At 37.8% G+C, this 144,179-nt stretch overlaps 1 protein-coding gene across 5 annotated transcripts; it reads left to right on the top strand.

Annotated features, from left to right (window-relative positions):
* The first annotated feature begins 46,385 nt into the window (after window positions 1-46,385).
* Window positions 46,386-130,303, top strand: WAC (WW domain containing adaptor with coiled-coil). Of its 5 annotated transcripts, none has more exons than XM_040645296.1 (14): window positions 46,386-46,517; window positions 47,512-47,548; window positions 49,114-49,309; window positions 92,833-92,939; window positions 99,224-99,339; window positions 99,923-100,035; window positions 104,307-104,615; window positions 116,678-116,923; window positions 118,357-118,479; window positions 119,364-119,512; window positions 122,247-122,365; window positions 123,849-124,035; window positions 125,061-125,188; window positions 127,148-130,303. In XM_040645296.1, the coding sequence occupies exons 3-14, from the start codon at window positions 49,171-49,173 to the stop codon at window positions 127,215-127,217; spliced, it is 1,806 nt and encodes a 601-aa protein (XP_040501230.1). In that variant the 5' UTR covers window positions 46,386-46,517; window positions 47,512-47,548; window positions 49,114-49,170; the 3' UTR covers window positions 127,218-130,303. The 5 variants fall into 5 exon arrangements, with proteins under 5 accessions (XP_040501230.1, XP_040501229.1, XP_040501228.1 ...); XM_040645295.1 differs by lacking the exon at window positions 46,386-46,517 and adding an exon at window positions 46,721-47,114; XM_040645294.1 differs by lacking the exon at window positions 46,386-46,517 and adding an exon at window positions 46,723-47,114 and having other exon boundaries at window positions 49,096-49,309.
* Window positions 130,304-144,179: the final 13,876 nt, after the last annotated feature.

Genomic DNA, 144,179 nt, shown 5'->3' with positions numbered 1-144,179 from the left:
TTCGCAGTGTTGTGCACCCAACACCACCGTCCACCGCCAGAACTTTTTCTTCATCTCAGACTGAAACTCTATCCTCATTAAACTACTCCCCGCTCACCCCCAGCCTCTAGTGACCACCATTCTTTCTTTCTTTCTCCGGGAGTTTTATTCCAGGTACCTCATATAAATGGAATCATACTGTATTTGTCCTTTTGTGACTGGCTTATGCCCCTTCGCATAATGTCCTCAAGGTTCATCCATGTTGTAGCCTGTGCCAGAATTTTCTTTCCATTGTACTATACGTTATATGCCATATTTACTTGTCAGTGGACACTTGGACGGCTTCCACATCGGGGCTCTTGTGAATAATGCTGCATGAACATGGGCATACGAGCCCCTGCTTTCCATTCTTCTGGACATACATCTAGGAGGGGAATCGCTTGATCGCACGGTAATTCCATGCTTACTTTTTTTGATGGACTGCCAGACTGTTACACAGCGGCTACACCATTTTACAGTCTTCTTCTTTTTTTTTTTTTTTTGGCATCTTTTTAAATATTTTATTTTTCATTGCAGTAACAGATACACCATTTTACATTCTTACTAGCTGCGCACAGGGTTCCATTTTTTCCACGTTCTCGTCAATACTTGCTACTTACCGGCTTTTGATAATAGCCGTCTTAATGAGTGTGACGTTGAGACGTCACTTCTGAGACTAGGTTATAAAAGGACTTTTGTCTCGCTTGTGTGTGGCTCTCCGTCCGTCTCCCATCACTCACGCTGGGGAAAGTCATCTGCTCCCTTGTGGGGAAGCCCTGGGGACAGAGAAGCAGGCTGCCATATTGTGAGTACGCTCAGGAAGCCCGTGGAGAGGTCCACATGGTGAAGACCTGAAGCCCCCGTCAACCGCCCATCAGTGAGCTTGGCAGGGGATCCTCCCCCAGAAGGTCTTGAGATGACTGCAGCCTCACGAGAGACCTCAACCCAAGTTCCCTCACCAAGCTCTTCCCAGGTTCCTGACCACAGAACCCGTGCGATAACCAATGCGTGAGTCTGGGGTAGTTTTTATGCGGCCAATTCGTCGACAGTTCCACAAAGAATTTCCTGAGCAGCTCTGCGGCACTGCTGTAGGCACTGGGAGGAAGCAGTCCCGAGCCCGTGGAACCTAGTCCGAACGCACCGTGCGGCCGTACCTCTGAGTCTTCGCGCCAGGCTCAGCTTCAGACACGAACGACTCCAGCACAAGGGCGTTAGAAGGGACTCGCGAGGCTTGGAGGCTTAGACTCTGGCGGAGCTTTCGGACCAGGCTTGTAGTGAGGCCAACGCCGCAGCACTAGCCCCGCAAGGGAAGGTCCTCCTCCGCTGTAGTCACCAATCCAGACGTCCCAGGAGCACCTGCGATGCTGTGGGCTCTGCGTGGCACCGCTCTTGCTGTGGTCCACACCACGGAACACATGCCCTCACCCTGCCCCTCTGCTACCCCCGCCCCAGAAAAATCAACTCTCTGCCGCTGCAGGGGCACGTCCCCACCTCGGTCCCCACCTTGCTGGTCTCTAGAGGAAGGTCCACTCAAAGAGGTGGCATGGGGCAGAGGGAGCCGAAGTAGAGTAGCTCCTACAATGCGACTGATAGGGGTCGACAAATAATCAGGAACGAGAGTGCTGTTGGAGCCAAGTAGCTAGGCTAGACCCCCTGAATTGTGCCCATCATTTGAAGAGAACTCAAAGCAGGGAGCTACGGTAGACTGAGCAGCTACTGTGTGGCTGGTACCAGATGATGAATTTTGTATTGTTATTTTGCTTAATACAACAACCCTATGAAATAGGTATGATTATCCCATTTGCAGATGGGGAAACTGAGGCTCAGCCACAGTAAGTAACTTGGGCAAGTTCCCATGATAGAGATATTACATATATATATTCTAATTTTAATATACTTTATATATTAATTTTAATATAATTTTATATTTTTATATTTAATATCATTCTATATATATATTTCTAATTTAAAAAAAATATTTGAAGCAGGGATCTCCTTCAAAGCCCGGGCAAAAGACACTGCATTCTTGGTGCCACACAAAATAATGATAATAGGTGAGATTATTTGTTGGTGTTAATTTGGTCTCTGTTGTGGACTGAATGTTTGAATCCCCTAAAATTCTTTTGTGGAAGCCCTAACCTCCCATGTGACTTTATTTGGAAATGGGGACTTTATGGAAGTAATTAAGATTCCATGAGGGGGTGGAGGGTGGAGGAGTTAGAGAAGGTGGTCAAAAGGCACAAACTTCTAGTTATAAGATAAATACTAGGGATGTGATGTACAACATGATGACTGAAGCTAACACTGCTGTGTGATATGCAGGAAAGCTGTTATCCTAAGAATTCTCACCACAAGTTAAAAACGTGAAAAATACATTTCTTTCTTTCTTTCTTTCTTTTTCTTTCTTTTTCTTTCTTTCTTTCTTTCTTTCTTTCTTTCTTTCTTTCTTTCTTTCTTCCTTCCTTCCTTCCTTCCTTCCTTCCTTCCTTCCTTTCTTTCTTTCTTTCTTTCTTTCTTTCTTTCTTTCTTTCTTTCTTTCTTCTCTCCCTTCCATTTCTTTCTTTCTTTCTTCTTCCATCTATACGAGATAATGAATGCTAACTAAATTTATTGTGGTGATCATTTCACAGTGTATGTAAGTTGAATCATCATGCTGTACACCTTAAACTTCTATAATGCTGTATGTCTCTTATATCTCAATAAAACTAGAAGGAAAAAAGATGAAATGAGGTCATAAGGTTGGGGCTTGGATCTGATAGTGTCCTTATAAGTGTCCTTATAAGATTAGTGTCCTTATAAGAAGGGATACCACCCACCTCCACTACTTACTGGCTCTGTGAGTTCCGCAAGTTACCTCCGTGCCTATCAGGGAAATATGATAGTGCCTACTTCATTGGGTTATTATGAGGATCAAACGAGTTGATATTTGTGAAACAGAGTGCCAGGCTCACGGCAAATGTACAAGTGTATGACAAATAAAGAAGAAACTGATAAGTCACATTCTATTAGGCGAACAGGAGCCACCTAAATAGCTTGAGTATGAAGTTTATTACTGGGAACGAGGGACTTAAACAACCTCTGGAGATAAGGAAGACGGGGACGATAGGAGGCACGGAACACAGATCAAGACAAACTCCTTTTCTCCAGTCCCTCAGCCACACAGGGGGCGATTCCCAGAGTACAACTGAAAACCACAGGCAAACACCCATGTCAGCTGTCTGCATCTGCAGATGTTCCCGCTGGCTTTGGGGAAGAACAGCCCCTGCTTATCTCCTGCCCCCAGGGCCTCGCAGATGCTTCCCTGTGCGCAGCCGAGACTGGAAAGTGTGGGCTTCAGGCTGTCCACAGTGCCTGGGAGAACTCAGGAAGGCAGGGCTGGCACCAGGTCGAATTGATTTGGTTTCCCTTGCAACTCATTAAAAGTAGGAGTTTTTTACAATGAGATACCACCTCACACCAGTCACAATGGCTAAAATAAACAAGTCAGGAAACAACAGAGGTTGGCGAGGATGCAGAGAAAGGGGAACCTTCTATACTGTTGGTGGGAATGCAAACTGGTGCGGCCCCTCTGGGAAACAGTATGGAGGTTCCTCAAGAAGTTGAAAATAGAGCTACCCTATGACCCAGCAATTGCTCTACTAGGTACTTACCCAAAGGATACGAACATAGTGATTTGAAGGGGCGTATGTGCCCCAATGTTTATAGCAGCAAGTCCACAATAGCCAAGCTATGGAAAGAGCCAGATGTCCACCAACAGATGCATGGATAAAGAAGATGTGTATATATACAATGGAATATTACTCAGCCATCAAAAAAATGAAACCTTGCCATTCGCAACGACATGGATGCAACTAGAAAGTGTTATGCTAAGTGAAATAACTCAGTCAGAGAAAGACAAAAATCATATGATCTCACTCATATGTGGAATTTAAGGAACACAACAAAATAAAACATAGGGGAAGGGGAGGAAAAATAAAATAAGATGAAATTAGAGAGGGAGACAAGCCGTAAGAGATTCTTGACTATAGGAAACAAACTGAGGGTTGCTGGAGGAGAGAGGTGGGGGGATGGGGTAACTGAGTGATGGACATTAAGGAGGGTACTTCATGTAATTAATGAGTATTGAGTGTTACATGCAACTGATGAATCACTAAACTCTACCTCTGAAACTAATAATACACTATGTTAATTAATTGATTTTAAATTTTAAAAAAAGAAGGAGGTGGTTTTACTTAACTTCTGACTATCTTTATGTGCTTTGCTTTCATTTGTCATTCAACATTCAAAGAGCCCTCAGAGATCTTCTGTCTAAAACTACATTATCAATTCCTTAATGTAAGGAAGACCATAGTTTATAATTCTCTTACCTTTCCTTTGTGCCTTAATAGAATTTTGCACATGGGATGCACTATGTATGCTCAAGAAATTTTTATTTATTGAAGAAAAAAAACCTTTATAACCAAAAGGACTATAAACAATACCATTCAAGCAACAACAAAGAAGCCTGAAATTCTTTCAGATAAAATTTGCATTTTTAAAAAATCTGCTTGTACTTTTTCTTTTTTTTTCAGTAATAGAATTTATTATTAAAAATACAGTCATTAAAAAAACCCCAAAAACCATGGCATGTCACAAAGACACAGGAGCCAGCCTGATGGGGCACCCATAGGCCAAATCCAGAACAATTTGAGCACCAAAATAATTAATATTCTAAATCATTGGAAAAATAGTAATCTGCGAGTCCATACTGATCATAGTTGGTAATAAGTAATAATAAACAGAGAAATAAATAACTGGGGATAAGGAAGACCCTTGCTCAGGGCTCACTGGCCAACGTGAAGGTGTGTTGGAGGTGGCCACTCATAGGAAAGCCTGCACTGGGCAAGAACCACCCATAGATGCTCAGTCTAGGCATTTTGATGAGGAGCTTCGTCTTAAAGTGTCTCCCCACCCAAACCTCTTATTAGTTGCAAAAAGGGAAGAAAAGAGCAATTAGACAATGGAGAAATCGGAACCTCAACTGGGGTGACCCAAATTAACGTTACCAGTGAAGACCAGGTGGGTATCAGGTACAGCCAGAGGTGCTGCTCCGAGAAGGGTACGCGATCTGTGTAGTATTGTGGCCAAGAACGCATACCTGCATCTTATCATGAAGAAACACTAGCCAAACCCAAAGCGAAGAACATTCTATTTAACAAAAAAAAAAGAAAAAGAAAGGTGGGGGAGCTATATTTTTCAAAACTGTCAAGGAAAGCAGTAGAAATGTCCTTGACTAAAGGAAACTAAAGAGGCATGACAACTCAATGCAACATGACCTTAGCCTGACTCCCGTACTGGAGGAAAAGTTCTACAGAGGACGTTATTGGGCTAACCGACGACACTGGGACACCAGGGCCAATGGCAGATTAGATTAGACACAGGCCTTATATGGTGTTAAGTTTATTGAAGTTAATAACTGTACGGTTCTTAGGAAATAAACATTGATCTATGTAGAGATAAAAAGTCTTAGTGTATGTCACTTACCCTCAAAATTGAGGAAAAAATATTAGGAAGACAAAGATCAAATGATAAAGCAAAGGTGGTAAAATGCTAACAACGAGGGAACAACATGGATGTTCTTGGTACCGGTCATATTCTTTCAACTTTAAGTTTGAAATCTTTCCACATAAAAAAGGAAAAATATTTTAAGTCTGCGAAACCATTTTTCACTTTTGCCGAATTTTAATAGGAAAAATCTCAAACAAATAAGAAATATAAAGGAAACTATAACCAAATCCCATGTACTTACCTTTTACAAAAAACTTTAATAATAGATAAGGGTCACGTAAATTTCTGGACAGGGTCTGGAAACTTAGGAATTCTAGAGGCATGCCCTTTGACAGACACCTGTGTTCCTAGCAAAAGGGAAAATGCAAAGTGATGGCTGGGAAAGGTCTGCTTCTATCAGCCTTGAGGGCAAGGCTCTTGTCTGAGCTCTGTTATCTTCAGGGCCCACCACACTGCTCGTTGTACAGCCAGTGCCCAGCAGACTTTATTGTGTGGCTGAGTGGATGGATGATGAGAGGATAACACAGCTCTCAGAGCCCTATGTATCCCCCGCCAAGCTCCAGGGCAGTGCTGTGGTTTCTAGGTTGCACACCTTTCTCCATGAGTTCATTCCAGTGCACCGAGAACGAGGAGAACTGGCCCCACCTCTTTCCTTTTGGCTCTTCCAATGGCTCTCCTAATCTATAGGGCCTTGCTGAAGCTATTAAAATTATCCAGACCTGGAATATTCTTGTCTGTGTTTCAGTCAACAGAGTCAACTGATTGATATAATTGCCATACAAATTTTTTCATTATTAGTTCTTCGTCCTTTTAATGAATGTTATTTGGCCCTGAATTCAGAAATGATGTGTGGTTTTAAATTGTCCATACAAAACAAAATAGTCAAATGATGATTTAGTCTGGGTTCTCTGGGAAGCAGATGCCAAGAAGGAATTGGATATGTAAGACACTTACTGGGGAAAACATCTGCGAGGGATAGTAGGGAGGGAGCAGAAGGCGACAGGGAGAACTATTAGACCGTGATGCAGGTCTGAGACCCATGAAGATAGGGAAGGAGAAGTGTGGGGAGGGAGGGAAGGAGGAAAGCCACAGCCTGCTTATGGTTCTCAGAAAGTTTCAGCAAGTTTAGAAGGGAACCCTTGAGCCAAACTCTCTCATCATTGGCACACCTGTCTCCCAGGAATGGTCTCCTTAGTATCCCTGCCACGTTCAGTCACTGGCCAGGAGCAGACCATGAGAAGTGTGGCCAGCAGCTAGGGCTGGAGGCTGATTATGCTTCCTGCAGTAGGAGATCTGAGAGGCATATTCCATTGGCTGTCACGGACAATTATTTGCATGGTTTAGGCTGACCTACCCTCTGCTTTTACCTAAAACAGTGGCATGATCCAAGGCAAGTTTGGAGTTTCATCCATTCGGACTCTGTTGTCAGTGCCACGTAGCTTTGAACAGGGAGGTATCATCAGGGCATCTTAAATAAAGATTAAGAGACGAGACCCACGTTGTGCTGAAAACACTAAGCTATAGCTCTGCAAAGTAAGTTCTGCTTTCAGGTCAAAATACAGTAGGGGCATTATTGTCCTTTTGCCTTAGACATTGATTCCAGATGTTGGATGCCCGTTGAGTCCCCAAATCTAATGGCTATTATTCCAAAGCTTCCCTTAAGTATTTATTTTAAAGATTTACTTATTTATTTGAGAGAGAGAGGGCATGGGGGGAGGGGCAGAGGGCAAGAGAGAAAGAGAATCCTCAAGCAGACTCCCCACTGGGCACAGAGCCCAACGCAGACTTGAGATCATGACCTGACCCAAAATCAAGAGTCAGAAGCTTAGGGGCGCCTGGGTAGCACAGCGGTTAAGTGTCTGCCTTAGGCTCAGAGTGTGATCCCGGCGTTATGGGATCGAGTCCCACATCAGGCTCCTCCGCTATGAGCCTGCTTCTTCCTCTCCCACTCCCCCTGCTTGTGTTCCCTCTCTCGCTGGCTGTATCTCTGTCAAATAAATAAATAAATTCTTAAAAAAAAAAAAAAAGAGTCAGAAGCTTAAAAAAAAAAGTCAGATGCTTAACCAACTGAGCCACCGGGGTGACCCTAATTATTTTTATAGACTCATTTACAGATCCAGAAAGCTTTAAATTTGACTTTGTTGCCAAATGTGAAGGTCAGCTTACGGTGGGCCATCTTTGCATCCATGCCCCAGGCCTGCTAGAATATCCCCCTTCGGAAACACTGAGACTTTTGGTAACACCGACATCAACTAGATGAAGAGAGTTGGCTTTTGCCTCTGCAAGGTAACTGTTTAGGAAGCCTGGGTTCTTAAGTGGGTTTCTTTGCAGAGCCTCCTTCACCAAATCTCTCATTTGGGGAACATGGTAAAAATATAAGGATAGATCTAGAAGGATCTGGTGCAGACAAGCATAGCCTTGATTTAGAGGTGACGAAATCTGGGTTTGAATCTGCCACACTGCTCTCAGCGAGGCAGGGGGCTGGCAAACATCCGAATGCCAGGCAGTTGGAAACGTTCCAGAAGGAAAGAGGTCTAGGAGTAGTTATTGGGTACTTGGTCACAGAACAGTGGCACTCAGAAGGGGAATTCACTCACGGGGCTAGGTGAAACTGGAGAAATGGAGGAGAGTCCAGTTCACGGGGGGTAGGGCAGTGAAGCATAAGGAGAAGAGTGGCGATCAAGTTTCCAACCTATTAAAGTGGAAGGCAAGGCCTCAGGCACAGAAGCATAAATGAGGAATCAATGTCCTGCAAATATTGGGGTGCAAGGATCAGGTCCTACCAGCAGTTAGAGCCTGAGCCAATGTTGGGTTGATGATCTGCTGCCATCGCTTTCTTTATCCGTCATGTATGGAGGATCTGAATTATTCCAGTGTGAGCTGGAACTTTCCGACCTTACAGACAGGGGCTAAGCAGCCCTAGGCGCAAACCCCTAAGATTCAGAATTCGGGAGACCATGACCTCAAGAAGCTAGAAGTCTGCTTGTATGTGTTCATACTTTGGGATGATAATTTCTGTAATACAAATTTCACCAACAAATTGAATGTCAATTGACTCAAAAATATAAGACATTATTAAAGAAATAACACAGCGGGGACTCTATTATCAACACGGGCCTAAAATAGGATCCTGGAATAACTGTAAATTGGCTGTACTCACATGTCATCAATACCACCGAGAAATCCTCAGTTTTCATTACCTTTTGACAACATGATGAGAATGAACAGTCCTTTTGGCTGCCACGGCCATACACAATCAAAGCACGAAGCGAATACCGTATCAAGACGGTTGCATATTTAGAACAAAGTATACCTTAGAAAAAGAAAACAGAATTAGAGGTTAGGGTTCTACTATTTTCTTTTTGCTTTATAGGGACATAAGCCTTTATCTGGTAAATTTCGGAGTTAGAGGCATTTCTAGATTATTCCTTTAAAGCTATTTAATCCTCTATTTAGCAAGATTCATAGGCAGAGGTACTTCTGGTCTTATAAATGTTTGGTTAGTTTAATGCTTTTTGTTTTTCTTCAAGTTTTTGTTTTCTCTGTGTGTGTGTGTGGTTTTTTTTTTTTTTTTTTTACGAATTATGGGTCGTGACGTGCATGAGGCAGCAATCTTATTATCTTAAAGGAAAAGAATGCTTTATTCTCGACTTACCCTTAAATTAAATATGTAGGGAAAATTGCTCAATTATATACTTAAGACTAAGTCTGTGGAATTCCGGAAGAAGGGGAAATTACCTTGCCTATGTGCTGTACACCTTTCACCCCTACCCCTGTCATGTGAAAAATTAATTATGGAGGTATAATCTGGTTAAAAGCATTATTCGGAGGCCTGGTGTAAGCGGTTAGCTCCTTCGGCTCAGGGCGTGATCCTGGCGTTCTGGGATCGAGCCCCACATCAGGCTCCTCCGCTGTGAGCCTGCTTCTTCCTCTCCCACTCCCCCTGCTTGTGTTCCCCCTCTCGCTGGCTGTCTCTATCTCTGTCAAATAAAAAAACAAAACAAACAAAAAAAAAACATTATCGAGGGGATTTTGATGGGGAAAGAAGACAGCGAAGGGAAGGAGGCTTTGAGAGATAAGTAAATAAGAAGGACTAGGCATGGTTTTATTTTTTATTTTATTTATTTTATTTTTTTTAATTTTTTTTAAAGATTTTATTTATTTATTCAACAGAGATAGAGACAGCCAGCGAGAGAGGGAACACAAGCAGGGGGAGTGGGAGAGGAAGAAGCAGGCTCCCAGCGGAAGAGCCTGATGTGGGGCTCGATCCCATAACGCCGGGATCACGCCCTGAGCCGAAGGCAGACGCTTAACCGCTGTGCCCCCAGGCGCCCCTAGGCATGGTTTTAATATGGAGATTGTAAGGCCACATTGTGGATTGATTTTATTCACATGTGTCTATTACTGCCCAAAGTCCTTTTTCAGTAACAGTTTACTGTGCTATGTCCCATTCCCTAATTTAATACCTTCGTGAGCCCAGGGCTTGGAGTCTGTAATAGTTGGGCTCTATGGTGTTGAGGTGGTCATTGTGGTATGGTTCACTCGGAGGCGAATCTGTGCTCTTCTCTTCAACGTTAGGCTTGTGTCCAAGGCTACATCTCACTGTCAATCATCAGTCATGCTGATGATTAAGACAACGAATGGTTTCTAATGAGATATGGATAAAGATACCCTGTTTCTAGCTGTGTTATCTTAGACAAATCATTTAATGTGTGTGGGTCAGCTTCCTCATTATTAAAATGAAGGGGCTACACTAAGAATCTTTCAGTTTTCAAAGTTTGTCTATGTATTTCATAGTTACCCTTTATTATTAAGGCAGGTACTTGTTAGAGGTTGATATTTTCGCTTGGAGCTAGGCTGATGAGAATAGCGCATACCTGTAGATACATTTAAAAATTCAAGAACTATGGGGCGCCTGGGTGGCTCAGTCAGTTAAGCCTCTGCCTTCGGCTCAGGTTATGATTTCAGGGCCCTGGAATCGAGTCCCGGGCAGAGCCCCGTGTGAAGCGCCACCCCCCCCCCCATCAAGTCCCTCACCCCTGCAAGCCCCAAAAGGAGTCCCACATCAGTGGGGAGTCTGCTTCTCCCTCTCCCTCTGCCTCTCGCCCTGCTCTTTTGTGCACGCTCTCTCTCTCAAATAAATAAACACAATCTTTTTAAAAATTCAATAACTGCTCCTGCTATATATAGAAGAGTAAAATATATTTGTTAGAAATGGATATTTTCATTTTGGAGTAGGCTGGTAAGATTATTTAACCATTGTGGACTCATTTAGACTCAATTCAGAGTCCATATATTTTAATCCTACACTGCCACTGGTTACTTTTGTTTTTTATGTGTTATTGATGACATGAATATTCATAATCAGCCAGCCTCTTCAGATCGTTGTTTCCTGATTGGTAAACTTTTAATAAAATTTAGGAAAATTATCACAAAGTGTATATTAATGGTTAAGGCTCTATTTCAGTTAATGTATCTTAACTGTGAAAGAGAAATGTGAACTATAAGTGAGAATTTAGATATATCTGAAGTGAATTTCTTTTTATCTAGACCCCATTTATGGATTAAGAAGACAAGTCAAGATAAGCTTCCAGACAGATAAAAAAGTGAAAGATGGAAAATATGACCGACAAGTTAAGAGACACATAAGATCAATCCAAGAGGTCTAATGCAATTCTCGGAAGAGAAAAGAGAGAGGGAATAGAGTTAGTAACTAAAGATACAATAGAGAAAATCTCTCCAAGCTGAGATTGATGGGGCCATCATGCGCCAAGCGGAATAAATTTTAATAAGACTGACATTTAGCCACATCCTCCTGACATTTTACAAAAGCGACAAAGAACTCTTGGAAGCTTTCTGATATAAACAAAACAAAACAAAACAAAACAAAAAAATGGGTTAGAAGGCATAAAACCCATACTTTCAAAGTTCTGAAAGACAGTCACTTTTATATTCCAATTTTTATTGTACTCATCATGATATGCATTTTAGTTCTTGGTTTCTTCCCCTAAGCTTCTCATTCACAAAACCACCTGCATTTTCTCATATGCATATTTTCTTTTCTTTTTTAAGATTATTTATTTATTTATTTATTTATTTATTTATTTGACAGAGAGAGAGAGAGAGACAGCCAGTGAGAGAGCGAACACAAGCAGGGGGAGTGGGAGAGGAAGAAGCAGGCTCCCAGCGGAGGAGCCCGATGTGGGACTCGATCCCAGAACGCTGGGATCACGCCCTGAGCCGAAGGCAGTCACTTAACGACTGAGCCACCCAGGCGCCCCGACATACGCATATTTTCTTAACTGAAAAATTGAAATGCTTTTAAACTTAACTTCCTGGCCAAGAAGATTCTTTAAACATAGAAACATACACATTAAAACAAGGAGCTTGGAGACGATTTAAATTGTGTATTTTTCTTCATTTCCAAAAACTTTGGATGGAATTTGGATATACTTTCAAAAATGCCTTCTTTTCCTAGGTATGAGCTGTTGCAAACTGGCAAGATAAAGAGGACATACAGTCTCACTTTGTGCTAATTGTGGACTTTAAACAAAGTCCTTAGGCACTACTCAACACGTAAAGCTCAGGCAACACCGAAATGCAAGTATTTAATGTCTCAAGTAACTTTTCCCCTATTGCTATTCAGAGCAAAGCTCAATTGGAAAGTAAGGGAAATCCTCAGGAGGAAAGAAGGAAGGAAGGAAGGAAGGAAGGAAGGAAGGAAGGAAGGAAGGAAAGAAGGAAAGGAAAGTGAGCAAGGAAGCAGGCGCATACTAAATCTGTCTAGAAAGCATTTGCTGATTTCTGTAGACTGGGGGAGTACAACACCTACGGTGTAGGGTCAGAGACCCCGTGTAAGGTGAAAACTCTCAAAGGAGACCTCATAGTGGATGAACTACAAAATGACCCATCTCTAGAAAAAGGATCTACAGTTAACCCTTGAACGCTTGCAGGTGTTAGGGATGCCGACCCCACATGTGGTCCAAAATTTACCAAAACCTAATTTCTATTAGCCTACTGTTGACCGGAAGCCTTACTGATAACATAAACATAACATAGACAGTCGGCTAACACATATTTTCCACGTTACATGTATGATACACTGTATTCTTAAAGTAAGCTAGAGAAAAGAAAATGTTACTAAGAAAGTCATAAGGAAGACAAAATACATTTACTGTCCTGTCCTGTATTTACTAAAAACAATCCCTGTCTAAGCGGACCTGCACAGTGCAAACCCGTGTTGTTCAAGGGTCAATTGTTCTTATACTAAAAAATTATTTCTTGTTTTCTGAAATTCAAATTTAACTGCTGTCCTATATTTTTATTTGCTAAACTGGCAACCCTACCCCTCAAGTAAGATAGTACTAACTTACCTCTTTTGGCCTCAGCTCCGGCTGGAGTCAGGTGGATAGGAAATTTCCCTGAGTTTCTTACAAGCAGGTCCTCCTACAGTTTGAAGGCACAAATTCATGCTACCTATGTGTCCCTGGGTACCTGGAAGAAACAATTGTAAATCCATTCTGCAGATATCCAACTGAAAATACAGACTTCAAAGAATTACAAGAGATAAATTTACAACGATTAACTCACAGTCAGGAAATACAAAACACGTGAGGAAAACAGGCTATCATGAATGAGAGTTGCAGAAATAAATAACAGAATCAGATTTGAAAGACTACAGGTGTTTAACTTTTCAGATTTGGAATGTAAAATAAGTAAGGTGAATTTGCACAAATACATAAAAGAGGGTATTAGATGTATAACTAAGAAACAAGAGATTTGATTATTGAGGATATTCAAATTACTTAATTCAGGGAATCACTTAATTGTAGCTAGGTGTTGTAGTTTAACTCTTGCTTTAAATTGTATTATTCTTTAAAATGTAAAATAAATTAGTATAGAAAGAAAGAAATATTACATTTATTTTAGTCTTCAAAAAAGAAAAAAAAAAGGAATCCCCATATCATGTTTGCTAAAGCCTTGTAACATTTTTGTATTTGAAAGATAGTAATTGGTATATACTCTGGTACTGGTGTTAGCTTTCGCTATGTAACAGATCATCCCCCGAATGTAGTGCCTTACTTCAGAGTTTCATTATTTGCTCACAATTATGTGGGTAAGCAATTTGGGTCTGTTTTGCCGATGCAGGGTTAGCTGGACTCGGCTCACTCTCTGTCTTATGAAGAGGCTGGATGGGCTGGGACGTCTGGGTCCTCCCTCCACGGGCTCTTTCACCCTCTAGAAGACTAGCCTGGACTTTTTCTGAGTGGGAGTGGGCAGAGTCCCTGAGAGAAGACAAGCCTTTATGCATAAGTGCTTTTCAAGCCTTTGCTTACGTTCTGTTTGCTAATGTCCCATTGGCCAAAGCAAGTCACATGGTCAAGTCCAGCTTTAAGGAGGGTGAAATAGAATGTCTCCCAAAGGGAGAAGTGTGGCAAAGGGTATACACTTACAATAGAAAGAACCGATAGCCATGTTTGGCTCTCAACAATATATGGTGGCTACCAAGCTGAGGGAGGAATAGGGAGGAAATGTGCAGGGACAGCTCAAAGAGTAGGTTCCAGAGTGGAGTAAGGTTCATTCATACATTTACTAAACCTTTACTGAGGACCCAGACAGTCGGGTGAGGAGCTCACACTCTGCTCCCGGGAGGTCATTGAGATCATGTCCTGTGATCTCCAGATCCATTTCACTGTTACCCCTTTAGGGTGTATAAACTAGTTGTCTAGTCCAGGCAAATCGTTAGGTACAAATTATGTACAAAGGAAGCAAAAAAGCATGTGTGTTGTTTCAAGCCATTTAACTCATGGTCCCGTAGAGAGCTGCCTTTTAAATTGTTTCCAGTTTCCATTCTAGTTCCCTTATTTCCACTGCCAGTCCAAGACCAGAGCCATTTATTTATTTGGTTAGTTTAGATATATACCCTGACTGCTACTAAGAAGATTTGAAGCAGCTGCTGAATTTCTTTTTCTCAGTTCCCTTGGGTACTAGGGAAGCACATTCCTTTCGATCTGAGCCCTAAGTCTGGCCTCCCAGTACAAGCGAAAAATGCACTCTTGATAGCCAAATAAACCCCTACCTAGTTTAACACTGATTCTTACAAAATGTTCTTAACTCCAGTTCCCTTTTGCTGGGAATACAGAGCTGGGCTTATCTCCCATAAGCTGTTCTTGCTTTCAAGTGCTCACGTCCATGCAGAAATCATGGTTGCTCTGCAAGCTTAATGTATTTCCTTCCATTCTTCTTCTAAACTTGCACCAGCCCATCTCAGTGACACAAGGCTCATATCTCGATTTTCTTACAAACCATTGTTCTCTGGTTACACTTTATCATATGCCCACTACCAGGGTATATTCCCAAGTCTATGTTCGTTTTCAAACAGAATTTGCAAAGACGACAGCTTTCCTTTTTAAAAATGTGATTCTTCCTAATAAATGCCAAAATTTTTATCAAAAATATTTCCAAATATAGAAACTCTTAGATTTTTGCTGTTCTGTTAACGTAATACATACTATATATGTATTTTAAAACATACTCTCTAGTGAAGCCTAAACTGATCTATTTTTACTCTTTCTCAAATCTTAGTCCTGATACAGTCATTCTTTTTAAAAAGTTTCCATGCTTGCTATTTCGGATAGAAAAAAACTGACTTACAAAATAGAGCAAACAGTTGAGACATACTGTTAATATGGAAAGGGAGTTAACAGGGTGGCCCCTGAAGAAAGGGAAAAGAGGGTGCATGGGTGGCTCAGTTGGTTAAGCGTCTGCCTTCAGCTCAGGTCATGATCCCAGGGTCCTGGGATTGAGCCCTGCATCAGTCTCCCTGCTCAGCTTCTCCCTCTATCCCTCCCCCCTGCTTGAGATCTCTCTCTCTGTCTCTCTCTCAAATAAATCAAATCTTTTTTTAAAGGGGGGGAGAAAAACACTCTTCTCAGAAAACGTTGAGTGGGAAGATTTTATCACAATCTGTTCTTTCCTACCTATCGCTTCCTACTTTTGACTATATCACAATCTTAGAGTTGGAGACAAAAATCTAGAAGCACACTACCCTTAGCCTTTGTGTATTTATCTAATACAGCTATTCATTTTCAAAGCAGACTATAATTTAGGGGCTGTATAGACTTTTCAGGATTTCAGTAACCAGTGATTATGTTGCTGCAAGTTGTTGGTCAAGAGCAGTCCCTTTGGCTTAAGCTCATCCAAGAAAAATTTGAGAAGCCAGCAGCCAAACCTAAGATTTTGTGGAGGGAGAATCTGTGGAGAGTCACAGAATACTTCTCCACAAATGTACTTTGGCAAATCTCCTGGCGGGTCACAGACAGGCCTTTGGGGTGGGTGACCTCGGGATGGCTTTACTGAGCTCCCTTAGAAGTTGGCTCCCTTTTTTTTTTTTTTTAGAAAAAGCTTTGGGGACTGAAGAGAAGAAGAAGCGAGTTGCAAGTTCTCGGTCACCACTGTCATCTCCGTCCACCAGCGCCGCTGCTGCGAGCGACCACAGACAGCTTCGTGGAGTTCCCGTTTTGATAACGCAGGGAAGCTGTACTTGGTAGGAACTGTCTGTTGATTCAACCACAGAAAGTTCTGCAGTAGTATCGTCGAAATCCTGATACTTAGCTTAGTTTGTTTGATTCGCAAGGAAAAAAAAATCATGAATTTGCTCAGGCCACGTTGTCTTTTGCCTGTCACTCATAGTGGATGATAAACACCCAACCTGTCCGATGTGATAGGAAGATTTTGAAGCCCAGCACTCCTGGATTTAAGTTCTATTTCCTTACAAAATGCAGCGTCTCATTAAAGATCATGAAAAATGCCTGCCATCACAGCTAAGCCAGCCCTTGTGCGTGGACCCTCTACTATCACGTGTCATCGGTGCAGGCGTAGCTCAGAGGTATTGCAGGCTTGGTCCCAGACCAGAGCTATACAGGGACTATTGCAATAAGGCAAGTCAAATGAAGCTTTTGGTTGCCCAGTGCGTATGTCGACACTCTGCTGCAGTCTATTAAGTGTGCACTACCATTGTGTCTAGAAAAACAATGTATAGACCTTAATTTAAAAATAGTTTATTGCTGGGGCGCCTGGCTGGCTCAGTCGGTTAAGCTTCTCCCTTTGGCTCAGGTCATGATCTCGACGTCCTGGGATCGAGCCCCACGTTGGGCTCCCTGCTCAGTGGGGAGTCTGCTTCTCCCTCTCCCTCTACTCCTTCCCCAACTCGTGCTCTCTCTCTCTCTCTCTCAAATAAATAAATAATCTTTAAAAAGTACTTTATTGCTAAAAAATGCTAACCGTCATCTCAGCTTTCAGTGAATCTTCATCTTTCTGCTGACAGAGGGTCTTGCCTGGAGGTTGATGGCTGCTGACTGACGTGGTGGCTGCTGACGGCTGGGGTGACTGTGGCAATTTCTTAAAATAAGACACTGAAGTTTGCCACATCAATGGACTCTTCTTTTCACAAATAATCTCTCTGCAGCATGCAATGCTGTTTGATGGCATTTTGCCCGCAGTAGAACTTCTTTTCAAAATTGGGGTCAATTCTTTCAGACCCTGCTGCTGCTTTATTAACTAAGTTTATGTAATATTCTGAATCCTCTGTTGTCATTTCAATGGTCCTCACGACATCTAGACCAGGAGTAGATCTCATCACAAGAAACCACTTTCTTTGCTCGTCGATAAGGAACAATTCCTTATCTGTCCAAGTTATGTCATGAGATCACAGCAGTTCAGTCCCATCTTCAGGCTCCACTTCTAATTCTAGTTCTTGTGCTGTTTCCACCACACCTGCAGTGAATTCCTCCACCGAAGTCTTGAACCCCTACAGTCATCCATGAGGGTTGAAATCAGCTTCCTCCAAACTCCCGATACTGTTGACATTCTGACCTCTTCTCATGAGTCGTAAATGTTCTCAATGGTTTCTAGACTGGTGAATCCTTTCTAGGAGGGTTTCAATTGACTTTGCCCACATTCATCAGAGGATTCGCCGCCTATGTCAGCCATAGTCTTACAAAATGCATTTCATAAATGATAAGATTTTGAAGTCAAAATTACTCCTTGATTCGCATGCTGCAGAATGGATGTTGTGTTAGTAGCTAAGAAAACATTAGTCTTGTGCATCTCCGTGAGAGCTCTTGGGTGACCAGGTGCTTTGTCAATGAGCAGTCATATTTTGAAAGCAATCTCTTTTTTCCTGAGCAGTAGATCTCAACAGTAGGCTTAAGGTATCCAGTAAACCATGTTGTAGACAGATGTGCTGTCTTCCAGGCCTTGTTGTCCCATTTATAGAGCACGGACAGAGTGGATCTAACATAATTCTTTAGGGGCCTGGAATTTTTGGAATGCTCAGTGAGCACTGGCTTCAAGTGAGGGTCACCAGTCACATTAGCCCCTAATAAGCATGTCAACCTGTCCTTTGAAGCTCTGAAGCCAAGCATTGACTTCTCCTCTCTAGCTACGGAAGTCCAAGCTGGCATCTTCTTACAGTGGAAGGCTGTTCGATCTTCACTAAAAATCTGTTGCTTAGTGCAGCCCCTGTCATGGATGATCTTGGCTGGATCTTCTGGATAATTTGCTGCAGTTTCTACACCAGCACTTGCTGCTTCACCTTATGCTATTCTGTTATGGAGACGGCTTCTTTCCTTAAACCTCATGACCCAAACTCGGCTAGTTTCAGACTTCTCTTCTGCAGCTTCCTCATCTCTTTCAGCCTTCATAGAACTGCAGAGAGTTAGGGCCTTGCTCTGGATGAGCCTTTGACTTAAGGAAATGTTGTGGCTGGTTTGATTTTCCTGTCGAGCTCACTAAAACTTTCTCCATATCAGCAATAAGGCTGTTTCGCTTTTTTTTTTTTTTTAATCATTCATGTGTTCTCTGGAGTAACACCTTTAATTTCTTTCAAACACTTTTCCTTTGCATTCACAACTTGGCTAACTGTTTGGTGCAAGAGGCCTAGCTTTTGGCTTATCTCAGCTTTTAACATGCCTTCCTCACCAAGCTTAATCATCTCTAGCTTTTGATTTAAAGTGAGAGATGTGCAACTCTTCTTTTCACTTGAACATTTAGAGGCCATTGTGGGGTTACTAATTGGGCTAATTTCAATATTGTTGTGTCTTAGGAAACAGGGAGGCCTGAGGAGAGGGAGCGAGATGGGGGAAAGGCTGGTCGGTGGAACAGTAAGAACACACACAACATTTACCAGTTAAGTTAGCTTCTTTTTTTTTTTTTTTTTAAGATTTATTTATTTATTTGAGAGCGAGCGAGCACACGTGTGAGTGGGGGGGAGGGGCAGAGGCAGAGAATCCCCAAGGAGACTCCATGCTGAGCACAGAGCTCCACATGGGGCTTTATCCCACATTCCTGAGATCATGACCTGAGCGGAAGCTAAGAGTCGGATGCTTAACCAACTGAGCCACCCGGGAGCCCCAAATTACCCTTCTTATATGGGTGCAGTTTGTGCCCCCCCCCCAAACAACTACAATAGTAACAGCAAAGATCACTGATCACGGATCACTGTAACAGATATTATAATAATAATAATAATAATAATAATAAATATGAAATATTGCTAGGATTACCAACATGTGGCACAGAGACACAAAGTGAGCAATTGCTGTTGGAAAAACGGCAGTGAAAGACTTGCTCAATGCAGGGTTACCATAAATCTCCAATCTGTAAAAAATGCAGTATCTGAGAAGTGCAATGAAGTAAAGCACAATAAAATGAGGTATTAAGTAGGCAGGAAACCACAGGCAATATTAAATATGAAAGGAAGGACAGCAGCCAATCCCATAGTTTTTCTCCTCTTATCTGAAAGAGAGAGGAGAGTGAGCTGTATGATTATTATTATCATTATTATTATTACTATTTTTACTATGAGGAACATCATTATGATTTGAATTACTTCATTAAATGGAGATGCCACAATTAACAAAAACTAAGCTTAGAGCACAATATGGTATATTTCTTTCCATATTTGAGAGTCGAATTAGCTATAAGTAACAACAACAACAACAAAAAATCTCAAATCACAGTGACTTCACAAAATAGCAGGTTATCTTCTCTCTCCCGTGAAAAAATCTGGAGGCACTCTCTTGAGGGCTGATAAACAGGCAGATTCTCTACAATTTAATTATTTAAAATTTAAAAAGGAAATTAAATTATTATTATTATTAAATTATTTTTATTTATAATTTTTTTTTTGGTGCCAGGAAACCAAGATCCTGTGTTTTTTTCTATCACCCTTAGCACATGGCTGCCACTTCATAGCCCAAGCTGGCTCATTCAGGTTCCAGATATCACATTCACATTGTAGCCAGAGGAAGGAGAAAAGTATAATAGCCCTTTCCCTTTAAGGACATTTCCTGAAAGTTCCATGTGCTACTTCTCCTTATATCCCATTGGACAAAATTTGGTCACATGGCCACTTCAAGCTGCAGGAAGGTGGGGAAATACAATCTTCTGGACAGAGATGGACCTCATCAAAAACCAGGGGTTCTACTAAGAAAGAAAAGGAGAAAAATAATTGGAAGAAAGCTTCTTTGCCACAGAGAGCTTTTAGATTTCTAATGTTCCACAGGTAAATGTATTTATTATATAAAAAGGTCGATATCCCTTCAAACAGAAAAATAACTCTCATATAGTAAACATCAAAAATCTATTTGGGGGGCGCCTGGGTGGCTCAGTCATTAAGTGTCTGCCTTCGGCTCAGGGCGTGATCCCAGAGTCCTGGGATTGAGCCCCACATCAGGCTCCTCCGCTGGGAGCCTGCTTCTTCCTCTCCCACTCCCCCTGCCTGTGTTCCCTCTCTCTCTGGCTGTCTCTCTCTCTGTGAAATAAATAAAATCTTAAAAAAAAAATCTATTTTGGAATTTTGCAAGCTAAATTTAACTTTCTAAATGATGATTTACGATGGCCTTTTTTGATATAACTGATGAATATTCCATTATCTAGAAGTATACTTTGTGATGAAGAAAGAATGAAAGCCAGATGGAGAACAACATTTTAAAAGGAAGGAATTTGAGGGATACCTGGGTGGCTCCGTCAGTTAAGCAGCTGACTCTGGATTATGGCTCAGGTCATGATCTCAGGGACCTGGGATCGAGCCCCACATCGGGCTCCACTCTCAGTGGGGAACTGGCTTGAGGATTCTCTCTCTCCCTCTGTTCCTCCCCCACTTGTGTGTGTGCACCCTCACACACGAGCTCTCTCTCTCTCAAATAAATAAATAAATCTTACAAAAAAAAAAAAAAAAAAGGAAGTAACTGGCCAGGAGACAACACTAGATAAGTTTGGAGCCCCGCTGATAGAGTCATATGTTCCTATCAGGCTGGGCTACAAGGCCACACACCTGCTTGTGTCTGGCAAGGGTGCTCCCTGCTGCAATGGGTTTATTGCAGTGACCTAAAAGCATATAACCTGTGCCAATGGTGAGCTTAAAAGAACATTCCCACAGAAGTCATATCATCTCAATACGATAATGAAGCTTGATTAATTAGGAAATACTGGACATTTACACGACTGAAATTATTATAGCGTTTTCTGAAACACTGCGTGTAAAACTGGGTACCTAGTCATTCTATCCCAAGTTGAATTAAGCTATAGCCTCACAACACCTTTGATCTATCTCCCAGGAATTCAAATTATGAATAAATACCTGAATATGCATGTTGGAAAGGTTTTGCAGAAGTGGACCCTATGATGCTTTAATGGAGCATTAGAATCTGTCAGGAGAAAGTGTCGACCGGGGTAATGATCGCTAACAACAGGATCCAGAGAAACCCTACTTCAACAACAAAATAACTGCAGAAAGTATTAGAAACCTCTAGTGTTCTACACCAAACTCTACCTGTAAGTAAATTTTGCTTTGGCAAAGACCCCTTAAATGGGTTTGATCTTTCTAAAATTTAGGAGAGTAAAAAAGTCTGAAGAAACCACTTGGAGGATTTCCTTTGCTTTGATTCAAACACAGATAATAATAGCTAACGGATGACACAGAAGTCTTTGAAGGCAGTGATAAACTCTTTTTTATGTGTGGGGGGTGGGCAGAGAAATTTGGCTAGAGTATGCAGTCCCTACACTATAAAAAATAAAATCATTCATTCTTTTCACTCACGAGAGTAATTGCAGTAGCTTGGTAAAAGTAGATGAAATTATGAACTTTTCCAAAATAAAAATTGGCTTTTCTATTTTTAAAAAAAGTGGCTTACCATTCTCTTAGGATTTTATACTGTTTTGCAAAAAGAAGTTTGCCAAGGAGGGGCGCCTGCATGACTCATCCGTTAAGTGACTGCTTTAGGCTCAGGTCATGATCCCCGTGTTCTGGGATCCACTGCATCAGGCTCCCTGCTCAGCGGGAAGCCTGCTTCTCCCTCTCCCACTCCCCCTGCTTGTGTTCCCTCTCTCACTGCCTCTCTCTCTGTCAAATAAATAAATAAAATCTTAAAAGAAAAAAAAAAGAAGTTTGCAAAGGGAAGTTTGCATTGCAAAACAATGTGGATAAACCAGGGATCTGAATGGTAAGTTCTAAGCAGCTGTTACTGTAGCACGTGAACTCCCTGGCCAAGGGAAGTTGCCTGTAGTTGGATAACTGGTGCTTCTGTTTTGGGGTAACTTCCTGGCACAACTGAGAGCTTCCCTTTTGGATACAGCTGCTCTATTGTAATAGGACCAGGATTGCAAAAGAAAAGTAAAGCTGAAAATGGGGACCCAGAAGCAGTGTTTCATCAGTTTAAAATTTTCATCTGTGAGTAAATGAGCATACCTACCAGTAGTCAATGCTATGTAAATTACATTGAATATTGTGGTTTTATGGAGCAGGGATCGATTGGTATCTTGGGGTCATCTGTGCTGTACGTCTGTCTGATTATTCATTTTGTATGAAACACATGGTGTTACGATTCAGATTGTACTTTAAGTTATATAGAAATAACTCACACAGTGTTTTATTTTAATTGTGGTAACATTTTTAAGTGTTTTGTGGCATGAAGTACACTCACATTGTTGTGCATCCATCACTACCATGTACCCCTTGTTTTTCACCATATCATACTGAAACTCTGTGCCCATTAAACACAGCTCTCTAATAACCTCTCCCTTCCTCAGCCCCTGCTAACCTCTATTCTGCTTTCTATCTCTCTGAACTTGACTAAAATAGGTCCTCCATATAAATGGAATCATACAATATTTGTATGATTTGTGTAAATATGTAAACCTTTGTGACTGGCTTATTTCACTTAGCATAAAGTTTTCAAGGTTCATCCATGTTGTAGCATGTGTCAGAATTTCCTTTTTAAGGCTGAATATTATTCCATTGTATATGTGTACCATATTTTGTTTACCCATTTATCTGTCAATAGACACTAGGTTGCTTCCATCATTAGGCTATTGTGACTAATGCTTCTGTGAATATTGGTTCATAAATGTCTGTTGGGGTGCCTGGGTGACACAGTTGGTTAAGCGTCCAACTCTTGGTTTTGGCTAGGGTTGTGACCTCAAGGTCATGAGATCGAGCCCCACATCAGACTTCATCCTCAGCACGGAGTCTGCATAAGACTCTCTCTCCCTCTGCCCCTCCCCTTTCCTCTCTAAAATTAATGAATAAATCTTAAAATATATATAGATAGATATAGATATATAGATATATATATCTGTTCGAGTCCCTGCTTTCTTTTGGGTATCCACCCAGAAGTAGAATTGCTGGATGATACGATAATTCTATTTTTAATTTTTTGAGAAATCTCCAGACTATTCTCCATAGTGGCTGCACCATTTTACATTCCCATCCGCAATGTACAAGTTTTCCAGTTTCTCTGTATCCTCATCAACATTTATTACTTTCGGTGGTTTTTTAATCGTAGCCATTTTAGTGGGTGTGAAGTAGTATCTCCTTGTGGATTTGATTGGCGGTTCGTTAATGATTAATGATATTGAGCACCTTTTTATGTGCTTATTAGCCATTTGTTTATCTACCTTGGAAAAATTTCTGTTCCAGTTCTTTGTTCACTTTTAATCAGGTTTGTTGTTGTTGTTGTTGTAGGGAGTTCTTTCTATATTCTGGAAATCAGTCCCTATCAGATGTAAGATTTCACATAGTGTTTTAATGCTGGCTGAGTAGAGGAAGACTCATGGGATGAACACAAGCTTGTTGTAAGTGAATGAAACAGGTCTCATGGGGGAAAGAATAAGTAGTCTAGAAATCCCCCACAAATGCCAAAGTGCAAGGATCAAATCAGTCTTAGGCAGAGTTCTCCTTCCTTTTTTATCCCCCTTGGTGTGTGGGCGTGGCATCACCTGAAGTTTCTCTCTCTTTTTCCCAATCTCAACAACTATATCAAAGACTCACCCCGGACAGATCAATGATTTGCTTTAGGGCAGTGTTTCTCAAACTTCCCTCACTTAACAATTTTTGTCATATTCACGTAATATGTAACATTTTTTCTCACACTTTTCTTTATTTTTTTTGAACATATGTTCATATTTATTAAGCACTTATGTTTCCTTTTTGGTGAGCTGTTTGTTCTCTCCAATTTTTCTAGAATGATATTATTGTACATTTTTACATTTACATTGTGTGGCAAATAAAAAAAGCCAAAATAAAACAAAGACAAACGTGAATTTCAACTAAGAATCATGGTTTTAACAACTTGCAAGATTAAAATGATAAAATAATGCCAACTTTCAAATAGAAATCTGGTTTACCACTGTCTTCTGGGTAATCCAAATGTGGGATAAGAAGAATTGCAAATGGATTATGTAGATAACTAATGCTCACACTTTTCTTTAAATCAACTCAATTTTAAAAATCAAATTTATCTTAAAAGAAAACTTTAAAATCAATATTGTAAATGGCAAACCAGAATAAGGTACCCTTCCAGCCACAGCAGATTATAAACATCAGCTACTCCTTTGTCAACCAGGACATCCCTTGCTGGTGGACCTAGATAAGCATGTCCTGGCCCTAACGGTGGGCCCAATTACATCTGCCAGCATGCTGGCGTGGGACTATTTATTGGACAGAAGGTGCTGTTCAGGGGCGCCTGGGTGGCGCAGTCATTAGGCGTCTGCCTTCGGCTCAGGGCGTGATCCCGGGGTTCTGGGATCGAGCCCCACATCAGGCTCCTCCGCTGGGAGCCTGTTTCTTCCTCTCCCACTCCCCCTGCTTGTGTTCCCTCTCTCACTGGCTGTCTCTATCTCTGTCAAATAAATAAATAAAATCTTAAAAAAAAAAAAAAAGAAGGTGCTGTTCAATGGACAGTCTGTACCTATGCACAGATGTGTGCCCAGGGAGTGGCCATGGGCTGATGGTAGCATAGTACCATCACAAATGGTTGTGTGTAGTCATACTATGTATGTGAAACACTACTCTAGCCTAAAGAACAGTTCTTAAGATTTTCTTCTTTGGGGGAAAAGCCACAGATTCCCACAAGATATGCTCTGTATATGTGAGAAAAATGTCAGTTGTCTGAAGGTAATTCTTTAATTTGGTAGTCCTCAATCTTAGTGGTCTCAGGACCTCTTTATATCCTTAAAATTAGTGAGCTTTTGTTTATGTGAGTTTTAGCTACTGATATTTAACATATTAGAAATGAAAACAGAAAATTTGAAAATGTTTACTAATTCATTTTAAATAATAATAAACTACATGTTAACATAAATATTTTTATGAAAAATAACTATTTTTCAAAACAAAAGCTACTAGCTTTGTTTACATTTTTGTAAATCTCTTTAATATCTGGCTTAATGGAACTCAGCTGTATTTTCATATCTGCTTCTGCCTTCCGTCTTTTGCAACATCACACATCATGTGGCCTCCGTAAACTGCACTGCACACTCATGAAAGACAGTGAAAAAGTCAAACAATGTTTTATTATTATATGAAGTTGTGACTTCATAAATCTTCTGCAGGAAAATCTTCCAAACTACTCTCAGATCACACTGGAAAGCTCTGCTTTAATTCATTTGGAGCGAGCTAGTGGGGTACAGTGGTTTAGACGGCAGATCTTAGAGCTAAACTGCCCCAGTTCTGCCTGCCACTTTTATTATCCGTTTGACTTTGGCCACAACTACTTTGTGCCCTAGTAGAATAAAGATAATGAAGTGATAAACATAAGGGTATATATCTATGAAATTAGTAAAATAAAATAGAACCTTGAAAGAGGGGTGTATGTCGGTGCTCATTTTAGTCTTGAACTGGAAGTTCATTATTACTTTCATTGTATTTCTTAGCTTATATGTGAAGCTGAACATTTTTGGTACATTTATCAGCCATTTGTATTTCTTTTTTTGACTCGTTTATTAATATACTTTGACTATCTTTTTGTTGAGTTAGTCTTTTTTACTAATTTTATGACCTCTTTATATAGTATACATATTAACTTCGCAGTTCTTGTAGATATTGCTATTATTTTCTCCAAATCCATAATTTTCCTTTTATTTGTGGTGCATTTTTCATCATGAAGAAGTCTTAAATTTTTATGTGTCAAACCTATCAGTCTTTTTCCCATGGCTTCTGGTTCTCATGTCTCATTACTCTTAGACTGAAACTATTCTACATTTCATTTCTGTAGTTTATACTTTTAATAGTTAGAGATGTAATATACTAAGAATTTATTTTGGACTATTATGTAGAAGAGGGGATCTAATTTTTTTTCCCTGCGGAATGAGTAGCCAATTGTTTCAACATCATTTCTTTAATATTCCGTTAATCTGCTGCTGATTTAGAATGTCTTCTTTCTGACACACTAATTTGTTACAGCACGTGGATCTACTTTCGGATTGCTCTATTTTGTTCCGTATAGTATTTGTCTCTTCCAACATCCATAACATACATTTTAAATTACTTTAGCTTCACAGTAAATTTAATGTATGCTATGAAAAGCTCCCCTTCATTATTCTCCTTTCTCATAATTTTGACTTTTTCATGAATTGATTTCATGAACTTTAGAATGAATTTTTCAAATACAACCCTTACTTCCCCCAAATTGTGATTGTGATTGGAATTACATTACATCTATATATTAATTGGGAAGCACTGTCCTCCTGTACAATGTTAAGTTATCCCAGGTGCCTGTCTGGCTCAGACAGTGGAGCATGTGACTCTGATCTCAGTGTTGTGAGTTCAAGCGTCATGTTGGACTGTAGAGTTTAATTAAAAAGCAAACAAACGAACAAACAAATAAACAAATTAACTTATTCCATCCGGGAAATTAAATGGCTTCGAACTTAGTCCAATTATTTTTTACATCTTTCAGCAAATTCTTAAGATGTTCTCAATATAGTCTTGCTACTTATTTTAAAACTTATTCTTAGGTATCAAATAGGCTATTCTGGAAAGATCTGTCTGTGATTATCACCCTCAATCAGGATAAAAACTATAAGGCAGATTGTGAATTATAAGAAATGATTGTGAATTTTCTTCTGCACCATATTTTTGTTTTGCCTCATCTTGAAAAATAGAAGTTCAGGTATTCAAAATGTATAGGGTGGGCAAAATGCATTAAGAATTAAAGATAATTTTGCACTAAGAAGGGTAAACTGTTTGTCTGCTAAACTTGTCTGATCCATTAACTATGTCTCCTCAAGCAAGATAAAGTGTTTGAGTCAAAAATAGATTCCATTCCCCTACCTGGGTCTTGAAAAGAGAAAAGTAAGAAATAAGCTCCTTGATTTTAATGTATAGACTCTCCAGCAATCACGTGCAACAGAACCACTGGATGGACTTGTGTTCTAACAAGGTTTCAGGTGATGCTGATGCTGTTAGTCCAACGACTACACTTGGAGAACCACTGGTCTAGTGTAATAACCTTGGGAGAGAAATTCCAGTAGCCTTGCTGAGATAGATGCAGGAGGAGATGGTAGAGGGAGCATTATAAGTTAGAGCTCTGATCACAGTGAGAATTCTAATGTTTGGCATTATATTCCTTTAAATCTATGATGTTTTACTCTGAGTGTAGGTCTTATTCATATCCCATATATTTTTGTATGAAATGTTCTGGTTTTTCAATTTGCATACAATTTGTAATCTCGACTTTGACTTCTGCTGTAACCTAAAAATTGTGTAGTAGAGTACTTAAAAATTAGGAAGGTGTTACATCTTTTGACTCATTTGTTCATTCATTCATCAAATATTTATTAAGCATCATCTGTGAGTCACATGCTTGGGATATATCAGTGAGCAAAAGAGACAGATTTCCACCTTACGGAGCTTATATTAGCGGGCAAGAGATGAGCAACACACAATAAACAAAATAAGTAAATTATATAGCATGCTAGAAAATGATAAATGCTATACATACAACAAAACAACAACAACAACAACAACAGAACAGAGAAAGGGGAATCGTGGATGCAGGTGGAGGGGCTGAGATTTTAAATATGCTAATCAAATTAAGCCCCAGTGAGAAGGTGAAATTGAGCAAGAACTTAAAGGAGGTGAAGGAGGCAGCCAAGTGGATATGTAGCAGAAGAAAGAAGAGTGTAGAGCCCGTGCAAAAGCCCTCAAGTAGTAGCACGTCTAGAGTATCTGAAGAACAAGACGGGCATGGAAGCAAGCAAGGGTGGAGAACTGGAGATGAGGTCAAAGATATTAAGGGGGCCAATTCATATACGGTTTTTGGAGGCCACTGTTATGACTTTAGGTTTCACACTGAGTGAAATAGGGAGCCATTGAGGAATTCTAAGCAGATGAGTGGTACACTATCATTTATATTTCAAAGCATCACAGGCTGTTAGGTTCAGGATAGATTATAGGGAGCGAGAGTAGAACCAGAGAGTTCAGGTAATAGGCAACCGAGCAGTGGTCCAGGTGGGGAATGATAGCTTGAATCAGAGTGGGGGCAGCAGAGGAACTGAGAAGTGGTCAGATTCTAGTCCCATTTCAAAGGTAAAGCCCACAGAATTTCTTGATAAAATGGATGCGTGTTGTGAAAGAGGGAAATCAAGGATGACTAAAGTTTTTAGCCTTAGCAACATGAAGGATGGTGTTAGCAACACTGAAATGAGGACAATAACTGAACAGGTTTAGGGTTGAAGATCAGGAAATTGGCTTTGGATGTTAAGTTTCAGATGTCCACTTGACATCCAAATGGAGACACTGAGTAGGCAGTTGGATATAGGAAACTGGATATCAGGAGAAAAGTCAAGGTAAGATATAAATTTGGGAGTTACCAGCAAATAGATGGTTTTGAAAGCCATGAAATTAGATATGATCACCAGGGTATATAAAGGACCAAACCCTGGGACACTCCAATGTGAGGAGATCAGAAAGAAGCATCAGACCGGGGAAGGAAACACCAGTACTGTAAGGAGAAAACAGATTTTGATATTCTGGAAATCAAGTGAAGAAAGTATATCAAGAAAGAAGGAGTAATCCACTGTGTCAAATATTGCTGTTAGGTCCATTAATATTAGGATTGAAGATTAACCATTGGCATACGGAGGGTATTAGTGACTTTAACAAGAGTGGTTTTGGTGATGGGGTGAAAAGTCTGAAATAGGTTCAGGTAAGAATTGGAAGGGAGGCATAGTATAGACAAGTATAGACGATTATTTCAAGAAGCTGTTTTACAAAGGGGAGCAAAGAAATGAGACAGTAACTGGCAAGCGAAGTGGGGTCGAGAGTTTTGTACTTTTTTTAAAATGGAAGAAGGAACAGAATGCTTGAATGATGGTGGAAAAAATCTAGTATGGAGGCAAAAACTTGTTGATGTAGGAAAGAGAAGGGAGAATTGTTGAATTAATATCATTGAGTAGCTAAGAGGATAGGATCTAGTATAGGAATCGGCAAACTTTTTCTGTAAAGGGCCAGATAGTGTTTTAGACCTTGCCGGCCACACATGGTGTCTGTTGTATATTTTTCTCCCCCACCACCAGCTTTACAAAGATGTGAAAACCATTCTTGGCTCATGGGCTATGTGAAAACAAATAGCAGGATTTAGCCCACATGTTGTAGTTTGCCAATCCCTGATCTAGTACACAGACAGAAAGGCTGATTTTATTTTTATTTTCTTAAATATTTTATTTTTAAGTAATCTCTACATTCAACATGGGGCTTGAACTCACAACCCCAAGATCAAGAGTCACATGCTTTACCAACTGAGCCAGTCAGACACCCCAGAAAGGCTGATTTTAGATAAGAGCATAGAGAGCATGCATAGCTTTTGAATCGTGAGAGTCTGGAAAGCAGAGTACATGAGTTCAGCTGCTGGTAGGCAGACAGATGTAGTAGGACCTCTCTTCTGATTGCTACAATTTTCTCCAGGAAATAGGAAAAGTTATCAGAAGGTAAGATTGAGAGCAGAAAATGCTGAATATCTGAAGAGGAGAATTGTATAAAAAAGTTGTCTATGAAAAGGAGAGTGAATAAACTTGGAGCCAATATAATTTGATTGCCTGGCAGCATTTTGAGATCACTTGAGGTTTGTGTTCATCGAATTTAAAGTGAGACCTCTTCACACTTGCATTTTTCTTCCAGTCATGGTTAGCTTCCTGGGAGTAAGAGTGGAGTAAGTAAAGGCTGACTAGAGTTATAGTTTTGCCAGGTGAGTATGATGATTTAAGAGAGAACTTTAAGGAAATGTCCAAGAGAGTGATCAATGTTAGACCATGAAATTTAAGCAGAGTGAAGAGGGGGGGAAAAGGTGAGGGGCAGTGAAACACTAATAGGATCAATATATTGGAATTCCCAATGAGTGTGAAGCAGGTATCTAGAGGGGGTAAGCTGGAAAGATAGGAGAAGATAGGAGAAGATGGCCATAGAGGGGAATGCATGAAATTAAGATATTGGTGGTTTTGTAGTTACTGGTAATAAGTAGCTCTAAGTAGGGAATGGCCAAGGGAGTGGTGTAGGTAGTTTGAAAAGTAGTCCAGAAGACGAGAGTCAAAGCATTAGAAAAATCATTGACATGCATATTAAGATCACCAAGAATTGAGGCAGGAATGTTGGAGAGACTGACAAAGTTAAAATCATCAAGAAATAAAGGTAACCTCTGTTGACTTGAAGTTTTTTTGTATTAACATCTTAAGAGTAGGTTTTAAGATTTCTACTTTCTGAAATACACTGAGGTTTTCTATGTGGCCAAAGTCGATTAATATTTGGAAATGCTCCACAGACATAAGACAGTATGAATTCCCTACTTGTAAGATACAAAATTATATTTATAATTTTTTTCATTAGGTTTTTCTCAGTGAATATGGAGAGATCAGTTAGGAGGACATTGTATAGACAAAAGATGGTGGTTCAGTTGAGACTGGTGGTAGTAGAGATGAAACGAACTGGCTGGACTAACAGAAATTGATAAAATCAAATCATCAAGCCCTAATGATGAATTGGATATGGCATGTAAAGGAAGGAAGAGACAAGGACGTCTTCTGGGGGGCGCCTCTGTGGGTCGGTTGATTAAGTGGTTGCCTTTGGCGCAGGCCATGATCCCGGGGTTCGAGATCGAGCCCCACCTGGGGTTTCCTTACTCAGTGAGGAGTCTGCTTCTCCCTCTGCCCCTCCCCCTGCTCATGCATGCTCTTTCTCTCTCTTTCAAATAAATAAATAGAATCTTTAAAAAAGAAAAAAGGATGTCTTCTGGGTTTCTAGAAAAAGGTGAATGACGGTCTAGCATTATCATTAAGGGCAAAGATTTTGAGAAGTCAGGATACCTCTGTTCAAAGTTAGCCTTACTTACAAGGGGTGTGATATCAACAAGTTAATTTTCTTCTCAGTTTTCTCACTTCAAAAAGCAGGAAACAGTAAATGAGGTTCTTGTGAGGATTAAATGAACTAATGGATATAAAATACTTATTTCAGCCCTAACACATAGTGAGCCTTCAATGAGTGTGAGCTATTTTTAGTCTTTACTGAAACATTCAAAGATGATCCAGTTTGAAAGGCAAGAAATGAGCTCAATTGCATATATTTCAAAGCATACATTTAAAGCACACATGTGGAGGTGTTAGGTAAATAAGCAGTTGGATATTCAGGCCTGGAACTCAGAAAAAAAGATCTGGGCTAGAGATATAAATTAATGAGTCATCTGTGTGTAGATGGTAGCTATACACAGAAACCATGGGAGTGGATAAGATTGCCTGGAAAGCGACGCCTGGGTGGCTCAGTTGTTAAGTGGCTGCCTTCTGCTAGGGTCATGATCCCAGAGTCCTGGGATCAAGCCCCACATTGGGCACCTGGCTCAGTCGGGAGCCTGCTTCTCCCTCTCCCTCTGCCTGCTTCCTCCCCTACTTGGGCTCTCTCTCTCTGTCAAATAAATAAATAAAATCTTTTTAAAAAATTGCCTGGAAAAAAATAGTGAGGGGAAAGACTGCTTTTGGGTTTTTTTGAGGGGAAAGACTGATTTTTTTTTTAATTGAGATAAAATTCATGACATAAAATTCACCATTTTAACCATTTTAGTCACCATTCAGTGACTTCCAGTACATTCACCATGTTTGCAACCATCACCACTAAATTTGAACATTTTTATCACTCAACAAAGAAACCCCACATCCATGAAGCAGTAACTCCCCAGTCTGGCCTCGCCCTAGTCCCTGGCAAATATTAATACTGCTTTTTACATCTATGGATTTGCCTATTCTTGACTTTTCACTTGAATGGAATCATACTATATGTGGCTTTTTGTGCCCGGCTTCTTTCACTTAGCATGTTTTTCAAGGTTGATCCACGTAGCAGTACTTCATTCTGGTTCACGGCTGAATAATTTCATTGTATGGATACCACGATGTGTTTATTCATTCGTCTGTTGATGGACATTGGGGTTGTTTCTACTTCTTGGTTATTATTTGGCTATACACATTCACGTACAAGTTTTGTTTGAATATCTATTTTTAGTTCTCTTGAGTGTATGTTTAGGAGTAGTATTGCTGGGTCATATGGTAATTCAACGTTTAAACTTTTAAGGAACTAAGAACCTGTTTTCCACAGTGGCTACACCATTCTACATTCTCACTAGCAATTTATGAAGGTTCCAATTTCTCCACACTGTTGCTAATACTTGTATTCAAATTATAGCCACCCCAGTGGGTGTGAAGTGATATTGTAATTGCTTTGCATTTCTTTAGTGGCTTACAATGTTGAGCATCTTTGCAAATACTTCTTGGCCACTAGAATATCTTCCTTAGAGAAATATCTATTCAAATCCTTACCCATTTTTACACTGGGTTGTCTTTTTATTGATAACTTACAAGAATTATTATATATTCTAGATTAGAGACCCTTAATGGATATATGACTTGCAAATATTTTCTCACATTCAATGGGCTCTTTTTCTTGGTAATGTCTTTGATGCACGGAAGTTTTAAATTTTGATAAAGTCCAATTTATCTATTTTTCATTTTGTCACTTGTGCTCTTGATATCATATCTAGAAATCCATTGTTAAACCCAAAGTCATGAAGCTTTACCCCAATATTTTCTGAGATTTATATAGTTTTGCTATTACACATAGGTCTTTGATTCATTTTGAGTTACTGTTGTTACATGGTGCGAGGTAAGGGTCCAAGTTCATTCCTTTGTATGTTGATATCCAGTTTTCTTGGCAGTATTTATTGAAAATACTATTCTTCCCTCAGTGATCTGTCTTGATATCTTTATCAAAAATCAATTGACCATAGATGTATGGGTTTATTTCTGGGCTTTCAATTCTATTACATTGATTTATTTATCTATCTTTCTGCCAGTAACTGTACACTTGTAGTAAGTTTTTTTAAAGATTTTGTTTGTTTGTTTATTTATTTATTTATTTATTTATTTAATTTATTTATTTGGAGTGCACAAGTGGGGGAGGGCCAGAGGGAGAAGAGAAAGAGAATCTCAAGTAGACTCTGTGCTGAGCATGGAGCCCAACAGAGGGCTCAATCTCACAACCCTGAGATCATGACTTGAGCTGAAATCAAGAGCTGGACACTTAATTGACTGATCCACCCAGGCGCCCCTGTAGTAAGTTTTAAAATCAGGAACTATGAGTCCTCCAACTTTGTTCTTTTTTAAGATTGTTTGGGGATCCCTTGTTATTCCATATGAATTCTAGTGTCAACTTGTCAAATTCTGCAAAAAAAAAGCAGTTGGAATTTTGATAGGTATTGCAATGGATCTGTAGATCAATTAGGGAGTAGTGTCATTCTAACAATATTCGGTCTTCCGATATATAAACACAGAAATGTCTTTTCATTTATTAAGTCTTCTTGAATTTCTTTCAACAATGTTTTGAAGTTTTCAAAAAACAAAACAAAATGAAATGAAAAAAAAATCCCCAAAGTTTTGCAGTTTTCAGTGTACAGCTCTTACACCTCATTTAAATTTATTTCTCGGTATTTTATTCTTTTTGATGCTGTCAATGGAATTGTGTTCCTAATTTCATTTTTGGAATATTCATTGCAAATGTACAGAAAGACAACTGATTTTTGTATGTTGACCTTGTACCTTGAGATTTTGACAAATTTATTAGAGCTAATATATTTTTTTGTGGATTCCGTTTGGACATGGTAGATAATCCTTTTACTGTGCTGCTGAATTTACTTTTGCTGAGATCTTTGTATCCATATTCATTAGGGATATTGGTCTGTAGTTTTATTTTCTTGTGGTGTCTTTGTCTGGCTTTGGTATCAGGGTAATGCTGAATTGATAGAATGAGTTAGGAAGTGTTTCCTCTTTATCTATATTTTGTATGTGGGTGAGAGTTTGAGAAGGACTGTTTTTGTTTTTTTTTTTCTTAGAAGGAGAGGAGAGGGGGTTGGGGAAGGCAGAGGTGTGAGAGAGAGAGATAATCTCCCACAACCCTGAGATCATGACCTGAGCCAAAATCAAGAATCAAACATTCAAACAACGGAGCCATCTAGGTCCCCCAGACTGGTATTGTTTTTTTTTAAATGTTTGATAGAAGTCACCAATGAAGCCATATGATTCTCAGTTTTCCTTTTTTGGAAGTTTTTTGATTACTGATTCAGTCTCTTCTACTGTCTATTCTATTTTGAGTCAGTTTCGGTAGTTTGTTTCTAGGAATTTGTTTCATTTAGATCATCTAATTTTTTGGCATATAATTGTTAACAATTCCTTTTATTTCTATAAAGTTGGTAGTAGTTGTAGTAGTAATGTTCCCACTTATTTCTGATTGTAGCAATTTGAATTTTCTTTTTTCCTGTCCATTCTGTTTAAAGGTTTGTTAATTTGATTGATCTTTTCAAGGAACCAAGTTTTGGTTTCATTGATTTTTTGTGGTTGTTTTCTATTGTCTATTTCACTTATCTCTGCTCTTATCTTTGCTAGTTCCTTCCTTCTGCTTGATTTAGGTTTCATTTGCTTTTATTTTTTATTTCCTTAAGGTAGAAGCTTAGGTTATTGTTTCTAGATCTTATTAAATGTAGGCACTTATAGCTATAAATTTCCCACTGAGCTCTGCTTTTGCTTCAGTCCATGTTTCAGTGTGCTGTATTTTCTTTTTCATTCATCTTAAAGTATATTAAAATTTCTCTTGTGATTTCTTCTATGACATATTCATAGCTTAAAGATGTCTATTTGTAGTTTCATACCTTTGTGGTCAGAGAAAATACTTGATATGATTTCAATCTTTTGAATTTACTGAGACTTGTTTTATAGACCAACCTATATTCTATACTGGAGACTGTTCCACATACACTTGAACTATCTTGGAATATCTTTTTCCATCCTTTCACTTTCAACTCTATGGTTATTTGGTTCTAAAGTGAGTCTCTTGTAGAGGGGGTATAATTAGAACATTAAAAAAAATCCATTCTGCCAATTTCTCTGCTTGTTAATTAGAGTTTAATGCATTTACATTTAATGTGATTAGTGATAAGGAAAAATTTTCTTTGCCATTTGCTTTTTCATATGTTGTATATCTTTTATGTTGTTCAATTCCTCCACTACTGACTTCTTTTGTGTTAGATATTTTCTAGTCCATCTTTTGTACTTCTTGTCATTTGTTTTACTACATCAGTTATTTTCTTAATAGTTGCCCTAGGGATTATAATTAGCAACTTGTAATAATATTTTTTAGGTAAAAACCAACTTAGTTTCAAGGGCAAAAAACATCTTTGCTCTTATGCTTCATTCTCTCTTTTGTTATCACAAATTACATCTTTATACATTATATGCCCAAGGACAAAGATTTATAATTACTGTTTTCATAGTTGTATTTTAAATCTTACAGAAAAAAAGAAGTTACTAACCAACAGTACATGAACTCTGACTTTTATATTACCCACATAGTTACCTCTAACAGTGCTTCTTCATGTGGATTCAAGTTACTATCTAGCGTCCTTTCATTTCAGGTTAAAGACCTCCCTTTGGTATTTCTTGTAGGGCAGGTCTACTAATGACAAATTCTCTCAGTGTTTGCTTATCTGAGAATGTCTTAACTTCTTCATTTCTGAAGGATAGTTTTGCTAGATATAGAATTCTTGGCTAACAGGGATGCCTAGGTGGCTCAGTCAGTTAAGCATCTGCCTTTGGCTCAGGGCATGATCCTAGCGTCCTGGGATTGAGTCCCACATCAGGCTCCTTGCTCAGCGGGGAGCCTGCTTCTCCCTCTGCCTGCTGCTACCCCTGTTCATGCTATCTCCCTCTCTCTGACAAATAAATAAATAAATCTTAAAAAAAAAAAAGAATTCTTAGCTAACAGAATTTTTCTTTCAGCACTTAGAATATATCATTTCATTGTCTCCTGGTTTCTATAGTTTCTGGTGAGAAATCAGCTGTTAATCTTATTGAGCCTACCTCTTATGTGAGGACTCACTTCTCACTCGCTGCTTTCAGGATTCTCTTTGTCATTGACTTTCAACAGTTTGATTACAATATGTCTTGGTGTGGGTCCCTTTGAATTTATCCTACTTGGAGTTCATTGAGCTTCTTGGACATCTAGATTCATGTCTTTCATTAAATCTGGGAAGTTTTTTCGCCATCATTTCTTCCAATATTCTTTCTGCCCCTTTCTTTCTCTCCCCTCCTTTTGGAATGCCTATTATGCATATATTCATATGCACGATGCTGTCCCACGGGTCTCTTAGGCTCTATTCATTTTTCTTCATTCTTTTTCCTTTCCACTTCTCTGATTGGGTAGTCTTAGTTGACCTATGTTGAAGTCTGCTGATTCCTTCTTCTGACAGCTCACATCTACTGTTGAATCCCTCTAGTGACTTTTTAGTTTCATTTACTGTACTTTTCAACTTCAGAATTTCTATTTGCTTCCTTTTTATAATTTCAACCTCTTTATCAATATTCTCTACTCGGTGAGACATACTGTCCTGATTTCTTTTAGTTCTTTGTCCATGATTTCCTTTAGCTATTCCAGCATATTTAAAAGAGTTGGTGGAAAAATCTTTGTCTAGTAAGCCCAACATCTGTGCTTCCCTGAGGACAGGTTCTATCAACTTCTTTTTTTCTGTATATGGGCCACATTTTTTTTTTCTGCCTTGTTATTTTGTGTTGAAAACTGGACATTTTGATTAATATAATGTGGCAATTCCAGAAATCATATTCTCCTCCCTCCCTAGAGTTTGTTGTCAATGCTTATTGTGGTTGCTCTTGTTCGTTTAGTGATTCTTCTAAACTAACTCTGTCAAGTCTGTATCCCTTCTTATGTGTGACTACTGAAATCTCTGTTTTTTTGGCTTAGTGGCTGGCTAGTGATTCAACAGAGATTTCCTTAAATGCCTACAACCAAAAAATGAAGAAAACAACTTCCAGGTTTTGTTAGAAGTCTCTTTCCAGGTGTGTTGGGGCATGCCTTTATCATTCAAATGGACAATTTATAAGTCTACCTTATCTTTCACTTTCTATCTGAGCACAGCCTGAATGTTAGTCAGAGAAGAGACTTTAGGAACTTTGCAGTTTTTTTCTGTGCATTTGCCCCCACCCTAGATATATAGGTAGCCTTTTTTTAAGATTTTATTTTTAAGTAATCTCTACACACAACATGGGGCTTGAACTTACAATCCTGAGATCAAGAGTCACATGCTCTACCAACTGAGACAGCCAGGTGCCCCCAGGTAACCTTTCAGAGTCCCAGGAATATATAGGAGCTTTTCAAAGATTTTATTCTCCAAAGTATCTCACTCTTCAGCCTTTCCTCTCAGGCTTTTTGTTATGTGTATTGTTTGCCCTGATTGTTATTCCTTTCCCCAACTGGCAGCAGCTAATAAACTTGCCTTTAATATCTCCTGGGTAGTCACTTCTGCCTCAGAAGAATTCTAAGTTAGGCAAAATAAGGGCAAGCCCTTGCACTAGTCCTTCAGGGAGCCACCAGACAGGTCAAAATAAACTACCACAATTCTTTGAGAACAAGGTCCATTCTGTTACCTCTGGCACCAGGAATCTACACCAGAAATGTAGGCTGTTGTCCAAAACTGCCATTGAACTGGGGGTGAAGCAATGAGGCTAAGGTAAGTCTCAATAACACAAAGCTCTCCTACTGGGATTCAATCACCTTGTTCTTGAATAAACGTTTGCCTGGTTATTGTAACTTTTTACATAAGTTCACATAAACTTGATTCTGATAATTTTTGCCCAATTATTTGCTGTTTATATGGAGAGACAGGTCCTTGGAGTTCTATAATGGCCATTTTTACTGACATCACCCCCCCAGGGACTGATTTGGAGAACCTCAACATTTGGTAGTGGAGTAGAGGATGAGTCTGCAAAAAGGAATGAGAGGACCTGCCAGAGGTAGAAAGAAAACAAGGAATATGATGTGTTAGAGAAGCCAAGAGAGAAATGTAATACAAACAGAGTAGCTATCAATGCAAAATATTCTAGGATTCTAGGAAAAAGATGGTAAAATGTTCAGTGAATGCAGGTACATAGAAGTCATTTGTGACCTCAAGACTATTTTTCAAGAATCTTTTCTTTTCTTTTTTCTTTTCTTTTCTTTTTTTTCTGTAATGTCTACACCCAACATGGGGCTCAAACTTATGACTTCGAGATCAAGAGTTGCATGCTCTATCAACTGAGCAAGCTGGGCGCCCAAGAGTATTTTTTAACAGGTTGACTTTGGTATTTTGAGCAGGATAATTCTTAAATGTGAGAGACTGTCCTACAGATTGCAGTATGTTAGGTATCCTTGACCTCTGACAACTAAATACCAGTAGCACCCTTCCAAAAATATACAAATCAGATTAGAAAAAGTACTGCCACATATCCCAAAATGTCTCCTGGAGAATTAGCACTATCTCTTGAAGAACCACTCCATTAGGAATCTCTGTTTTGGTGATATTATAGGGGGCAGATGTCAGATGATAGTAACCTGGAATGTGAATAAAGGGGTGAACAATGAAACCAGTGAGATGTCAGAGGCAAGGCTTACTGGAAATTTGGCTGAAGTGAGGAATGTAACCGGGCAGCAACTGGGGTCAAGGAAGTGTTTATTTTGACATAAGATTCAGATGTGTTTAAAAACAATGGATATGAATCAGATAAAAGGGAGAGTTTAAGTATACAAAGAAAGGGATACTTGTTAGTGTAAAGTAACTCGAGGTGGAAGGAAAGTATATGTAAAGGAAATGGCCTTAGAGAGGAAGCTTAACTCCTGTTTTGAAACAGTGACCTCAGGACAATGCAGTAGTATCCTAGGTAGTTTCCCTGCTTCCTTCCTTACCATATAGACTATTCTTTTTTTTTTTTTTTAAAGATTTTATTTATTTATTCAACAGAGATAGAGACAGCCAGAGAGAGAGGGAACACAAGCAGGGGGAGTGGGAGAGGAAGAAGCAGGCTCATAGCAGAAGAGCCTGATGTGGGGCTCAATCCCAGATCGCTGGGATCACGCCCTGAGCCGAAGGCAGACGCTTAACCGCTGTGCCACCCAGGCGCCCCCATATAGACTATTCTTTTTTTTTTTTTTTAAAGATTTTATTTTTATTTATTTGACAGAGATAGAGACAGCCAGCAAGAGAGGGAACACAAGCAGAGGGAGTGGGAGAGGAAGAAGCAGGCTCATAGCGGAGGAGCCTGATGTGGGGCTCGATCCCTTAACGCCGGGATCACGCCCTGAGCTGAAGGCAGGCGCTTAACCACTGTGCCACCCAGGCGCCCCCCATATAGACTATTCTTAACACAGTAACCAGCATCACGTTTCTGCTTTTAACTCTCCAATGGCTTCTCATCTCACTCAGAATAAAAGCCAAACTTTTTGCAATGGCCTATTAGATCCTTCATGATCTGCCTCTTCATCCCCTCGTTTAACCTATTTGATCTCCTTTCCTAAAACTTTTCCCCTAGGTCACATTTCATCCCACAGCTTTCCTTATTATTCTTACACACCAGGCACACTCCTGCCTCTAGACATTTTCTCTTGCTATTTCCTTTGCCAGGAATACTCCTCTCCAAACACCCATACCGCTTACTCTCTCACCACCTTCAAGTGTTTGCTCAAATGTCATCAGCTCAATGACTACTCTATTTAAAATATTATTCCTTAATCAGCAACTTCCTATAAATTTCCATTCTTCTCCATAGTACTTACTACTTTCTAAATCATCATATCACTTATTCCTGACTTTCCCCATTAAAATATAAGGTCGAAGGCCGGGGGGAGGTAAAGATTTTTCTTTGTATGCTTCATTGATGTATCCCCAGCACATAGTGGGTACTCAATACACTGTTGAGTAAATAGGGAGAAGGATGACTGTAGGTAGATTTGCAAATACTGAAGCAGGAAGAAATTTCCCTTTGGTGGCTCGAATTTGGGAGGAAAGTGGTGATGTTATCTGCTGAGAGTAAAGGGGAGGTAGTAAAGTGAGGGGGATAGATATGTGGAGAGTGGAGTTTGAAAACCTTGTTCAAGTGGTGAGAGAGTTGGAGAGAGAAATAAAAGATTGCCTAGATGTACTGGGTGTTCATTTGATTTTGGTGATCATGAGATTTTAGCGGAATCAATCTTTTGTATTGTCCAATAGTCTTCAGCAGTGTGCAATTGCTCAGAGGCACTGAGAAAGTGAATGATTGGGTTAATTCAAGCTGCAATTTTGCCAGACAGAGGAAAAGGGTTTAGGGTATAGTTCTCATTCTTTTTTTTTTTTTTTTAAGATTTTATTTATTTATTTGACAGAGAGAGAGACAGCCAGCAAGAGAGGGAACACAAGCAGGGGGAGTGGGAGAGGAAGAAGCAGGCTCCCAGTGGAGGAGCCCGATGCGGGGCTCAATCCCAGGACTCCGGGATCACGCCCTGAGCCGAAGGCAGATGCCCAACGACTGAGCCACCCAGGTGCCCCTAGTTCTCAATCTTGGCTGTACCCTACTATCTATCACTTGGAAGGACTTTAAAAAGTGGCCAGTTTGTAAATCCAGAGCCTCCCTTTACTGCCTCTGCATGAGTAAATAAGGAACTTTGGATCGTTGACTATTTACGTTATTATCTCTACTTAAAAAAATACATCATACTGATATGGTCCTGTCCTGGAGATTTTTACTCCCCTTTTCTAAATAGTAATTTTTGTGGCAGTTTTCCCATTTTTCCACATACTTGAATGAAAGCCTCACATCACAACTCTGAGAACTCAAATGGTCTCCTTTTAGTTATATATTAAAATATAAACTCCACAGAAGCAGAAACCAAGTGAATTTGCTTAATACTGTGTTCCCAAGACATGATACACAGGTCAATAATGTTTTTTTGAATGAATGAATGATAACCACCAGCAGTGGGGCATGTATGTGCCAAGTGCTGCTTAACTACGTAAAGTGATTTCATTTACTTCTGACAAACAGCCCTATACCCTATTAAGCTAATTTTAGAGATAAGGAAGCGTAATCTCTAAAATTTGGGGAATTTGCTGAACATCACACTGCCAGTCAGTCAATAATGTAGCCAGAGCTCTACATTATGTCATTCTGATTCCAAAAGCCATGTTTTTAACCACTATACTATCCTGTTTGAGAAGAAGGCAAGGAAGAGAAAAAAGAGAAATGAAAAGAGGAGGAAGAGATCCCTGGGTGGCTCAGCTGGTTAACCATCTGCCTTCAGCTCCAGTCATGATCCCAGGGTCCTGGGATTGAGTCCCACATCAGGCTCCCTGTGTAGTAGGGAGCCTGCTTCTCCCCCTGCTTGTGTGCGCCCTCCCTCTCTCTAGTAAATAAATAAATAAGAGTAGGTAAAAATCTCAGACAATACAGTCTTAGTTTGTGATCCTTTAGAAATTCTAGCAAAACCTTTATAGCCCCTTCTACTAGAAGTTTGAGGCCTTCACTTTTTGATTCTCCATGAACAGGATCACATTAAAGTCATGGTCACCTACAGCCTATGGGCTGATAGTTCTCCCCCTCTATTGGTTGATATGTGTTAATCTGTTGGTTAAAATATGGGGCTTTTGAACACTTACAAACTTGCAATCTCTCAATAGAGAGGAATGCAAATAGTCTAAGATTTGCTATATATGCAAATTTATGTAAATTTTCAAATGTTATCTAATACAGTATTTTATCTGCATTAGGAATAAGTCAGCTTTTCCCTATTCATGACAGCAGGGCTGGATCTTAAAACCACATCTTTTCCTCTTAAGAAGGAACAATATTTTGCTATTTTCTTTGTAATTTTGTAGGCAAATATACTTTCACTCAACAAATGTTTATCTGATGTCACAGAGATACCATTCTGGTGGGAGACAACCAATAAATGAAATATATATTATATGGCAAAGAGTAAAAGAAAAATAGAGCAGGGTGAGAGATAATAGTGGGGTACCATTTATATAGAATTCTCAGAGGAAAGACCTTTCTGATAAGGTGAGATTCAAGTAGAGAACTAAAGAAGTGATACAGTGTGAACCAAGTAGGACCAAAGGGGAAGAACATTCCAGGCTGGATAGTAGGGCAAAGGTCCTCAGACATGCCTGGTATTTTGGAGAAAAAGTGGAGAGAGAGATGGGGGGAAATGATCAAGTAAAAAAGTAACTGGATATGAAACCAGAAGTAATGTGGATGGGGGTAGTTCACTCATAGACCATGGGAGGAACTTTGGCTTTTATTCTGAGATGGGAAGCCATTGGTGGGTTTTAAGATAGAAATAATACTGACTTGTAAACAGATCACTCCGACTGCTGTGTGAGCTAGTAAACCCTGTGAAAGCAGATGAGTTAGGAGGCCTTTTCTATGGCCTAGGGATAAGATGGTGACTTGGACCAGAATGAATGTGACAGAATTAGTGACCAAAGATCAGACTCTGAGTATATTTTGAAGATAATACTGGTGGCATTTGCTGATGGAGTAGATGAGATATGAAAGAATCAAGAACTCCAAAGTCTCTAGTCTCAACTGGAAGAATGGAGTTGCCATTTCATGAAATAGGGAAGACCTAATCAGAATTTATTTGGGGGGGGGGGAATTAAGAGTTTGGTTGTGGATAACTCAGGTTTGTGATACCTGGACATTTGAGCAGTACAGTAGGCAGTTGTGAGCCTAGTGTTCAGGGGAAAGGTATAGGCTGGAGATTCAAACATGGATTTCATTTAGCCAGAGACATGGGTAGGATTGCTTAGTGAGGGAGACCAGAGATCAGAGAAGCAGTCCAAGTTGTGAGATTTGAATCTTAGGGCACTCCAACATTTTGAGGCTAAAAATTAGGAGGAACCAGCAAGAAGACTAAGCAACCTTTTAAGGAAGAGAAGCAAGAAAGACAGAATGGAATCCTGGCAGGCCAGATAAAGAGCTTCAGGAAGAAAGTAACTCACCATCTGTGTCAAATGCTGCTGACAGGTTGAAATGAGATGGAGATTGAAAATAAAAATTGGATTTGAGAACATGGAGGTTACTGATGATATTGAGCAGTTTCACAGTGGAGTGAGATCAAGTCTGATTTGTGGATTTAAGAGAGGCGTAAGGGGAGAAGTTTGTACAGAAGAGCAAATCAAAGTGGGGCAGGGTATTTGGAGGGAGAGAAAAGTCAAGTTTTGTTTTTTTTAAAGATGGTAGCTATTAAGACATGTTTATAAGTTGACAGAAGTGATCCAGTTGAGAGGAAAAAAATTCGTTAAGGAAAGCATACAATTCCAAGAGTAAAATGGAATTCAGGGAAAAGATGGTAACTCTGATCCTAGGAACTTTGACAGTTATCCATAGTTACAGGAGTGTGGCAGTGAATTCAGATGTAGGTTGGTAGGAGCAATGGTTGAGTAGGAGGGAGCTGTTGTTGATTTCTGATTTTTTTTCTATTTCCCTAGAGAGACAAGAAGCAAGATAATGCCTTACTCAGAATGAGGAGTGGGGGATGTCTTCTCACTTTAAAAGACATTAAACAGCTATTTAAGAGCTGGGTAAATGGATTAGGGAAATAAGCCTGGGGGGTGTGGTGAATACAAGGACCTCGGGCCAGTTAGGATGGCTGTTCTTCTCCAGCCAAGTTCAACTGCTCTGCTGCAAGCGCACAGTGAATTAACCAGGAGTGTGGTTCAGACAGGTAAAATGGAAGGAGAGAGAAGGAAAGGATTGACGGTATTTCTAAAGGATTTATAGCACTGGATAATGGAATCTAAAATAGGCAGTGAGTTTCTTAAAAATGGGTATAACATTTAGAAAGGGACCTTTACTAAGTGGTTGAAATTTATTTGAGGGAGTTCTGTTAAAGAACAGCGTTAGGTTCCTGAGAGACTTAGGTCACATTTTCATCAATGTGTTTCTATTTAGACAGCTTATTTTATATATATTGTTGATTCCTTAATACTGAACTCATCATGGCCAAGGGCACTAATGATAAGCCTGAAATGGTATCTAGGACATGTTTTCTCCACCAGGCACATCACGTCTTGTGCTTAGGATTACCAGACAGCACTTCAGCGCTATGCTTCGAGGGGCACTTAAAAAAGCAAAACCACCGATAAGCATGAAAAGTGCAAAAACCCTGAAAGTATATATATTGTGAAAAGTACATTTATTTACAGTATGAGAACAGAATAAACCAGTGTTGTCTTGTTAAACTCAACTGGGAATGTTAAATTTTTCATCACTATGCATGTCCATGACTGCTATGCATACTATTTGGTGATTACAAATTTTAATGAGTAGGCAAATTTGTAAATATAGGATCTATGAGGACTACATTGCCTTGTACAGTTTCCTCCAGTTTGCTGCTTTTGATCAAATGATATATATCAAAATTTCAGCACATGATTACCATCAAATTAGTAATAAATTTTGCTGCCAGTTTTCAAAAAGTTTCTGCATACGATAGATATACTACTTTGTGTACTCTGCAAATCTACCTTCTGTCTTCAACGTGTTACAAAAATGTTAGAAATTGCACATAAGGGGCAGCTGGGTCGTTCAGTCCGTTCAGCTGAAACTCTTGGTTTCAGCTGCGGTAGTGATCTGAGTGCTCCCTGTTCAGCAGGAGTAGGTTTGAGATTCTTCCCCCTCTGCTCCCCCCCCACCCCCGCCACGCTCTGAAATAAATAAAATCTTTAAAGAAAAGAAATTGTACATAAAACGCAAGGTTTTTAATTTTTTTCCCATTTCAGTCATTGGCTGTCTTTTTAGTTACTGGTAGTTTATGAGGGCATTAAGTAGGTTTCTATTACTGGTTCTCGAAAACAGCAATAATCCTGACATCTGGCAGGTGGATGTGACAAATAAGGCTACGTAATAATTTCTTTCAATCAATTGTGATTTCAGGGCCCCCCACATCATTCCTTCTCTTCACTAGGCCCAGCAGTAAGGAAACTTGTTGGATACCAAGTCAGTTACTTTTTGATACTGGTTTTTGGTGGGGTCTTATTTCTTCTGGTTTGTTTCCTCTTCTACCTTTTTCTTCTATGCAAATATCTACTTTGTGTTTATTACAATCTTTTCGTTAAATTAATGCTGCCTTATAAGGAATTTAGAGCAGGGGGGAAAAGCCCCACCTGAGTATCACCCACTACCCTCAAGTAAAGCTTAATTTTGGGGGGTATATTGGATTCCCCCCTCCCAATATGCCAATGCTGGTATTGTGTCTGTAGCGGTCTATAAAATCCAATTCGTCGTAGCTGCATTTAGCACACCCTATGCCTTTATTCACATGCACAACGTCCGCATGGATGTTCTTTCACCAAAGGATTCAGCGAGGAAGAGAAACTAGAAGAGAAAAATGGGAAATAAAGAAAGGAGAGGGTGGGGAGGACACAGACGGGGGGGACGGGCGGAGGGGGAGGGGAGGAAAACAGGAAACAAGGATGAGGCGGTTCAACACCTTCCCCCAGTAACCGATTCCCGCTCCCCGTCAGCCTTGGTTTCCATTCACCGCCCGCAGCGGCGCACCCTCCTCTAACTGGGCACGTCCACCTTACAGCCGCACCGGCGCACGGCCTCCCGGCATTCGGTACGACACCCCTTAACTCCTGCGTCTGTCCTCGCTCGGCAAGCTCGCTCTCCTGCACACTTCCGGGGGTGAGACTTACTTTTCTACCGTGCCGACCGGCGAGCTCCAGGAAGCCCCGGCCCACCCAAGGCCGGCCGCGCGCTCGGCGCACGGTCTGAGGCAGGTGCCCACGCCGGGGTTCCGGCTCCCGGGAGCGGGCCGCAGGGAGCAGCGGCACGCTCCCCACCTCCCCAAGGGCAGCTGCCGTCGCTGCCGACCGAGGAAGCGTCTTGGTAACCGCCCGCCGGCCGCCTAACCGGGGGGTTTCCGACCACCCCGCCGGAGCCCGAAGGGGCGGGGGCCGGCGGCCGGAGAGCTCACCCAAGGGCACCCTCCCACCCCCGCGCCTCTGGGCGCACGCGCAGCAGCCGCAGCCTCCTTTATTTAGTCCGTGATGGCTCCTCTCGCGCCCCACCGTCCTCCTCCCGAAGACGGCTCCCACCCCGCGCACCCCGGAGCCCCCGGGACCAGCCTCGAGCAGGTCCCCGAGCGGGAGTATCCCTAAACTGGAACGGCAGCAGCCGGACTTGCGCGTGAGGAAACGAAGCGGCAACCGGAAAGAGCTGACGGGTCGCGAGGAGGCAGGCCAGGCCTCAGAGGAAGAGGAAGGCCGGGGCGAGCCGAGGTTTGCCGAAGGCGGCGTTCCGGAGCCGCACGGGGCGGGGAGGAAGGCAGAGGGTGGGAGAGGAGGGGCGCGGCGGAAACTGCCGAGGTTTTCCGAAGGCCGCGGCGTCCGAGTTGCCCGGATGTAGTTGGTGGAGCGGCAGCGGCGGCACCGGCGGCGGCGGCGGCGGCGGCAGGAGGCGGAGGAGAAGGACCAGGCAGCGGCGGCGACGGGGGGAGGAGGGGAGGAGGCGGCGGAGCAGGAGGAAGAGAAGGCGGAGGAGGCAGTAGCTCTCCGCGGGGCTGAGCCGGACGCGTCTTCTTGCCCCCCTCCCCCCGGTTCGCCGCTGCCGCCGTGTAGTTGGCGCGGGTGCCCGGGCTGAGAGTGAGCGTGGTGTCGGCGGAGGGAGATGGCCCGGGAACGCCGGCGCCAGTAACGGGGAGGTGCTGAGAGTCGCCGAGGGCGCGCCGGGCCCTGGTGCCGGTGCTGCCGCCCGCCCGCCGCCTGCGCGCCCGCCCGCCCGCCTCTCGCGGCCTCTCTCCCCCTCCCCCGACACACACTCACAGGCCGGGCATTGATGGTAATGTATGCGAGGAAACAGCAGAGACTCAGTGATGGGTAAATTGTCTTTTCGTTTCGGGCCGGGCCGCAGCGCGGGCGGGGGGCGGTGGCGGCGGCGGCGCGGGGGGCTGTTCCTCCTTATCTGGTGCTGGCCGAGCCGCCATTTTTGTTGTTAACCCTGATCCGGATCGGGCTGGGAGGAGGAGCAGCCGCGCGAGCGGGCGAGGACGGAGTGAGTGTGGAGGCAGTGGAGGGCCGGGTTCTCGGCGTTTCGCCCTCGTTACCGCCTTTCAGCCGGCTGTTTGTGTGTGGGGTGTGTGTGTGGTGTGTGTGGGGGGGCTCATTGCCGGTACGTTTGGTAGGTCTCCCGCGGGGAGGGGCGCTGGGGGGGGAACCCGTTTTCTTCCTCCCACCCGAGGTGTCTCATATCGCTGTGTCTCTTCCTGTTTTTCAGCTGTCACGACCGGAGGGGGGACTCGCAGCCTTACCAGGTACCAGCCGAGGCCGGGGTGGAGGGGTGGGTGGGGGGACGGAGGGGAAGGGAGGAACTGCTACTCGAGCGCAGGCTTCAGAAGTCGCTACAGGCCCTTCGGTGCAACAAATCTGAAACTAGCACCGCGGGTCCCCTTAAAATTTTGTGTTTGGTTCTGTTAGCGCTCTCCAGCAACGTTTAGTGACTTATTTTGACAGGTGACTGGAGGAAGTTCAGGGTGGTTTTTCTTTTTCTTTTTTTTTTTTTTTTTTAGGAAAAAAATCATTCCTGGCCAGGAAGGACCTAACTCGATTATTTCGGTGTGAGGGAATCGATGGGATGAGATAATGATAGGTGACTTCTGAGCCATATTTATTGTATATGGGAACTGAAAGTTAACGTAATGATCCTTAAATTAGATGGAAAGCTTGGGAAGAAAACAGCTAATTGATTTGCAACTCATTATGTGTGTCCTAAACTATCCTTTCCCCATTTTAATTGTTTTTAGTACAAATAGTTGAGTTACTAGTGAAAGTGCTTTTCTCTTTGTAAGAATTGAGATCTTTGGATACTTGGATAATTCGTTCTATGGTCAGAAGTCTTTATGGGTAATTCATTCTAATATAGATGGTTCTAGGTAGGTGGGTTCCTTTTTGTTACTGCGGTTTCTGCATGTAAAGTTTTTTAAAATTGTGATAGAAGTGGGCCGTTTTGCGGGGGAAATCTCATAAATGGTAACTATCAGATGACACCAGGAATAAGTACTTTCTACTTTCTACACCTAATTATTTAAAGGAGTTTCTAAGCTGATGGTTCTGTTACTGGCTAGCATGATTTGTTAAAAGCTGAAGTTAAAAACCCTAGGTCCCTTGGTGTATAAAACATTGTTCATTATCTTTGGCTAGTCAAAAGATTAAACCCTGTTGATTCTGCTCCTCTGAAACATACTAATTACCTGTAGTGAAAGACTGGTTTATTATGGTTGTCTTAAATGTGTGTCAGAATAAAACTAAACCATTGTGAGGGAGTTCCATTAAATTATGTTAGAAATATTCACCAACATTTTTATACCTTGAAATAATTTTCTATACCTGCAAGAGTAGGTAAGTTAGGTGTGAAATGGTTTTTTTGGATCAAAAAATTGGAGAAACTGATGTTTTGGTTTTTTTTAGGTTTGCAGAAACATGCTTATGCTTATGTATACTGTGTCTATGCATATCAGTTGTAGAACACAGGATTACATTAGTACTCAAGATGAAACTAGTACACTAGTTTCTACTTTGGATTAAACTTTGTAATTGCCAGAAAAATGTACCAAGGTGTTTTTTTTTTTTTGTAGTTAAAAGATATTTAATGAATTTTTGTTTTTTTAAAACGTGATATGTGCAAGAAGCCTTATAATAAATCTTAGGTTCTTAGGTGTTGTCTGAATAACTTAAAGGCAGAATTGAAAATAGAAATTTTAATTTTATAAGTTCATAAACTGAAGTTAATATGTCAAATTTTATGATAAAATCATTTAGGAAGTTAAGTTTAAAGTTTCAATTCTTTCTCTCTTTTTTTTGGGGGGGTGATGTTTTACAGGCACTTAAGTATTCATCGAAGAGTCACCCCAGTAGCGGTGATCACAGACATGAAAAAATGCGAGACGCCGCAGATCCTTCACCACCAAATAAAATGTTGCGGAGATCTGATAGTCCTGAAAACAAATATAGTGACAGCACAGGTCACAGTAAGGCCAAAAATGTGCATATTCACAGAGTTAGAGAGAGGGATGGTGGTGAGTAGCTTTTTTGATGAAACTTCCACATATATTCAACTATAGCTCTCTGTAAAACAATAGGTGGCAGTGATATTTCCAGCTTGGGGACATTACCATCTGATTGTCTTCAAAATATTTTATTTCTGTTAATTTACTTAATTCCTAAACAAGTTACTGTAGAAATAAGGTATTGAGCTGATCATCTTAAAATGGATACCAATGGCTTGTCATAAGAGAATGCGTTTATGAATATAACCTACCAAATGCTCTATTAATGATGAGAGAAGTGCAGGACGTTTTTCCAAGAAAAGAACTTTTACCTTTTCAAGTGAAGCCTTCAGTTTATTTGGCTCAGTTTGAGAGTCTTGTTGCTGCTTAAATTTATTTTTATAAGGAGTTCAAATGTGTTTCCTACTGATAAATTATGAATTTAACAGCTTAGTACAATTTTCAAGATATTTTTCAAGTTAAACCACCTGTGATCATAAAATTCTTTTGGGTTTTTGTTGTTAGCATTTAAAATGTTACTTTCCACATTCTCCAGGATTTTATTAATGTAATTTTTATACTGTGTTTGTACAAATACTCAACTTTTTTAAAGTTAGTCTCATTTTTTTGGTACAGTGCTGTTACTTATTCACTTATTACCCTGCCTCAAGCTCTTTGTGGTAGGAGGCCAAGAAAAAGTAAATAAATTCAGTAACTATTTTCAGATTTAATTTGTCCAGAATTTACCAAAAAATTGGAATTCATATCTAAAGCATGTATTGAGGCACAAACCATTTTCACTAGAGTAATTAAAACATGTTTTTTCGCACTATAAGATCTTCTATTGCTTAATAGATAACATGTTTGAGATACATAAATACAACAGTGATTGTGTTTTCAGAAGCTTCTAAGGAAACTCAAATGAGTGCCATGTGGCTTTCTGTCCATGAGCTTCTTAATACTTTGCTCACTTTTAAAATATCCTGAATCTTCTGGTCCTCTTTTTCTGCCTCTTAGGATGGAGGTCATCTTTATTCATTGTGATCAGATAATCAGAAATGCGGGTCTCCTCTGTCCATAGTTACTGGGTTGAGGAAATTAATGGTCAGAAGATAGCATTGAAATGAAAGAATTTAATACTTACTGGATGGAAGGAGAATATAGTTCTGTTGAATATAGCTATAGCTTTGTGCCACTAATGAAGATAAACTATATTTTGTTTGTATGTAACCAGTAGGAGGTGGGTTTGGTTATTAAAGTGTTAGAAGTCCTTTGATGGCAAAATTACTTAAAGATTTTTAATTTTGTCGGTAAATTTTCCAGTGTTACGGTTTGAGATGATACTATTTTCAGTTACTCTTCTTCAGTGGATTTCATTTTAAATGTTAGCTCTTGGAAGGCAGGTACTTCCAGGTACTCTTGGAAGGCAGGTAATTGTGTTGAACTGTGCTTTATTTTTAAAATTTTGGTGATTGTGACAAAATAGGATGTGGTACTTCATCTCTTTACAGATAAGTATCTTAGGTTTTCTTTTGGTGATTGTGATCTGGTTAATGTATCTTCTGTCTCCAAATCCAGGAAGAAGTCAGTTTAGGCTCTGGGAAAGTTCTGTAAATGCTTTCGAACATTCACAGTTAACTATACCTGATAATTCCTTTATAGGTGAAATCCCAAGACCATTCTGTTACTTACTCATTCAACAAACATGGGGCAACAATTGTGTGGTATTCCTGGAAAGTAAAGATAAAATGTGATCCTGGTCTTGAAAAAGTAGTTTGAAAGGCTTTGACTCTTGCCAGCTAGTGGTGGTTTTAGCTGCTAACTTTTTCTATACTCTTTTTTCTTCATGTTGATTTTAATTTTGCTTCCTGTATGAACTCCAGATACTTCTAGGCTTTTAGTTTTCTTTTTATTTGCATCTGGTTGCTGATGCTTCATTTGTAAGAAACTTCTAATTTTTCTGATCTAGTCATTTGCTAAGTTAGGCCCCACTTTCTAATTTGCTTTTAATTGTTCATCTGTCTTCCTTGAGCCTTTTAACTAATAAAATAGCTCCATTTCTATCTACCATTTCTCATATGCCTGGCTGCCATATTCCTTTATACTATGTATAAGTAATAAATACAATATATGAGATATGCATTTTGAAGCTTGGAGTGTCTCTTTGATGTTAATTCTTTCAGATGTGAAGTGGTCATTCTTTCCTCATTTAATACTTAGATATTTAGTTGCTATACACTGACTCCTGGTATTTTGTGTTATTGCCGATATGTGTTTGAAACTGAGTTTTTTAAAGTACATAAGTATGATTTTTTTATTACAGGCATTTGTATTCTTTTAGATTTTTATTTATTTATTTAAAAGATTTATTTATTTATTTATTCGACAGAGATAGAGACAGCCAGCGAGAGAGGGAACACAAGCAGGGGGAGTGGGAGAGGAAGAAGCAGGCCCATAGCGGAAGAGCCTGATGTGGGGCTCGATCCTGGATCGCCAGGATCACGCCCTGAGCCGAAGGCAGACGCCCAACCGCTGTGCCACCCAGGCGCCCCTAGATTTTTATTTTTAAACAAATGTAAATTATATATATAAGTACTTGTATATGTAAAGTCAAAACTATTTTCCAAAGTTAAATACAGTGAGTTGGATTATCTGTGCAGCTGTGTAAGTAACTTAAGAACAGATTATGGGGTGCCTGGGTGACTCAGTCAGTTAAGTGACTCTTGATTTCAGCGCAGGTCATCATCTCGGTTGTGAGAGACAGCCCCACATCAGGCTACACACTGGGCCTGGAGCCTGCTTAAGATTCTCTCCCTTTTCCCCTTCCTCCTTCCCCCTCTCCCTCTTAAGAAAAAAAAAAAAAAACAACTTTAAGAACAGGTTACTATATTGTTTATTGATCTAATATCGGATGTGTTATTTTCATTTTAGGGTTTTTAAAAAAACCTAGTCTTTAGTAAATATCTACTAACTTAAGAGCCTATGTGCTGTGATTTGTAACTTGCATTTTACAAATCAGGTTAACAAATGTAGAACTTAAAAAAACCAAGGTTGGGCTTTACTGGCATCTATCTACATCACAACGTATTTTTTACAGTGAGTACTAGATTTCTTTTATGGCACCTTGGATTTCCTTAGAAAGTGCCGGTTCGGAAGTAATGTGTAAAAGGACTTTAAGTAATATACTAGGAAAAGTAAAAACAAGGAGAAAGATTGTCAGTTGTAGAAATCTTTAGTTTAAAAAAGACTTACTATAGCGTAGTATGTACAGTTAAGAGAGTTAGATTTTGTCCTTTTCGGATTTATTAAAGGGAATGTAGATTATTGTAAATTAAGGGAAGTTATGTGAGAGTATAAGTTACTTAAACGATTCTTTAACTTGGTGAATCGAGTTATTTTTATATTCCATGATTTATCTGCAAAACAGTCTTTTGTTTAAAAATAACCAAAAGCAAGAATCTTAAGGTACAATCATTAGATTTGTTTTTATAGCTTAAACATGTTTTTTAAAAGCGTGGCTGACATCCAGACCGCACAAGCATGATAGTACAGTACATGTTGAATTCGTACTTTTCGTGGAATTTTAAAAACACTTTCTCTTTAGTTATTAAAGTATGTCTTTCTTGAGGACCTGTTTTAAATGATTATTTTATCAAGTAACTTTAAGAATGATGATAGTACAGGTGAGTTTAGGAATGAAAGTTATTTTTACAAGGATTCCGGAAAGCTGTTCCACAAAACTTCAGCCTCTTGGGGGTTGTCCCATTTTTCACATTATCCCTCTCAGAATTATTTGTAAGAGACTTACTGTAAGATACATTTGGAATACTTGTTAGACACCTCTTTTTTGGGGAGATAGCTTAACTAAATGGACTAATCGAAAAATATTCTTCATTGGTTTCCTTAGCATTTAGATATCTTTGTGTACAAAAGTAAGGTTCCCTTTAGTGGTTTTGGTAACCATTGTTTCTAAAGATTTGAAAAAATTTTAGCTGCATGGTGAAAGTTTTTATCTTGTCATTTAGCCATTTTTGGAAATATTTGGAAATGTATTTTCATCTAATTTTCAAACAAAGGATACCATATAACATTTGAAGAAATTGTTCTGTAGGGATTATTTGGGGGTAATTGGTGCTTTTATAGTTTTTAAAATACAATTTAGTAATGTTTGAATCTTTTCGCATTGGGTGATAGACTGATACTTGGGTAACACACAAGGCCTTATGGTTATTCAGGTAACCTTATGTTTTGAATAAAATGAAATGTGCTTTGCATTTGTAATGCTAGAAAGTATAAAAATGAACAGTCTCATTTGATCCTCCTGTTGCTCTTTGAAGGTAGAACAGATAGCATCCGTTTTATGGTTTTACAAATGAGAGAAAATTTACTTGAATAAAATTGAATAGTGGCAGAGCTGACTCTAGAAATTGGTCCTTTCTATTCTGGTAAATTGTTCACAGTGTCAGAGAGGAAACATTTAGGCATAACGATAGCTTATTTGGTGAGTGTTTACTATAGCACAAATTAACTTAAAGTCATATACTCTTGTATTTTAATGCTTTCACCCAACTTCCTTGGTGGTTATACCTAATTTGGTCCTTATCAAAGCCACGATGTTGACATTGGCACAATATATGTGTGTAGTTCTAGACCAAGATAGCACATCAGTGTTTTACTTTTTTAAAGAGTTTTAATGTGAAAGTTTGCCAAAATTTTCGTTTGGAAGCAGCCATTTTTCTCAAGCCCTCATATTCAGTACTTAAAGCAACTTGGAAATTTCATACAGAATGTAAAGTTTATTAATACCTTGGATTTCAGTCCAGTGAAATAGGAGGTAAATATTACCTATTTTTATTGATCCATGCTTTATAATATAGTGAAGTAGGCAGATACATTTGCATTGGATCTCCATAAGTCAGTTAAAGACCACAGGAAATAGGTATTCCATTTCAAGAGAAACAGATTAGTGATCCTAATATTTCAGTTCTTCAGTGTTTTTTTTTTTATTTTATAAAGTATATACATCCTAGACATATGTGCATGTATTTGAACACATCCATGTCATTTGTCTTAATCATCACTTTTTAACATTTTTGTTATTTTTGAAGGGATGGCTATGTGTTGTTAATGATACAATGGTATTTCTATTTCACAACCAAAAATATTTTGGAATGGTTCACTTTAAACTTTTAAGGCAGTCTTAATTGAACTGTTTTTTAGTTGTGCAAGATGTATTTAAATTTTTTGGTATAACATATACTTAGGATTTTGGGTCCATAATTCACAGAAAACTAGATCGTCTCTGTTGTGTCTGCTTATTGTTTTCTGTTGTGCAGAATGGTTGTGGTGTATGTAGTTTATCATTTTGTTATGATGCTGGAAAGAGTGAAGGTAGCGATGAGCTGGGGCATCTTTACAGGGATTCTGTAAGTGGGACCACATCTGTAACTATTCTGCTTCTGGGACTCTACTAAGTACTGGAGATACTATCTGTTAATCATTTCAAAACCAGTTATTTAGGTCTCGCAAATGTCTCCTAAGAGTCTCTTTTGTACTTATTTATGTGATTCTTCGTAATTTTGAAAGCCCCTTTACACTGTTTCTCATCTGATCCCACAACAGCCCTTTGAAATAGACTGATGAAGCTTATTCCTGTTTAAGTGGGAATATAATTTGAAGGTAGAGCTAGGGTGTTTACTATATAGCTAAGACACTGGCTTTCCAATTTTAACAATTAATAGTAGCTTAAATACTTCACTTGGATTTTAGTTGTAACCACTTCTCAATACTTAAAATACAACCATTATACTCCTAGCTACCACCTTCTCTTACCAGGACTCTGCAAAAGCCTCTGAATGGTGTTCTTTTTGCATCACACAATTATCTCCCCCACCCCCGCCCTAACAGTCCAGAGTGGTCCAGTTAAAATGCTGGTCAGCTCACATCACTCTCTTTCTGAAAACACTCCAGTGACTCCCTGTTACTTACAAGGCCTATAAAAGACCCTGTGTAAGCTGATGTCTGTTTCTTCAGCTTCCTCACCGACCACTCTCGCCCTTGTTTGTGCTGCTCTGTCCATTCTGGCCTTAACAGGAAGAAGAGTACTGCATGTTATGCTTCTCTCTGGGATGTTCATCTTTTTGTGTGTCCTCCTGGTGCACTGTCAACTTGTAATGTGCTTAAATGTCACCATCTCCCAGAGGCTTTCCGTACACTTCCTGATCAGTCCGAAACAGCCATCCCCATCACTGTCTATACTTTCATTGATTGTTCTTCCTTGTACTTTCCATGACCTGATGTTATTTATAGTCATTCTGCTATAACCTGACTTGTGTGTCTCTCAAATTCATCATGCTATGCAAAATCCCACCACAGGATTTATGGGAAAAGTGTTTAGGGGCACGTTAAAGAGATAGGAACCTAACAAAAATAATAGCATGACATATTAAATGGTTAAGAAGTATATTAACAGTATAATAAATGTGGTACTTCATCTTCCTAAAGACCTGAAATTAGCTTGTGGGAGGTGGGCATCTTTTGAAAGGGTTGCAGCTTGTGAGTTACTGTGAAGTGATGGAAGGAGGGTTATCTGAAATAACCCTCTGAAAGTTGTAACACTAATTGTGGATGGATATGATTCATAACTCACAGGATAAATTGAGGTAGCTGGCATCTTTGGGGTGTGTGCTTTGTGAATTCCTGTGTAGCTTGGTTCATCCGGGCACAGCTAGTTTTTTCACAGGTGAAACTTCTCATAAGTGGGAAATTTGTGTTATGCTCTGATAATTTCTTGATTTATCGATAGTGCTGGAACAAATGTGCATTTTCAAATACCAGTTAGTAGCAGAACTAACTATAGTTTAGCTTTTCGTTGCTTGTCTTCTGTGGAATATACTCTACCAGAACAGGGAGTGAATTTGTTTTGTTAACTTGTATTCCTCTTGCCTAGAGTAGTGCCTGACACCTTGTAGCATTTCAGTAAATGGGTGGCTAGAATAATATTGGAATTGTTATTATGATTTAAAGGAAACGAAATGCAGTTTTGTGGAACAGTGCTTCTTAAACTTGAATGTGTATAGTAATCACCTGGGGATCTTGGCTGAAATGCATATTCTAGTTAATGTGAGCCACAAATGCAAATTACATGTGTGGTTTCTGGTATTCCGTTGAAGTAAAAAAATTAATTTTAGCGTATTTTCTAACCTAGTATGTCCAGAATATTATCATTTCAACATGTACTTGCTATTTTTAAAGCTATTAGTAAGATTCTTTACATTCCTGGTTTTGTGCGAAGTCTTTGAAATTCAGTATTTTACACTTAATTTTTATAGCACCTTTCAGTTTGGACTAGCGGTATTTCATGTGCTCACTTGCCACATGTAGTTAGTGGCTATTGGACAGCACAGTTGTGGAGAATATGATTACTCTGTTGGTCTTTCTAGCTTCACACATACCACTCTATTTCTCTAAAGAAAATTTTTAAATGCCTGATATCTGAAATAACCATGTAAATGCAAGGTATGGTTAAAGTTAATGAATCCTTGAACTATATGGTGCTCTTGTACTAAAAATTTTCTCTGTTAGGATACATTTATCAGAAAAATTAGAGAAAGGGGGGAAATAAAATTGCCTTAAATCCTGTCATTTGGAATTAATCGGTTTTCATAGGATACATTGTCCTAAAATATCAGAAGGGTTTTAAAAATAGTTTCCGGAATTTTTATTAAAATATTTTCATATTCTGTTATGCCCCCCTTTTTTTGGCTTGTATTTAATATTTGTGTAGCGGGTTCAGTGGACACTTGATAGTGACAGTATCAGTCTTAGAGGACTGACTAGGAATACTTCTTAGTTGGTTCTTAGAGAGTATTTCTACTTCTTTTTATCCTTAACTGATGTACTGAAGTCTTCTTTCAGTTAGATGAGTGTTTAAGTCTAGGCTCTGATCCTTGTAGTTAGGTGATGTTAGGCACGCTACAAAATTTGAGTTTTTGCGTTCACTCCCTTAGGGTTGTGGAAATTATGCATCTAAAATGCTTTTAAAGCACATAGCTAAGTGCCTGGATTGTGACGCCCTAAATGATTAGGTTTGCTCTTACTCCTATGACTAAGTTAGTGTCAGATCAGCAACTGTAGGTCTCAAGCTACTATTCTCTAGAGTTAGGAAGGAAAACACTGGGTATTTCAGTTGCCAAACTGTGAAGAGCCTGGCAAGTGAGAGCTACATGAAGGGGGCGCTAGGGCAATTCTCACTTGGTGCCTGCTCATGCCCAGGACTTTGCAGTTCAGAGATTTTTAGAATAGATGTAAGGATAATTTCCCCAGATTTGGCTGCTTTATTAGAATCATCTGAGAAGCTTTTAAAGCAACAAGTTTCTTGACTTCCTCTGAATGACCATGAGTCAGAGCAGTAGGGGATGTAACCTAGAAAACTGAATTTTTAAATAAACATGGATTTATTTTAGATACTTACAAACTGCAGATCTAGGGAGAATACGTGGAAGAGGAGGAATAACTCCAAGTGGGACATTAATCATTTGGAATCTAGAAGTCTAGAGTTTATTATTTGCCAGATCATGTTAATTTGTTATCTTGCATTTTAAAGAATTTTCTCTTTGACTTTGTTTCTTGCTGTATAGATTGTACAGTTTGTGCACATTAAACAAGCTAGCTTAGTATCCTGTGGCATGGACATGTAATGCCCCACAGTAGAACTAATGCTGGACAGTAGAGGAGTTTCTAACCAGTACCAGCAGCTGGCAGGCCAGTGAGATATATTTGGGTAGTATCAGGAGCTACTGTGATTGCTTTTTAGATAAAATTGTCTTCGGCACTCTGTATCCTCCTCCGCCTACCTCCCAATCCCTGTGCCTTCCTGTTGTCTTGAGACTGTTGAGTGGTAAACTTTAGTTTTTGTTTCAAAAATAGGTTTCACCTATTGGTGTACTCAGTCTGGTTTGAGGTGTTAGCAGATCATTTTCTTGAAGTAATTGATTTGTGAAGAATAATTTTGCAGACTTCCAACTTCATAAAAATGTGTGCTGGTTGATCATGGAAACATTGATTGTAATACGAAAAAGCTAGGAAGTTGGAACACAGTATGATAGGCTGTAAGAAGTAGTGTTTTCAGGTGCCTGGGTGGCTTAGTCGGTTGGGTATCTGCCTTCGGCTTGGGTCATCATTCCGGGGCACTGGGATCGAGTCCTGCATCGGGCTCCCTCTCTCTCTCTTAAATAAATAAATCTCAAAAAAAAAAAAAAAGTAGTAGTGTTCTCTGCTGCCTGTGGCCTTTTCTGTGGTGCTTTGGTCCAGTTTCTGTTCCTGCAATGTTTTGGCTCCTTACCAGGGTTTTAAAGCATTTGTATTTAATACTGTATGCATAAATATCTGAGTCTTTCTTTATCACAGGACATTTAAATTATAAAAAATACTAAGGGTTAAGTCACAAAGCTGTACTTGATAAAACTGTAGACTAACCTTAATTTTATATTTTTGTGTAATTATGATAATTCCTTTTTAATATAACTGTTAAATGTCAGTGTTGATTATTTTGGAAAAACAGGACAAAGTGCTTAGCCTTTAAAATCTCCCTTTTGATTTGGGCCAGTTTTATTATTACCTTGACTAGGAGTGGGTGAGTCCCAGACACTGACTCATGTAGGGATGTTCTTGATTTCTTGGGAAGAACAGGTTTCAAAATGCAGCATTCATTTTAGTATTTTGATGTTTAAACTATTATTTTCAGTACAGGCATTAGGAGGTGGAACCCTTACCTTACTGTTTAATTTAGTGTATTAGTTGATTTTCGTTTTCATCATAACTATAAAAATAGTTCATGGAAAGACTTAAAGTAAGTATGGTCAATCTTGAGCAGGAGAACTACTGGGAGCCCTTACTCCTAGCTGTTTAATCGACTTTGTCAGCACATGTGTTTAGCGTAGTTAAGGGATTATACACTATTCACTACTTTTTCCCTCCTATGTCCTTGCACATTGGCACATTATACATTTAGGATTTGAAATTGTCCTTTTGTGTGCTGATTTTGGGCACATTAGCTAGCTTTTGGTTATATAAAGCTATATGTTACTAGCATTGCTTGTAATTAGGATTTGGATTAAGATGGTGGAAGTAGAATTGAAAGAGAATTACAGTTGATATGAATACTTTGGCATCAGATTGATGAGAAATGCTAAGGAAGAGCTCAAGCTTGAACCTGATACGTGGGAGAATCCAAGAGATAGAGGGTGTGGGGGCGTAGAAAGTTAGATTTTAGACATGTTATGTTACTGGGTTACTTCTTTTGCTTTTATAATCTTGTTTAGAATTTTGCTATATAGGAACCATATCAAAATTTCACTAATGTGGACACTTCTCCGTTCTACTTTGATAATGTAGAATGGGTTGCGTTAAAAACATCTTACATTATCTATTTTAAAACAAAAAGGTTTATTTAATTTTTATAAAATCAGGACAGTATCCAAAGAGAAAACAGTTACAACAATGAAAGCACGTTCAAGGTAGTCATTACATGCAGTTCTTGCTAATTGCATGTTTTATTTCTTCTTTAAAAGTAGAACGGGCGGGCGCCTGGGTGGCTCAGTCGGTTGAGTGTCTGCCTTTTGGCTCGAGTCTTGGTCCACGGGTTCTGGGGTCAAGCCCACTGAATCTGCTCTCTCTGCATCTGCCTCCCACCTCCTAGCCCAGCTTATGCTCACACTCTCTTTCTCAAATAAAAAAAATGAGAACAGCAGTGTTGATGCAAGGTAGAATATACAGTTCTACTGCAGCCCCTCACTGTAGTTTTATATGAGGTTAAATCGTACAATACTGCTATTTCTATAACTAAAAAAAATAATCCTCAGTTTCATGTGGTTTCAGCTAAGCATATTCTGCTTCTTGTTAGGGTAGTCCCCTTGTTTTTCAGAAACATCTAGGATGTACTTAAATATATTTTCCTGCCTCGATAATTTTTTTTAATGTTTATTGCCAAAGATGGGCATCCATCTAATGTTCATTGTGTTGATAATGAACATCCTTATTTCTGACTTCAGTGGGCATACTTCCATAGTTTCACCTTTAAGAATGCTGCTTTTAGTTTTTTGGTAGATACTTCACCAAGTAAGATATTTTCCTTTTCCTAGTTTGCCAGGAATATTTATCAGAAGTGAATCTTGATGAATCCATGCTTTTTCTGCAGATGTTAAGAAATGATCATCTGGTTCTTTTTCAGTTCATTAATATAATAAATTACAATAGGTTTCTTGATGAAGTACCTGTTCTTGGTCGTGGGATTTGTCATTTTGATGTGCTAATTTTTATTTGACTTTTTAAATTTTTTGCTTTTATATCCACAAATGAGAAGCACTGTTGAAAATGGATGAGAAACATTTGTCTTTTTCTGTGCCCTGAAGCAGTTTAAATGGTACCAGAAGTAACTTTCTGAAAGCTGTGGTTGAATTCTGCTGTAAAACTCTGCTGTTACTGCCTTAGTGAGTGGTAGAACTTTAGCTCTTTTCACATTTTTTATATGGTTATTGACTCCCTTTTCCTGCCACCTTTAATATTTTATTAGAAAATGTATTGATAGTTTAAAATTTCTATATATCAACAGTTTGACTCTTTTCTTGTAGATAGTAGTAACTTTTAATATTGTTACTCCTATACTTTTTAAGAGTCAGACTTAACCAAAGACTCATTTCTTGTATTGGTATTTTTAAACAAGCTACAGAGAAACAACTCTGGTTTCTGCTTTTTATTTCAGTTCTTATTGGATTCTTCTTTGGCCTTAATTTCTTCAGTTGAATAGTTTATTTTGATTGTTTTATTGAAAGCATCTAAACATGTAAATTTTCTAAACTTTACCGCTTTGTTCATACTGCATAGGTTTTGATGCAGTTATAGAGTGATTGCATTTTTATTCAAGTCTAGATGTGATTCTCATTTTGTTCTTTTCTCTCTTGTAGCCCAGGAGTATTTGGGAGTACCTTAAAAAATTTTTTTTTTAAAGTTTTTATGTGTTTATTTTATTTATTTATTTATTTTTAAAGATTTTATTTATTTATTCGACAGAGATAGAGACAGCCAGCGAGAGAAGGAACACAAGCAGGGGGAGTGGGAGAGAAGGAAGCAGGCTCCTAGCGGAGGAGCCTGATGTGGGGCTCGATCCCGTAACGCGGGGATCACGCCCTGAGCCGAAGGCAGATGCCTAACCGCTGTGCCACCCAGGCACCCCTTATGTGTTTATTTTAGAATAAGAGCGTGCACACACAGGCGTGTGGGGGTCGGAGGCCGAGGGAGAAGAAGAGAGAGCGTCCCAATCAGAGTCCCTCCTGAGCATGGAGCCCAGTGTGTGGCTTGATCTCATGACCCCGAGATCACGACCTGAGCTGAAATCATGAGTTTGGAGCCTTAACCAACTGAGCCACCCAGGCGCCCCTTAAAAATGTTTAGTGGATTTTATAAACCAGTATTTTAAAAGTTACTACTACCTTTCTGTTAAATTCCAGTTTTATTGGCCTGTTGGAATTAAGGTTTTTTTCCTTATCAGAATAATTATTGTAAGTATTTTGTGGATGTTTGAAAATAACGTATTTATGGTACAGAGGATTCTGTCAGATCAAGTTCTTTAATTATGTAGCATAACTGTATAATACAGATCTTTAGTAATCTTAATTTTTACTTCACTTGTTTTCTGACGGGTGAGAAAATTTTCCATTGTGATAGTGGATTTCACTTCTCATTCTTTAAAACATTTTTTGCCTCACGTGTTTTATCTGTTTGCATGAAGATTTATAACTAATATTTTTTATGAGTGGTAATCTGAAGTTTTGTATGCCCTGACATGTCTTCCTTTGTCCTTATACAAGAAGAATGATCTTTTGTCTAGATTAAAAAATATGAATCCTTTTTCTCCCCCCCCCCCAACAAGATATTTCTAAATTGGTGATTACCATTCATTGTTGCAGGTAAAAAGTCTGTTCTCAAACCTGGTTCTTTTTATGTATAGTTCTCCCTTATGATGTTATGTCTTTTACTTTAACTCTCCCATCCCCTAGCTGGAGAGCCTTTAGGATTTTTATTTTTCTTTCTCCTAATGTGTAAAATTTCACCAGTGTCTCTTTGTAACTGGAATATTTTTTCATACTCCGTATGGCTGTTTTCATCAAAAGAGACCCCTTAGAGTTGTTCCCTCCTCCTCCTGCTACCCTCTACCTCTTTAAAAAAAATTTTTTTTTTTAAGGTTTTATTTATTTGAGAGAGCGTGTGCATGAGCAAGAGAGCACAGGCGTGGGGAGGAGCAGAGGGAGAGGGAGAAGCAGGCTCCCCTGCAGCAGGCTCCCTGCTGAGCAGGGAGCCCCATGTGGGGCTCTATCCCAGGACCCCTGAGATCATGACCTGAGCTGAAGGCAGATGCTTAACTGAGCCACCCAGGTGCCCCTTAAAATTGTTTTTGACTCTTAACCTTTTGGAACTTTTGTTAGATGTCTTTTGATTATATTCTACTTCTCTCTTTATTGGTAAATAGTACTTGGATACTTTGGATACTTTTTGAGTGAAAATATGTTGTAGTCTGGAGAGAATTCCTTGGCATATTTCTTCCAGCATTCTAATTAGATTTAAAGATGTGTTCATTTCATTCACCTGTTGAAAGTTTTATTTTGGACAGTCTACTTTTAATATTTTTATAACCTATAATTTTATGAATCTGGTTCGGTAGAAATACTCTGGGAATTTAAATTATATTTTAGTTTTTTCCACGTCAGATAGGTTTCCTCAGAAGGTTTTCTTTTTGAGTTTGGCACTTCTCTTCCATATTATTGGGTTCCACGGATGTTTGCTGTTGGTAGCTGACTGTTCACATTTGGGAATGAATGTCTAGGTTAGCCACTGTCCAATCGAACGTTTATGTGGTTGAAAATGTTCAAGGTCTGAGCTGTCCATATGGTAGCCACTATCCACATGTGCTCATTGAACATTTGAAATGTGGCTAGTAGAACTATGAAATTCAGGTTTTAATATTATTTAATTTAAATTAAGCCCATTGCCATTATGCTACTTCTCTCCTCACTTGAACTGCTTTTTTTTGGACCTGTTAATGATCTCTTTGTTAACAGGTCCACTGAAAACCTTTGGATTCACAAGTTCTTTGAAGTGATTTTTCCTTCTTTTATTGATATATGTATCTATCACAAAATACATATATGTGTGTGTATATATTTGTGTGTGTGTGTGTGTGTGTGTGTGTATAAAATGCTGGATTTCTTTCTGTGCTGTTTTCATCTCATTACCTGTATTGAATAGTTAGTATTCCCTGAGGTGTTCTGTCCTTGCTGCTGCTTGTTCTGTAAATCCTACTCGTTGGTTTCCAGGGCCACATGTCTTTTTGCTTTTTAAGCATATTTCATATGGTGTCCCATAAATAACTTCCCTAAATTCTGTTCCTGAATTGATTATTCCATGGTTAATGCTTCTAGAAAGTCATCCTTGATTTCCTTTTCCTTTTCTTCTGTCTTTAGAGGGGAATTCTAGACCTCATTGTCCTCTTAACTATTGCAGCATCATTTTAACAGATGTTTTGTTTCATTCCTCATGCATTGCTGTCTGAGTAAAAATTTTAGACTAAATTTAAACATATTATTCATTAACTCTTAAAGTCTTCATTGATATTGTATTGACAACATAATTGTCTAAATATGACTTTCCTCCTTCCTCGTGTACTTATCTGATGTACATAGAAGACAGATGAAAAGGGAATACTGTTATGTTCACTCCAGAGATCTGGCATCTCAGAATAGATTTTTGCTTGTAAATATAGCTTGAAAATTGGAAGAATTTAAAATCTGAGTCATCCTTGCCAGGAGTCCAAAATTCTCCTTTTCTCAACCCACCCTCCCTCTCTCTGTACTACGGTCATGTAAATCTACCTACCCCGTCCTAGAACATCAAATTGCTGTTGCCCTTATATATGTTTTTATAGCTAAAACTGTCCTCTAATCCTACCACATTTTTTTTTCTTGGCAAGCCTCTGAATCCTTCAAGATCCCAGTCCTTTATTGTATGAAGACTTTCTTGAACCTTTTTCTATCACTCTTTTATAGGAAATTGTAATTGTTTGCATATGTGATTTGCCTCCTATACTGTAAGCTCTGAGAAGGGAGAGACTGCTTTAATTTTTACTATATCAGGACCTGGCATATAAATGCAGGTGTTCAATAATGTTAAATGTCTTACATGCCATTTGACATGTCTAGTACGTGTCAGAAATAAGTGAGTGGTAATAACATTCAGGAAATTAATCGGTTTCAAGTTAAAGTTAATTTTTCAGGTGCAGTTAAGAGTAAAATAGTAAGAATTTACTGTTTTAGAATTCCTAAAGTGGTTGAACTTGCTTTTGTGCTTTTCATGAAGGAAGCAAATAGTTTATTCAGACCTTCAGGAAAATACATAAAGTTTTAGTTACTTAAAAACAATTGTGTATGTGATCGATAATGTTAATTTCACCACATTACTAGTCTCTTAAGTAGCTCTAATTTTTAGACTAATATCAGTAGCTTTATTATAATCTTGCAGATGTATGTATTTTAAATTCTACAGACTTACTAGTCTTAACTGTTCCTTTCCTAAATTATTGTTTCTCAGACCCTCTTAAGTTCATGCCCCACTATAGAGTTTTACTTTTTGTAGTACATTAGGCAGGATAATGGGTTGGATTTTTTTGTTTTTTAATTGTTGTTAGTCTGTTTTCCAGCTATAACCCTATGTTTGAATTGAATATTCAGTAGGTTTTTCAAGCTTATTGAAATTAAGAATTTCCCTGGAAATTCTCATATGTAGTGCTCTATTTCTCAAGGGTAAGCCCTTGAGAATTGCTGCTCTAATTATTTTTAATTAGTGATTCATTGTGTTGTGATTTTATTCCTGAAAGTGACTAAAATGTTAACTGAAGATCATTTTGAATCAGGGAAATAAAGGAATGCAGCTATAACATGGCATACTTTAGCTCTTGAACTTGTGCATTTTGACAGTAAAACTATGACTTTTATTTATTTATTTATTTATTTTATTTTTTTTAAAGATTTCATTTTTATTTATGTGACAGAGAGACAGCCAGCGAGAGAGGGAACACAGCAGGGGAGTGGAAGAGGAAGAAGCAGGCTCCTAGCCGAGGAGCCTGATGTGGGTACTTGATCCCGGAACGCTGGGATCACGCCCTGAGCTGAAGGCAGATGCTTAACGACTGCGCTACCCAGGCGCCCCTAAAACTATGACTTTAAAAAGTAAACTCGTTGAGGAGCACCTGGGTGTCTCAGTCTGTTAAACATCCTGCTCTTGATCTCAGCTCAGGTCTTGATATCGCAGGGTTGTGGGTTCAAGCCCTGTTTTGGGCTCCACACCAAGCCCAGTGTGGAACCTACTTTTAAAAAAAAAAAAAGGGTAAACTCTTGAAGTTGTGTAAGCTATTCTTACCCAGCAGTGGCTCAGTTGAAGTCTTTTTTGATTGAATTCGCATTTTGTTGAAAATCCAAGAGCTGCAGTGGCTCTTTCTCTTCAATCTCATTTTGTTTTTGATACGAAACATTAGCCAATGTTCCTTCTACTCTGTTTACCAGTATTTTAATTGAATTACTCGTTGTCTTTAATACCCAAGCCCATCTTCAGTGATTAAAGAATTAGCTTAAGATATTTGAGTGAGGGGCGCCTGGGTGGCTCAGTTGGTTAAGCATCTGCCTTTGGCTCTGGTCATGATCCCAGGGTCCTGGGATCGAGCCCTGCATCTGGCCCCCTGCTCAGTGGGGAGCCTGTTTCTCCATCTCCCTCTCCCTCTGCCATTCCCGTTTGTGGTCTCTTTTTCTCTGTCGAATGAATAAATAAATAAAATCATATAAAGGAAAAAAAAAGGTAATTGAGTGAATGTATTATAGGCTCAGAAATGGTTTATCAAGAAGGAGTAATAATTGAGAATTGACATTGGAAAGTCTTAAAGTGAATACTTTGAAGTTCCTAATTTTTTATATGTGAGTATTCTAATTTTTTTTTAATCACATTATTTGTCCCTTTTCCAATTTTTTTTTGTGTTTATTCTGAAGAATATGTGTGGATTTTAAAAGCTATCTTCTGGCTTTGAAAATCACTAATTTATAGATGTTGGAATGGTGTATCATAAGATTTTTTCTCTAGGCTCAGAATTGATCAAATTAAATGGAGAAAGTCATTTTTTTGAGCAGAGTGGTACTTAAGTTTTGGTTTGTCAGCCCTTTTCTTCTTTCCTTTTTTTTTTTTTTTTTTAACATTGTAATCCTTCAGTATCATTAAGATTAGTATCAATGGAGGAAGGCAGGGAAGCATAGAGAGAGCTTCCATTATGTGTAGTGTTATTTCAGAAGAACCTTATTGGTTGGCCTTTGAGTTTTTAATATATATGTCAAAGCATCATGTTCAGAAACTATTACCAAGTAAAATTTAAAACATCAAAAAAGAAAATATTGAGTCATGCAGCCAGAGCTCTTTGAGTATTGACTGGATTCTAATTGTCTATAAGAAAGTTCCTTTTGGGGTTTGGCTATAATGTGTCTTTCAGGATGCTGTGCTGCTTAGAGATAGATCATTGTTAACTTGATAAGAATTAAGGTGAAAACATGTAAAGTGGAAGGAGTACCAGTCTTGAGACGTGGATATTGTAGCTTTTGCTTTGCTGGTTATTAGCTTTTTAACCATGGGCAAATCATATTCATGTAACTTCTTGGCTACTGCTTTTGTTTTCCTTTCCTTTTTTTCAACAAGTTGGATTGATAATCTCCAAGGTCTTTTCCAAATAAATAGCTTGAGATGTGTACATGAGAACCTTCTGATTTTTGTGGTTTATGATTTCTGATATTTTCTGTGTGTCCTGCCATTCCATGTTAACTAAAACACTCTTCCTGCTAGAAGTGTAATACAGTTCGTATAACTTGTTTGTTTGTGTGGGGACCTTTGGAATATTTTCCAATATTTCTAAAATAGTAAACCAGGGTTCATTTAGTATTCTCACCATTCTATAGAGAAAGGTAGAACAGCATGATAGTTTTCCTTGCATTTTTTTTTTTTTTAAGATTTTATTTATTTGACAGAGCGACAGCCAGTGAGAGAGGGAGCACAAGCAGGGAGAGTGGAAGAGGAAGAAGCAGGCTTCCCAGCGGAGCAGGGAGTCAGCCCAATTTGGGGCTCGATCCCAGGACACTGGGATCATGCCCTGGGCTGAAGGCAGATGCTTAACGGCTGAGCCACCCAGGCGCCCCTTCCTTGCATTTTTTAAGTTCAAATTCAGAACCAAGGTTGACATTTTTGAAGACTGTTATAAACAGAAATCCTATTAGAAGTTTTTACTGTATATACTGTATATAGTGCAGAAATCAGATTTTGTTTATATAAAAGTGGTTTAGTTTTTTAACCTTATTATTACAGTTTCCAGTTTATTAAGTCTTAAGTTGCCCACCAAATACAGAATTCATTTTTTGCTTTAAGTCAGGGTATACTCATTTTGACCCTCCAAATAGAGTATTAAACATTTTAATCTACTGGTCAAACACCACAGATTCTTGTGGGTTTATTGTTTAAAAAATGAAAGCGATATAAACCTCATATTCTAGAAATTCTTTTGTATTCTTTGTATTTTAAATGTAGAGCCTTTTCTGGTTGTTACTTAATGGATGAGATACTTATGAGAATTATAGAACAGGCATTTTGCAGTTATGTAGTGCCATTTAAAACTGTGGGAAGAGTCCTTACAGGTTTTATGTTTAAAGTGTATAAGTGAAGCGTAAATGTTAATACCTAAATTTGACAGTGTATTTTCGTTGAAAATTGATTTTTCAAAATGCGAATATCTGGCTTGAGTAAATACTTACAGTATTATATATGTTTATGTAGCTGCAGAATGGAATGAGCACTCATGCTTGGGTGAAACATCCTGGTTGTGCATTCATCAGTTTTGTGAGCTTCGGTTCTCTTTGCATCTTGGTTTCCTTTCCTTAGCTCTTGACTCTCTTAATGCCGCTATCCTCCCTTATCCCCAATATCCACTTAATTGAGTCTCTCAGATCTTGCCTCTGAAATAGCTTTTGAATCTATTCATTTTTTCTAACTCACACCCTGAGCCTCTTTTGCTTGAATTAAAGCAGTGGCATACTGCCCCTTCCCTTCCTCACAGTTCATTCTCTGCTCTACAGCCCGAATCACCTTTTAAGGAAAGTGCATTTGTTCATTCTTTACGTAAACGGTGTCTTCCCACTGCCCTTAAGATAAAGTACAAATGTTTCCCTGAACAGCTTGCTACATCTCTAATTTTCTAGCCCTCCTATATGCTTCAGTTCTTTGAAGATAATGAGTTCTGTCATGCATGGGTACTTCACACATGCTGCTTCCTTTTAGAAAACTTTCTCTCCTCCAGCCCCTTTTGCCTTGTTAATTCCTTCCTGTTTTTTAGGCTTCAATTTGGAAGTTAACTTCCTCTAACCTCCCAGTCACCAGTGTAGGTTGGTTAGCACATCTGTTACCGCATGCAGCACTTTATTTATGTTGATTATATGGTAGTGCCCAAAACTTAGCTTCTCATTTTCCCCTCTCAAACCTGCTTTTCCCAGTTTTCTGTATTTTGTTAAATGGGAAATGCAGCCTCCCAGTTGCTCAGGCCAATAATCTCTTGGGCCTCCTAAACCGGTCCTTATGCTTTCCGACCTTCTAGCTCTTCAGTTTATTCTCCATGCCGCAATCATATCAAGTTGTTCCTCTACTCAGAACCTTCTCAGATGTTCTTACAGTGGCCCACAGGCGCAGTGTGATTTGTTCCTTTCCCCATTGTTACCTTTCTTTGTTTCATTTTCCTTTTCCTTTGCTCAGCTTCAACCATACTGACATCCTTGTAGTTCCTTGAGCATTTCGTGCACATTCCTCCTTCACAGTCTGTCTTTGCTTTTCCTTCTTACTGAATATTCCCAATATCTTCTATCATTTAGGTAGTTTGAAAATGATATATAAAATGAGTGATTAAGGGTAATTATTAGAGAATAATAAACTGAATGAATGGAATAATCAAAAGGATCACAGTGACATCTGTGGTATTGAGGTTCTTACCCAGGATGGCAACAGATTGTTCAAATGCTCGGTTTCTCATGAATCTTTTTTCTCCTACCAGAGGACTAAATATCTAATCTTCCAGACTAAATCCAGTGCAGTTATTTAGAGTCTGTAGTTTTTTTCTATTTAACAGAAGGTGTACATATACTATAAAATACACAGCCGGTAACCTTAACTAGTCTACCAATTTTTTCGGTGTTCTTCAAATCATGGTTTATTTCAGAGAACGCTGTATTCATTACATTTTTAGAGAAACATTCGACTTTTTCCCTCCTTTTGGTCAAAAGCATGTGCAGGTGTGGTTCATGGACCACTGGTTCCAGAATCCTTGCGATGTTTAAAAATGCCACTCAGTCCTAATCAACAACCAACTGAATCAGAACCTCTGGGTGATGAAACCTAGATGTCTGCGTATTTAATATGCTCCCAAAAGTCATGTTGGTGCACATAAAGTTTAAAAACCATTGCTTTGTGCTACATGAATGATAAAATTAATAATGCACTAGAGGAACTAAGAACTCCATGGTGTGATTGATTAGTGGCAGAAAGTTTGGGGTAGACTTTAATTTAAAACTTAACATTTAATTTAAATATATTTAAAACTTCGAAAAAATTTTAAGTTATAATTTTGATGCTAAGAGAACATGGGCTCTTTAAGAGTGCAGAAGAACCCTTTTGTCTTTTTTTTCTGGAGGCAAGTATGAAACATTTTGGGATTGATCCAGGATCTAGGAGGAGGAGTTGATACTCACATGCCTTCTAATTCTTAAGGACATTTTGTTACTTGGGGATTACACTAGAGAACCTTGGGAATACTCTGTGATTCAAACCATAGAAACATAACAGAGTATTGTAAAGAGTCTACAAACCCCTTCTTTCTAGGGAAATGCATCTTTTGTCTTAGTGCTTTGGTTGCATCAACAAAATTTTAGGTGTTTGTTATAGTAATTGTGAACTGTTTTACATTAGCGCTCAGTTTTTAGCCTGAATGTGAATGGGTTATTTTGGGTTGAGGACAGCTATTTTTTTCCTACCTTCTCACAGTTTTGTTAAGTGAAAACTTTGCTGCTTTTAAAATCCATTTGGTGTATAACAGTTCTAAGTTGGAGATTGTCGTAAACATTTGGGACTGGCACTTGGATACTTTGGTAATGTTTCTGAAAAGGCTGCTTAAAGTCAAAATTATTTAACTTGAAACAGTCTTTTTCTAGTAAAAATAGTTGGCTATACCCTGAGGTGTTTAGATATTATCTTTGAGTATCTGTATAATTGACTTACAAACTGTTAGGCATAATTTAATGCATTTTCAATGCCAGTATAAATCATATTGAGGCAGTATAACAACGGCATTATAAGACTGTATTTTAATGTCATACAGTATTATCATTAGCTATATAAGGTATCTTCAGATTTAGCAAGCTTAGTCTTGAGAGATAAAACTTTACCTCTGTGAAATTATTTTTCGTTTTTTTTCCCTACCACTTTACTTTGTTCTCCAATGTTAGATGCAGCAGTCTGCTTTTTTTCTTTTATTTATCCTATTCGAGGCTTGAATTCTCATGACCCAGAGATCAAGACCTAAGCTGAGATCAAGAGTCCGACGCTTAACTGACTGAGCCACCCAGGGACCCTAGCAGTCTATTTTTATAAAAATAAATTATAAAGTTTTATGTGAGCAGACCAACCTGTGTAAATTTAGGAATTTTTCTTCTCCTTGATCCTTATTATTGCACTCCATAGTGTCAAAGACTACAGTTATTTTAATGAAAGCAAGTTAAAAAAAAATACTGAATTTGCTTTAGAATCAGTAAAATCTGGTGCATTCAAGAAGTTCAGGGAATCCCAGGGTAGGACTGTCCTGGGGCTTAAAGACACATGAAAGAGTGGAGCAAAATTTTTATACACTGTAGGCTTATTAGTTGATGCAATTAGCAGGCACTTAGAAGTCAAAGGTTGACTAGAAACGAAGTAGAAGATATCAAGGACTTTCAGAATGAATCTGTAGTCCTGCATTGGTACAGATCAACCAACATGAATTTGTTATTATCACAAATGGAATATGTAAGGTAAGAAAACAAGGAAAAGTGTGATATTTTCCATAAGATATTGTTGTAGGACATACAGCTAGATTGGGGATCTACCATGTGCCAGGACAAGATCGTTAAATCTGCTCTTCAGAAATTGACACTAACAGGAGAGAGATAATAAACTAATAATATATGAGTTAGAGAAAAGTGCTGTCTCATAGAAAAATAAAGCTGAATAAGAAGAAATAAAATAATCTAGGGAAGTAGGGGTTGTTACAAAGAAATTTTGGAAGTAAGGTTTGCTATAAAGAAATGAGGAAGGTAGGCATATGACTATGGGGTGAAGAAAGTTTGTTCCAGGCAGAAAACAGTAAATGGCAAGGGCTTCACGTGAGAACATGTTTGGTGTTTGAACAAGATAGCCATGGATGTATTTAGGGTGAGGAAGTGATAGAAGGTGATGAGCTCAAGAGAGGTGGGGCAAGGGCCAGATAAAGCTAGGCCGTGTAGGCTTTTGAAAGGATTTGGGCTTTACTTTGAATAAGATGAAAAACCATTGGCAGATATTGGATGACTTAATCTATATGAATAAGAGAAGCAGTGAGGTCACTTAGAACACTATTGCATTAGTCGAAAGAGACAGTAGTGGCTTGAATTAGGATGATAAAAAAGAAGTGATGTAATTCTAGATGTATTTTGAAAGAATCAACAGATAAACCAGAAATGAAGAATGACTCCCAAGAGTTTTCACCCAGGCATTTGTAAGCTGGAATTGTCATTTATTGAGATGAAGAAGACTATACAACAGAAGGTTTGGGGTGCGGGTAGAGTTGGGAGTTTTGTGATTTGGGTTGTTGTACATTAGAGAATCCTGTTCAGATGTCAAAGAGAGATGCGGAATAGGCAGATGACTGGGTCTGGAATTTAAGGAGGAGATTGGGCTAGAGGCATTGACATATGGAGTCAGTTTAAAACCATGAGACTATAGATTTCACCCAAACTATAGAAAATGAATGAAGACTAGGGGTCTGCAGCCTTTCTTCTCTATAAAGGACCTAGATAAGTAAATATTTTCATCCTTGCAGCCATAAGGTCTCCTGCAAATACTCAGCTCAACCAGTGTAGTGTGGTGGAGCCATGGCATTTTGTAAAGGAATGGGTGTGGTCAGATTCAGCTAGCAAGACATTTGCACACCTCTGCTATCAAGAAATAACTGCAGATTTATCTGGCGGTACTACGTTTAGAAGTCAGGAACTTGAGTGACTAACAAAGGAGATTGGGAAGGAGCAGCCAGTGGAGTAGAAGAGAACCTGAGAGTATCTCCTGGAAGCCAAGTGAAGAAAGTATTCCAGGATGTGTGTGATGACTTATGTCTAGGTCTGCCAGTAGGTTGGGTAATATGAGAACCCTTGAGGGTTTTGACTTTGACAGGCAGTTTCATTGGACTTGAGGAAATGAAGACCTGATTGGAGTGGGGAGAAGAGGTGAAGACATTGATAACACAGAGGCATTTTGCTATAAAAGGAATAGAGAACAAAAGTATGGCTGGAGTAGGATGTGGGTTAAAGGAAAAGGTTCTCCTTTTCTTTTTCCTTTTCTCACTTTTCCTTTCCTTTTCTGTTTTCTTTTCTTTTTCTTTCCTTTCCCCTTTCCCCTCCTTTCTGTTCCATCCTTTCCTTTCTGTTCTTTTTTTCCTTTTCATTTCCTTTTCCCTTGATGAGAGCTATATGCTGATGGAACTGCTCCAGTAGAGGAAGAAATTGTAAAGGGAGCAGTTGGTGGAGTACTGTTGAGATTTAGTATACAAAATAAAAGGTTGGCCTTAGAGTATTAACAGTTCAGTGATTATAGTGTATATACTGATTATTCTTTGTCATTTAATTATAGCTGGAGAGATCACTGTAACACCATTTTTTAAGTTAAAGGAAGATTTATTTGAAACTATAGTTGCTGAATTGGTGTCCTTAATGCTTTCAGACTGCAACCTTTGGTGCCATTGGTGTTCTGCAAATAACCTTGCAGGTCACTGTTGGGAGCAAGGGAAGAGAGACCAATTCTACTTTTATTCATTTTAGATAGCTGTTCTGGGTAAGATTTTGTTTTGGAAAGAGATTCTTTTTAAAAGGCTTTGAAAACCATTTGTCAGAATATATTCTGTTAATATGAAGTGATGTCAAACTTAAAAGAACACTAATGCAAGGTAGCCCTTCAGAACTATAGCCCTTCAGAACTGTATGCTCCCCACTTAATTGAAGAAATCATTATTACAAGTAAAGGAAGCCTCTTGTGTACTCCCCTTTCTCAATCATTACTATCCTTCGGACACCCACCCTCAGCCCTGCCCCTTTCCTAGAATTACCCTGATTTTTGGTGTTTGTCGTTCCCATGAATTTGACTTTCTTGTCGAGATTTTGTGTTTATCTAAAATGTACTTTTATAGATTTTCTTTTGACAGAAATTCAACCAGAAATGAAAAGTTTACTTTTAAATGGTATTTTTTAAAAACATTAGCTTAAAACAATTTACATTAGGGTGTGTGGATGTGTGTGCGTTTTAATGGGGTTTGACCCTAAGGGGTGAACAAGGATTGCAAAACTTTTAAGTTTTTTCATTAGGTGGGATGGTGAGTGAAATATTATGGCTTCCTCTTCTAGACTATTGTATCAGAATCTTTCTAGGGTGGGGATAGTTGGGGAAGGGTTAACATGAGGGGATAGGGGAACAGAGAACCAGGAACTGATTGTGATACACGATACGTTGCAGACATTTGAAATGAGTTGTTTCCTAATAGATAGTCCAAGTTTTTTCCCCAAGCTCCTTAAGGGCAGTGACATTAATTGAAAATCTGAGTCAAGTAGAGTGCACCATTTACAACATGCTTTCGTTCTGGAATGTGTTGTCCTTACACATAATAGATGCTGAATACTGTGATTTAATGAGAAAATAATGTTATGGGTAATAGTAGTTTCTGAATTTGAATATGGCTTTTAATACACTTTTAGGAGATGAGAAAGGTAACAAAAATTAATAAAATTGACAATATTTAGGCATTTTCTATTCCTTATTTGAAAGGGTCAAATTAATTGAATATTGGTTTTCCTCTACCATATGTCAATTATGTAAATAGTGTGATGCATTAATAGCTTTGTGGTACAATGAAGATAACATAAAATTAACATTAGGTCAAAGGACACTAACCCATGTTCGTCTTCCTCTTATTAACTTTGTAGCCTTGGGCTCATTATTTAAAAATTTTTCCTAAACTTAGAACTGTAAAATAGGGTTTAAAAAAAGGAAAACTTTATTTATTTATTTTAGAGAGGCGCATCTGTGTGTGTGTGTGTGTGTGTGCGCGTGCGTGTGCACGCGCGCGCGCCTGAGAGGGAACTGGGAGGGAATCTCAAGCAGACTGGAGCCCTTAGCCCAGGGCTCAGTCTCCCCACCCTGAGATCATGATGTGAGCTGAAACTGAGTCAGATGTTTAACTGGCTGAGCCATCCAGATGCTCCTAAAATACGTATTTTTACTACTACCCCCTCAGAGATTTGCTTGAGGATTAAATGGAATAATTACCTGAAATCTGTAACCATCCCTAACATGTTCAAGGTAATCAAAATATTTTATTTAGTTGTTTCTGTTTTATGATACTTTGTTTTGAGTAAAAATCTGTTTGATTTATACACAAAGAACCGTATTATTCTTTCAGCGTTACTCTTTTCAAGTAATCTCTTCTTCTCTGTACCTGTGATGTTTAGTATACCTAATATTTCTGTCTTTATTTTGTCCTAGAGCCAAGCTTAGTGATTGTGTTCTAGAAGGTAGAACACATGAGATTTTGGATTTAAAAATAACACAGAAAGGGGACTGTTAAATGTGGCACTGTTTTTTACTGAAAATATTTCTTGGATTTTAACTCTAAAATACTATATTTTATAGCACTAATCAGTTAGATTTGCCAGTTTATACAGTGAGCTTGACCTGAACTGTCTTAAGTCTTTATGAATACTTGGAACTTCTAAAAATTTATGGCAATTTAATGATAGTAGCACAAGAGATTACTCTGTTTTTAAGGAGAATTCAAATACAGTAAAACATTAGTTGAATAAAGCCTTTCTGTGAAATGGCATCAAATCTAGAAGTGTAAAAAAAAAGGAAAAAAGAAAAATCAAGGAGCAAGAACAATGGGAAAGGATAGTGTGGAGCTCATTGGTGTGATTGGCTGATATTGGTGTTGTCTCTACAAGGCAAAATGACTTATATGAAGGTGAAGGAATGAGAGAGAATGTGGAGGTTGGACGAGTGAGCAGGGTGATTAAACGTAAAACATACTTCGTGGAGATGAGGAACTTTAGTAGGGATAGTGAGGAGCAATGATGAAAGTGCGCTTCTACCAAAAATGCTGTAGAGAGGTTCTGTGTACCTTTTATCCAGTTCGCCTGCATGTAAATAACATGTTGGCATAACTATAGTATACTATCAAAACCAGACATTTGACATAGTTACAGTTGTAGGGGTGGAAAAATTTTTGTTTCCTTTCTAAGGTTCTTTGACATAAAACCAATTAATAGGAGAAAAACAAGTGCCCTAAACATGAGACTCAAGGGTGAGTCAGGCATTTGAGGTAAATGTGACAACATCCTGAGCTAGGAAATGGGATGGGGCCTGGGGCTTTATAGGGGAGGAAGGCAACTCAAAGCATGGTAAGAAGAGCAGATGCTTGTAATTCGAAGTTTGCCCTGCCATCCTAATAGGTCTCTTAGTTTAAAAACTTACCTCAGGTAGTCTTTTTCTGGTTCAAACTCCCTTTCTAAATTCTTTCAGGTAGGTATGGGAGAGGGAGAAGTTTTTCCTGAGTCTGTTCTGTCTTGATTGCCTTCAGCTCAAAGTGATCCACATGCCAAAGTGGTATATTTTGGGGTGACATCCTGTTCTCCACAATCCACTGGCCGTATTTAGATTTTTACCAATTTTACATGCAACGTGTATGTGTTAGTGTTTCTTGGAATTTTATCACATGAATAGATGGACTTCTGCCACAGTCCAGATACAGAGCAGCAGCTCATCACAGTAATTTCTTGTGCTCTCTTCACAGCCACAGCCATCTCTCTCCTTCCACTCTTCCCTGACCTCTAGCAAGCTAGCTGCTCTCAGTCATTACAGTTTTGTCATTTCAAGAATGTTATGTAAATGGAAGCACACTGTGTAACCTTTTGAGATTGAGTTTTTTCACTCTGCATAATTCCCTAGAGAACCAAGGGGGTGTGTATCGATGAATTTCTGTTGTATTGCTGAGTAGTATTCTGTGGTATGATATACCTCAGTTTGTTTAACCATTCACCTGTTGAAGGACATTTGGGTGGTTTACATTTTTGGGCTCATAGCCAACATAGCCGTGCATTCATGTACAAATTTTTGTGTGAAATAGCTTTTCTTTGTTAGCTGCTTAACTTTTTAATGACAGTTAACGGGGAAATCTTCAGTTGCTGTAATCAGTCATCAGACTATATTATTACAAATTATTCCTGTTCCCAGAATTTAATCCTCATCGATGGTCCTCTCTCTAATCACATTCTTCTTTAAGTCATTCTACAAATATCTGAATTTTTTTAAGGAAAGGCATAATTACTGGATGCCAGTTTATTGTTTCAATATTTGTATCTAATGTAGAGTGATGGTAAATGTATCCAATTTGCTTTCTATTTTGTTCAGAAAATAGTATAAGCAACTCTTTTGCATAACCTGTATTTTCATATTTGGTCACTATCCTCATTGGAACAAATATACTATTGGTTTAACCTGTCAAACTCTTGAGCTGTTATATTTTCACAGAAGTATATCTTGCTGCAACTGTATTTTTAAGATATATAAAATTGTGTTCAAAAAACAGTGACAATCTAGAATCTGACATTTATTGCAGAGTCCCAATACCTACTAAATAAACTGCAATTGTCAAAAAACTTGAAGTGGGATAAAATACAGTCAACAGAAAATTAATGGATGTTATTTAATCTGCCTTTGAAGATTTAGGAGACTTGAAGAGGTTGTAATATATGTTGTAGCTCTGGCAGGTATCTGTCAATCACCTGGAAAGTTCAAGCAAACAAACCAGCCTGAAAATTTTCCTTATTAAAGTGGTAGTATGGGACCAGGAATCTTAACAGTTTAAAAAGCACTTCAGTTTCTGTTGATATACATAGTTAAATTTGGGAAACTAAAACTCTAGTAGGGAAGAATGACTTCTGTTTGATTCTGTTAGTGTCTTGTACGATCTTGGGCATTTGCTGTTCAGTATCAGTCAAATGAATACTCTGTGTGTTGGGGAGGGGGCGGGTAAGTCACTCTTCCTGAGTAATGGTAACTCCCTGTTAGTGCTTTTATGAAATAAAATTACAATAAAGAAAAATTTCAAGAGTATATTTTGAGGAAATTAATATTTGCTGTATAACATCAGTCATTTGGCATAGAAGTTCTCAAACAGTAATCAGAATGGCTGTTGAGTCCAGATATTAAGCAGGTGAGGTCAGGTGCATTTAGTGCATACTGCTGTCTTAGAAGTATAGCCTCTCTCCACTTGCAGGTTTGATTTTCCTATGATTGTCTTTGTTATTCTGTGTTAATCTACTAACCCCACCCCCAAGTTATGAGTGCTTTGATTTCTGAATTCTTAAATATTTGATAATGTCCTCCTATTGTTGTGTTATGTGTAAATGGTATCCTGGTTGGAAAAATAATTTTCTGGGTCACATCCATTTTTTTCTCTTAGCATAAGACATTACTACTTTGTATTGTAGAATTTAGGGTTTCGATGGAGAAGTCTGAGGTCAGCCCTTTTTTGTTTGATTTATAAGTGACATACTTCTGCTACCTGGATGTTTTAAGAAATTTTTATGTTTAAAATGCAGCAGCTTCACCAGATTACGAAGTTATGTTTCAGTTTTTATCAGTTCTTTGTTTTTCCTGGCACGTGGTAACCCCCTTCAATCTCCATGTTGAGACCTTCCTATATTTCAGGAAAGCTTTTTTAAAAATACTCTTGCATGTCCTGTTTTCTATTCTCTTCTTCAGTACCTCCAATTTTACATATATGTTGACTTCATTTTTCATTCGTGGCATTTTTATCTCTTAAGTGCTTATCATCTCTGTCCTTAATCTTAAATGTTTTGTGATATTTTTCAGGTTGGTGTTCCTCCTTATGGTTGACATTGCTTTTAGCACTGTGGATTCTTTTATTACTTCAAATGTAATGTGTTTCTTTGATGATTTCATCTTTAAGTTCTTGCTCTTATTTCTTCCAGTTCCCCCACCCCTTTATTATATCCCCCACCCCTTCATTTGTTTTGTTTTGTTTCATAGAATTCCTGTTCTCTGTACTCTGAGATAGAACAGAATTTGTCTGAAGTTATCGGTTTCCCGATATTTATTTCAAAGCATTTTCTTCACCATATTAATGTTAATATACCATCACTTTGGTCTCTGCGCAGGCTGTGTAGGGTGGTTTCTGTGTATGTACTTGTGTTGAGTGAATTTGAATATACACATGTATATGTATATGTGTAAAGTGATTTAGTTCTCTTTGATTCTGTTTCTTATACTCCTGGACACTATATTAATTGTGTCCTTAGAAGTTGGTTGCTTATAATCTGCCTAGAGATCAGGGAAAGAGGTTTGCGAGGTGTCTGTTGGCAGGAGAGTGATAATGTGAGAAAGAGCAGTTCATTCTGTTTTTTTCTGAATTCACACTACGTGATTAACTCTCTTCTCAGTGCTCACTCTTGGGGTCCAGGCAGAGGTTTAGAATGGCAGGCCCCTCCCCTGTTTCAGGTAGTTAATTGGGCCAAAAAGTCAATTTAATGGGCCAAACGACCTTTCTTTCCCAGTTCTTCTGCCTGGCATAGTTTTAAAAATATGTATCCTAACAGACTTTAGAGGAATTGAGTGTTGTTCTTTAGTAATTTTTCTGTACTGAGTATGAATTTTAATTTTCTCTTGAAACCATTTGTCAGTACGAGTTTGTTGGGCTGTAACTATTCCATTGTTGGATTTGATTAAAATTTTCCCCCCTAATTTTGATAGGTTTTATAGAGGGCAAATACAGAAACATACTCATATTGTCATCTTTCTGGAAGTCTACTTTTAATGTAATTTTCATTAGAAAATTGTGCTGTGTGAATCATTTAATTGTCGAAGTATACTTATCATTTGAATCATTGAATTACTGGCTTTTAAAAGTAGTTTGGAAGTGGTCTCTTAAGATGACTCCTTCATGGTTCTTTTCAGTGTTAGATATTGCTGACTCAGTCCATTTTTGTATGGGTTGGGAATTCCGACACCTAGATAAATGGTAACTATAGAGAACATAAATGTTTCTCTGATTACATATTGTGGTATATGCATGTGGTGTGGAGTATAATGTTGCCATTAGAAATGATAATGTAGTAGAACCACTTTTACTGATGAGTGAAAATGTTCCTGGATATTAAGTAGGAAAATCTACACATTAAAGTACTATTATTCTATTTGGGATTTTAAAGGTACCTGCAGAAAAAAGCCTAAGAGGATAGAGTTATTTCTCCTGATGTTTTTCTAGATTCTGAGTGTAATATGTTGGAAAGTCAGATAAGTTATTGCAATTTCCAGTGGCAATTTCCAAAGAAGTGGTATTAAAAGAAAGACCTGATTGGGGATGTTCGTGGTATTAAAAGGTATTACTTGGTGATAAATGATCACTTATGTAAAGATCATCCCTTTTTGAAGTTCATCTTTTTCGTATTAAGGAGACATCTACTTGTTCATACAGTTAGTTGGTAATTTGTTGTTAAAAGTCTGTTTAAATTTTAGCAAATGCTTTCTCAATAACTGTTTTTAAAAATGAGCATTCAAGGGGTGCCTGGGAGGCTTAGTTGGTTAGGCTTCCAACTCTTAGATTTTGGCTCCGGTCAAGATCTCAGGGTTGAGAGTGGGAGCCCCACGTTGGGCTCTCCCCCCCCCCCCATGTCATGCGCATGCTCTCTCCTCCTCTCCCTCTCTCTCTTTTTTTTTTAAAGATTTTATTTGAGAGAGAGCGAGAGAGCTAGCGCGCACAAGCAGGGGGAGGGGCAGAGGGAGAGGGAAGAGCAGAGAGCCCGACATGGGACTCTGTCCCAGGACCCTGGGATCGTGACCTGAGCCAAAGGCAGATGCTTAGACGAATGAGCCACCCAGGCGCCCCCTATCTAAAATAAATCTTTTTAAAAAATTAGCATTCAAGATTTATATTCATGTAAGTCTTTCCGTATTCAGCTTTTGTGCGTGCCTGTCCTGAGTTGTATATAGTTGTGAATTCTCTTGATTCTGTATTGCCCTGTGGTTCTTGTTATCTTTGTCAGAATTTTGTAGTTGTTTCTTTTAAGATTGAGTCTGTTTCTGGACCAGATACGTTACAGTAATTACTTTTTCCTTGAATGTTTGAAACAGTTCTTAAATAAACCTATATAATCAAAGTCTGGCTAGGGCTGTGTTTGGACAAGGAAGGTGGTGAGAAATGAAGAGATGGGATTGAAGGGAGAATGAAGAGATATGCAGTATTTGTCCAAAGAATGTTGCCATAAAATTGTCGCTATGTCAGTTAAACATTATCAGCGAATGTGATCTGTCGAGTTTCTCCTCTCCTAATTATTGAGCTTCTGGTTTTAATTTTTACAGTACCTCATAGTAGGCATCTGCTTACTTGCATATATTTGCATCTGCTGCTTGATGTGTATACAATTAAATTAGGTAATGTGGCAATGTTTACTTTTCCATTTAATAGACAACCATTTCACAGTTGGAGAACACCTAGATACAGATTGTCCTATGTAAGATTACCAGTAGCTGTAACCAAAACTGCAGCCCTGTCTCAACACAAAAGCAGGTTGACTAAGCAGCAGAGACAGATGGGAGTTTTTGGATAAATTCTGTTGTGTGACACAAGAGCAATGTTTAAAATATTAAAAATTTAAGAAGTATTAAAATATTGAAAAATAAGGGGAAAACCCTTATTTATTTGAAAAACTCTGCTGTAATATGCTGCCTTTTCTTTGTAATACCTCATGATTTTGGGAAAAGCACGTTTCCAATTTATATGATGGGTACAGGTAGAAGAAGAGAGGAGAGTAGAGTAATTTTTTTACTAATATGTATTAATTACACAGTCAGTGGGGTTAACAGGTATTGTCTTCTTAACACTTTTTTGCTGTGTCATATTAGTTACATTTAACAGGAGAAGTTTATATACCTGCATGTAACACAGGATTTGTTCCTACTACCCAGCTATTTGACAACTAGTTTGTAGAGATGATATCATTCCTTTTTAAATGATGCTGTATGGAGGCTAGACGTTCCAAGACTGGAACTGTGTTGATCCTCAATCCACTGTTGCAGTAACTGTTACTGTTGCAGTAACAGTGGCTCCTGTTTTAAGTATTGGGCTTCCATTCATGCATTTGTTTTATTTTAGTCTGACAGACCCAAGCACTATTGTAATTACAGGGATTATAGCAATGACATGACAGGCAAAGTCCCTGTGTAAAGGGAGTTTCTCTCTCCTAGTAGAAGAGATTGACAATATGGAATAGACAAACACGATAATTTTATATTGTGATTTGTGCCATGAAGGAAACAGTGATTTGAAGTGGTAATGACACGTGGTAGGAGGTGGTCAGGGAAAAGCTGTTTTAGGGGGTAACTTGTGAATTGACATCTGAAGAATGAGCAGCCAAGCCATGTAAGGAAAGAATTCTGTGGCTTATAGTTGGGGGAAAATATTAGACAGCCATGTCCTTGAAAGAATTTTCTTTAGTTTTTGTGTCATCCTTAAAGTTGTATACTTTTTCCCCCTTAAAGATACACACTTTAAAGTCTCCCTTTTTCATGATGCACACAGTTCTGTTCAAAAGCATTGAAAAAAACCAAAATACTCAGAAAGGAAATAAACAGTTTTTACTCGTTTATTTAGAGAGCTCTTTGTCCAAAAGATAAAATGTTTTTTTCCTTAGCTTGGCTTCCAAGGCCCTTTAGTAGTCTTTGGCTTAGTTTAGCTTTATACCCCTTTTATCTCATCTGTATGAGCTTTGTGTTCTTGTCAGACTAATTTTACTCCTTGCCCTTTGAACCTGTGTCGCCCTGTGCCTTCCTCTTCGTATGCCATTTCTCATATAGTTTTTCTTTTTTTTTTTTTTAATTTTTATTTTTTTAATTTTTTAAAAGATTTTATTTATTTGACAGAGAGACAGCCAGCGAGAGAGGGAACACAAGCAGGGGGAGTGGGAGAGGAAGAAGCAGGCTCCCAGTGAGCAGGGAGCCCAATGTGGGGCTCGATCCCAGGACCCTGAGATCACGCCCTGAGCCGAAGGCAGATTCTTAATGACTGAGCCACCCAGGCGCCCCACTCATATAGTTTTTCTTGATTGAAGTTAATTCTTAACTTCATTGTACCCAGTTTTAAATGTCTTTTTGTCAGATGATCTTTGTAATTTCCTTTATTATCTTAATATAACTGAGAATTGTGAGTGAAACCTATGAGAGCATAGCACATACTTGAAGATTCCTTTGTATTTTTCACCCATTTTTAGTTTGAGGGGTATCATGAGGCTTCCAAAGTTGAAATTGGTTACTTCTTGCTCAGTTGATTATAGTCAAAAGGTAAAATTGGAGAGACATATAGGCATGACAGGACCTGCCTCTCTTTCTCCTTGTTTGCTGTACTCTCTAAAGGCATCAGCTTGGGAAAGGGTAACACTCGGTTTGCAGCTACATTGTTGCCTACCCTGCCTTTTCCGAATCCTACGATAATTTCATACATTCTCTTAAAACTTTTTTTTTCATGTTAACTTTTTCTTTCAAAGGAGTGCTTTCCTTACTTTGACTAGCCCCATAGTTAATACAAAAACAAGGAAACACAATAATGTGAGATGTAATCTAATTACACTGCATAAAAATAGCTGTTAAGGAGAGATTTGTGATATGATAGGGGGCATATTTTAGATTGGAGGATCAGGAAGGGCGTTTCTAAGAATGTGGCGTTTAAGCTGAGACCAAAGGATGACCAAGAAATAGGCAAAGGAAGAATGGAAGATAGAGGTGAAGAGGTAAGCATGTGTGAAGGATCTAGTATGGGAAAGAACTGGGCATGTGTTCAAAGAACTGAAAGTGACCAGGACAGCTAAGGTATAGTGAGCAAGGTGTGGTGAGTGCTGCAGAATGAGGCTGGGAGGGTAAGTAGGACCATGAAATTGAATGGCTTCCCTCTGTACCCATTAAAATTCAAGACACATGTCGTGCTTAGGGATGCAGGCTTGAAAGATTACTTGGCTCTGTAGAGTCTGTTTTGAAAGAAAGGTAAGAATGAAAGTGGGAGAGCATTGAGAATATTATGGTGAACCCAGTGAATTTCTACTGGAGTCAGTAAGAATGAAGAGATCCTTACTCCAAGATTAATTCTACCCTGTAATGCCACCTATTTGTTCTGCGTGGTACTGAATCAAATGCTTGAGATCACTGAAGAGTCAAGAGTCCTGCGATGATAATTTTTCTAAACAAATGGAAGTAATTCTACACTATTCAACCAGTATCTTATTTGACAAGTGAAGATAACCATAGAAGTTAGGTGACCTCCTCACTTTTATTTAGTAAGGCAGAGGCAAAATCTGGACTGAAGCCCAGATTACCTGATTGAGTGGTTCTTGTTTCAAACACCTATTTTTTTTTTTAAGATTTTATTTTATTTATTTGACAGAAACAGCCAGCGAGAGAGGGAACACCAGCAGGGGGAGTGGGAGAGGAAGAAGCAGGCTCCTAGTGGAGGAGCCTGATATGGGGATCAATCCCAGAGCGCTGGGATCACGCCCTGAGCCAAAGGCAGACGCTTAACGACTACGCCACCCAGGCACCCCTCAAACATCTATTTTTAAAAATAGAGGTTTAATTCACATACCACACAAATTACCACCACAACCCCCAATGAAAGCCCCATACCTGTTAGTAGTTACTCCCCATTTCTTCTCCCTGCCTGATTCCCAACCATTGATCTGCTTTCTATCTTATAGAGTTTTCTATTTTGGATATTTCATATAAATGAATTATACATTCTTTGTGACTGGCCTCTTTGACTTAATATAGTGTTTTTGTGGTTCACATATGTTATATCCTGTATCAATACTTAATTCTCTTTTTTTTTCCCCCAGGTTAAAGTTTCTTTACTTCAGTGTAATTCTTAGATCCTTTAAAATACACGTAAAATTTTCTATAAGAGAATATCATACACAACTTTTTCCAGATTTACATGACCATGTGACATTTTTTTGTTCAAAGCATCTCACAGGATTAGAGTTTGAGAAATGATATATTAGGGATCTCTGTCTAAGCTATACAAGTCAAAGTCACATGTAAGGTATGGTAGATAATTTTTTTTGGTAACAGTTTTGTTGATGTGTAATTCACCTTTCATACAGTTTACCAGTTTTTGAAGTGTGCAGTTCAGTGGTTTTTAATGTATTCCCAGTTGTGCAGTCATCACTACAATCAATTTTAGAACAATTTCATCACCCAAAAAGAAACCCTGTAGCTTTCACTTTGCCCCCAGACTTCAGCAACCTCCTTTCTGTCTGTAGATTTACCTATTGTGGATGTTTCATATAAGTGAAATCCTATTAATACATAGTCTTTTGTGACTGGTTTATAGGACTTAGCATAACATTTTCAAAGTTCATCCATGTTATATCTTGTGGCAGTATTTGTTCATCCTTATTTTTGAATAATTCATATTTATTTGTTAATTGGTTAGACGTTTGGTTTGTTTCCATCTTTTGGCTGTTAAGAATAATGTAGTATGAACATGTGTGGACACATGTTTTCATTGCTCTTGGATATATACCTAGAATTACTGGGTCATATGATAAATCTGTGTTTAACCTTTTACGGAAATGCCATACTGTTTCCCAAAGCAGCTGAGTATTTTATATTCACAACGGCAGTTTGTGTGAGGATTTCAATTTCTTTGCATCCTCAACTCTTGTTATAGTCAGTCTTTTTGACTGTAGCTATCCTAATGGATGTGAGTGGTATCTCATTGCAGGTTTGATTTGCATTTCCCTAATAACTAATGTTGATGAGCATCTTTTCATGTGCTTTTTGGTCATTTAATATGTCGTCTTTGAAGAGGTGTTTGTTATCTTTCAGGCATTTTAAAAGTGTATTACTTATCTTTTATTGAGTTGTAAGAGTTCCTACAAGTAGAACTAGATAAAATTCCTTTGCATAGGATTTGCAAATATGTTTTCCTCTTCTGTGGATTGACTTCTCACTTTGATGATATCCTTTGAAGCACAAAAGCTTTAAATTTTGACAAAGTCTAATTTATTTTTTTTTTCACTTGAAATTTGGTAATGGAAAAAACCTATGTTTTCTTATAAGAGTTTTACAGTTTCAGCTCTTACATTTAGGTCTGTGATTCATTTTGTATTAATTTTTGTGGGTAGTATGAGGAAGGGTCCAACTTAACTTTATTCTTTCGCATGTGCACTGTCCCTTGAAGTATTTTGCAAAATTCCATTTCTAGTCTTTAGATAAACATAAATGTATGTTACCTACACATGTAAGAGTAGGAAAGATGTGGGTAGTTGCAAAGGAAATATGTAATACATACTTTGCACAAAGTAGTTTGTATCACTGTGCAAAAAAATATGTAGTGTATTCATTTGGGGTTAATGTAAAGGATAGCAGTATTGTTTTTATTAATTTTTTAAAGATTTATTTATTTGAGAAAGAGAGGGTGTGCTTATGTGAGTTGGGGGGCAGAGGGAGAGAATCTCAAGTACACACCTTGCTGAGCACTGAGCCAGACAGGGCCACTTGAGGTATGACCTGAGTTGAAATCACAGTCAGATGCTTATCTGACTGAGCCTTCCAGGCGCCCCAGTAGTACTGTTTTTAAAACAAGTTTTATTAATGAAATTTAGTGAAAGCTGCGTCTTTCATTTATCTGTGCTAGTTTAATAGTTTTTGGTCCTTACTGTGTTAACAGAGGGATCTCCTTGTTAGTATTTGTTCATGGTAGATAGAAGTGCAGACAAATTGCATAGCATTATTGTTGATGATGAAATTTTTGCAAGTGGTGAATATCTTGGTGAAAGTTTGAAACAAAGCTAAATACTCTGCAGTACACTTTGCACAGCAGTTACATTCCTAGAAAATGTAACATATTGTGTTAAGCAGAATTAGGTTCTGGGCTCAGCTAATTAGGAGCTGACTTTTTAGATGGGACAGGTCTTTGAGAAATGTCCTCTGCATAGTGGGCATCCTTGGCCTCCTTCCATTAATTGCCAGTGGATACCTTCATCTAGAGTAGTGCTGTCCAGTGAGTCATGTATGCAATTTTAAATTTTCTGCTAGCCAACATCTGGAGTTAATTTTTAATTTTAATAATAAATACCATTCAATGTATCAAAAATAGTTCATCATGTAATCAGTATAAAAATATTAATGTGCTATTTTACGTTCTTTTTGTATTGTCTTTGAATCCAGTGTGTTTTACACATGCAGCAAATTTCGATTTAGAGTAGCCACATTGCAAGTGCTCAGTAGCTGTATGTGGCCTAGTGGGCTGTCACTTGGATAACACCGATCTAGAGGGAGTACGCAACTACAGGGCACTGTCAAATCCAAACCTGTTGTTGCATTATCTGAATCATTTCTACCCTCACCAGGAGACGTAGTCTTGTTAGCTACATTGTGCTTTTCTACCACCATTTAGCTCATATACAATTAATAAATTGGAGCATGACATTAATAAACTGAAGCTGTAATGGTTCATATGTGAAATTTTTTTTTCTAGGCAAGGAGAATCAGAATAGCAGGAGTAGGGTTATAACCTTCAAATAGGAAGGAAAAAGCACTCATCCAGCTGCTGCACAGGCAAGACCCCTAAAGAAAATTCAAGTCTGCTCCCCCAGCCTTGCTTGCATGGCTCTCTGGTCTGTGGCAAGTTGCACTTTCTTCTCTGTCCATTTTAACTGTAGCCTCAGTGCTCACAACTTCACTTCTATGTTCTCAGCCCCAGCAAGCCTCATTTCTACCCTAATGTGTTTTTGGGGTGTTTTTTTTTTTTTGTTTTTGTTTTTTTTTTTTGTATTTTTAATATACCCTGAAACAATCTATAACCACGCTGAGCTGCTTGCCTGTGCTGTTCAAGTTTTTGTTAGTGCTTTGGTTATAATAAAGTTGCATAATTTTGAGTGATGTGCTCTATTTTTCCTGTAAAACTAATTTTTAGTGCGATTTTGCAGAATTTAAGGTTTGTCAGGAAAACATTTATCCTGTTATGGTAAAAATACTCATTATAGATGTGGCTTTCTTTGTAAAATCTCCTTATTTTTTAACTATTTGTGGTCTCTTGTTTTGGACTGATGAGAGGAAGACCAAAGACAGTGGAAGGCAATACAGCATCTAAAGTGTGGCCTAGATACTCACCACATCAAAACCATGTTCTTAAAAATTTACATCCTGGGGGTCCCATCCCATATCCTCTGAATCAAAATCTCTGTGAGATTCAACCTTGAAATGTACATTTTAAAAATATACTGAAGTTTGAGATCCACTGCTGAACTTTATTCAGTCATACCTACTGTCAGCTTTTATTAGTTTGAATAGCAGTTTAGGGTGGTAGATGTCCTTGAAATCTTTCATTTAGTATCCTAGGTATGCCTTACCCATTCTTTCCAGTTAATTGTAGCTGGCAGCATTAAGACTTAATTTCTAAGTCCGAGGACCTGGTTCTAGTGAATTCTAGTGGTTGTCATGTTCTGAATAAGGACACAAATGCCGTAATATTTACCCCTGAATAGAAAGAAAACTTACTGTTTCATTTTTTGAAAAGCTGGCTGCGTTTCCCGGCCTTGTTGGCTCATATAGAAGTGTATATTCTGTTTTCCCTCTAATATCCAAGATCCCTTTTCTAAGTGGAAATGCAATGTAATTGCTTAATTTCTAGCTGAGTCGGGTGCATTTTGCTACATTTTTTGACCCATTTCCCAGAGTACTCTCCTAGGGCTCCATCTTTCTCAGTTCGAAGGTTCTAGCCTTTTCACCCTTAAGCTCTAGCTTCTGAAGTTACAGAGGATGCCAAGTAGGGATTATTCTGCCCTTTAAATAATGAAGATTCTGTCAGAGAGGTCCGTATCATGCATTGTGTTACATTAATTGCTTATCTTAGATTAATGTCTAATCTAGGAATCAGCAAAGTTTTTCTTAAAAGGCTGGATAATATTTTAGTCTCATGGGTCCCACAGTCACTGTCATAATTAAAAAAGTAGCCATAGGTAATACTTAAATGATTGGCTGTCGCTGTGTTTTGATAAAACTTGATTAATGACTTCATTAAAGAAAACATGCATCTAGCAGATCGTAATTTGCTGATCCTTGGATTCTAGTCTGACATTAGCATCCAGTCAAGTTAAAACATCTCCGTTTTATATCTGCCTTTGGTTAAGCACTGGATGAGAGAACTTCGCCCAAGCATAAACATATAATCCCTTTATTCCACTCCCCCCACAAGCCCAAGTAATTCTCAGTAGTATCCTTTTCTTAGAAATCTTGAAAACTTGCTTCATTAGTCCTAACTTTAATTTCTTAGGTATCATTTAAAGTCAGTTGTCTCCCACTTAATCTATAAATACTACTTTCTTCAAAGAGATTTTTAAGTAGTGAGCCCATTTTTAGGTAGTATGCAGAGAGCATAAAGGGCACCAGACCATAGAAACAGCTTTTGCTCCCATTACTTTCTTGGGCCAGAGAGCATCCATGAGACTGTCTCTTACCAGCATATATATTATCTTCCTTTTTGCACTTGAATAATCACTGATTTATTATTGAAATTCTGAGTTCAGGTTTTATGCATGGCTCTACTCTTCTTTGGATATATTGGCATCCACAGATCACTTCCTTCTCTCAGTCTTAGACTCTGTGTGTCATAAGTATTAATAAAAACAAAAAGCTTGTGTTCTTATCCTGAAACATAAAGACTCCTTGTAGGGCAGGAAATAAAAATTATGTGAATTTTTTAGATAAAAAGATTTCAAAGAAATTTTGTGTTGTAGTGCTTTGTATATTAGGTATAAAAAATGTAGCTCTGGAAAGTCATAACCACCGTCATCGTTACTCTGATGCTGGGTAGGGTGTGTATAATCACTTTGCTCTTCTACTTGTATGTTAACTTCAGTTTGGAAAAAAACTACATGCGGGAATTAAAAGGCTCAAATGAGATACCTCCCAAAAATACCTTGGAAAATAATATAAATTGTAGCTTTTATTAAGGAGAGTTAACTGTAACTTGGTATGATCATGTTTTTTAGGGGCAAATCTGCCCTGCGTTCAGTTCTTAAGCACATCCTTCTGCTGGAATCTAAAGATTTATTGCCTACCATACCATACCATACTCTCTATAAAACCTCTTTTACTTAGTTTTGGATCCTATTTAAGAACGTTAGTTTATTCTAAGATACAGAAGTTTGAGATCTTAATCTTGCCTCTCACTTCTTTTTTAAGTTTCAGTTGTTGGTTTTGCTAAGTGGTCTTGATAAATCTATTTCACAGGATGTAGACTCTAATCCCTAGTCAAGAAGCTCTTGTCTCTGAAAATGTCTTCCCTCTCAACAGCTGATTGGGTTTTCTCTTGTCTCTAAAGTCTTAGGCTAGGGTGCCTCGATGCTTGGGTTTTTCCAGTATGTAATGCCCTCTGAAAAAACATATACTAGGCCTAAAAACTATCTGATACCATCTGTCAGACTGGTGGAATATTCACTGTCTCTTCAGAGGTAAGAGTTTATAAAAATTGAGTGCTTATCACTTTTTGAATTTTCATTGATACTAAGAATAACACTTGGAGTAGATTCCTGGATCTTAACCTCATGAGAGATCGGTAGACCTCATTCCTAATATACCTTATGTTTATAGAGTACTTCACTTCTAAAAGACACTTTTAACAAATCATTAATGTGGCACTTTTATTTCATAGTCTTAAGTGTAGCTCATCTTGCTTAAGAATATATGCAAATAAATGTCAGGGCATCTAACCCAGGCTTCTTAAAGGATCATTCTAGGATTCATTTCAGTCTATAAAATTGGCCTTTTCTTTATTATTGCCAACATATTTATGGAAATTTCAGTGGGAATCTCAACTCTACTAGGGATGGATAAATATGACATTCTTTGTATATGTTATTCAGTTTCTTATCTGTATTGTCCTGTAAATCTGATTTTTTTTTTAAATTATAAGTTACATCTGAAAAGTACAAATTTTGGCATAGGTTTAAGATTTTCTTAAAAGCTTGTGAGTATTAATTTTTCTTTGTAAATGAGTGTGTTGGGGTTTGGTGATTCTCTAAGAGGGTCACAGGACCCAGTGTATAGTCATTATCATGGCTATGACTTATTTCTGTGAAAAGATACAAAGCAGAGTCAGCTAAGGGAAAAGGTATGCAGAGCAAAGCCTGGAGGAAACCAGGTGCAAGCTTCCAGTAGTGTTCTCCCAGTAGAGTCACACAAGACATACATACTTCATTCCTTCAGCAATGAATTGTGACAATATTTGTGAAATGTTGACTATAAAGGAGGCTTATTAGAGATTTAGTACCCAAAGTTTTTTTATTGGATTTGGTTTGTTACATAGGCACCTCTATTTACCATGTACCAAAAGTCTGGATTCCCAATGGGAAAGCATATGTTAAGCATAAACCATATTGTATGCACAGGCAGCTTAGGCACAGTGAGCAACTGTCAGGTCTTGTGGGAACTCTCCAGAAATCTAGGTTCCCATATGTCAACCAAGGGCCAGCTGTGCAAGCGGGCCTTTCTAAGTATAGAGATCTTAGGCTGGCTATGTTCACTTTTCTGCCCACTGAGTTTCTCTTGACTGATTTCTTTTTGATTGTGTTTATTCTTACACTGTTTACTAAAGAATATTTTGCCTGCTGTATTAAAGTTTAGAGTGTTTTATATAAACACATACAGCAAGATACAATTAAAAACAAGTAGATGAAGAAGTCATCAAGCAGTATCCTGGTTGAGAATTTCCTCTGTTGTACCACCTACATTATGCCACGTTCTTCAGTAACCCTGTACTGTCTTTTGTCACATCACTAGTGTTTTTGGGTCTTTGAATCTGCTTCTAGCTTCTCTTATAAACTGGCCCTTATCCAAGGTTAGATGTTGGCCATTGCCTTTTCTCTTGCCATTAATTAATTCCAAGCTCATAGTGCTTGTTGATACTATGCAAGGCAAGTTAGAGTCCCCTGCCTTTCACTTCTAATGGAGGAGACTTCCAGGTCACTTCTGAATTTCTAGTGCTCCGTAGATCTGCTGACATTTCCACTTGGATATCTGAAACTTTATAGTCATCTTCTGTCTGTCCCAGTTCACTTTTCTTATCTACTTATTTTCCCTCCTAACTGAAATAGTTAATTCTTAATCATTTCTACTTGTAACAACTCTGGTTCTAACTGGTGACTAATTGCTAGACCACTCAGCCGTTTATATGACTCTTCCCACTTTCTGTTCGTTATAGTGTAGCCTTCATACCATTGCCGGTGCAGTTTGTTTGTTTTTTAAGTTGAATTATGGTACGTTGTTGCTGAAAAAAAGTAATGAAATACAATTAGAAATTGTAATAGCAGTTAGACTTTTGTGGTGAACCTTTTTGTATCTTTAATCATTGTTTTTGCAAGTCTGTATTTTTACACCTTGGCTTTTCTTAAGACAGTAAATGCTATCGTCCCTGATGGTCTTTGAGATGTGTGGATTAAAACTCATAAAACTCATAAAATTCATAAAACTCACAAATTACTTTTAAGCAATTCTTAGAGTTGGTCCTGTAATTAGGAGACTTGATACCATCTTCATCATCTTGAAAGAGAGTACCTTCCCTAAGACTTAACTTTCTTAGTATTGTTTTAGTTGAAAAATTGGCGAAACTACTTAAAATCAAGTTGCAGAGGCTATTTAAGAAATTGAAAAATAATTGCAAAAATATTTGGATATTTGTGACTTTTAATTCTGTATCACTGAATTTTGTGCCTTTTTTCTTTATGTTGTGTTTTTGTCTTTCCCTAATAAAACTCTTAATTTTTTAAAAAAAGTTGCTATAAATGATAGTGATGAAGTTTTGCTCATCTAATTATACATAACATTTTCCATAGGCTGTCAGCCATGTAAGCTATATGCTCTTTAAGCCGTATCTTCAGTAGGCTCACAAATACTTTATATATAAGAAGTATGAATATGTATATATTCCAGATGCTTATGTAAAATGATGATTAGGGATACACGATCTGTAGTATGATAGAAACCAATTGAAATTAAACATGAAATACAACGTATTATTCACTTTGGTCTTTATTTCTTTTAAGGGACCAGTTACTCTCCACAAGAAAATTCACACAACCACAGTGCTCTTCATAGTTCAAATTCACATTCTTCTAATACAAGCAATAATCCAAGCAAAACTTCAGATACAGTAAGTATATAAACATGCCCAGTTTCGGTTTTGGGGGGGGTTCGTGTGTGTGTGTGTGTGTGTATGTGTATGTGTATGTGTGTTTATTACGCCCCCCCCCCAAAAAAATTCCTCCACCAAGTCTTGTTAAACCTAATAAAATTTTGACTAAAGTTGACCTTTTTTTTAATGTATTTGAAGTAATGTGCTAACCTTCTTAGTAGAACTGAGACTAGTCAGGAGATACCATTCGGTATTATTTCATCACTTTTCTTATACAGAGCAAAATTTTACCATTGCAATATCTGAGGTAGAAAGAACTATAGATAATGAAATGTCTGTAGTTAAGGTGTTGTACCTTGAGCTTGTTCTCCTTCTGTAATATATACACTTCTTAAAACATATATTCAGAACATCTGTGTGTTACACACCCTACTAAACACTAGTGATGTAGATTCCTGTCCTCAAGGCAGTGAAAGTCAGGAATTTTAGATATTTCTAAACTGAAGTAACTCAGCTTGGCTTTTTTAAAAGTCAGGGTTCAAATGGAAGTTTTAATACATTCATTCAACAAAAGTTTAATAAGTTTTCAATTTGTCAAGCATATGCTAGGTTGTAGATATATAGTACTAAGAAAATGTGGCCCATCTTAAAGGAACTTCTAGACCTGTGGTGAAAACTGAAGAGTAAACAGTGAAAACAGTGCATGTTAAAGTTGCTTTGGGAGCACTCAGAAGGGAAACTCCAAGCGGGATGAGAGGAAAGTATTAAAGTACAAGTAACACTCCCCAGTGGATTGACTATAACAGCTAGTTGAAGAGGTCTGGAATTTGTGTGGTATGCAAAGGGAACAACATTTACAAAGACTTAGAGAAGTGTGTGAAATAACATAGCATATTTGGAGAACTGCAAGGATTTTGAAAGTGTGAAAGAATGCAAGAGCTCAGGTTACAGAGATAAGTGGGAGCAAGATTGCAAAAAATTGTATATCTTACCAAGGAATATGAATTTTGTATAAAGGCAGTGCAGAACTATTGAAGGATACAGTTGGTGAAGTGACCTCATACTTGGAATTTTAAAAATTCTATCAGGTAGTAGCGTGGAAAATACAAGAAGGAAAGAACAACTAGAAGGCTATAAAGTGTAGGTTGAATCCAACAGATTTTGCCTTGGATATTTGGGTGATCATCATACCTTAATCAACATTGAAAGGTCCTTGTGATTTTTTCTTATTCCTTAATGAAGCAGTGTGGATAGTACATTTCCAAAGAAAATCAAGACATAAATGATAGCATTTTCATTAAGATAAATTTAGAAGTTTTAAGTATTGTATCAGGGTCTAGGTAGGAAAACAAAACATGCTAGTTAGCACAGAAAATTTGATAGCACAGAGAATTTTATATACAGGATTGGCTAAGCAGATACTACGTGTTATTGAGGACAGGAAAAAAAAAGAACACTGAGGTAATACACATATAGAATGTAGTATTCACCCTTAGGGCTCGAGTTCGATAGGAAGAGGTTGTGGTATTTAGAACCTAATAGCTTAGAGGAGGAGCCCTACAGAACTGCTGATAGTACGTCTGTGGGGTATGATGAAGCTAGTTTTGGTTCAGGACAGATAGCAGCTAGAAATTGGAGATAGCCGTGGCTGCTAGGCTTCTCGTGCCTTTCAGTCTTAACTCCAGTGCCTACTGTTGGCAGAATCTAACAGGTAGCTAGCTGACTAAACAATGTAATTTGTCCTAGCATCACAGAACAGTATAGAAGGGGGTGGTGGTGAGACTGGGACAGCAGCTTGGTAAACCTTAACAGGTGTTAGCATCAAACTACTTGTGATGAGTTATTTCCAATAAGGTGTACGTATATTCAGGATTTTAGAATGAATCTGTAGAAGTTGGCCCCATTAATTTACAAAGTAACAAACACTAAAGTTCCATTTATCACTGACATTTCCAGTTTGGTATTTGTTGATAGTTACGGTGGCAGGCCATGTGGACATTCTTTTGGCTTAAAAAAATCTTAATTCAGGGAAAACTAATTCTGGTGGTTTTGATTTCTAAGACCTAGATTAAACATAGATCAGAAAGGATAAATAATGGGCAGATAAGCTTGATTGATCCAAATCATACATGGTGTCAGGGGTTTTCATTTTGTGGGTAGAAGCTGAAGACTGTTACATGAATGGATTAAGTGTTACATGTTTTAAGAATCAGGATTTCCCTTTCTGTAGTTTTCAGCTGTAGGTATATAATTAATCTCCAAGTAGTGGTCATTTTTATTATAATGTGCCCAGTGAGCATGACACATATATTATTTATAAACTGCAAATTTAATCTTACCTGAGAAGTTGGCTTTTGAAACTTTATGCAGGTTACTTATAAACTCACTTTTTGTCTTTAAATCACTTCTGATGGAAGTTTTTAAGTAGTAAGTAAAACATAAAATTAGTTTTTTCGTAGTGAAAGGATAAAAGAACAGATGAATATTAGGTAACTTAGGTCAACACATTTTTAACCCAGGTTAAAATATAGAATAACTTTTTTAAAAAATAGGTTTTTTTTCTCTTTGAAGTTTTCAGGTTTTAAATCTGTCTTTGAAAATCAGTAACAATATTATCTAGTTATCTACACAGACGTTTGGTTGTATGGGTGATTTATATTTATCAACTGTTGATAGTCGAGTTGAAGTTGCCTTATGTTTTCACTATTAGATTAAGATACTCACTCACATGCAGTTTATTTATTTATTGTGGTTTAACACAGAGCCTGACCCATGGTAACTATTTAGGAAAAGCTTTTTGAATGCTTCTTCCTTCCTAATCTAAATCATAATAGGACTTACCTCATGTAGCTTGTTTTAGATTAGTTATGCGTATTTGTAATTTTTAAGAGGCCTCTGAATTGCTTCATTTAGAAAAAATTTATTCCCATTTAAACACATAACTGATATCTTCCCTTCTGTGTATCCACCAGTCTTGATTTGCTGGGAAGTAACTTTAAATTCAATGACAGATGACTTCGCATTTATATTCCAGCTCCATTTGTTATCACGTAAATATCTTCTGCATTTTTTGCAGCTTTTCAGCTTGAGGCTCTCAAGATTATTTTCTGTAACCAGTCTTTGCCTGAAGATACTCTACTTAATTTTTAAAAATGAGAAATTTATCAGAGAACTCTTAAGACTCCATGAAATTCTTTGTTACAATAAATGCTATCTTTGATGTTGATGTTGTTATTCAATGAACGGCTCCTTACTAAAAATTCGTAAGTTAATTCCAGGATTAACCATTTCTTTTCCATCATTTCACTTGGGGAAGAAGTGGTAGGATTCTGTATTTTAAGAGAGAGAGCAGAAAGGGATACAGTTTTTTTTTTTAAGAGAAAAGCACACTTAAAAGACGTTTTGAATTGAAGGAGAGCAGGTGGGTGCCTCCGTAACTGTTCAGTACTATTCTTTCAGAGCAGTCCTTTTCCTACCTTTTGGTCTCAAGACCTCTGTCTACATTCATGAAAATTGAGACCTTTTGTTTATCTTTTATCAATATTTACCATATTTAAAAATTAATTAAAACGTGATAAATATGAGGGCTGTGTAGGTAGGTGACTCAGTTGGTTAAGCGTCTGCCTTCGGCTCAGGGCAGGATCCCAGAGTCCTGAGATGGAGCCCCATGTTGTGCTCACTGCTAAGCGGGGAGTCTGCTTCTCCCTCTGCCTCCTGCCCTGCTTGTGTGTGTGGTGCTTGTGCTGTCACTGTCTCACTCACTCAAAATCTTTATTAAAAAAAAAAACTTGAAAAATAATTTTAAAATCATTTGATTGTAAACCCTTTACATGTTAGCATATGTAATGTTTTTATGAAAAATAACTTTGTAAAAAAAATAGATCTTGACTATCTCTTTAATGCCTGTCTTAATAGGAGATACCTAGAACTTCACATGTGCTCTGCATTCAATCTTTCGTGATAACAAATCTCCTTCCATAGCATCTGGGGAAATTTCACTTTGTTCGTGTGATAGAATGAGGAAGAAAAAGACAAAAGCATTTTAGTATTACTATATGCCTTAGTGCTTATGTTGGCAAGTACATCAAGCCTAATTCAGAATATTTGAAGTGTTTGCAGGCCTTTTTGGGGGTTCTTAGTTGTAGATATTCTTTCTTTTTAATCAAATTTAATAACTTAAGATCTGATGTTTAATATGATGATGATAGTTGGTAACACTATATTGCGTAATTGAAACTGGCTAAGAGTGAAGACTTAAATGTTTTCACAAAATCTGTGAGGTGTGATGGATGTGTTAGTGAACCAGATAGGCGGAATCTTTTCATGGTGTCAAATCATCACAGCATACACAAAGTATCTTCCAGTTTTGTCAATTATACTTCAGTAAAGTTGAAAATACATAATGAAGAAAAGCAGTAACACCTGTTGCACATCAGCATTTTAAAAATTCCCCATCACTAACCTTTTTCCCCATCCCCTTATCCTTTTTTGAGGATGGAAGTGGGGTGAGAAGTTAAGCTAAAGTTACTGGTATGTTATTGTAATGCTGTACCCTGAAACACATTTTGTTAAGTAAGACATTAACTTGCACTAATCTAAGATTTGGTGGGCAAAATCAGTGCAGTGTCATAGACCCATACTCTTCAAGGTTCTGGTCTGTGAACTTTTAACTGTCCTGGAGGTTATGCCAGGATGTAAATTAACTGTCGTTAAATAATACGTGGTTTACTTGAGCTGAAGTTTTGTTCTGTTTTGTTTTTCTTAAAGTGAGACTCTTGACGGAGAAAAGAGTATGTCAATATATACTCCTTCCTGTTCCTTACTTTCTTCAGAACAGTTCACAAAACCATCACTTTGAAGAGCCCTGGTGTAGACCACTCTGCCCCACTCTGATGTTCTCTGTCCACCTGCCTCAGATCTTACTCTACTTCTTCAGACCAAAGTAGTAATCAATCCCATATAACCACTTTCCAAGGAAACCAAATTTTCCAGATACATCCATAGAAGTGTTCAGTTTGTATAATAATTTAGGTACAAGGAGTGGTGAGTGGTGAAAGAGAACTTTCTGAATTTGGTCTTCTGTGGGTTTCTGCAACTTGGTTGTAGCCTACTTCTGAAAACTTAGAAGGATTGAGAATTAACTTTCCCCCTAGTATGAGAGTTTTGGAGGCACAGGGCTGATTTCCAGTCACTTTATTATTTTGAGCCATAATCCCAAGAGCATAAACGTGGCAGAATATGCAATATTTTTTCATCTACCCTCCAAATTATTGCGGCATTTTGAGAATTGGTGTTGATTTGTTGGAAATAACGGGCATCCTGAAAGCTAGGTTTTGATCCTTTCTTCTATCACCAGTTAGTTTTGTGACCTATCGACAACTCTTAACGTTCTCTAGGCCTGTTTCCTACTTGGTAAAATTAAAGCTGAGTCAGCAGGGCTTGAGCGTTCGTTTCCTCAAGCTTTAAAATTGTGTCACGGTACACTGGTGAACCCAGAAGAAGTGTAGACTACCAAAGTATAACATTTCAAGCTCCTTTGAGAAAATAGTCAAGAAATGCATCTAGAAGTGTACTCAGTATTCTACCAGATTTCCTGGTACTTATAAAATACCTAAAGAGAATGTATTTGAGAGTTTTTGAAAGGCTGGTTTTGTTAACAGGGACTTGAGTGATGCTGCTGACCCTGTGTGTGAGACAAGGTTTAGCTAACACTTGCCTCGTCTCATGGATTTTGACAGTGAAACAAATAATAGGCTTTTAATTAGCTTTGTGGGTTTTTTTTTTTAATGTTGTGGGGGTTTTTTTTTTTCCCACTAAGTAACCGTAAATACAGGCAGGTTGTTCTCTGTTAATACTGTATATGAACACTGTTGTGCATAATGAGTTTAGAACTGATGTGCTATCATGTCATCAAATCAGTTAGTCGACTGTGGATTTTCTAAACGCCCCCCCCCCCATGTGACTGGATTTCAGCAAGTAAAATTATAATGGGAACTTCGGTAATGCTTTTCTAAGTCAAGATGTTAATTTTGCGTTTCTTGTTTTGTGCCTAATAAACTAATGTATATTAATGTGTTTAATTTCATATTTTACAGGATTTTCCATTGTTATTTTTTAAGGTGTTCATAGACTAAGGTCTCCTAAGATGTATATACACAGATAATTACATTCTAGATCAGAATGCTTTTATTTCATGGCCTTTTCCCTTATATGTGCTTTGAAAACCATTGGCAATCTTGATGTTTCATATCAAGTGATTAAATAGTATTACTATTTCTAATTTTTAAAAATGTATTTTTAAGCCTTATGATTCTGCAGATGACTGGTCTGAGCATATTAGCTCATCTGGGAAAAAATACTACTACAATTGTCGAACAGAAGTTTCACAATGGGAAAAACCAAAAGAGTGGCTTGAAAGGTATTTGCTCTTACTAATTGAAAAATATTTCTTACTCTTGATTTTATAGCTTAACATCTTTAGAACATTCTGAGCTTAGGTTTCTTACAGTGAAACTCATCATTCCCCTCTTTAACTGTAGTAATTGGCCCATTGTGTTTTCTGTAATTTTCTCTTTACTTAAAAAACAAAAAAACAACTTGGACAGATAAACAACTGTCCACAAGGACCTTGTAAACTGTCAGTATATTTAAGATTTTATATCAGCCTACACTTAATACATCTTCCTTGTAATTTGTAATAGAAATCTTCATAATTCTTAAAGTACAATAATGTGTTTCCTTCATATATGTAGAATTAATACTGGAGAATTTTGGTTGTAGGGTTAATGACTTTATAAATAATTGCTATAATATGACCATCCCTGAGAAACATTACTGTTCTGTTAGCCATAGTTCATCTCCCACACCAGTTGATACTATGGCTGTGTTCCGTTCTTTTGTTTTCCATATACCGTTTTGTTGAGCATTTGACCAGAAGTGTTACATGTAAACTCATTGTACTTGATGTGATTTTTATGGGTTTATGTATGTTTTATTTTTAGAGAACAGAGACAGAAAGAAGCAAACAAGATGGCAGTTAATAGCTTCCCAAAAGATAGGGATTACAGAAGGGAGGTGATGCAAGCAACAGCCACTAGTGGGTTTGCCAGTGGAAGTAAGTATTAATTTTTTTCTTTGAAACAATGTGGTGTTTGATTCACTCCTCTAGTTCATATATTTCTATCTATATACATAGCTGTTTACATATGTAAACTAAAATAATAGAAACATACAGGTTTCTTTTATGTTAGATATGTCTTCCTAACCTTCACCATTTTGTTTCCTGGAAAGAAAAAGGGTGCACAAAGAAATAGTACACACATGTATTCATCACTACTTACAATGGTTGTAACAGTTGAACTGGTAGAAAACAAAATTTCATAATATTGTGGATTGTTTTTTTAAACAGGAGTTTTTTGGGTTTTCCCCCTTTTCCTGAATTGTCTCCTCTTAAACTGGACAGTGAGATGCCTTCCAAAACTCACTGTCTTTCTGTCTAATAGTTGAATTGTAGTCACACAGAAGTAGTGACATCAAAGTGTCTGTTACGTTCATCAGTGAGAAACTTTTTTATCCTGTATCTGGAAACTGATTTTATCATGATCATAGATGTAGATAACATCTCCATAACTCTGGGCATCCTGTAATGTTTTTTTGAGGTCAGATTTTTGTGTAAGTGGGACAATATGAGTAACGTACATTTATTTCTGAATTCAAATTAAATTTGTATTTGAAGCTTTTACTTAAAGGTATTGTATTCCCAGTGGCTTCCCTTGCCCAGAATAGAATTTAAATGCCACCATAGAATTCTTAGGCTCTTTATTAAATTTTGAGATTTGAGAAGAATTTTTAAAAGATGTGTTCAGGGAATTCTTGGAGTTAAGCATTTGAATCTTCCTTCTGTAACTTAAGTAGGGGATGTATTTGGTCTCAGCAGAGGATACTGATTTTTTGACAGGAAAATTTTTAAGATAAAACATAGTAAAGTAACATAGTTCTTCAGCACTGAATGTTTACGGTATGTTCTTTGGAACGCTTAATTTTTTATATTAGTGAAATTGTACTTAATTCTTAGAAAGCAGTGATTTAAAGTACTGAAGTGAGGAAATTAAAACTATTATATTTTGAGACAGAAGACTTGGGTTCTAGTTCCATTTTACTTAGTATCTTAAGTAACTGTGACTTCTGCCAAGCAATCAGAAATGAGGTAAAGGTTTTCCTCTCCAGGTTAAAAAAAATAGCACCCAGCTTGTGGTCCTCCTGAACAAACTGCTGAGGGATATTAGGGGGTGTGGAGGAGGAGTGGCAGATGGGTGTAAAAATAATCACTTTTTCTTAGATATTGGGCCATGCCTCTCACTAAGTGGGCGATGGTTCCCAGAGAGAGAAAAAATAAGAGTCTAGTGTGTCTGCTTTATTCTTTCCAAAATACCCTATCATTTAAGTCTCTTCTCCCTTGAGGTAAATGAAGGAAGTAATTAAAGATCTGGTGGAAATATTGATGGAAGTGAAAGTAGTATTTTTTATCTTTTTAATAAACCATCTTTAAATAAAATCAGAGTTGTGTTTTTAAATTGTGTGCATCTTTTTCTTTCAAAAATGAAGGAGTTCCTTTCTTTTTTCTTCATAATTTGAAAAGTGAAGCATGTTTGTTATTTAAAAATAAGAGGGAACGTTTTTTAATTCATGAACCAGGAACTTTGGGGGACATATGTTTTTTTTCCTGTGTGTATATATACATGTGTATAAAAACTACGTATGTATAGGTTTTACATCAAAAGTGGGATTATATGTTACTGTGTTTAACTTGTTCAGTAATAGCTCAAGGAAATGTTTCTGTGTCAGTTTGGAAATGCGTATGTGTTATATTGCATGGTTTTCACTTTTTTTTTTTTTTTTGGATGTTCCCTCATTTATAAATAATCCTCTATCCATGGATACTTGGGTAGTTTTTAGCCTTTTCCTACTGTCAGCAGTGCTGTGATTTCTATCTTTGCCCACTTGTTGCTTCCTTAGCCAGATTCCTAGAAGTGCAAATGATGAGTCAGTAGGTCTGTGTATGTGTTGAACTAGTGTCACGTGTCTCACTTTTTCAGTTTTAAGTAATATTTGAGAAAAACCTTAGCTATATTTCCTTTTATTTTTCCTTAGTTGGTCAACTGAGTTAAATACTTAATAGTGTGGTAGTGAGGAAGTCATTAAGCCATTTAAGTGTTAACTTTTACTATCAAAAAAGTGTTGGCAGAGTTTTTCCATGTGTCCAGTACATTGGAGTTCATATTGGGTAAGACCTAAAGCTTTGTAGTTCGTAACTGCCAATAAAAGGTGTGGGGGGTGGGGAGACTGAAAGATTTTATATGTAAAGAGATAAAGGTAGAAAGTAGATTTTTTATTCAGAACTTGACATTGAAAACTTTATGGATAAAATTTTTAATTTAATATTACTGCTACTAGATTATTTTCATTGTCTTTAATCTGTGCCTCATAGGATGATTGTTCGATGCTTACAGAAGCCTTAATTTGGGGTTCCTCAACAGTAGCACTAATAACATTTTGGGTTAGGTGATTCTTTGTTGTGGGATGCCGTCCTGTGTCATAGGATGTAGAGTACTGTACCTAGCCTCTACATGTTAGATGTCAGTAGCACACCTCCCCTCTTCCTACTTGTGACAGCCCAGAATGTCTCCCGACATTTGCCAAATGTCTTTGTTCTGGGGGGTGTGCAAATAGAGTCACTGCATTAACCGTTTTGCCTAGAATTGTGAATCACAGAAAGCTGTTGCAGCTGCAGCTTCCTTAGTTACTGTGATGATGCTGCCATTTTTTCCCCCAGAGCTTACAAGTGTTGGAAGAAGTAACAGCTTTAATTTTCATCTGAATACATTTGTTTGATATTCTTTCACTGTAGTCATACGGAACTGAGAGCGATTTTTCTGATGTCCAGGAAATAAAAGTTTTTGGTAGTCAAGTGACAGGATTGGTGGGAATTGGACATGGTATTATTTCTGTTTTATCTGTCCCTGAAAGTTTCTATTGTAGCAGTGTTCTTTTCAGAAAGAACTTGTAGAATAAAATTTCTTAAGTTTCTCGTGCATGCAAATTGGTAGTTTACCGATGAGTTAATGTCATGCAACAGATGTTTGTATTCTGTGTTAGCTCAATCTATTTGCTCATTTTTTCTGCTAAGGTTGATATATGTGTAATTTATAACATTGAATTTCATTTATTAAGTCAAGACTTTGTGTTTTGGTGTAACTGAAGCTTTTTGGCAGTATCCAGTACATTTTGTTTAGTGTGTAACATGTAGGAGTTGTGCACTGAAGGTTTGGAAACTGACTTGTAGTTTAAGCATACTTCCTTCTTTGTGCTGTCTTGGTCTCTAGACTCAGAGGACCCATGAATGAAAAAACTAAAGTACGCAACAGGGAGGGAATCCTTTGGTAATATTATTATTATTACATATGTGCTTTCGAATCTTAAGATGTTTCTCTACTTGAAAGTTGTTTAATTTTTAGTTACTGATTAGACTATGACAATTTTGGCTAGAGATTTTTTTGATCAGTATAAATTTTATTACGATTATTGAAAATTTTCTTATACTCTTTTTGGAAGCAGAAGTACTTCTGAGGATTAAGTATTTCTGTGACTTTAAATTGGAAGAGGATGTTTGTAGTATAAGTGGTAATAGCAGGTAGATTTTTCTGACTGTGCTGCTGGATGTAGGCCTTCTATTTTCAGACAGCATTATCTATAACTTGAGTTTATAACTAACTGGTATTGTTAGCATTATCAAAAATATGAACTGATTTACTTACCAAATGCACAGTTCATCATAAATTCAGCCATCCCAGAATGAGGTCATGTAAGCCTTAGCACAAACTATTTTAGAGACCACTAATAGCTAGTTTAGTATTCAGAAAAATCAGGCTAATAAAGCTAATATTCCTTTGCAGTTGAACCACTGTGGATAATTCAGTTATATTAGAACCCATGGCCCGTATTTTAAAAGAACGGACTATTTGCCTTTCATATTTTAAAATATTTTAAAATTTCTCATTTGAGTAAAATGTTGTAACTCCGTATATTGATTCATTTTTTCAGTGTTTTGTTTGAACTGCGGTGTGGTTCTAAAGAATCCCCCAAAACTAGTAGCCCACTTGAAATCTGAATATAGGTTACTTAGAGTTGAGCTAAAAATCCTCTTTCAGTATTTGGATATTTCTATGCTGGTGGTAAAACTGCAGATACTAACTGGGCTTGCAGTTTTATAACAAGATACAAGTATGTTGCTAAATTAGCTGATGTTAAAGACAGGATTCTAACGTAATCTTTTTTCTTCCCCCTTCCGTCATTCCGACATCTCTTTTTTCGAACTGTGAACTAAAGTGGAAGACAAGCATTCCAGTGATGCCAGTAGTTTGCTCCCACAGAATATTTTGTCTCAGACAAGCAGACACAATGACAGAGACTACAGACTGCCAAGAGCAGAGACTCACAGTAGTTCTACGCCAGTACAGCACCCCATCAAACCAGTGGTTCATCCAACTGCTACCCCAAGCACTCTTCCTTCTAGTCCATTTACGCTACAGTCTGATCACCAGCCAAAGAAATCATTTGATGCTAATGGAGCATCTACTTTATCAAAACTGCCTACACCCACATCTTCTGTCCCTGCACAGAAAACAGAAAGAAAAGGTATGCCATTATTACTAGATGCTGCACGTTGAACTATAGTTTCTGAGTTTTTGATTATATTACATTATCTCCATTAGATTGAATAAGACTCTTAATTATAAGTTCTTTTTAAAAGTCTCTTAGAATGTTACTGCATAGATTTAGGTCTAGAATTAGCCATATTTAGATTTTTTCTTCTAATTTTTAATTACGAAGCCTTAGAACTGTTTTTTGCCTTTGACACTTTGAAGTCAAGTGCTTAATTTATAACAGTAATGGCTTAACTAACTTATCAAAGTCAGAGGACTGTCCCTTCATATTTGTATAAAGTGATTTTTGGTTTTTGTGATAATTGTCATGATGGTTTAGTTTAGATATTGTCTCAGTTTTCTGTTAATTAAAAATTTGATATGAATAGAGACATTCTAAAACTTGTTACTTCTGCATAACATGCAACTCTTGGTTTCAGTTTGTGAATTAGAAAACTGTGTCCTGGGCCACAAGATAGAGTCTTAATGTCTGAATTAGAACTTAAATCTGAAGGGAAGTTAACTTCGTAACTCAAATTGTGTTTATCCAGCTCAGTGCTGATAACGGTAGCTTATTAAGAGAGAAAAATTGTGGCAACAACTCCTTTAGAAGGTAACACGTAACAAGCACAGTGATGAGTTAAGTGTATTTGCACAGACCACTCACAATTCTAAACTTAACACATTATAATGTGTTTTAAGAAATTAAGGAAATTAAAAGGCAATAAGTAAATTATGGGCAGACCCATTAGACTAATTAGCAGATTAGCATCAGTAAATATTGAGAAACTTTTAAATGTCCTGTGGGTTCAGGAGATGCTACAGGGATCTAATGAGTCTTTAAGCTTTTAATCTATTGTCTGATTCATTATTTCACATTGATTTAATTTGCTGACAAAGGGTTCTCATAATTAGATTTCTTTTGCTTCTACATTTCCTTTTATGCATGTTATTTGGATTTCGTCTGTAGTCCTCATGACATTATTAAGCCACATACTTTTATTGTATAGGGCTTACTGCATTATAAACAGGTGGTTCCAAATGTTGTCAGATTCCCCTAAGATGGTTTGTATCAAAATCCATATGTGTAAGTCATATTTACCCTGATGCAGAATTTAATCAGTACTATAAAGAGAATTTTTGAGAGATGAAATCTGAAAAATGCTGTAATTGTTAATATGATAGTACTTCCTAAAGGACAGTAACGGTTCTTCAATTCTTAAAGTTTTAATTACTTGGTCACAGAAATTTTATTTTAAAATCCTGGTCAGTTAAAAAAATCTGATGGCCTTTAAAAAGTCTTTATCTCATTTCATCTCTTGTTCATTTAACTCTTAGCTCTTACCTCCTTTTTGAAATTTTTTTGCTTGGCTTCTGGAATACTGCTAGCCTTCAATTTCCTATTTCTCTTCTCTCCCCTTAAATACCAGTATTTTTCAGCCTTTTGCTGTGTTTTGTTCTTTTTTGCTTGCTCAGTGTGTTCCCTTTTGCCGGGCAGTCTTGTCTACAAAAGTGACTCCCAAATCTTAATTTCTAACTCTTGCATATATCTGCTTCCTTTCGGTAAGCACTTGGTGTCTCCCAGATTCCTCCCTTTCCCCACAACTTATTTTCAGGTTCTCAGTAAGTAACTACACTATCCTCCCAACTCTTTCTTGTTCTTCAGCGTTCGTCCCTACCTGCCTATCAACAAATGCTAGATTCTGACTTCTGTATCTTATGTATATATATCCTTTCTCTGGTTATTGCTGCTACCATTATTGAAACTCAGGACATCTCTTTTGAAATAACCTTCTAATAACTGCTCTGCTTCCTTCTACCCAGACTATTCACTTATGGTGGCATCATTATAAAATACAGATTGGATTGTGTGTTTTCCTTCTAATAGGAAATAGTTTTCCATTATCCACAGGATAAAGTCCATACTACTTAGTGAGGTTATAGCAAGTACTTGACAGTCTTGTTGCAGCCTGACTAGCTTGATCTCCAACATTCCACTCTTCCATTCCTTATAATTCATCCTTTGCAAACTTATACATTTCTTAGGGCGTGTTCTATTCTTGGTTTGAGCCTTTGCTGAAAAGAAGGACATGTTCTGTCTTCCATGCTGTTGAACTCAGTACTCTTTCCTTAAGAGCCAGCTCTAATGTCCTTGGGTTCTCAGTGTCAGTTAACCTCTCCCAGTTTGTGTTTCCTAAGCCCTGGTGCTTATATTTGTTTATTATAGCACTTACCACATTATAACTTTAGTTCATATAATTAAAGTGTTTAGGGTTAGGTGTTAATTTCATGTTGAACTTGGTTCACCTTCTGCCCTTTCCCTCCATGCTTCAAGCTCCATTCCTGACAAACTTTTTAAGTACCATTAAAAATTAACTGTACCAGGCTTGGTGCTAAGTGTTTACTGTATATTTTAGTTTATTTCTTAAAACAACATTGTGAGGGAAGGTGGTGTATCTCTTAGATAAGAACCTGAACATTGCCACTGTTTAAGTACATTTTGTCAGAGGCACCTTCTCCAAAATTCATGTTATCTCCATAAAACTGTAGGTAATGAAAGGTACAAACAAATCTATATTAATTTGGACTCCCAATAATTCAAAATTCCTAACAAATGATAGATGAGTCAATTTCAGCCCTACAAAGTATGTTTGCTAATTACAAACTTTATAACTTCTTTATATAATAATTTTAAACTTAAACAGGAAAAAACTTGATGACCTTGTGATTGACTGTTGAAATAGTGAAAATTGTATAACTTTTCCAAGTCCTCCTTACACATATAAATGAAAGCAGTATTATTTTTTTAAATGTATAACAATTTGGATCTTTTCAGATTGTCTAAATTGTGAAGTGTCCATTAATTTGAAAAATATTTTTTTCCTCAACGGAGACATTAATGTTATTCAAGTTAAGCCTTCTTTTGACTCTTCTCATCAATATAATGATTTCCTTGTTTGATTTTTTTCTTTAACAGATAATTTATATTATAAAGGTTGATGGTTGGGTAAGATCTGACTTTTGGTTGTAAGTGGTAATAGTATAACTAAGCTCTATCTGGGGGTGTCGGTGGTAGGGTGCTGTAATAAATAATATGAGAGCGAGATCTTTGTTACTGTGTACCATTGCTCTATCCCTAGTTCTTGACAAAGTAATAGGCAGTCAGTCAGTACTTGCTGTAGGTGGATAATAACTGAAAGAATGGTAATGAGTGTGTTAAGGGTTGGGGAAGCATCTGCAGTGGTCATGGTTTAAAAAATGTATTTGGAGAAAAAGAAGAGTATTACATTTGTTGTGAATCTAATTAAAGGATGTCAGCAGTAGATTTAGATCTGTTTAATACCATTCTGCCTTTAAAGAAAAAGAACCTAAGAAATTCAGTCTGTGCTTGCTTGAAGAGAGTGTGGAGAATTTGAAGCTCTGGTTTTGTAGGGAACAATCCTGACGTTAGGTAGGGTGAAACAAGGTCAGGTATCTTCTTTTAGATCTGTATTTGTTGTTAGAGTAACATTTGAACATCTGTTGGCAAGATTACTCTCTTGGACAACCATAAAACAAAGTAGTAGAGAGTGATGTGCTTTAAACCTAAAACTTGATTTTTATCAGTTGGCATCCTGTTAACCATTCTTTATTCTTTTTTTTTTTTTTTTTTAAAGATTGATTTAGAGAGCAAGAGAGGGAGTATGAGTGGAGGGGGGTGGGTAGAGAATATCTCTAGACTTCCTGCATAGCTCAGAGCATGACAAGGCGCTTGATCTCATGAACGTGAGATCATGACCTGAGCCAAAACCGGAGTCGGGAAGCTCAACCGAGTGAGGCATCCAGGCAGCTCTGCCCCCCCCTCTGCCTCCATTGACCATTCTAAATTGTTATTACTCTACCTTCTCTTCCATATTCATGAAATGACAAAATAGGCAGGAGACCATTACTTTGGCCAAATAACTGCCAGAGTCAGAGGAGTTTAATGACCTTAATTAGCAAGTTTCTTACTTAGTAATTTAGAGTTATGATTTATTAGCATAGATAAACTTGAAAAGTAAAGCAAAATAGCCAAAGAAGCAGACCTATTCAGTGACTTATGCTAATCTTCTGAGGGCTGGCATGTATCTAAATATTTTAATGGTTACATAGTTTCACAGTCTAATGGGAGGGGGGATTAGTCAGTCATTCATTAACATGAGGTGTGAGTTAATCACTTGGAACCCTTTTATGTTTTGATGGTGTCTGTAGACTTGAATGAACCTGAAGACTTTGGTGTGCATTAAGGCAGTAGCCTTTTATAGCCAGTGTAGGTCATTAACTAGCTTTAGTGGGCTACATTCAGCCCTCCCTCCATTGCTTTGGTTTATGATAATTTTTAGGATTACTAACTATTCATGAAAATTAGGAAAACTGGCCACAGACTTAGTGACTCAAATTTTGTTGAATAACGGAATACATTAGTGGAAAAATTTAGTCTGTTTTAGTCAGTAAGTTTAAAACTATGTTAGTCAGCCTAAGATGGCACACTTTGAATAATGAGACAGGGGAGATAGCTGTGATAAAAGAATATTAGAAAATACTGTTTATAATTTGAGGGGTAAGGGAGGGGTTTTTAAATCAAGACCCAGAATGCATTTGCCTTTAAAAAAAATGTTCATAGATTTGAACACATAAGACATTTAAAACTCTCTGACAGAGATAAGGTTTGAAAAGGACACATCTCAGATTGGGAGAATATAACTTGTAACAGATTTAACAGTACGTTAAGGATACATTAAGACTACACCAAAACAATAGGAAAAAGACAATCCAGTAGAAAAATTAGCAACAGATATGAGGAATTTAAGATTGCCAGCCTTGGTTTACAGTTATAAAAATGAACTCAAAATGGGTTAAAGACCTAAACTTAGGAGCTAAAATTATAAAACTCTCAGAAGAAAACAGGTGAAAATTTTCATGATGTTGGATTTGGTTGTCATTTCTTAGATGTGACACAAAAAGCACAGGCAACAAAGGAAAAAATAGATGAACTGGACTTCATCAAAATTAAGAAACTTTTGTGCATCAGAGGGCACTCCAGAGTGAAAAGACAACCCACAGAATGGGAGGAAGTAAATTGTAAATCACGTATCTAATAAAGGATTAATATCCAGATATATGAAATCCTATAACGGAACAATTAAATGAAACAGCCTAGTTAAAAAATGGGCGAAGGACTTGAATAGACATGTTCTCCAAGGCCAAGGCAGTAAGCACGTGAAAAGGCGTTTAACATTAGGGAAAGCAAATCAAAACTACAGTAAAATAACATTTCACACCCTTAGGATGACTATTACAAAAACAGCAATGAAAATAAGCGTTTTTGAGGATGCTTTGCATCTCTCGTGCATTGCTTGCCGGAGTGCAAAATGATGCAGCGCCTATGGAATACAGTTTAGCGGTTCCTCAAAGAATGAAACATAGAATTACCATAGGATGAAGCAATTCTGTGCTTAGGTATATAACCAAAAGAACTGAAAGTCAGGAAACCAAACAGGTACACTGATGTTTGTACCAGTGTTATTTACAATAGCCCGAAGGTGGAAACAGTCTAAGTGTCCCATCAGCTGAGGGACAATAAATAAATAAAACCTGTTAGATGGGCGTGTAATATTACTCAGCCTTAAAAAGGAATGAGATTCTGACACATGCTGCTGCAACATAGTGAACCTTGAAGACCTTAGTATAAGTGAAGTAAGCCAGACACAAAAGGACAAATTTGATTCCACTTAATATGCAGTGCTTAGAATGGGCAGATTCATAGAGACAGAAAGTAGAATAGTGGCGACTAGGGAGTGGGATGAGGAGGAGCCCTTGTTTAAATGGTTATAGAATTTCTGTTTGGAGAGATGAAAAAATTTTGGAGATGGGTGTAGTGGTGATGTTTGCACAATAATGTGTAAATACTTAAAACTGCCCCTGAGTTGTAAACCAAGAAATGGTTAAAATGGTAAGTTTTATGGTATATGTATTTTAACAGGGTAAAAAATTTCAAGAGAGAGATTATTGTATACTGGAAATTAAGATTAAAATAAGATTTTTCACCCTTAAGATTAGTGACTACTACCAGTTGGAATATGAGGAAGCACAATTGGTGGGACTAAGTTGGTTATTGCAGGAATCACTTTAATAAAATCTGTTAAAAGTTACAAAATATGTTTATTCTTTATATGTATTATCAAAGATTTCCTTGGTTGAACAAAAAGCAATTTGCAAAAGTATATCTTAATATATTTTGCAGGAGCCCCATACTTACGTACCTTTGTAAAGGTTCTGGGTGGATATATGATTTAACATATTCATGAATTATCAAATTAAAAATCAATGAAAGTCACAGATTATAAACCAAGTGCTGTCACCTAGCTGCCTTATTACAGTTTTTTTCCTACTACATTTGAATACTTTACTTTGTAACTTCTCTATGTGTAATCTTCAGTGTAACACTACTACTACAAAATACAACAACAGACTGCCCTTGTTGCATCAGTGGTTTGAGCTTTGTTCACATGTCTCTTTGAATATTATTATAGCAACTCTCTAAGCATCAGAGGAAATTAATGATAAGAAATGCAGTATCGTACTTTTTACTCTTTAAAGTGCAGTATCTTTTTAGATCTTATTGTAGATCTAAAAGGAATTATTTGTCATAGCAGAAAAATGTAGGTCAGAAATAGATTTTGACTTTGGTTTATGCTCTTGGATACTTTGAATGGGTGCCTAGAATTAGAAGAGGTGAATATTACTTTAAACCTTAACAAGGGTATAGTAACAGATTTCTATGTGATTTTTATGGGACATTTAGTCTTTGGTAGGCTACGCCCCCTACTGGTAAGCATTGGAAATGTAAATGAATAAAACATTTACAAGCTTTTAAAGGGGAAAAAGTTTTGTCAAAGCATATATACAAAAAAAATCAGAGGATAACATATTTTAAAGCTCATATTAAAGAGTTGGTTAGAGGTCTGTAAGTCTTAGAAATGTCAGATGGGAAAGTGACTTTGTTTAAGTTTAAAATAGGTAAGAGACTGAAAAAATGCTCGAAGGAAGCTAGGTTTTTTTAATGCTTGGGAAAGTAAATGAGACTGGAGGATGATATTCTTTAAAAGTGGAAGAACCTATAGAAATGGTTTTGTGGGGCGCCTGGGTGGCGTAGCGGTTAAGCGTCTGCCTTCAGCTCAGGGCGTGATCCCGGCGTTATGGGATCGGGCCCCACATCAGGCTCCTCTGCTATGAGCCTGCTTCTTCCTCTCCCACTCCCCCTGCTTGTGTTCCCTCTCTCGCTGGCTGTCTCTATCTCTGTCGAATAAATAAATAAAATCTTAAAAAAAAATTAAAAAAAAAAAGAAATGGTTTTGTAATACAAAATACTACATTTATTCCCTTATGTACATTTAATTGTCTTTATTTCCAAAGATCCAAGTTTTTATTTATGTTTGATACAAGTTTGTATAAGCACATTAGTAAGTATATTAGCCTTACTTCCTAACAGAATCCAGGTTGAAAGTTTTCAGATAAATAGAATTGTTAATTAAAATTATATAGAGAAAAAGTATATTTGATGACTTTTTATTCCAAATAGTTCTCTTTTCTGTGTTTTTTTTAAAAGAAGAGGTTTAGTATTTTATATGATTATTTAAAATAAAAGCCTACAGAAGTTAAATTTATCTCTAAGACTGTATATAGTTACTCACCTTCATGAAAATAGCATAAAGTAAGCTGTTAATTGTCTGTTTTGTCAGTTAATTATCTGTTATTTATGGATGGAGACCTTAGGCTTTCCTCCCCATTGTCGTAAGTTCTAAACCTGGAGGTTAAGAGGGAGAGGACATGTACTTGAACCTGGGCCTTTATTGCAGTGTGAGGCACCCATTCAACAAGTACATGTTGATGCCATCTTGGTGCCAAGACCTGTTTTGTACCAGGGCCACAGAGGTAAATCAGCAAAATTCCTCTCCTGAGGAAGTTCAAGTTCTAATGGAAGGGAAAGATGATAAACTATATAATAGTAGATGCTGGGCAATAAAATTGATCTCCGTTAGGGCTCTCAGAACGTAGGGGAAAGGTAGCTGACCAATACCTTTGTTTTGTACTATTTAAAACATTTTTTTTAAAGGTTTTGTTTGTTTATTTGACAAAGACAGCGAGAGAGGGAACACAAGCAAGGGGAGTGTGAGAGAGAGAAGCAGGCTTCCCCCCAAGCAGGGAGCCTGATGCGGGGCTCGATCCCAGGACCCTGGTCCTGGGATCATGATCTGAGCCGAAGGCAGACGCTTAGTGGCTGAGCCACCCAGGCGCCCCTCTTGTAGTATTTTAATGCTGAAACTTAAGACTGCCTTTTAGCATTTTATATTTATATTATTAAACTCAGTACATTGTTCTCAGTAACACATGTAGATTGAGGTAAGTAATAGGTAAAATCTTTAACATGTAACATGCTTTGGAAGGGCATTTGTATGGATGTGTCTTTTAGGGAGACGAGGTGAGTGGAGCCATTATTTAAGATAGTGTGGAAATACTTATATGAAGAATCTAAAAAAACAAAACCAAGCTTACAGATACAGAGCACAAACTGGTGGTTGCCGAGGGGAGAAATGAGTGAAGGAAGTCAGAAGGTACAAACTTCAGTTATACAATAAAGCATGGGGATATGATGTGCAGTGTGGCAGCTATGGGATTAATAATACTGTTGCATATTTGAAAGTTGCGAAGAGAATAAATCTTGAAAGTTCTCATCACAAGAAAACAAATTGTGTAACTATGTTTGGTGATCATTTCCTTGTATATACAGATAACAGTGCTGAACTCCTGAAGCTAATAAAATGTTGTGTGTCAGTTACATACACCTCAATAAGAAACTAGCATGCTGAAGACCTGCCTTGGAAAAATGACTTAGCACTTTCCTGTCTTGCATCTTATCCTTACTTCCACTCCTGTATATTTGCGCTACGCTGCTTTATTTTATTTTGGTTTCGTTTCCTTTGATTTTTAAAGTCAAAAGCAACCTTGGAAGCTCTCTAAACTATTTTTTTAAAAATCATCAAGGGATGTCAGAATCACCCATAGAATCCTTACAAGTTCAACATACGCTTGGGCTTCCCCAGGTTCATTAGGAGTGGAGCCCAGGTATCTGTTATTTTGTTTTGTCTATAGATGATTCTGATACGCATTCTGTTGAAAACTAATACTCAAAATCAAACCTTTTAATAGAAAAATTCTGGCCTTTAGGTAAAGATGTTAGCTGTTCAAGGGTCTCATAATAAGTAGTATCAACTGGTTCATCAATGATCTTCTCTCACAGAACTTCAAAAGAAACTTCTCCTTAGGGTAAATAAACTTATTAAAAGTGAGAGTTAAGGATATTTAGTTTTTGTTACTTTATTTCTTCATAGTGATAAGTATTAGTTTTCTATTTTGGGGTGTTTCCTTTTCTTGGATTGAAGGGCAGCACTGAAGAGTTTTTAAGCTGTGCTAATTTTTCAAATCCGTGGGTAGATTTAGCAGCATCAGAATACATTTGAAAACAGTTATACCTTCTCCTATCATTAAAAACAGAAGAAAGCCACAGTAAAAGTAACAGAAAGAGTACTGATTTGATTGTTCATGCAGAAAGTAAAAATACAGAACTTGTTTCATTTTAAACATTAATGAAGAATGCCCCTACGCTGTATATCCCCTAAGCTTACCCTTAAGGAATATGATCCTAGAGAAAACTGCTGCTCTGTAATTACCCCATAAAATACAATAACTGACAGGTTTACACAGGGAAGATCTTACTTCATTCAAGTTTCTGTATACTTGTCTGTGAATCCAGAACAGCAAAGTTGAATATACCAGCAGTCCGCTAGACTAAATAACCCTCCTTTAAAATGCATGCCTTACAAAAATTCAAATGTCTTACACTTTGAGTTTTGATCATAGTTGATCAACATAGCCATGAAATGATTTTAAAGCAGCTGTGAGATCCATACTTCAGAGAGCTGTTCCCCCTAGTTCTCCTATTACAGTGATGGTATAAAAAGACTGATAGAGGAGTCCCTTTTTAGTAAGCTTGCTGGTAATTCGCAGTTTCTGTGGGGACGTGAAGATTAATGAATGTTTAGTTCTTAGAATTGGAAATGAGGATTTACAGTTATTAGGTAGCAGTGTAATATTCAAATGCAGTGTTCCTGGAAGTTTTATACATAATAATAGAAGTCTTAATTCAGGTTATATCATGTATTTATGAACTTGAAAATCTTCGAGAAATGGGGTATATGGGAAATTAAAGATTCTTTAGCAAATCTTCCTATTTAGTCTTTGGGCCAGTATTGTAAGAATATGTATGAACATCTTGGATAGTGGAATCTTAAAAGTTTTTACCCAGAGGCTCTCTGTTTCTGTCTTTTTTTCTTCCATTAAAGTTACTGTATTAGTAAAATTCCATGGTGTGAAAATAGTGTTCATCTTTCTGTTGGTAGACATTTAGTTGGTTTCTAGTTTTGTGCTAAAGTAAAAACAAGCATAGTAGTATTATAAAAATTGTTGAATGTTTCTCCCAATTTATATACATCATAGTTTCTCTAAGGTTTTTATACCTAAGGGGAATTACTGTGGGTCATTAAGCGTGTGCATCTCAAATTTCTTAGATAATGCCAAATTGTTCTGCCGTGTGGTTATATCAATTTAGTCTCCACCAGAAATGTGAAGTTCCTGTTAGACCTTTTCAATTTTTAATATTGTCAGATTTTTAAAATTTTTGTCATTCTGGTGAGTGTAAAAGGATATCCTGTTGATTTAAATTTGCATTTTCCTGATTATCAGTGAAGTTGATCATCTTTTGTGTTTTTTAAAATCATTCCGGTTTCTTCTGTAAAATGTCTTTATTTCATGTCTGTTATGTAGGTTGTCTTTTCTGATTTATAGTTCCTTAAAGTACTTTGGTTATCAGTGCTTTGAATGTTTGCTTTTTGTAATTTTCTGGCATCTAGATGTCAAAGATACCTTCCTGATTTCATCTATTAGTTGTAAAGACTTTAAACATATATACGGAAGTTTAATCTACCTTAAATTTTTAGGTTTTGTTTTAAATGTAAGTTTTTATACTGGCAAGACACATTTCACTAGCTGTGTTCTTTTTCTTCATGAATTTCATGGCTGTACTAGCCCTTACCTTTTTCAAATAAGTTAATAGAATGAACTTGTCAGATGCTGCCAAAAACACTGTTGGGGTTTTGATAACAATTGCATTGACTCTATATTCATAATTTTGCAACAACAGCTTTCAAATAATGGTAATCTTCCATGCATGTTTCATACTTTTTTTGGGGGGGGGGTGTTAAAATACTCAATATATAGAGTATTATGGGTGGGGTTGCTATTTAAAAAGGATCCTTTCTAGTGCCGATTATTTTTAAAGCTACAAATAGAGCTAGTTGCTTTATATATTTAATAGAAAAGGAAAGTATATAATCTGGAAACTCAGTTGTTAAGTATAAAAATACAAAGTCGGAGTCTCATTCATCTGATCCCCTTAGCCCATTCTGGAATTGCTCACCATGGTGCCAATCCTGATTTGTTTTCAGGCCATTGTCATATTTGGGAGGATTGTTATTGTGGTCATAAACATTTCCACTTTAAATTAAGTTCAGGAGAATTGTATTGTCCCTTTATCGTAATAGAAGCTTATTTGAACGTGTAGTTAATACATAACTGTGTTTGAGACAGCATTACTAGTAAACAGAACATGGTACTTTTAGAATCAGACACGAATATGGTTGAATCACTGCTTTAACCAGGTTTTGTGATTTCAAGCAAGTTACATAATCTTTCTTGTTCAGAGAACTTTTCTCACCTATGAAATTGGGATATAAAAATGGCCTACCTCATTATTCTAATCAGGCAAGTATTTACTAAGCCCCCTCTGCTACCTTGGAAAGATTAAATGAGGTTACTTGAGTTAGGTGTTTGGCACATGAAAGTTGATTTTTCGATGTTGGTTCTAGTTTCCTCTATTCAAGTATTTTTTTTCAGCCTTGTTATCTCCTTTTTACTTAGAGTCTACACCAGGAGACAAATCTGTATCACATTCTTGCACAACTCCTTCCACATCTTCTGCCTCTGGACTGAATCCGACATCTGCACCTCCAACATCTGCTTCAGCAATCCCTGTTTCTCCTGTTCCACAGTCACCAATACCTCCATTACTTCAGGACCCAAACCTTCTTAGACAGCTGCTTCCTGCTTTGCAAGCCACACTGCAACTTAATAATTCTAATGTGGACATATCCAAAATAAATGAAGGTAAATTTTCATAGTGACAATTTTTTAAATTCATTTGCATTGTGCAGAATTCTGTAATTAGTAAAATCCCCAGTTTAGGAATGGTCTTTGTTTCATTTTAAAATTCCCATTTGAGCTTCATTCTTTCGAATTTATATCCCCCATGGTTTAAGGGCTTTGGTATTGTAATTGAGTTAGCAATACTTGGATTTTTCTGTATCTTTTCCTAGATTTGATATGTACTTGGTAGTTACTGGAGCTGTTCTGTCTGCTTAATGTGTGTGGTAAAATTTTTTTTTTTTTTTAATGAAAACTAAGAGCATTTCCCAAAACTGTATAAAAACACTTGAATTCTAGCATATTTCAAAAAACCTCTTGTATATATGGGTAAATAATTATTTAGAGTATTAAAAATAGGCTACTAAAAGTAGGAATTCAGGTAGTTCCTTAGAATACTTGAAAAAAAATTTGAGATAGGAGGTAATGGATAACATTTTTCTGGTTTTCCTAGTTAATTGCATTGCTAATTCCAACTTTGCTTTTTCAGTATGCTACTACATTACTTAACGTAGCTACCTCAAAGAAGTCTGAATAAAAGTGGATGTAGTTTTAATTCAGAAGCCAAATAGTCCTAAGAGCTTTGCAAAATTTCCTGTTTTGAATAGTCGATTTTGACTTGTGTACGTTGTCACATAATATATTTAACAGTAGTATTAAGTGCTTAAGTTCTTTATCTTAAAAATGGAGCTATTTCAGGCTAGTTGGTCAATAATTTTCTGTTTTTATTGTACTTTTCTGCATTTTTATTTTATTCTTTTAGGATAACTGTGCCATTCTCCTATTTGATAGGTACATGTTTTACTAGGGGAAGTGGGGCTTTGAAACAGTTTGAAATGATAGCATAAGAAAATGTCAGGAATAGAAGATTTTGTTCTCTGAATATACATGATGTTCTTAAATTATTTAGCTTTTTAACGTTTGTTTTTAAAAGATTGTTGGAGTGGGTGTTCTTATAGGGTTTGAGTGGCCAGCTTGTCTAATAAAGCATTTGCATGAAATAGCTACCATTTACCCAGTTAATTCCACGTAACCTACTAAGCCTTTTAGCTATTGATGACTAGATTTCTGGTATAATCAGAAGTTCCAGTGAACACTGTTTATTGTTTTTAAAAAGTCTCAGGAGTTTCTTAAATTGAACGCCTGAATTTTAGTGCAAAGGAAACCACTGTTTTCCTTTACTGTAAATCTATTAAATTTCTTTTCCTCTGCCTCAGATCATTTCCTATCTCTAGACCCATTTTTATTACTCTGATCTTCTAGATTTCTGTTTTGAGAGTTCCAGTTTGATACACTGCTGTTTTCTCTGGGGTTTTTTTTTTTTTTGAGTTTTCAAGTTGTTACTAATGCCATAATACGCCTCTATGTTTTTATTTTAATTTAAGATATGTTTTTAGTTCTTACAGCAGCTGTGACACAAGCCTCATTGCAGTCTATAATTCATAAGTTTCTTACTGCTGGACCATCTGCTTTCAACATAACTTCTTTGATTTCTCAAGCTGCTCAGCTCTCTACACAAGGTATTCATTTTCTTAGGTATCACTAGAATTGTATATTGATTTGGAGGGGGATTCATAGCAAATTTTTTTTAGTCTTTGAGGAGATTAGCTATACTGATTTGATGTTTGATTTTAACACTAGTATATAGTCTTTTTTTTTTTTTTTTGAGATGGGGCAGGCATTAACATTTATCTTGCAATATTGCCATTAAATCTATAATATATATTTAATTCAGACTTTGTCAATGAAATATTTTACACCAAAGCTGAACGTAAACTGGTATGTTCTCAATCTTTGTGAAACAGAATATATTTTAAGAGTTGAAGTTTGGTTCAGGTTTGATGTTTGATGGTTTTTGACCAGAGGATACAGAAATGCTCAAGTCCTTTCTTGAATGAGCTATTTCTCTTTTCTGTGGAAGCAGCCAATGAAAAGAGACATACATAGGAACAAAGGGGAAATGAAAGGGTCACGTTGACTTGTCTCCCAGCCCCAACTCAGAAAACTGATAAACTGAGTAGAAACACTTGTTCTAAAATTGAAATATAATAGGGAAAAAGACTTATAATCCTCTGGTTAGCCTTATGAGGTGGGAGATAAAGGCCTAAATATAGAATAAGAAAGAAATAAGAATGGTGAGGATGCCTTCCATGTGAGAATAGGTTCAGGCTTACCTTCTTGCTTTAGCCTAAGAAAGGGGTTGGGGGGGCACACATTGGGTGTGCTTCGTTCTAATCCACAGCTCATTTAGTCCGTGTTGGCCCCAGTGAGTATTTCAGATTCTGACTTTCTCATAAGTGTTCTCTTTGGGGTTAAGGTGGCATATGGAGAGATGGAAAGACCTCTGTACATATATTATAGAAGTTTTGGTTTATTTGAAATTAATTGCTTCACTTTTTCACAGCCCAGCCATCTAATCAGTCTCCAATGTCTTTAACTTCTGATGCATCATCCCCAAGATCGTATGTGTCTCCAAGAATAAGCACACCTCAGACTAACACAGTCCCTATCAAACCTTTGATTAGTACTCCTCCTGTTTCATCACAGCCAAAGGTATGTTGCCTTTGAGGGAAATTTGAAAAAGAAAGCACTCACTTTTGGAAAAACAAGCTTAATGTTTTAGAATCTGTATTGTAGAAAAAGCCCTCTTTGAGAATGTAGTAGTGGTGGAGTGAGTGATGGGTGGGAATAGATGTAGGTTAGATTCTCAGTAAATTGAGGGGCTAGAGGAGGGAATTGCATCCGCTACTTTTTTTATTATTATTATTATTAAAAATTGTATTTCTGTGAGAGAGAAAAAAAGTATGAGCAGAATTGGGGGGTGCTAGAGGGACAAGCATACTCCCCACTGAGCGAGGACCCTGACGTGGGCTCGATACCAGGACCCGGAGAACGTGACCTGAGCTGAAGTCAGACGCTTAACTGACTGAGCCACCCAGGTGTCCCATCATCTGTGCTACTTTTACACGCTGATTGTTTTCTCCTACTGGCTTGGGATTTGTGACATGGACTGTGGGATAAAGGAGGGTATACTAATTGTCTTAATATTTGTAGAATTTTTTAGCTCTAAAAGATACGAGAGAACAGGTTTTCCAGTGGCTTTTCCTCCCATAGTTTTATTTTAGAAATGAGTCCGTTTCTGTGCTAAGAGCTTTATATGTATTGTACTTAGCTTCACATCATGAGAATCAACTACTGTTTGTTTCATTTAATAGATAAGGAAATGAAGCCTTCAGTTAAATCTAGTTTTTGTGGTGGAGTCAGAATTTGAGGCCTTGGTCTTTCTGAACACAGAACCCATTTTACTAAGCTGTACTACCTGTTTATCCAAGCATAATCTTGCGTGGATGGCTCCCCAGAGCACAGTTAAAGGTGGTTCTCCTTGTCTCTTCTCATTGGACTATAAACAGGACCTTAACAATGCTGCACTCAGATTTTGTACTACATCATTTGAGTCTTGCCCACAAATTCGTAAGCAAATCCCAGTTATACTCATTCTTTGCTTTGTAGTCCTCTTACCAGCCAAACATTAAAAGATTTGCAAGTTGGTATATGCACAAGTTGCAATTGTTTTTTTCTTAATCGTAAATTGAGGAAATTCTTTTTAGTAAAAAAAGTGGGCTATTTGAATCCTTTATGCCAAAGATTTTTTTTTTAAAAGGTTTTATTTTTAAGCAGTCTCTACTCATGTGGGGCTCAAACTCACAACCCCAAGATCAAGAGTTGAATGCTCTACCTACTGACCCAGCCAGGTGTTCTGCTAAACAGAAGCCTAAAAATAAAAATGCATTGAAACATAACTTGAAATTGATGGTAGGCCAGCTTTTAGGTCTTCCTATTGGCTCATCCCTTCCCTATTTAAGTCATTTATCTAAGCATGTTTTAGGGTCAGTCTGGATTGATTTTTTTTTTTTAAATTCTGTGTTAAAGTATTAGTTTATTATGCAGTTTCTTATTGTTTGCCTGCATTTTGGTGGGAGAGGAATAAAAATGTGAGTTTCAGCAATGGAGACCTTATTACTAGAGCTTAAAAAACTCATTGTCAGGGTGTATCTTAAGAGTACAATAAATGATGACTAAAAGTGAAGTAAGTGGTAGTGTTAGTTTTACAGTCTTTTATAAAATTAGCATTTCAAATCCCTTAAGCATATGGCTGTCAGTTTTTTGCATTTGAAAACTTTCCCAAGTTTTTTTTTTTTTTAAGTGGGCATTCAGTAATATGTAGACCTTATAAAAATGTTCTTTATAAAAGAGCATGTTCTTTTATGTTCAGAAGTAGCCAGGCTATCCAGATTTGTTTGGGAGAATATCAATCAAAAAAAAAAATTTAAAAAAGGGGTGCCTGGGTGGCTCAGTCGATTAAGCATCTTCCTTCAGCTCAGGTCATGATTCCAGGATCCTGGGATCGAGCTCAGCAGGGAGTCTGCTTCTCCTTCTGCCCCCCATGCCCCTGTTCTCTCCCTCTCTCTCTCTCTCTCTCTCTCTCTCTCAAATCTAAAAGGAAGAAGAAAAAAATTTTTTAAAGCTGCTGTTGGAGGATATGACTTAATCACAAATAGCTGTCTGCCTTTTTGCCTTAATTTGAGGCTTATATTTAAAACTATTTGTTTTCTCTCTCTTTGGCATCTAAATATGTATAGTATATATCCCCACCAACAGTCATGGACCTCTTGTCCCACCTCTAAAGGGTGACATCTCTTGGAAGACCACTCCAGTTGAATTTTGTTATGGGCCATAGTTCATTCTCTGATAAACCAATCTGTACATTCTCTGCATATGTGGTTGAAATTTGAGCAGCTGTATTTGTAGGATGTGGTAACATTAATTTTTATTGATATAAAAGTTACAGTAGCTCAGAAGAGCTATTTTAGTGTATTGGAAAGAAAACTGGGCTCAACGTTAGGAGAACTAGTTTCTTGTGCTGTTGTGCTAAGAAGAAAGTAATCTTACGGCCTTGGACCATTTTATGAAGAAATTAGATCTTAGTCTCAAAACTAGACTGTCTTGTAACTACATGAATTTTATTTGATTCTAATTTTTTAAATCTAGATTTTTCAGAGTTTAAAATTATCCAACTAGATTTGGAGGGGTATGCGGATTTGGGTCCTTAAATGACCATGATTCACACAATTAAATATGTCTGTATCACTCAGCTCATGTTATCTTAAAAATTACTGAAGAATAGAAATAATAGGGACTTTTCATTGGTTGTACTTTTGCTTTTATCTAGTTTCCATGGTATTATCTGTGTGATAGCAGCCTGTCTCACCAGATTTTGACATTTCAGGTTAGTACTCCAGTAGTTAAGCAAGGACCGGTTTCACAATCGGCCACGCAGCAGCCTGTAACTGCTGACAAGCAGCAAGGTCATGAACCTGTCTCTCCTCGAAGTCTTCAGCGCTCAAAGTAAGTTGATACGTGTTGAAACATCATTTTTTCCCTTAATATTGCATGCTGCGTTGTTTGAATATTATAAAAATATATGTATAATAGTACTTGATCTTGGAAGAATCCACGGATAGCCTAAATTTTATGTATTATAAGATTTACAAAGGCAAATCTTATCTACAAGTAGGTGGTTGTCTCTAGTAGGGAAGCCAGGTTATTTTTGAAGAAAGTGATTCTTTAGAATTTTACCTAGTAGAATATGATAGGAGTAACAATATGTGATACTTGTAGAAAGAGGGCACCTGATTCTATAATACTTCACTTGCTGGAAATGACCTCATTTTTAACCTTCTCATAAGCAGTTTTAGATTTGAGTGTATTGATGAAGCCAAAAATGTTAAATCTAAAACACGGGCCAGTATTTCCCAACTGGTATGTGTCCTAATAGTTTCAACTCTGACCCCTGTGTGGAGTACTTGTCAGATAAGGCTGTATTGTGTTGTCACTTTTCTTTGTTAATTAACAAATACAACTTTAAATGGTTTTCATTTGATTGATTTTCCTATTTTTATTTCTTGCTATGAGGTGGCAAAATAATTCAACTGTTGTTTTTATTGTTGTTTTCTAAACAAGCATTTCAGAACTTATACATCCAAATGAGAGTTGTTCCCTTCAAAATAATCACCTTGGGAAGCTGTCTACTTACTCCAGCAATGTTGCCATTGCTCAGAACATTTTTGGGAAATTCTTCTTTTAAATTGTCTTTAGAGGCTGCAGTGTTATTTTAAATATCCTCAGTGATGAAAACTCTTCATCCTTTGGGAGATTTAGTTTTTGGAAATAACTGAAATTCATTCAGAGCCAAGTCTGGTGAAGCAGGTAGGAAATCAACTTGGGTGATTAAATTTTTGGTTCTCACCACCATATCCTCAAACCCTAGCCCAAACCATACAGTTTAAGAAGAAGATCTCAGTCTCAGAGTGTTGTTTTTGGTCTTATTTTGCCACTAAACTCATTCATTGCTGTCCAATAAAATGCCTGTATATTGCTTCACATTATCTACCCTCCGATTCAATACTTTGTTCTGATGTTAAAGGCAATAGATTTTTTCCCCTCCTTATCTACATGTATTTAAGATAGAATATTCAGTTGTGCCTTATATCTACAACTGTTAAAATGTGACCATTTCTTAGTTACATTCTTACTATGTTTCTGGTATGCAAAATCAGCAGGTGCTGCTGTCAAATTTAGAGAGCATTATTAGTTTAAATTTAACTGACATTAGTGTTATGAAAAGGGCTCTTTTTTCCCCCCAAAAGTGTGTGAGAGGAATACATGATATGAATACAGTTTGGATTTTAAATTCTGTTTATTTGATGTTTAAAATAACAATTTTTTCTTAAGAATTTGGATATCTTTAATTTAATAGAAGGTATTGACAATTTTTAGGATAGCTACTTTTTAAAACAAAGTGCACATTGAATTCTGTTTTCTCTTCCAGTAGCCAGAGAAGTCCATCACCTGGTCCAAATCACACTTCTAGTAGTAATGCATCAAATGCAACAGTTGTCCCACAGAATTCATCTGCCCGACCTACGTGTTCACTAACACCTACGCTAGCAGCACACTTCAACGAAAATCTCATAAAACATGTTCAAGGATGGCCTGCAGATCATGCAGAGAAGCAGGTATGTTACATGATTCACAGCAGATGTTTTACCTGCGGATGAGTGACAAAATAAAACTTCTATTTCTAGAAAATCTAATTTAGGTCACTAAATTTAAACTACGTTTGAAATAACTAATTTCTAATTAGATTGTCTGTAGTCAGTTTATAAAATATTTGGTAAGTACTTATTTTAGGGTATTTATAAGTTTTTATAGTTTCACATAAAATATTTTAATATTGTTACAGCTGCCATTATCAAATACTCCGCATTTAGAACTGTGCTGAGTGCTTTATTTTTTCCACTTCTTAAAACTGTTAGCAGTACAGATAATGAGTTCTTCATTTTACCAATGAAGCCCTTAGGACCAAATAAATTACATACCAAGGTCACCCAGTTAAAACAGTAACGGGGCTCAAAGCTAGTGTGCTTTTTCCACTCAGCCATTCGCTCTCATAGTTTTAGAACTTCTCCATACTACTACTCTTACATCTCTCCACTAGACTAGCACCTAGAAGTTAGGAAACAGTTTTGCTTTGGAATGAGAGACCTTTGGACATTACAATTACTGCCATTGGCTTCTCTCTCTTAGTGGTTTACTGACCATCTGAAAGTTTTTGTAAGTTCACAGAGATAATGTTGTGTATCTTATGACACAAGAATACAGTGAAGGCCCTTTTATCAGTGTTACACCTGAACTTTACTCTTGCTGACTCAGCATCTTTTATTAACCACAAATCATGAGTTACTCTATCCTAGTGCTATGCAGTACTGAAATTGGAAATACTGTTTTCTCCAGAAGTTGAAGGGGAAATTTTTGAAAAGTGCCTTGCACCATTAGAGACGGGGTTTTTGTTGTTTTTGTTTTTTTAAAGAAAATCCTTTTCCCCCTTTGATTCACTATCATTTTTGTGGATTTAAAGGGAGGAGGATTATCCTGTAATCTTGGTATAAAGTTGTACTCAGAAATTTAGTGTTTGATTTTTTTTTTTTTTGTATGTGATTGTGGCTTATATTTTATGTGATCTTTATTTCTCTAATTATAGGCATCAAGATTGCGAGAAGAAGCCCATAATATGGGAAGTGTTCACATGTCAGAAATTTGTACTGAATTAAAAAATTTAAGATCTTTAGTCCGAGTATGTGAAATTCAAGCAACTTTGCGAGAGCAAAGGTAAGTTTTTCACGGACAAACTTTTTGTCTTAGCATTCTTAAATCAGACTGAAGAATATAAATCAAATTTCATTTCTGAAATTTAAAGTTCTCTTTGATATATCACGTTCCATAATACTGTGTAACTGCATTAAAAAAAAAAAAGGATTTATTTAGTTGGCGGGTTGTGGGGTGTGATGGGCAGAAGGAGAGAATCTTCAAGCATAGTCCCCACTGAGCTTGGAGCCTGACACTGGACTCTATCTCAAGACCCATGAAATCCTGACCTGAGCCAAAACCAAGAGTCAGATGCTCAACCAACTAAGCCACCCAGGCACCCCACACTATGACTGTGTTGTTATAATTTAATAATATTCCTCGTGAATGATAATGGCATCTAGATTTTAGTTCTCTAACCCATGGTAAATGCTTCATTGGTCTATTCTTACAACTCTGTAAGGTATAGTAATATTTAAAAAGTGAAATGTCATATCACTGTGTTAACTATACTGTAATCTTTTAAAAAATAAAAATATTTTTAAAAAGTGTATTGTTGATAGCAACTAATTATAAACGGCTCCTCTTCTATCGAGGGTAGTACTCTATTGCTGAGGGTACTTGTTTCAGTTGAAATTTGAAATCACTATTTACATTGTCTTTGGATCACTGATAGACGCCTTGGAAATTTAGTTGTCTAGCAAGTGTATCTATTTTCTGAATTGTTTTCACCTAAACTCTTAACTGTCTCACATATCTTAGTCTGGTATCCTACTCAAGGATATCTACATCCCAGTAAATAGTACAGATATTTTTTAAATGCGTCTTACAAAATCAAGGATAAACGTTTAATGGCCTCTCACATCCTGCCCTATATAAGTCACCGGGTCACCAGTAGAGTTAGTCTTAACATGAAGCCACAAATATTTAGCAACTACCAAGTTGGAATTTATATTAAATTTGGAAAAAAGTTTTTATCCAATCTTTCAATTACTAAACTATCTGGAATTACATTGTGTTTATCAGCTGGGATTTGTTTACTCTAGGATTGCTCTGAAAGTACTTCAAACATACGTAAAACTTGACTGCAATTTTGGCTTAATAAGACCGATGATTTGACTTTTAGGAAATTATTTGCAGCCTCAACTGTTGACACAGTGTACACTGGTAAATACCAGCCACTTGAGGATTATGCCTGTTCACTGGAACAGGCAGTAAATAATCATACTTTACAGGAGGGGTCAGAAGGGGAACAGTTTTATGAAGTTCATAGGAAATCTAGTTTGTTTTAAATATGCATGTCATTTGGACTTTGACTCAGTTCTGTTTTTCTGAGCCTGTGTTTATATTGAGAATTGTTCTTCAAAATGATTAAGTCTCTTGCACCTGGTTAATTTTAGGCTTTTACTCAGTTGTGGCCTAGAAAACATACACAGTATAGGTTTGTCTCCTATTTAATATCTGCTGCCGTGTGTGTGTGTGTGTGTGATGATAAAACAAACCACATTTTAAATCAGTCTTCATAGTCAAATTATTGAGAAATTGTTAGAAAACTAGGAAACATTCTAACTTTTGTCATCCTAATTCTTTAATACATCATACATTCACTGGTCATTTTGTCTTAACTCTAGACTAATCCATATTTATTTATTTTTAAAGATTTATTTATTTGAAGGGGGGAGGGGCAGAGAGAAAGGGAGAGAGAACTTCAAGCAGACTCCTTGCTGAGCACAAGAGCCCCCTGTGGGGCTTGATCTCAGGACCCTGACACCAGGACCTGAGCCGAAACCAAGAGTCAGGACACCCAACTGACTGAACCACCCAGGTGCCCCTAGATTAATCCATTTTTAATTACTTAAGTCTTAATTGTAGTTACTCATTTTATCTTTCTAAGATACTTTCGTAGCTAAAGTTTTGTTTGGTTTTTCTGTAACATTTATGTGAACCACACAAGTTCTAATGCCTTCTTTTTTTCTTTTTCAGGATACTATTTTTGAGACAACAAATTAAGGAACTCGAAAAGCTAAAAAATCAGAATTCCTTCATGGTGTGAAGATGTGAATAATTGCACATGGTTTTGCGTACAGGAACTGTAAATCTTATTGCCCAATCTTAACATTTTTGAGCTGCATTTAAGTAGACTTTGGACCGTTAAGCTGGGCAAAGGAAATGACAAGGGGACGGGGTCTGTGAGAGTCAATTCAGGGGAAAGATACAAGATTGATTTGTAAAACCCTTGAAATGTAGATTTCTTGTAGATGTATTCTTCACGTTGTAAATATGTTTTGTAGAGTGAAGCCATGGGAAGCCATGTGTAACAGAGCTTAGACATCCAAAACTAATCAATGCTGAGGTGGCTAAATACCTAGCCTTTTACATGTAAACCTGTCTGCAAAATTAGCTTTTTTAAAAAAAAAAAAAAAAATTGGGGGGGTTAATTTATCATTCAGAAATCTTGCATTTTCAAAAATTCAGTGCAAGCGCCAGGCGATCTGTGTCTAAGGATACGATTTTGAACCATATGGGCAGTGTACAAAATATCATGAAACAACTGTTTCCACACTTGCACCTGATCAAGAGCAGTGCTTCTCCATTTGTTTTGCAGAGAAATGTTTTTCATTTCCCGTGTGTTCCATTTCCCTCTGAAATCCTTGATCTGATTTTATCCATTTTTTAAAGGCTCCTCTTTTTCTCCTTTCTTAAGGCACTGTTGCTATGGCACTTTTCTATAACCTTTTCATTCCTGTGTACAGTAGCTTAAAATTGCAGTGATTGAGCATAACCCACTTGTTTGTATAAATTATTGAAATCCATTTGCACCCTGTAAGAATGGACTTAAAAGTACTGCTGGGCATGTGTGCTGAAAGTACATTGATTGCTCAAATATAAGGAAATGGCCCAATGAACATGGTTGTGGGAGGGGAAAGAGGAAACAAAGCTAGTCAGATGTGAATTGTATCTGTTGTAATAAACATGTTAAAACAAACAAAAAATTGTTATTTTTCTTTTCCTTCGGTCAATGCATATTAGAATTTGAACTACCTGGGGATTCTTTATCAGAACTATTCTTGTTGAATATTTATACTTAATTGAAATAATTCCTTAAGGGAGGTTTTGTTTAAAGCATATTAACAGGAAATTGTGTATAAGATATTTAATGAAATATGAAATTCAACAAGAATGATTAAGTCACTTCCCAAGTGGTTGTCATTTGTTATAAACCCTGGTTTAACCTGTCTTGCTATTATGACATTTCATTTTGAAGGATGTTTGTGTTGTAGCTAACTGTTCAAGTCTGGTGCTGACTGCTGTTCTTAGCCATCACAAAACGCTAAATTTGTGTAATTGGAGCTTCCTTCTGTTATCTGGAAATGGTGGGAAAGCTCAGCTTTGTATATTGTTTCCTAAAGTATATTAAAATAAAAAAAGAAACTATTGCTACTATAAAATTACCTTGGCTTTTTTTTTTCTTTTCTAAAATATTGGTCACATGGCCTTAGCATGACACTGCCAGTATTATATCAAATCACAAGGGTTTCTTTATGCAGAAAATTTAATTTTAATTTCAAAATCTTACCCGATCTAGAGACTTTTTTCCTGTTGAGGCAGATGTATTTATGTGCTCTCAGAACTGCCAGCACCAAGGGCTTATTTTGTGATGTTAGACATTAATGTTACTGCATTTTTGGATATGAAAATTCCAAAATTGCTCTTGTGCTTTAAGCATATTTAAAGTATAGACGATAATGCTCAGACCTTTCAATAAACTTTAAAAAGTAAAATGTAAGTGATAGTATGAATGATATTTTTTAAAATACAAAAAAATGTTCCAGTGTAATTAGGAGGAATTAAAATCTTATACTGGAAACTTTTTTTTTTTTATTGTAACTTGAGCATACTTAAATGTAAGAAAAGACAAATGTCAAATCCTATCATGAAATGTTCATACCTGTAAGATTGTTAACATTTGCTGGGCTTGCTTAGTGCATGTAAGTGAAACTCCAAAGAGCGATGTTAAGCTAGAACTCTCACTGACGGAGTCCTGTGTCTTTCCTGGAAAGAAGTGAGCGATTTGCGATGTAGTAGGCAAATGTTTCCTGATCAGATGGCAACTTGACTTGTGATTTAAGGTAAATTTGAATTTTATTTGCTAATAGTTTATTGATCTATGTCACCTTATTCCTTTGCTTTAAAAAGTGTTTACGTCCCTAAATGAATTGCTCACATATATATAGAAGATGCCTAATACGAAATTTCTTGGTGAATTTTTAAACAAAATTAAAATTTTTGTGGAAATATTTTTACAATATTTGATTCGCTTATTATTCTGTAGTATATTATTTTAAGTGTTGTACTTTAATACAGTGTGTCCAGCTACTAACCTCCATGAGATAACCAGGGAATATTTATTAAAATAGGCATAATATCCAAGAATATTCTTTTTATGGTTGGCCTGTTGCCATGACTTGGAACGTATATCTCATTTTGATTTGCACCTTGGTTCAGATAAGGAAATAGAGCGCCCAGGAAACCTCAGGGTTTTTATTTTTAAAAGGACATTAGTAGTCTTATATTCAAACCTTAAAAACTGATGTAATAAAATGTATTTTGTGAAGGTGGGTCTGTTAGAAAGTCTTTCCTCTTCACCAGCTTTCCTACGTGTTTTTCCTTTGTTTTCTGTTTAGTTTGACTAACTTTTAATTTTAAAACTTGGACTATAACTCCAGATTTTAAGCACACTGAAAACTCCGTGCTTCAACTCTTCTTAAAGACATGATGCTTCTTTTAATAGCCCAGATGAATGGTTTTATCTTCTAAGTTTTATATATATTTCACACTTAAAAAACCTTGGAAAGGAGGTGCTTAAAACTTTGCAAAGATGAATTGTTACCCCATTTCAAACAATCTGTTGTTTAAACCCAACTAGCTGTAAGGGATTATTTCAGGGGGGAGGGTGTCATGAAGTAACTTACTCTGCAAACCGGAACTACTGTAGTTCAGGACTTAAAGCTACTGTATTTAGATGTGGGATTTGAATATACGGATTTCTTTTCGATACCTGTAAATATGGCTATATTCTTGTATTTGTACTGGAGTGTACAAAATGACACTTAAAGTAATAAATATGTTTTGACTATATTGTGCAGTTATTTCAGAACAGTCTTTTGAAAGTCTTAGTATGCATAATTTGCATTTGAGTAAGAAAATGCCAAATTACTGCTAAGATTTTAGTGTTTCAGAAGTTTCAACATAATTTCTTTGCACTATTTTAATGAAAATTTTGGCTTAAAGATCTTTTAAGATCTATAAATCCTGTTCTAATTTGCCATACCCCTTTTTTCTGATCTCTGAATTCTGGGAGTGCCCTCATGTGGTCTGCCTAGGTGATCTTATCCAGGCCCTTGGCTATAAGATTCCTACTCTTAGGTCACATTTAAATTGTCTTCAGTATTGAACTCTTTCTTGAGCTCTGAACAGCAGTCCTTTCAGATACTTGCCTTAACGTGGCAAATTCTCTGAAAAGAACTCTTGTACTTCAGACTTTTTTCTCCAGTGTCCGCATTTCCAGTAATTGACACCATCATTCCCCATTGCTTGAGACCCAGAGGAGGCATCCTTTATTTCTCTTAACACCCTATATTTAATCCATCATCAAGACCCATGAGCTCTCTCCAAAATGTATTTTAGATCTGAGAGCTCACTATCTCTGTGTTTAGCACTCAATTCCAATCCACAGTCCTCTTACGAACTAGACTACTGCCCCAACCTCTTAACCTTTCTCTTTGCTTATCACCACCACCACACATACCAGTCTGTTGTCCATACCAGAGTGAAAAAACACAACAAAACACGTCCTTCTGTTCATAATCTTAAGATCAATGATTTCACATACAACAAAACTGAAATCTCTTACCATGGCTTGGTTCAAGCCCCTGAATACTACCCTGATTTCGTCCACTAGATCCTCCCTCCCTCACTGCAATCTCACCTTAGGGTTTTTTTATTTTCTGTCTGGAAAATTCTGTTTTTGGAGACTTGCACAGCAGCTGCCCATTCAGTCTCTTCTGTTCCTGACCTCCCATCTAAAAACACCATCACAGCCCCTTCACTCATTTTCTTCGAAAGAACAGAGTCTGATACATAGTAAGTACTCCAGAAATATATGTTAAATGAGTCAAGAAAAAGGGCTATGGAAACAATCGACTTAAAATTTGTAAAGTTTACTGATATTTTTTCTTTTCAAGTTTTGATTTTTGGTTCTTTCACCTTGGGAGATAGGAAAGTAACAGCAACTAGTTTCTTGGTTTTTGGGTTTTTTAAAAAAAGAAATTACTGCTATTTACTAATGGTTACCAAAACCTAACTCCAAACCTGTTCTATCATTATGAAATGTGGTCTCTCTAAGCAATTTAATCAACCGAACCAGTAGTAATTAGAGTGCTCTCACAGTAGGATGCTTTGATAGGCCCATTTGGTTCAGATGATGCCTTCACATCCAACAAGACCCTTCTGACTTTTTAGGACAGGGGTGTAAGGCCAGAAACATTCAAGTCAACATTTTAAGATGTGTCACCGATAGAACATCTGTACTACATATAAAATCCAACAGGAAAATAGGTGATGGGTGAGAAGATGTAAGATTTGACAGGCCCTTGATACCATTGTATGCACTTCCTAAACAGGATCTTTTTCATTTCCTAAAGCGCCTAGTGTTACTTGCTTAATTCGACCAGCCTATGTGGCTGCATTAGGATCAAAACTTTTCTTACCTCTTTCGGGTAGTTACAGGATTATTACCTTAGATGAGAAAGGCAGAATGTAAGAACAAAATTGTCTCTGGTATATCTTCCAGATCTAGAAAAATCAGCACATAGTAGGTGCTCAAGATGCTTGCATGAATGAGTGAATGAAATATATATTTTAAATATTTGCTCTGTAAGTTTGCTGAAATTGTATTTAATCTTTAAGCATAATGTTTTCAAAATATTTTTTAATTAAAAATTTATTGGGGTGTCTGGCTGGCTCAGTGGAGCATGTGACTCTTGATCTCAGGATTGTAAATTCTAGCCCCATTTTGAGTGTAGAGATTACTTACAAATACAGTCTTAAATTATTAAAGGGACCATGAGCAGAGAGTCACTGAAATTTCAACAAGCCTCTTGCTTAAATGTCACTTTTTTTTTTCATTTGGATGCCTTGACATTTATTTTGTCATCTTCATGAACTAAAACTTAAAATGATTAAATACTACCATGGTTGGCAAGAGCTCTAATTTTTAAAATGCCAGTTCAGTCCCAGTCTGCATCTCTCTATACCTGTTTCAGAAGCCCAAGGGTTCCAAAGATACCACGTAAAATACTGGTAATGGAATTGCAGGATAAGCTGGCTGATGAAATACCACCCAGTGCTTAACAAAAGTACTTAAAGAGCCAAAATATTTCTCCACAAACATCAAGACAATGAAAGAAACATGAAACTTCTATAATCTTTGAAAGGTGATGGATGGAAAGAAAGGAAGATAGAAAATTTTGGTATAATTTTGCACATTTAGTCATCCCAAATTAGAGTTCAGTCAGAAAGTAGAAATCACCTTAGGCATTTCAAAAGGAGAGAATTTAAAACTAGGGGAGAATAAAACCAAGGCAGGCCTTGTTGGAGGAGACGATAAAGGAGAGAGAGAGCTGGGAATATGAACAGAGGGGCAGTATGGAGGGAGCTGGATCCGAGGAAAAGACAAAGCTGCTGAAAAAGATGCTTTCTGAAGTAAGGTGAGGGAGAAACCCAGGCTGTACCCCTCTTTGTCCTCAGTTCTGCCTTCATTGGCAGAGCTTACTCAGAAGCAAGAGGGCAGGAGAGTTTGGGACAGTCCCTGCGATGCTGAGAGGGGTAGAGAAAAATGAATCTGAGAGCAAACAACCAGCATAACCTCTGAGCCTACCAGTAGACAAAGGGAAGAGCAAAACTGTCAATTCAAGCCACATTTCCTGATATTAGATAATGGAACACCACGTTTATGAAGTTCTAGGAAATGTGTAAGTAAATGTATTGTGGCCCAAATATTATATTTAGCAAATATCGTGCCCCTCACTGGGCTCTGAACTTAGCAGGGAGTCTGCTTGACCTTCTCTCTCTCCCTCTCCCCACTCTCTATCTCAAAAAAAAATAAATCTTAAAGTGGAAAAACGCTAAGCTAAGAAGTGCACAGCAAAAGAAACAAAAAAATCTATGGAACGGGAGAAAATGTTTGCAAATTATACACCTCACAAGAAGTTAATATCAAAAATATGTGCAAAACTCCTAAAACTTGATAGCAAAAAAACAATTCAGTTAAAAAATGGGCAAAGGGCTGAACAGAAACTTTTCCACAGAAGACACAAATGGCCAACAGATACATGAAAAAGTGCTCATCATCACTAAGCATCCGGGAAATGCTAAAACCACAGTGAGATGTCACCTCACAACGGTTCGAATGGCTATTAACAAGACAAGAGATAACAAATATTGGGAGGATGTGGGGGGAAAGGGAACGCTTGTGCACTGTTGGTAGGAGTGTAAATTGGTGCAGCCACTATGGAAAACAGTATGGATGCTCCTCAGAAAATTTCAAATAGAACCACCACATAGGATCCAGTGATCTTACTTCTGAGTATATATCTGAAGGAAATGATAGATCACTGTCTCGAAGAGATGTCTGTACTCTCAGTTCATTGAAGCATTAGTCACAATAGCCAAAATATGGAAACAACCTAAGTGTCCGTCAATGGGTGAGTGACAAAGAAAATGTATTTATAAAATGGAATATTATTCAACCATGAGAAAGAAGGAAATCTGGCATTTGCAACCATGTGGGCGAAACTTGAGGGCATTATGCTAAGTGAAATAGGTCAGAAAAAGACAAATATTGTGAGGTACCACTTCTATGTAGAATCAATCTAAAAAAGCTGAACCCATAGAAATATAGATTGGTGGTTGCCAGGGAATGAGGGGTAAGGGAAATGGGGAGTTGTTGATCAAAGGGTACAAACTTAAGAATAGAAGGAAAGTTCTAGATGAGAGTCCAAGACGGCGGAGGAGTAGACCTAAATTTCCTCTGGCCCCAGGAAGTCGGCTAGATAGCTACCAAACCACTCTGAACACCTACGGACTCGACAGGAAACGGAAGAAAAGGATAGCAGCGACTCTATGAACAGAAAAGCGACCCCTTTCTGGAAGGTAGGACGTGCGGAGAAGTGAATGTGAGGCGACATATGGGAAGATAGACCGCGGGCTAGGGAGCCTCTGTGAGCCAGCTCAGGGCAAGGGTTAGAGCTGCGGAGCACAAAATCGGAAGTTTTAGAAGTCGGCTCCGGTGAGGGCTGTCGCTCCCGTGGCTAAGCAGGGCGGGGGGCCCTCACTAGGACAGTGTGGTCTCAGGATCCTCGGGGTCACAGGAAGACGGGGGCTGCCTGACCGCGGCAGAGCTCCAGGTACCGGAGTGGGGAATCCGGCCGGGAACAGAGAGCCAAGGAGTGGGCGCTCAGCTCGGGGTGGCCATAAACTGTGATCCATGGCACAGTGCGACTGCTGCTCTTCGAACAGGGACACAACAAGTGGCAGATCCGGGAGACTCACCTCCTTCCCTGGGAGGGGCAGCACGTTTCCATTCCCATCCTCTAAAGCTGCGCGGACAGCCTTAGGGAATAAAACTCCCGCAAACAGGAGCAGAAGACTTAGCCTGGCCCCGGGCAAGGGCGGCGCAATCCCACCCGGGCAAAGACAGTTGAGAAGCAACGCGGCGGGCCCCTCCCCCAGAAGATGAGCAAGAGCGTCCAGCCAAGACCGAGTTTACCGACCAGTGAGAACTGCGAACTCCAGCCCTAGGGGAGTACAGCACAGAGAATTCATGGCTTTTTCCCCATGACTCTTTAGTCTTTCAACTTCAATTTTTTAAATTTTTTTTTCTTTTTCTTTTTTTTTGAATTATTCTTATTTCCCTTTTCATCCTAAACTTATCAATTCCTTTTTAAAAAATCTTTTTTAATTTTCATTTTTACAGTCATATTCTATTCCCTCATTGTATCTAACCTTATCTTTATATATATATAAGTTTTGCTTTCTTTACAATTTTGGGAGGCAGTTTCTTCTAACAGACCAAATCTAGTGTATGGCTCTGTTCTATTCACCCACCTGATCACATTCTCTCCCTCTCTCTTTTTTTCTTCTTTCTTTTTTCAACCAACTTATCAATTCCTTTTTTAAAATCTTTTTTTAATTTTTATTTTTACAGTCATATCCCATTCCTTCATTATAGTTAACCTTATTTTTGTATATATGTTTTTCTTTCTTTAAAATTTTGGGGTGCAGTTTCTTCTAACAGAACAAAGTACACCCAAAATCCAGTGTGGAGTTCTGTTCTATTCACCAGCCTGATCATATTTCTTTTTTCTTTTGTCCCCCCCCCCCATTTTTGGGTTTCTTCTGATTTGTTTAGTGTATATTTCTCTGGGGTCGTTGTTACCCTTTTAGCATTTTGTTCTCTCGTTCATCTGTTCTTCTTTCAACAAAATGACAAAACGGAAAAACTCACTTCAAAAAATAGAACAAGAGGCCGTACTGACTGCCAGGGACCTAATCAATATGGACGTTAGTAAGATGTCGGAACTAGAGTTCAGAATAACGATAATAAAGATACTAGGTGGGCTTGAAAAAAGCTTAGAAGACACTAGAGAATTCCTTTCTGGAGAAATAAAATCTAACCAAGTCAAAATCAAAAAGGCTACTAATGAGGTTCAATAAAAAATGGAGGCTCTAACTGTGAGGATAAATGAGGCAGAAGAGAGAATTAGGGACATAGAAGACCAAATGATGGAGAATAAAGAAGCTGAGAAAAAGATAAACAACTACTGGATCACGAGGAGAGAATTCAAGAGATAAGTGATACCACAAACTGAAACAATATTAGAATAATTGGGATCCCAGAAGAAGAAGAAAGAGAGAGGGGGGCAGAAATACAGTGGAGAACTTCCCTAATTTGGGGAAGGAAACAGGCATCAAAATCCAGGAGGCACGGAGAACCCCCCCTCAAAATCAATAAAAATAGGTCAACACCCCAATATCTGATAGTAAAACTTACAAATCTCAGAGACAAAGAGAAAATCCTGAAAGCAGCTCGGGACAAGAGGTCTGTAACCTACAACAGTAGAGACATTAGATTGGCAGCAGACCCATCCACAGACACCTGGCAGGTCAGAAAGGACTGGCATGATATATTCAGGGCACTAAACGAGAAAAATATGCAACCAAGAATACTTTATCCAGCTAGGCTGTCATTGAAAGTAGAAGGAGAGATAAAAAGCTTCCAGGATAAACAGAAACTAAAAGAATTTGCAATCACCAAACTAGCCCTACAAAAAATACTGAAAGGGGTCCTCTAAGCAAAGAGAGAGCCCAAAAGTAACATAGACCGGAAAGGAACAGAGACAATATACAGTAACAGTCACCTTACAGGTAATACAATGGCACTAAATTCATATCTTTCAGTAGTTACCCTGAATGTAAATAGGCTAAATGCCCCAATCAAAAGACGTGGAGTATCAGATTGGATAAAAAAGCAAGATCCATTGATATGCTGCCTGCAAGAGACTCATTTTAGACCCAAAGACACCTCCAGATTTAAAGTGAGGGGGTGGAAAACCATTTAGCATGCTAATGGACATCAAAAGAAAGCTGGGGTGTCAGTCCTTATATCAGATAAATCAGATTTTTTAAAAAAGATTTTATCTATTTATTTGACAGAGAGAGAGACAGCCAGTGAGAGAGGGAACACAAGCAGGGGGAGTGGAAGAGGAAGAAGAAGGCTCCCAGCGGAGGAGCCTGATGTGGGGCTCAATCCCAGGACTCCGGGATCACGTCCCGAGCTGAAGGCAGACACTTAACGACTGAGCCACCCAGGCGCCCGATAAATCAGATTTTTAAACCAAAGACTCTAATAAGAGATGAGGAAGGACACTATATCATACTTAAAGGGTCTATCCAACAAGAAGATCTATCAATTGTAAATATTTATGCCCCTAATATGGGAGCAGCCAATTATATAAACCAATTAATAACAAAATCAAAGAAACACATTGACAATAATACAATAACTTTAACACCTCCCTCACTGAAATGGACAGATCATCTAAGCAAAAGATCAACAAGGAAATAAGGGCTTTAAATAACACACTGGACCAGATGGACTTCACAGATATATTCAGAACATTCCATCCCAAAGCTATAAAATACACATTCTTCTCTAGTGCACACGGAACATTCTCCAAGAATAGATCACATCCTGGGTCACAAATCAGGTCTCAACTGGTACCAAAAGATTGGGATCATTCTGTGCCTATTTTCAGACCACAATGATTTGAAACTCGAACTCAATCACAAGTGAAAAGTTGGAAAGAACTCAAATACGTGGAGGCTAAAGAGCATCCTACTAAAGAATGAATGGGCCAACCAGGAAATTAAAGAAGGATTTAAAAAATTCATGGAAACAAATGAAAATGAAAACACGACTGTTCAAAATCTTTGGGATGTAGCAAAGGCAGTCCTGAGAGGGAAATATATAGCAATACAAGCCTTTCTCAAGAAAACAGAAAGTTCTCAAATACACAACCTAACCTTACACCTAAAGGAGCTGGAGAAAGAACAACAAATAAAGCCCAAATCCAGCAGGAGAAGAGAATTAATAAAGATCAGAGCAGAAATCAATGAAATAGAAACCAAAAGAACAGTAGAACAGATCAAAGAAACTAGGAGCTGGTTCTTTAAAAGAATTAATAAGATTGATAAACCCCTGGCTAGACTTATCAAAAAGAAGAGAGAAAGGACCCAAATAAGTAAAATCATGAATGAAAGAGGAGAGATCACAACCAACACCAAGGAAATACAAACAATTTTAAGAACATAGTATGAATAACTATAGGCCAACAAACTAGGCAATCTGGAAGAAATGGATGCATTCCTAGAGCCGTATAAACTACCAAAACTGAACCAGGAAGAAACAGAAAACCTGAACGGACCCATAACCAGCAAGGAAATTGAAGCAGTAATCAAAAATCTCCCAACAAACAAGAGCCCAGGGCCAGATGGCTTCTCAGGGGAATTCTACCAAACATTTAAAGAAGAGTTAATACCTATTCTTCTGAAACTGTTCCAAAAAATAGAAACGGAAGGAAAACTTCCAAACTCATTTTATGAGGCCAGCATTACCTTGATCCCAAAACCAGATGAAGATCCCACTAAAAAGGAGAATTATAGACCAATATCCCTGATGAACATGGATGCAAAAATTCTCACCAAAATACTAGCCAATAGGATCCAACAGTACATTAAAAGGATTATTCACCACGACCAAGTGGGATTTATTCCTGGGCTGCAAGGTTGGTTCAACATGTGCAAATCAATCAATGTGATACACTACGTTAATAAAAGAAAGGACAAGAACCATATGATACTTTTGATAGATGCAGAAAAAGCATTTGACAAAGTACAGCATCTTGAGGTTCCTCAAGAAGTTAAAAATAGAGCTACCCTATGACCCAGCAATTGCACTACTAGGTATTTACCCCAAAGACACAAACGTAGTGATCCGAAGGGGCACCTGCACCGCGATGTTCATAGCAGCAATGTCCACAATAGCCAAACTATGGAAAAAGCCCAGATGTCCATCGACAGATGAATGGATAAAGAAGATGTGGGGTGTGTGTGTGTGTGTGTGTGTGTGTGTGTGTGTGTGTGTAATGGAATATTATGTAGCCATCAACAAAATGAAAGCTTACCATTTGCAACGATGTGGATGGAATTAGAGGGGATTATGCTAAATGAAATAAGCAATCAGAGAAAGATAATTACTGTATGATCTCACTGATACGTGGAATTGGAGAAACAAGGCAGAGGATCATAGGGGAAGAGAGGAAAAAATGAAACATGGAGAAACCAGAGAGGGAGACAAACCATAAGAGACTCTTAATCTCAGGAAACAAACAGAGGGTTGCTGGAGGGGAGGTGGGTGGGAGGGATGGGGTGGATGGGTGATGGACATTAGGGAGGGTATGTGTTTTGGGGAGTGCCATGTATTGTGTAAGACTGATGAATCACAGACCTGTACCCCTGAAACAAATAATACATTATACGTTAATAATAAAAAATTTTTTTTTAAAAGAAGATAAGTTCTAAGCATCTAATGTATACTATGGTGACTCTTAATATTAATATTGTATCAATATTAATATTAATATTGTAGTGTATACTTGAAAGTTTCTAGGAGATTAAATGTTCTAACTACAAAAACAAAATCATGTGAGGTGATAGGCTAATTCGTCTGATCACGGGAATCACTGTGTGATATATGCATGTATCAAATCATCATGTCGTACACCTTAAACTTATACAATATTATATGTCAACTATTTCTCAGTAAAACGGGGGTAGAGGAAAATATGTATAGGTCTATGTGAAACAAATCTTTAAAGCTTTTCTGTGGGATATAGAATACAGCTTAAATAGCAAACATGCATATTCTTTTTTTTTTTTTAAAGATTTTATTTATTTATTCGACAGAGATAGAGACAGCCAGCGAGAGAGGGAACACAAGCAGGGGGAGTGGGAGAGGAAGAAGCAGGCTCATAGCGGAGGAGCCTGATGTGGGGCTCGATCCCATGACGCCGGGATCACGCCCTGAGCCGAAGGCAGACACTTAATGACTGCACCACCCAGGCGCCCCTTAAACATGCATATTCTTGATAGGAAAACTCAATATTGAAAAAAGTGTCAAAATCCTCAATATGTTCAATGTAATGTCAATAAAATGCCACCTTTTTTTGGTGAGAATTTGTTAGAATGATACCTATCTTCGCCTGGAAAAATAAATGTACAGATTATTGGGAAAAAATTGTTAAAGGCCACTCAGGACGGCAGTTCAAGATGGTGACATAGGAAGATCATGCACTCAGCTCCTCCCATGGCAACACTGAATCTATAGCTATGAATGGAACAAGAGGAAATCTTAAAAAAAAAAACAAAACAGCATAAAAAATCCCAAAGGTTGGCCTACACATTGGGCAATGAGAAGAAAACCACTTCCAAATGCGTAGCAGAGGCTGGGACCAATCTCTCTGTAAATCCCACAGTTGGTGTAGCATTCCACAATGCAGGGAACTCAGAATCCAGAGCTTCTCCTTGAGGGACAAGGCGTTTGGACCCCACATTGGTCATCCCAACTTTTGGGACATATAGTTGAAAGATGAGCCCCCAAAGCGTCTGTGTCCTGAGTCCTGCGTCAAGTGATCTGGACAGCTGCCCTTAAAAGGCTTGCGCTCTTGGACTCACCTGCCCCAGGACCTAGCCCAGAAGCAGTCAATCTCACCCATACTTAAAGTAAAGGAGGCCCACTTGCTTCTATTAAAGTCAGCCTGAGGGGCAGGTATCTAATTTAACACACACATCCAGGAACCTGCTAGAACACTTGGGGATGGAGGCTGGTACCATCTTTAAACTCTCCCTTTGCTGCACTCCAGTGTTTTTGGAGACAAGCTCTTGACATGTCTGGTGCCCCAATTTTTGTGACTGCTCCCAGGGGACACCTCTATGTCTACTGGCTCTAGCGGCTGGTGGGGCTTATGCTCATGGGTCCCCCAGGACTGTGATCAATGGAGAAAAGTTCTTCACCAGCTTCCAGGGCACAGCAGAGGCAACAGGCCCAAGAGCTCACTGTTTCTGTGAACGAGGCCTGTTAGCTGACCATCATGACTGTGGCTGTGGTGGCCTTCTGATTAGGCACGAATCTGGGGACCAACTATAATCCTTTCCAGGGACCCGAGAGGGCAGGCCTGTCCTCATGCTCACCCTCCGCCACGCTCCAGAGTGCCAGTGTCTTCCGGAGGAAGGCTTTAAAAATGGCTGGTGCCTTGGCTTCTGTTTCTGTTTCCCATTTTTTGTGGCTGCTGCCCAGGAGACACCCCTTGATTGCCTGGCCCCAGGGGCCAAAGTGGGGCTTGGACTCCTGGGTCCCATGAGACGGTGCAACCAGAGAGACAGTTCTTGCCAGCCTATCACCCTCAGGATGCTGTGCCGACCGCGGACAGACGCACGTTCCCCAGACTTCCTGTGAGGGAGGCCTCCTTACTTGTCCCGGAGCTTCAGCCTGGGGAGCAGCCCGTAGTTTGGTATACCTGTGGAGGCCTACGAAGCTACTCTGAGGAAACATGGTCTGCGGAAGCCATCTTGGCGCTCTCCCTCTGTTCTGTTCCGGGTCTCAGGTATCACCCAGAAGAAAGTATACACACTTGTCTGGCACCCTGATTTCTGTGAGTGCCATTCAGGGGACCCCTCCAGATCTCCTGGCTCTGCTGGCCAGCACGGCCGATGCTGGCAGCCCCACAGGACTGTATCTATTGGCATATCTTTAATAGCTGATGTCTGAGGGTCTGGCTTCTAGTCACCCTGAATCCAGGTGCTGAGTTTTTCCCTTTGGGGACACTGACAGGTGTGGGCACATCCTCAGCCACTGGAGCTATTAAAATATTGTTGTCTGCCTGGACGAGCATGGAGGTTTGCAAGACAACCAGAAGCTGAGGCAGGATTATTCGAACGACAAGGTTCATGTCCTATGTGAAGCCACTGCCTCAAGACTGAGAGAATTGGTTGCTTCATCTACCATATGGAAACCAGCACAGAGAGTCAAGCAAAATGAAAAACAGAGGAATGTACTCCAAATGAAAGAACAAGATAAGACCTCAGGAGGGGAAAAAAAGAACCTTAATAAAATGGAGATAAGTAATTTACCTGATAACAGGTTCAATGTCAATGTCATAAAGATGCTCAGAAAACTGAGGAGATGAATGGACGAACCCAGTGAGAACTTCAGTGAAGAGATGGGAAATAGAAGAAAGTTCCAAATAGAAGTCACAGAGCTGAAGAATACAGTAACTACACTGAAAAATACACTGTTGTTCAACAGCAGATAGGTGGAGCATAAGAATCAGTCAACAAGAAGACAAGGCAGTGGAGCTGTCAAAAGAAAAGAAAATGAAAAAATATGAAGATAGCTTAAGGAACGTATGGTGGTTTCCAGAGGCAGGGGGTTCTGGGTGGGAGAAATGGGTGAACTGTTTTTTTGTTTGCTTAAATAAATCAAATTTAAAACATTAGAAAGAAAGGAAAAAACAATACTTAAAAGACAGGGAAACTTGAGTACTAGTTGTATTTGATAATATTTAACAATGTTAATATTTTTAGCTATGCTTATGACATTTGGGCCCTTTTTTAAAGAAGAATTATTACTTTTGGATTATGCATACTAAAATATTTATGAATAGGATTAAATGATGGCAAAGATTTATAAATAATAAGTAATCTGGTAGGAAATGGTAGTGGCTAGCTATAGATGAAAAAGATTAAACATGAGTTGAAAATTGCTGAAACTGGGCAACAGAAGCAGGGATTTATTATATAACTCTGTCTACTTTTGTAAATGATAAAATTTTTCCAAAATAAAATGTTTTTAAAACCCGGGGGGGGGAACCTCCCAAGCATGGGATAAAACATCTTTCTTTGCTAAATGTCGTGTCTGCTGCGATGGCAGGAACTCTGCAGCCTTTTTGTGACACTACCTGAGAATGGCAGAACAAGATGGAAAGTGCCTGCCTATATTCTTGATGCCACGTGAGCTGAGAAATAGCTCATCTTCTATCCTTGTCATGTGAGAAAATAAGGTTTCCTGACTTTTGGTTGGGTGTTCTGTGACTTAAAGGTAGAAACATCCTAACTGATAGAGGGAATAATAAGACATTTGTGGGATTGAACAACAACAAAAGCCTAATGGGACGTATCTTAAACATATACGAAAACATATTACTATCATGTTTTACATACTATACACCATAACACTACATAAAGTCCACAACTTGTGAACTCTAGCAGAGAAGGTGGCAGAACATAATAGCAGCCCAGAAAAGATGAAAAATATAAATATGCACTTAGGATGTGATAAAAAGGAACATTTCAAATTGGTATGGAAATAGTAAATACTCAAAACTGGGAAGAAGTGGCCCAGGAATTTTAAAAGCTATAACTCTGGATCTGAATCTTTTTTGTTGATGAATCAAACATTTAAATGTAAAAACTGTGGAAGAAATCATGGGTTGATTTATTGATAATCTTGGGTGGGGAAGGTATTTCTGAGCCAGAGACAACACGCAGATGCCATAAGTTATTTTTACTACATTAGGAACACAAACTTCGCTAGTGGAAAAACAAAGTTTAAAAATCCGAAACAAACCCAACATAAAAAACAGACAACCGAGGAAAAACTGGCAACGCATGAAAGATCGGAGAGGTCCTCACAAAGAGTAACTACAAATCTGAAAAAGGACTAGGAACAAACCAAGAAAAATGCAGCAGGAGATAAAACAGGCAGTTCCCAGAAGCAGAAGTATAAATAGCTCATAAACTCTATGAGAATGTGGTTCACGGCCCTACTTACTGCCGTTTTCAATACATCAGAGTTCTGGCAATAAATACCTGTCGAACGGGTGACAGAATGAAATGCAGATTAAAGCAAAAAGACATCAATTTCCAACTATTAGGTTTACAAAAATCGTAAAATTTGACAAAATCCACGATATTGATAAATACATGGGGAACAGGAACACATTTGGTAGCGTCTTTAAATCTTTCAATGCACATGCCACGAGATCCAGCAAGTTCACGGCAACATGGATACGTTCACACAAATAGACCAAGATACGTGCAAGAATGATGATTGCAGCATTGTTTATGTTAGAACAATAAAAAAGAGAAATAAACAACCTGTCGACAGGGATCTTGTACTTAATATTGATTGGGACCGCCACACGAGGGAATGCTGTGCAGCCGTTATACGGGCTGTTGCAGATCTGTATGTAACTGTTACAAACAGGACAACAGATCCAAAAGGGAGTCACTTAGATAGGCTCTGAATCAAGAATTAACTTAATTATCGTTTCAACCT

Source organism: Ursus maritimus, unplaced genomic scaffold (assembly GCF_017311325.1).
Source record: "Ursus maritimus isolate PB19 unplaced genomic scaffold, ASM1731132v1 scaffold_31, whole genome shotgun sequence".
Lineage (NCBI taxonomy): Eukaryota > Metazoa > Chordata > Mammalia > Carnivora > Ursidae > Ursus > Ursus maritimus.
The sequence above is the reverse complement of the archived record's forward strand: the minus strand, read 5'-3'. Positions and strand labels throughout refer to the sequence as shown.

What these genes read in the sequence shown, in the direction of transcription:
- WAC (XM_040645294.1), top strand. Translation starts at nt 47,074, where the DNA reads ATGGTAATGTATGCGAGGAAACAGCAGAGACTCAGTGATGG. An exon ending in CAGCAGAGACTCAGTGATGG is followed by an intron (nt 47,115 to 47,511) that starts GTAAATTGTCTT and finishes CCTGTTTTTCAG; the next exon opens with CTGTCACGACCGGAGGGGGG. An exon ending in GGGACTCGCAGCCTTACCAG is followed by an intron (nt 47,549 to 49,095) that starts GTACCAGCCGAG and finishes TCTTTTTTTTGG; the next exon opens with GGGGGTGATGTTTTACAGGC.